General features: G+C 43.5%; 3 protein-coding genes across 7 annotated transcripts; 1 reads left to right on the forward strand and 2 right to left on the reverse strand.

Moving 5' to 3' along the window:
- Positions 1–2313: 2313 nt before the first annotated feature.
- On the reverse strand, positions 2314–36903 carry ube2na (ubiquitin-conjugating enzyme E2Na). Its single transcript, XM_072562353.1, has 4 exons — positions 36725–36903; positions 3879–4125; positions 3635–3775; positions 2314–3089 (listed from the first exon to the last, which is right to left on the reverse strand). Exons 1-4 carry the CDS (start codon positions 36755–36757, stop codon positions 3040–3042), a joined length of 471 nt encoding a protein of 156 aa, XP_072418454.1. The 5' UTR covers positions 36758–36903; the 3' UTR covers positions 2314–3039.
- socs2 (suppressor of cytokine signaling 2) lies at positions 36487–116587 on the forward strand. Of its 5 annotated transcripts, XM_072562349.1 has the most exons (4): positions 36487–36657; positions 60327–60485; positions 99595–99806; positions 114865–116587. In XM_072562349.1, the coding sequence occupies exons 3-4, from the start codon at positions 99722–99724 to the stop codon at positions 115323–115325; spliced, it is 546 nt and encodes a 181-aa protein (XP_072418450.1). In that variant the 5' UTR covers positions 36487–36657; positions 60327–60485; positions 99595–99721; the 3' UTR covers positions 115326–116587. The 5 variants fall into 5 exon arrangements, with proteins under 5 accessions (XP_072418450.1, XP_072418451.1, XP_072418452.1 ...); XM_072562350.1 differs by lacking the exons at positions 36487–36657; positions 60327–60485 and adding an exon at positions 95647–95853; XM_072562351.1 differs by lacking the exons at positions 36487–36657; positions 60327–60485 and adding an exon at positions 96023–96129.
- On the reverse strand, positions 60497–72965 carry mrpl42 (mitochondrial ribosomal protein L42). Its single transcript, XM_072562354.1, has 5 exons — positions 72848–72965; positions 68200–68263; positions 68032–68116; positions 64451–64614; positions 60497–60773 (listed from the first exon to the last, which is right to left on the reverse strand). Exons 1-5 carry the CDS (start codon positions 72927–72929, stop codon positions 60728–60730), a joined length of 441 nt encoding a protein of 146 aa, XP_072418455.1. The 5' UTR covers positions 72930–72965; the 3' UTR covers positions 60497–60727.
- Positions 116588–144179: the final 27592 nt, after the last annotated feature.

The following is a 144179-nucleotide window of genomic DNA, read 5'->3' on the forward strand; positions in this document are numbered from 1 at the left end:
ACTGCTGATCTTTCAAAGTGTCTGGAATCTTTTAAAGTTCATGTGAAGGCACCTGCAATTTACATGTGAATGTGCACAAGGTGTAAAAGTTTTTGGTTGTGGTCAAGTTTTTGAAAAACCTTGTTCCATTTGGGACAGTTGTGGGAATCAAAGGTTAAAATTTCAGCAAAGCTTAGTGATGTGAGCAGCACTGTACTACTAGATGGCTGTCAAATGTTATTTCCCAGTGGAAATTCCCAAAGGCTGAAGGGGAAACTTTGTATTCTGAAATATATTTAGCAATTACAAGTTTGAAGCAGCTCCCACTGTAATTACCTTTAATCAGGTTGGTAGTGGTAGTAAAGGTAGTGTATTTCATGAACTCTCTCTCTCCCTGGTAAAATATACAGGCAGAGACACTTTAAACAAGACTTTATGGAATCAACTCTTATGCACAGACAGGTGAGATTTTTGGAGAGTACATTGTTACTGTCCTTAATGTAAAATGATCACTGCTTCCAAGGGGAAATACTAGAGTTTACTTGTTGTTGACTTGCAATTGCCCTCTGGTGGTGAGCTGTTGCCTTCAATTAGGGATTTGTTTCTTCCTCCCAGACCTGGACGTAGAAATATAGCAGTGAGGGGGGGAAAAAAAGTTAAATCAGAAGTGCTATTCTGTGATTACTTCAGAGTACAGGACACCAGGTCAAGTAGGTGGCTGAGAGTAGCAGATTTTCTAATGGATGGAGCAGTTAGATGATAGACAAGCACAGTGACCTCAAGCTGAATTGATGAGGTTGAAATCACATCAATTGAGATTTTACTATCAGGATTTTTAAAAGGAGAGGAATAAGATATTCAAGGAAGTGGGAAAGACCACATGGTGATTTATAACAGCCACAACAATTTGGCAGGCTATGAAAATAAGATGGTGAATCCTAATTAAGTTGTGACATTCATACACTATTCACACATGACAAGACCTTCCTTAAAATAATGAATATTGTGAAGATGGTGGTTCATCCATTGGCAGAGACCAAAGACCCTGAGAAAACATGCTGGACAGTATGTGTGGGTGAGAATGCATCAGCAGTTTGCATTCTCACTTGTATGGAGGCAGAAGCAAGCTTTAGGAGTGTAATGTTAGACTGCATTTCTCCTGCTGCATCTCCTAAGGAAAAAAGTGAGTGAGAACAAGCTTGGATCCAAACAGTCAAAATAGGCATGTGAAAGAATACAAGGAAATTCAAAATTTGGCACTGATGCTATGACCTGGTGTGAAGACATTGAGTCGTCCAGAGATAAAAAGGAAGAGGCATGGTATTAGAATAAAGTTTGACATATTGGGTGGAGTAAGGTTGGAACAGCAAGCAAGGTGTGTTGAGTGTAAGTGAGTGTAGTTATCTGAAAAGGGAAATTGCTTGAACACATCACCAAAGGAATAAAAAGCCAGATGTGCAGAAATTATCACTGAATAATAGAACACTGAAGTTGGTAGAAGAGAAATAATAGGGAAATATTCTTAAAGTACAGGAGAATGAACTAATGACCAGAAACCACACTGAGAAAGATTAAACTGGAAATGCAAAAAAGAAAAAAGTTCAGCAGGAAAGACCAACAGTGGAGCCTTAAGTACAAGAATGCAATTTTGATGACAGAAGGCCAAGAATTTGAGTATGAAGATACAATGCTCACTGATTAAAACAAAATCATAATCAAGTGACAGGTAGTGGATGAAAGTAGCTTCAAACCTGTAGCTTGGGATAAAGTCTACCACTGAGCCAGGGAAATAACAGACGACATTGAGAAAGACAAGGCAACCATACTTAAAATTCATTTGATTACATCAATTAACCAATGATCAGAATATTACTAATAAGTATCAGTAAATCTGGACATTTGACAAGAATATAAATTCAAGGGTAAAACCAACATTTAGACTTAATACCAAACAAGCCTACTTGCAGATCAGCATCAATGGATGCACTCTCAATGGCAATATCATAGTCCACTTAGCAATCAATCCTCACATACAATATAATGTTGGCTTTGCCCTTAAACTGGTTATTTTGCAAAAATGTCCTTATGGATGCTAGACAAAAAGCTTCAACGTAATGCATCTTTTTCAGCAATCCTCAAAATTTCAGTTAATTGGATTTATTTTTAAAAAGCAGAAGTAGTGTTATCATGAGTTGCAATGCAAGTTACAGGTGCTATATCCCCAAGACATGATCTAAATACACTATCATAGGCTTTGAAATGAGAGAAACACCTTAGCTTGACTAAAGATGTAGATTAGACTAGATATAGATAATTTTCATTAATGAGCATGGATTCAATCACTAAAACATCATTTATTCACCGTATTGCGCTTGTGGAAAGATCAACACCAGTACAACAGTCAAATGGAACAAAAAAAAGTTTACTAAAACAAAAGTTTTACAGAAATCTTTCTTCCCCACACTGCCCCCCCTCCCACCCCCAGACAAGCCATACAAAGTAACAAGCTTTCTCAGGATCTACATTTGAGTCACAATATTGATGCATTGCTTTTTTTCTCTTCCTTTACTGACTGGACTAACTAATAACCAGCAAGCTGCTTAATCTAGTGCACCTAAAAAGAAAAAAAAAGTTACTACTCTTGGCAAAGGGCATGATCTACTGTGTACAAGTTAGCTGCTTTCAAAAATTGCTTTTAGCATCACAAAAAACAAAACCCAGAAAATTAAAAAAAAACTTACAATAGAGCAGCTAACTAAGCAGATTTTCATTCACAGTGCTAAGAAAAAATAACGCCAGTCATTGTAAATAAAGCAGAGGTGCATCGCTGCTTTCAAATTAACTGGGTGGCGGAAGGAGGGGGAAAAAATAGAAAAGCAAAGTGGTATAGACTCTGCTCATGCTTTAATGGTGAATCCAAACATGACAAATAGTCTCTAATATGCATTTAAACACCAAGAATTTTATTTGTCTGGGTTTATTCAGCAGTTTTCTAAGACTGTTCTTTGAATGCAAGGAGAGAGATCTTGGCAGAACAAGGGCTGTGATGTGCATTCAACTTCATCTGGAATTGCTGTTTCCACTGGCATATAGCCTAGTCCATGTCCTGGCTGAAAAAGAGAGAAAAAAAAAAGTTTTCATGTGGAAACAGCATATTGCAATATTTTCTGTGCACTTTTTGATAGTAACAGATCTTGTTGCAACAAGTTTACAATTAAGACAATTTCAAATCTGGCACTCTTGAAAACAAACTCATCCTATAACAAGTATACCAATCAAAAGAAGTGACAATATCCAAAGCTCTTCTCCCACACTTCACTAGTAGCTATCATCCAGTTTATACTTAGATACATTGCAGGTGGAATTCTAGGTACAGAGGGAAGCAGGGTAGCTCATTAAGCTAGCAGTGAACTACTACTATCTGAATCTAAATCACTTTCACAAAACAGTACTATAGTGTGGCATGAGAAACCCCAGGAAATGTCTTGGGCTGGCACTAGTCCAAATGATCTTGTAAGCAGGCAAGAGCATCTTCAAGTGAAAATGTCAACAAGGGACATAACTTGGGTTAATTGTTGCTGTACAATTCAATACATGTCAAATATGTAGCTAGAGCTGTACATTTAATTTCTATCAAATAAATAATCACAGGTACCTGTTTCTATGGCTTGGGCTTCATTGCTCTTCCACTGTTCGGCTACATCATTTGCTAATGGATCATCTGGATTTGGAGCACTTAACAATGCCTGGATTGATAGCAGCACTGTACGAATCTGCAAAGCTGGGGACCACTTATCTGTGGAACCAAAACATTACAAGCCATGACATTAAAACTCCAATTAAAAATGCACAAAAAGCTGCAATGGTCACAAGTATACTATAAAATTAACACAGAATACCTTTCAGAATATCTAAACAGATTCTGCCCAGCTTGTCTACATTTGGGTGATATATTTTGGTCATAAAGCGAACTTTTGGAGCTGCCATAGGATATTCTTCTGGAAGAAATAGTTCAAGTTTAAAAGTTCCACCCTCAAATGGAGAATCCTGTGGACCAGCTATAACAACATGAAAGTAACGTGCATTGAATTCATCTGCTTCTGCCTTGATACCAGGCACCGGCTCTGCATGCAAACGCTGGGTTTCCTGAAAAACAAAACAAAAAAGGTGAACAAGGACAACTGTTAGTAATGAATCTTCCCAAATTAGAATTCTAAAGCGATGAAATATAAACTTTTCATTATATAATCACTCGCTGAATTTAGAGAGTCAAAATTCATGTGGTTTAAAATATTTCATATTGAATTACAGTACCATATTTACTGCTGTGCTCTCAGCTTCACAGCAGATTTATTCCACAGCACTTGTTACTTAATTTGAAGTCCACTTGTGAACATGAATCCAACTCATCCAAAACAAACAGCACTTCCAAGTGACAGCCAAGGTCCACTCAAGATTTGAGCTCTGCTTTCTGACGGAGGTGAATGCCCCACTCTAGAGGCTGAGGTTCCAAGAGAAGCAGTGATTTGCTTGTACTTTGCTACTATACAGGTATTTGCTGCTCACATCACAGCCTCCTCTGCACTTGGAAGACAACATGTAGACTGGGTCACTGCTTTGAAAGAGATACCTATTCCACTTGAAGAGGCTTCTCCCACTTCCACCCCATTAAATGCTTTAAAATGGCCATAATCTGCTCAAATCAAATTGCTCCTTAATTTTATACATTCAAGGGATGTCTACATAACTTCAGCCCTTTAGCCCAGATCTCTGCAACTGACCATATCCAAGGTCAGAATTGTAGAGGGGAGATCTAACCAATGGTATTAATTAAATTATTTCTATGAAGTGACAAGATCATTTTGTTAAGTCTGCTGTCCATGTTCAAATTAATCAAAATGGTTTCACTGAAGATTTCAGACTCCAGAATGAAAATCACAAGCAGTTTCTGCAAATGCACTCAGCTTTTTTCTACACAACTCTGGGGGACTCTTGTGGCCACAGCACACATGACAGCACGATCAGAATGCTTTGCATAGAACACAATCACAAATGCTTCTTTCAGCACGAAGCAACATCTGTTCTCGTTACATACAAGCTTCATTGCAGTTATCCAAAAGCCCCTCAAGTGTTTGATTCAATAGACAGAGGGGAAATAAAAAAACCAAGGTTATGGGCAATTCAACTCAGTCACCGAGCTGTACAGCACAAATAGATTATTCAGTTCAACTAATCCATGCTGATCAGATATCCTAAATTAGCCTAGTCCCATTTGCTAGCATTTGGCCCACATCCCTCCAAACCTTTCCTAATCATATACCCATCCAGATGCCTTTCAAATCTTGCAATCAAACCAGCCTCCACTACTTCCTCTGGCAGCTTATTCTATACACACCACCTTCTGCGTGAGAAAGCTGCCCCTTAGGTCCCAGCTACCAAAGTTTCCCAATTTGGGGTTTAAAAAAAGTTTAACTATCACTGGATGTCTTGGTCAGTGAGGCCAATTTTTAGTCAATGTAGACCATGCAATCTTTTTCTACCTTTGGAAGGGAGTGCATGAAAACTGCAAAATTCAATACCAAGAGTGAAACAGAAAAGACAAACAAGGACAAATGTAAAAAGCTTTTACAAATACATAATAGTAAACTTGGAAGATGAACCAGGAAATTACTAATGGGAAACAATGAAACAGAAGAGACTTTAAACAAGTATTTTGTATCGATTTCTATGCTAAATGAAAAGATAGCAAACAGTCCAGGAGTCATGGAAAATGAAGAGACAAAGAAAGAAACATAAAAACACTCACTAGCAAGGAGTACAGGCAAACTAATGGGACTGAAGGCTGACAATCTCCAACAAAATGGTCTATATAATACTGCCTTAGGAAAAAGGGCTGTAGAGACAGAAGATGCAGTGGCAGCAAGCTTTCAATATTCCAGAGATTCTGGTTTCTGCCATTTGGAAAACCACAATATTCAATAGGAGGGAACCAAAACTAATAAACCACAAGCCAGTTAGCACAGCATCAGTCACTGGGGAAAATGTTAAACATAGCCAGGATAAATAGGCCAATTTCAGTGGCAAGAATTTAACAAGTGGTGTGCTACATGGATCAGTACTGAGCTTCAATTATTTATTATCTATATTAATGTCTTATCTTGAATGTATTATTGACTAATATTCTGATAGCTTGCTTTCCTATCTTCAAATTGTGAGGACAACAAAATCTGCAAAGAGATATAAAAACATTGAGGCAAAAAAAACTGATGGATTTTTGTGTTAGTGTCAAATCTACTTTAATTGGAAGATTCTGAAGGCAAAATGGTAAGAGACTACGGAATGTTTGGGGGGTGGGGAGGAAAAAAAAAAATCGGTGTCCTTGTGCACGAATAATGAAATCAGAAAATAATGAAGGCAAACAGAATATTGGCCTTTATCGAAAGGGAAAATGACTATACTATCTGTAATATTGAATGCTTTTAGTTTCTCACTTACACTGGACTGCAGGCAGTTCAGAAAAAAATTCATGAAATTGATTCCTGGGATGAGGACAGGTTCAGCAGGTTGATCCTGCACTCATCCAAGTTAGGAAGAATGAGAGGATTTTTCTTTTAGGGGTACAGCTTCACAATATGGGACTGCCCATTTAAAAGTAGTGAACAGAAATTTCTTCCCTCAAAAGGGTTTCTAATTGGAACTTTCTTCCACAAAGACTTGAGAACATTGGGTCATTAAGAACTGAAATCAGACTGATTAGAACCATTCAGATCAATTATTGGACCAAGCAGAGAGAAAAAAAAAAGTGGAGTAAATGCCTGGATCAGCCACAGTCATATTGAAAGGCAGAGCAGTCCTGAAAAGCCATATGGCCTGTGCTTATTTATGCTCAAACAGCCAATTAACACATCAGGTGATACCTGCTTGACAGGACTACCATGTCAAGCTAAATGCTGTATCAATTGTCATGGTACAGCAATAAGAGACAATGCAAAGGTGAGAGCTCATGCCACTATCGCCATAATGTTATGGAGAGAATAGTGTCATTTCAATTAGATTATGCACATGCCTCATGGGTTGAATTTTGGAATGTGCAACTTACAGTATCAAATGAACATAGATATACATGTGTGCATACAGCAAGGTGATATGGAAATATTTAGCTTTGTCCTAAAGAAACAATTGGTGGATTTCAAGTTCAGAAGACATTAAGTAGGCTGCACTGGTCCACCATCTTTTACAGATTACAGCCAACTATGGCTAGGAAGACATCAAATCACATGCCTTTTCTAAAGAATTTAACATTCAAGTCTCCTACTTAGTAACCAGATTGCCAGTAATATTTGTGGAAAGTTGAAATAACAGGATTTCAAAGCTACTCTTTACAAAAATAGTACTACGTTAGCAAGCTGAGATTTGTAGCTCAAGTTGAGGTTCTGGATGTAGGTTTGCTCGCTGAGCTGGAAGGTTCATTTTGCGACATTTCATCACCATACTAGGTAACATCAGTGAGCCTCTGGATGAAGCACTGGTGGCATGGCCTGCTTTCTGTGTTTAAAATGTGTCTAGAAACAAATAGAAAGTGGGCCATGCCACCAGTGCTTCATCCAGAGGTTCACTAATGTTACCTAGTATGGTGATGAAATGTCGCAAAATGAACCTTCCAGCTCAGCAAGCAAACCTACATCCAGCAGTACTATGTATTTTCTCTTATACTATATTTTAAAAAAAGGGACTTTGAAATAGTTTCTTACAATAATTCCAAGGTCCCATTCCAATTTTCAGGAAGGTTGATAAGTTGCCCTGGAAAATTTGTACATTCTGAATGATTACAATTTTGCTTTAGGGATTGTCTGAATGAAGTAAACTAGTTACGGTTTAAAACAAAGCATACAATCTTTCAAACAATAAATGCTTTTCTTTCCCCAGCAGTTGGAGCAAATTCTTCTGCAATTTCATGCTGTAGTTGTATTACAGCAGAACAAACATCTTAAAGATGCTGCAATGCAGTATACAAATTAAAGGTTTATAGATTGCACCGTGGGATTAATGGCTGCCAATGCATTTCAACAATAATGAAATGCAGGTAGCGGAGAGAAAAAGATGCCTCTTTCTAGCCAAGTCATCCTCATTGTTACAAGTCAAGCATTCTTCGGGGGGGGGGGGGGGGGAGGGGAGAGGAGAAGGAGGGGAGAGAGCGAGAGCGAAGATTTTTTGGGTTCCCTCATTAGATAAAGAGGCTAGACATCAAAATCACATGCAAGACATGTAACTGCAAGCAGTTCAGCAAAAGACAATTTTAACTCCGGGCCACTATAAATCTTGGCAAGGCATGGTAGATGAGCCAATTGCACAAAAGGAGCAGCATCACTGGAACTCAGTAGTGCAAACATGGCATTGCCTTTTTGAGGCACAAAGTTAGGTGCTTCTTTTGATGCCCAAACCAACATTCCAGGACAAATATTTGAATGCAATGTGCGCACACTGTCTACCACATTGGACACCTGAAGAAAACAAATTGGACAAAAATATTGTTGATTTAACTAAACAAATTTTCAGATAGCCAGACTTGGGGGTTCAGTACCCTGCAACACATTTCCATCGGAATCAATGTGCTAAACTCTTTCAGAATGATTAGACATCATCTAACTGAATTAAGACAATGATAATATTTTAATGGTGTGAGACAGAACCAGCCCTTTAAGGAATGTAAGCATCAATGACAAAGCCAGCATTTCATCATTCTAGTTGCTTTTGAGAAAGTGGTTGAATCACCTTGAACTGCTCTCGGCTACACAGAAGGGAAAGAAAGAATTTTAGGGTCAGGGAAGGAACAGGTCAGATGATCCCAAGTCATGATGGAATATGGTTGGGAGGGAGGATTCCATTGTCCTTGATGAGTAGTAGAGGTTTCAGGTTTGCAAGTTGATGTTGTGGCTTACTATGTTGCCACAGTGCCGTCCTAAAGAAACAGACCCAGAAAATCCACTTGACTATGAAGAGATTTGATGCAACAGCACAACGAATTTGAATAGAGGGAAGTAATTTCTAATAAGGGTCAAGGTTAAGTGATACCAAAATGCCAGTTTCTAATTGAAGAATCAAATGAAAAACCACTCAAAGTCAATATTGTTCACTTCAACAAATCTCAAACCCAAAACTTTGGTTAGGCACATATTTTACTCCACTTTTGGACAACATTATGATAATGCAGTAATCTGCTTACTGCATTCTTAAAATTAACATTTAGAAACTGGAACTTAAAACAATTGGCTTACTCCCCAACTGCTGAGCAAGTAAATGCAGTGTAATAAAGTGCTAAAGTAGTGTCTGTTGAGTTCCTAAGCCATGCTGGTCTATATGATCTTAGATAGCAAAACAGAACTGAACATAGAGTTAGAAGCAGGTGCAGGTCACCAGCCTCTCAAGCCTGTTTCACCAATTAGATGATGATGGCTGATCTCAGTAATCTTAAAACCAATTTGCACCTACTTCTCTCCTGCAAAATTATTCAAGGACTCAGCTTCACTACCCTTTAAAAGTTCCAAAGACTAATAGTCCTCAAAAAAAAAAAATTCCTTTTAAATGGACAGCCTGATTTTTGTAGTGATCCCTAGTTCTAGATAGTTCCATAACAGTAAACATCCTTTCCACATTTACCCTCAAGTCAACCTTTAAACTCCAGTTGATACAAGACTAGCCTCGAATTTTTCTTCATGAAACACCCCCTCACTCCAGGTACACATTCTAGTATTCTCCACACTGGGTGGCACGGTGGTTCAGTAATTAGAACTGCTGCTTCACAGCACCAGGAATCCGGATTCTATTCCGGCCTCAGACAGCTGCATTTGTGGAGTTTGCACATTCGCCCAGTATCTGTGTGGATGCTCTCCCCGGGTGCTCTGGTTTCCTCCCACAATCCAAAAGATGTGCAGGTTAGGTGAATTGGTCATGCTAAATTCCCCATATAGTATTCAGGGATGTGGGGGTTAGGTGCATTAGTCAGGGGTAAATGTAGAGTAATAGGGTAGAAGAATGGGTCTAGGTGGGGTACTCAGGGATGGCATGGACATGTTGGACCAAATATTGTCTGTTTCTAAACTGTAGGGATTTTCTGATTCAAACCGAGTGCTCAGCAATCACATTTTTGATAAGAGTTATTTTATTCTACTTGCCACAAAGAACAATTCACATTTTCCCCCCACATTAAACTCCAACTGCCAGATCTTTGCTCAGTCACCTAAAATCAATATCCTTATGGGTAGGAAAGTGTCATCGACAAATTTGGCAATGGTATCTTCAGTCTTTTCACTGAGTTATTGATAAGTTGTAAACAGTCGAGGCTCCAGCATCAATGACTGTGACACTATTCATTACATCTTCCCAACCCAAATTTATAACAGCCAGCCAATATTCTACACTTCACATGATTGTATTTTTCACAATAGCCTTTAATATGGCACCTTTTCAAATGCCTTCTCAAAATCCCAGTACACTATATTTACTGGTTCCCCTTTATCCACTGCACATTTGTTATTTTGAGTAAATAACAACTTATCAAATGTCATTCCACCTTCACAACACCATGTTGAATCTGCCAAACAACAACCTGTCAAAAGCACCCTCTAACATTTTTCCCATGACAGACACTAAGCTAACTGGCCTGTTCTTGGTTTTTATTTCTCTCTCCCATTCAGATTATGAAAAAAAAAGGTTATATTCACTACTCCCCAATCTATGGGACCATTCTAAAAGAAAATTTAGTTTGGAAAGCCAAAACCAATGCATCAACTATCTCACTAGTCACGAAGATCCTTGCTCAAAGTCTAACAGAACATAGGCACTTGTCAGACTGCAGCTCTAAGTTTACTCACACCCATTTCTCTGGTGATAGGCAGAATTCAGTAAAAATGGCATTCTACTGAAAGTACCCTGAATAGATCAGGATACTTTATAGATTAAAAGCAGTAAAATACAATGGAAGCCCTTGGTTTTGCTTATTTAAGCAGGATGTAAATGTGTTGGAAGCAGTTTCATAGTTTGCATATATTAAAAAAAAGCCCCTGTGTGGAAATAGACCATTTGGTCCAACAAGTCTACATTGACCCTCTGAAGAGTAACCCACCCAGACCCATTCTTGTGGTTTCAGGCACACAAGTACAGAAAATCATCAAGAAAGCTATAGGAATGCTGGCCTTTATATTGAGGTGACTGGAATACAAGAATGCAGAAGTTATGCTGCAGCAAGACAAAAGCACAGTTAGATGCCATTTGGAATAACACAAGCAGATCTTAGGAAGGATATGTGGGCCTTGGAGGGAGTAAAATGTAGGTATACAAAAAATGATAGATGGACTTCGGGGGTTAATTTAGGAGGAGCGTTAACCCTCAATTCTAGGAAAACGAGTGACGATCTAATTGAGGTGTTCAACATATTAACAGGAAAAGACAGGGCAGAAGAACTATATCCACTGGTTAGAGGTTCTAGAACTATGGGACAGTCCGAGAATTAGGGCCATACTTCGAGAGATATTAGAAAGCACTTCTACGCAAAGGATATTCAGAATGCTTTACAAATGGCAGATGTGGATCAATTGTTAAATTTTAAATCAGAGACAGATTCATTTTTGTTCAAAGGTATTAAGGAATATGGGCCAAAGGCAGGTTTATGGAGTTAGGCCACAGATCAGTCAATCTCACTAAATTGCAGAATGGGCTCAAAGGGCTGAATGGCCTATGCTCGTTCCCATGTTCCAAATTATCTGTCTCACATTCGACAGGGCCAACGCTTATGACTAGCTTTCTTGCATACTCAAAAAATATTTACCTCAATTTTTTGGTCATGCATGGCTAATATTTCCATTTTTGCCCAATTACTTTTTTCCCTCCTTTTTGTCCCATCTTTAATGTTTCTACTTAAAAATTCCAATTGTTAAAGCATTTTGGAATGTACTTATTCTGAACTATTATCAAAACATATGCTACTGTATGTCTTGATCTTTGATTCTAATTTACCAATTAAAATTTAAATAAAACTAAAGTTTAAAGATATACCTTCAGAATCAATCCCTTCTCCCTCAAACAATGTCAAATTCTATCATGATTGCTTCTATCCAGAGGCACCTTTACTGAGACCATTAATTCTCACATTGCACAATATCAGATGTGGTATAGCCTGGGGGCGCTCTAGTTGGTTCCAATGTGACTGTTTTAAAAGACACCAATCAAAAAAAATGTCTATGAACTCATGTGGATTAATTTGCTCATCTGTCATTTCCAGTCTATACGTAGATTAAAATATCCCATGATTACTACCATACCTTTCTCAAAAGCTCTCATTATTTCTCCAAGCCCCATGATACCAAGTGGTTATTGTTTAAGGCCAATACACTATTCCCACAAGTAATTTCTTGTCTTTATCATTTCTACCCAACTGTTTCCAAATTTTCATTTCCTGACCATAAGTCATCCCTTTCCATTATGCTAGTACTATCTTTAACAAAGCCATCCGTTTGGCTATTGTTCCTAAAATGTCTTGTACCCTTCAAAGATTGGGATCTTAAACCCAGGTCAACCATTTACTTCTCATTCAAAGCAGAAAAACCTGGCACTGTTCCCTCAGCACCAAAACCGAGAATTATACTTGCCATTTTACTAATGATAACCCATTCAAGTTATTTTGAGGCATGAGAGCATGGTGATGTCGTTGTTGTAGTGGTGGTGGTGGGTGGGGGGGGGGGGGGAGAAAGCGGTGAGAGAGGACAAGGAAATAAGAAAGATGGATATGCAATCAGCTCAGACATTTGGAAATGGCAGTGTTCTATGTATTACTTGCCACAAAAGTATTTTGCACTCACATCTCAAATCAGAATCCTGACAATGACAGATAAATCCAATCTTTAATTTTTGTACCAATGTTTTGAAATTGCATTCAAAAATTCAGTTTGCTTTTCAGTGAAAGCTGCAAACCAGTTTCCTTGTGCATAAGCGAACTATAGTTTCCAAGGGGTTTGCTGACATTTGCTCTTCCTTCAACTTACCTAAAAAAAAATGAAAATTCAAAACAAAATCAATACAGTCTACAACACTACAAATTGCACAGTTTGACAGTGATAATTTCAAGTCCGCTACAGTACTCATAAGCCATTAGCTATATTCACTGTGGAACAAGCACATCACTACACAGAGGGGCATCTATTACCCAGCATTAGATTATCCAAATATCGGATTATCTGGCAAGATTGCAAGGTCCCAATGCCCTGCTAAACAGTTATCGGCATTCGATTAACTGAATGAAATACTGCTCACCTGTGTCCTTCAGATAATGGAGATTCCTCCATACACAGTGGTGAAAAGTATTGCATCCTCAGTTTGCAAAGAATGAGGCATCTATGAACCAAGTTTAAAGCCAATGTTGAATTAATTTGAATAAATTGGCCATTTCGTCCCTCAAGCCAGCTCCACAGCTAAATCTGAGAGCAGCCTCATATCCACCAGTCCCAGATATTCTTTCAATACACAACTGGTGCAGGAGTAGGCCATTCTGCCCTGAATCTGCACCACCATTCAATAGGATCATGGCTGATCATCCTTAAATCAGTATCCTGTTCCTACCTTATCTCCATAACCCTTGATTCCACTATCCTTGAGAGCTCTATTCAACTCTTTCTTAAATGAATCCAGAGACTGGGTCTCCACTGCCCTCTGGGGCAGAGCAATCCACACAGCCACCACTCTCTGGGTGAAGAAGTTTCTCCTCATCTGTCCTAAAATGGTCTACCCTGTATTTTTAAGCTGTGTCCTCTGGTTCGGCACTCACCCATCAGCGGAAACACGTTTACTGCCTCCAGAGTGTCCAATCCTTTAATAATCTTATGTCTCAATCAGACCCCCTCTCAGTCTTCTAAACTCAAGGGTATACAAGCCCAGTCGCTCCAGTCTTTCAACGTAAGGTAGTCCCGCCATTCCAGGAATTGACCTCATGAACCTACGCTGCACTCCCTCAATAGCCAGAATGTCTTTCCTCAAATTTGGAGACCAAAACTGCATACAATACTCGAGGTGTGGTCTCACTAGGGACCTGTACAACTGCAGAAGAACCTCTTTGCTTCTATACTCAATCCCTCTTGTTATGAAGGCCAGCATGCTATTAGCCTTCTTCACTACCTGCTATACCTGCATGCTTACCTTCATTGACTGGTGTACAAGAACACCCAGATCTCTCTGTATTGCCCCTTTACCTAAATTGGTTCCATTTAGGTAGTAATTGCCTTCCTGTTCTTGCCACCAAAGTGGATAACCATACATTTATCCACATTAAATTGCATCTGCCATGCAACTGAACACTCACCTAACCTGTCCAGGTCACCCTGTAATCTCCTAACATCCTCCTCACATTTCACCCTGCCACCCAGCTTAGTATCATCAGCAAATTTACTAATGTTATTACTAATACCATCTTCTATATCATTAATATAATTGTAAAAAGCTGCGGTCCCAGCACCAATCCCTGCGGTACCCCACTGGCCACTGCTTCCCATTCCAAAATGGAGCCGTTTATCATTACTGTTTCCTGTCAGCCAACCAACTTTCAATCCAAGTTAGTCCTTTGCCCCCCAATACCACGTGCCCTAATTTTGCTCACTAACCTCCTATGTGGGACTTTATCAAAAGCTTCCCGAAAGTCCAGGTACACTACATCTACTGGATCTCCCGCATCCATCTTCAGAGGTACACCCTCAAAATTCCAGAAGATTCGTCAAGCACGATTTCCCCTTCATAAATCCATGAAAACTCTGACCTATCTTGTTACTACTATCCAGATGTGTCGTAATTTCATCCTTTATAATAGACTCCAGCATCTTTCCCACCACTGAAGTCAGACGAACTGGTGTATAATTTCCTGCTTTCTCTCTCCCACCTTTCTTAAAAAGAATGGTACAACATTAGCTACCCTCCAACCTGCAGGAACTGATCCCGAATCTATTGAACTCTGGAAAATAATCACCAATGCATCCACGATTTTGAGCCACCTCCTTCAGTACCCTGGGATGTAGACCATCAGGCCCCAGGGACTTATCAACCTTCAGACCTAACAGTCTCTCCAACATCAATTTCTGGCAAATATAAATTCCCTTAAGTTCAGGTCCTTCAGCCACTGTTACCTCAGGGTAGATTGCTTGTGTCTTCCCTAGTGAACACAGATCTGAAGTACCAATTCAATTCTTCTGCCACTTTTTTCTTCCCAGTAATATATTCCCCTGTTTGTCTTCAAGGGCCCAATTTTAGTCTTAACCATTTTTTTTTGCCTTCCACATACCTAAATAAAGCTTTTACTATCCTCCTTTATATTTTTGGCCAGTTTATCTTCATACCTCATTTTTTTTCCGCATATTTCCTTATTCGTAATCCTCTGTTGTTCTTTAAAAGCTTCCCAATCCTCTGTTTTTCCACTTATCTTTGCAATGTTATACTTTTTCTCTTAACTTCCCTCATCAGCCACGGCCACCCATGCCTCCTAGGATCTTTCTTCCTTTTTGGAATGAACGGATCCTGCATTTTCTGCATTATACACAGAAATATCTGCCATTGTTCCTCCACTATCATCCCTGCTAAGGTATTGTACCACTGAACTTTGGTCAGCTCCTCCCTCATAGCTCCATAGTTCTTTAGTCAACAGAAATATTGTCACTTCCAATTGTACCCTCTCAAATTGCAGATTGAAGCTTATTGTATTATGGTCACTACTTCCCAATGGCTCCTTCATTGAGGTCCCTGATCAATTCTGGTTCATTGCACAATACCAGATCCAGAATTGCCTTCTCTCTGGGAGGCTCCAGCACCAGCTGTTCTAAGAATCCATCTCAGAGGCACTCCACAAAGTCTCTTTCTGGAGGTCTAATGCCATCCTGATTCTCCCAGTCTACCTGCCTGTTGAAATCCTCCATAACTGTAGTGACAGCTTTGCGAAAGGCCAAATTCAGCTCCTGATTCAACTTAAATCCGATATCCAGACTACTGTTTGGAGGCGTGCAGATAACTCCCAAGAGGGTCTTTTTACCCTTAGTTTGGATAAAGCTGAGAAATTCTGACTCTACATCCCCTGATTCTAGGTCCCCCCGCGCAAGGAACTGAATATCATCCCTTACCAACATGGCCACCCCACCCCCTCTGCCCGTCAGTATGTCCTTATGATAGCACGTGTAGCCTTGAATATTCATTTCCCAGGCCCTGACCACTTTAAGCCATGTCTCAGTTATTCCCACAATATCATATCTGCCAATTTCCAAGAGCCTCAAGCTCATCCATCTTATTGCTAATGCTCTGTGCATTCATATATAGTATTTTTAATTTGTTACTGCCCTCACCCTTCCCATCAACTCCTATTTCACTCAACCTTACAGCATGATCCTTTGAGTTTTCCGCTTCATCGATACCGTTGTCTTTCTTAACTTCCCTTGTTTTAACTTTCCCTTCAATTTCCTTCTTAAACATCCAGTTTGTCTCCTCCCCCCGTTACTTAGTTTAAACGTAGCAGTGTTGCAGTAGCAAACCTGCCTGCCAGAATGCTGGTCCCCAACCTATTAAGGAGCAAACCACCTCTCTTGTATATTTTATCCTTACCACAAAACATACCCTAGCGATCCAAGAATTTAAATCCTTGCTTCCTGCACCAGTTCCCCAGGCACACGTTCAAGTCCATTATCTCCCTGTTACTGGCCTGAACAACCCAAGGAACTGGAAGCAAACCAGAGATAACCACCCTGAACGTCCTGCTTTTCAGCCTTCTTCCTAGTTCTCTGAAGTCCCGCTGTAGTATGTTCCTCCTCTTCTTCCCGAGATCATTTGTGCCAACATATACCACCACCTCTGGCTCTTCACCTGAGTCCTTGAGGATTTCCTGCACTCTGTCTGTGATGTCTTTAACCCTGGCACCAGGAGGGCAACACACCATCCTCAAGTCCCACCTGCTGCCACATAAACCCCGGTCAGTTCCTCTCACTATGGAGTCCCCGATTACCACGGCTGTGCGATGTCAGGCTCTTCCGCTCTGCCTCCACTCCAACTTTTGATTGACAGACTTGGCCGCCTCACGGACTGGCAGAGTCATCTGGCTCTACTGTTTCCAAAAGATTCCACTTGTTCCTGACAGGTACTTCCCCCGCAGTCTCTTGCACCTGTCTCCTCTCTGCTTCCTCATCGTCTGCTCTCTTCTGATTTGGTCAGTATAATAACCTCGCTGAAGGTCTTGTCCAGAAAGATCTCGTTCTCTCAGATGAGCCTAAGTCCTTGAGTTCTTTCATCAGTGCTGCAATATGCTCTGTCAGTAGCTGAACGTGCACACACTTTCCACACTTATAACAAGCCAGACACACCAGAGTTGTTGACCTCCCACATCAGCACGTAGCACACTGAACCAACTTGACAGTCATGTCTTCACCCTCTTCAACTGTGAAGTAATCACTTCACTCAACCTCCTTGTCAAAGACTCCTGAGCTAAAGCCTCACTCTTCAATCCACAGGAACTTCCTTGGACCCTCTTTTTGGGGTAAGTCTGTGGACTTTTAATTTAGGTTGGGGGGGGGGGGGGGGTGGTGGGAGGGAGGCCCTATTTTGTTCTAGACCTGGGGGTCTAGAACACACCCACTCAAACAAACAACAATCACTTACCTTCCTGACCGACTTTGCACTCTGCCTTCACTTCTGCCCAGCAACCGCCGTTTTCTGCTGCAAAAACCTTCTTGCTTACCAAGAATCTACCTACCTCTGCCTTAAAAATATCTAAAAGCTCTGTTTCCAGGAGGAGAGATCCAAGACATTAACTTAAAACACAATATGGTTGCTACATAGGTGAAGATGCAACCAGTCATGTCACCCGATCGTGACAAGACAAGCCAATGACCCAGAATTCCATTTGCAGTGACATGATTATTATAGCATGTGCTGCTGATAAGGGCTCAGAGAAGCAAGGTGGAAGTGGGTTACTACACCTCTCGCCCCTGGAGTGGGCCCCCATCCTTAAATTATTCCAGCAGTGTTATTTCCTTCCGTTGCTTCTGTGATATTAAGTTGTTCTCTGCACAACATGGTGAATGATGTACAGAATTAAAGTGTGTCATACTGTTAAAACTGTAGCGCCTAATTCTAAGTTCTCACACAAAATGAAATGTCCTCTTTACCTGCACCTTATCAAAACCTCAGGATAATGTATGCTTCAGTCAAGTTCCTTCTTATTCTTTTAAATTTCAGTGATAAGTCTAGTCTATACAAATTTTCTCACTTCAGACAGCCCACCGACTCCTAGTTTAGTCTGGTAAACCTGCCCTAAACTGCTTCCAGTTCATTTAAATGCTTCTTCATATAAAGAAGTGACTATGAGTTAAGTAGTACTTCAGGTGTGGTCTCACCAGTCAACTGCATAACTGAAGCAGAACCACCCTAAAAGTCAATTCCCCTAACAATAAACAAGAACATTCTACAGACTTTCCTAATTAGTTGTTGTACCTGCATATTAGTCTTTTGAAATTCATGCACTAGGACAACCAAATGCCTTGGCAACTGTTTCTTTGCAATGCTTCCTCCCAAAATAGGCAATTTCACATTTTGGCAGGAAGGATTAAAGAAGCACCATTTAAAAAATGATGAGAGATTGCAGAGTTGAGATGCAGAAGTATATAGATGGCCTAATGGAAGAAATAAAGAGTATCAATGTTCATTCTGGATAATTTCACATATTCCCATTCCCACTCACAACCCATCCATCTCTTTGTATCCTCTTCAGAGCAAATTTACCAACCTTTGTTGTCAGGAAGTTTTGCAACTAGTCGGTTTTGCTATAATGCAGCAGTTACAATCGCACAAACCAGTGTTAAGAAAATCACATAATAGCAGTGCCATTTAAACTGATAGGGCCAGAAATCACACTATAACCAATACATGCTTTTAAAGTGTGCTCTTTAGAAACAGTGTCTCTAATTTGTCAATCTCATTACTGCAAATCTGCATTAACAGAATTCACATTATAGTAGATGACTTAAACTAGTTCCTTTCAAATTTGCACATAGTTCAAATCCCAATCCCCATTGAACACTAACTTAAATTTTGTCAACCTGACTAAAAAGACCATTTATTCCTACACACTGCTTTTGGTTAGCCAGTCCATCTTCAAATTTTAAATTACTTATAGTGTGGAAACAGGCCCGTCGGCCCAACAAGTCCACACTGACCCACCAAAGCGCAACTCACCCGGACCCATTCCCCTACATTTACCCCTTCACCTAACACTACGGGCAATTTAACTTGGCCAATTCACCTAACCTGCCCATTTTTGGACTGTGGGAGGAAACCCACGCAGACACAGAGAGAATGTGCAAACTCCCCACAGAGTCAGCTGAGGCAGGAATTGAACCCAGGTCTCTGGTGCTGTGAGGCAGCAGTGCTAACCACTGTGCTACCGTTTCTGCTAATATTCTTTGCTATACACCAAAGAGATTTTATTTTCTGCAATAACCTTTGTGGAGAAGGGTCAAAGTCCTTCTGAAAATCTAAGTACATCCATCAGCTAGCCTTTACAAACAGCATGTTGCCTGCCCAAAAGAAATTTAACACATGGGTCAAACATTATTTCCTTTTCACAAAACCATGTTGACTCTCCCAGACTTCCTTCAACTTATCCAAAACATCCTGCTGTAACTTTAATAATTGCTTTCTTTTTATTATGACAACTATCAAGCTATATGGCCTGTACTTTGTCATACTCTATGCCCCTATTTTGAATATAGAAGTTATATTTGCTATTTTCCAATCTGAATGAGACCATTCTCTGAATCGGGTTACTGGCCTCCAGGGTTCTGAGGAACAGATATGTGGCATTATTTTCTCAAATAATTCTAAATAAAGTGTTGAAAGTTGCAGAAGTGACTGGTTGGAGTGTACAAAATTGAGATAATTAACACACGAGTTGTTGCTTTCAGTTTCATAGCTGAATTAGAAAGTAAATTTTGAAATATTAATCATTAAGCAATAGCCTCTAACAGAGAAGCACTGACAAAAAAACCACAAACTTGCAGCTTTGACTATTTACTCAAAGTACGTAACTAATGTTAAAAGATTAACTTTACACTCAGGATATTAAATATAATGTTAAAAGGGTTAAACTGTACTGTACTTCTCCAAGAATCTGAACATTGTCTCACAAATAGCATGCAGGAATTTGGGATGACTATCCCTTGTAGCCACACTTCACTTGGGCAGCCATTTACTATTATTCTATTGCTATTATCAAATTAAACTCTCATTCAGAAATACTTTCATAGCCATCTCCCAGCTAAATCAAATTCATTTGCATAATCCTCCCCCAATACTGAAGCATATCACACCTACATTGTCTTGGGGAATCACAGTCAGGAAATTGTTTGCATAACGATTCCTCAGGATTAGGACATTTACATTATTCCCGAGGATAACCTCATCCTACCATTGTAGCTGGGGCAACATCTGGTAATGGTGGTGGCAATTCGGGAGGTGGGGGTACCTGGTGTGTGTGCACGTGTGTGTATATATTAAAAAAAAGAGGATATGGTTCCTTTGTTTGGGGCCTCTTTAGACATGCCTGCAAAGAGCATCACAAAAAAAGATGGACCACCCACCTTGCGCAGGCTTTAATAAAAGCTGTTTGCAGAAGTTGGTGTATGCGAATTACACCTCCTGTGTGAAACCTCAGGAAAAGCACCCAACATAACTGCATAAATCAGTCTGTACAGTACTGCAGTTCATCCCGTTGCAAGTGCTATATAGAACAGTGCAGCACAGGACAGATTTTGTGCTGACCTTTTATCCTACTCAAAAGATCAAACTAACCTATGTACACTCTGTTTTACTATCATCCATGTGCCTATCCTGAGAACGTGATAGGGTAGAAGTAGGCAGGGGAAAAGTTGTTCGGAGTTTTGTGAAACAAGAGGTTCAGCTGAGCATGACTCAGCTCAGATAAAAATTGTGTTAACAATGGGGCATTGGAGGCAAGGGTACTGGGTTAACAAGGTGGAAAACCATTCATCATGTACAACCATTAACAAGAGGAGGTGGTCAATTTAAGTTGTAAAGTATTCATTATGTGAAGCCAGTTATTCACTGTAACAGCAGATAGCTTAAATCTTTGCTACTGATACTCGTGGATTGTACTGGTCACCCAATTAACGTATGCTGCCTTATCTAGATGCTCTTCTTTGTAAAATGACTATACAGTTCATTGAGAAACTGTTGTTCCAGAGAAGACTGAGAACTCATGTTTGTGTACATGGGCAATCACTCTCTCTCCCTCTGGGGCCCAGAATAAAGATGGAGGTAAAACTACACTGTCTGAGCGTTTTGCTTTAACCGGGTTGGGGGGGGTGAAAGAGAAGAGAGAAGACAACAACAATCCAAGAGTCGCTTAAATGTCCCTCTGAGAATATGTACAGGATATGAGCAGGTCGCAAAAAAATTGAATTTTGTGAAACAAGGGGTTCAGAAAAGTACGACTCTGATCACACAGCACTTGCAGTTAACAATGGGGTGCTGGAGGCAAGAGTAATGGGTTAACAAAAAAAGGTGGAAAAAGTATTATGTAGAGCCATTGAACATTACTGGAAATATTCAGTATGTAAGGTCTGTTAAGAATCCATTATGTGAAGGCAATTAACAACAATGAATGTTCTTAACCTTAAGAATGGCAAAAGGTTTAAATCTTGACTATTGACACTCACTGATTGTAACGGTCACCCAATTAATATGTATGTGGTCTCAATCTGGATGTTCCTCCCTGCTAAGTGATGATATATAGAACATAGAATAGTACAGCACAGAACAGGCCCTTCAGCCCACGATGTTGTGTTGACCATTGATCCTCAAGCAAGGTAAACCTAATGTACGAACCCTCAAATTTCTGTAACCATATGCATGTCCAGCAGTCTCTTAAATATCCCCAATGACCTCGCTTCCACAACTGCTGCTGGTAACGCATTCAACACTCTCACCTCTGTGTAAAGAGCCTGCCTCTGACATCCCCTCTATACTTTCCACCAAACAGCTTAAAACTATGACCCTGTCATGTTAACAATTTCTGCCCTGGGAAAAAGTCTCTGGCTATCAACTCTATCTATGCCTCTCATTATCTTGTACACCTCAATTAGGTCCCCTCTCTTCCTTTTGTCCCCCCCAATGAAAAAAGTCCGAGCTCAGTCAACCGCTCTTCGTAAAATAAGCCCTCCATTCCAGGCAGCAGTAAACTTCCTCTGAACCCCTTCCAAAGCATCCACATCTTTCCTATAACAGGGCAACCAGAACTGGGCACAGTATTCCAAATGCGGTCTAACCAAAGTTTTATAGAGCTGCAACAAGATCTCACGGCTCTTAAACTCAATCCCCCGTTAATGAAAGCCAAAACACCATATGCTTTCTTAACAACCCTGCCTACTTGGGTGGCAATTTTAAGGGATCTATGTACCTGCACACCAAGACCCTGCTGTTATTCCACATTGCCAAGAATCCTGTCTTTAATCATGTATTCAACTTTCAAGTTCAACCTTCCAAAATGCATCATTTCGCATTTATCCAGGTTGAACTCCATCTACCACCTCTCAGCCCATCTCTGCATCCTGTCAATGTCACGCTGCAGCCTACAACAGTCCTCTATACTGTCAGAGGCCTCCACAACCTTAGTCATCTGCAAACTTGCTAACCCATCCTTCAATCTAATAAAAATTAGAAAGATTAGAGGCCCAAGAATAGAGCCCTGTGGAACACCACTCACCACTGACTTCCAGGCAGAATGCTTTCCTTCCACTACCACTGGTCTTCTGTCAACCAGCCAATTCTGTATCCAGACAGCTAAATTTCCCTGTATCCCATTCCTCCTGACCTTCTGAATGAGATTACCATGGGGAACCTTATCAAATGCCTTGCTGTGAAGTCCATATACACCACATCCACTGCTTGACCCTCAACTTGTCTAGTAACATCCTCAAAGAATGCAATAAGATTTGTGAGGCATGACCTGCCCCTTATAAAGTCATGCTGACTGCATTTAAATCAAGCCACGCTCTTCCAGATGGTCATAAATCCTATCCCTCATAATCCTTCCTAACACCTTGCTGATGACAGACGTGAGACTGACTGGTCTGCAATTGCAGAGATTTCCCTATTTCCTTTCTTGGAGAGAAATTACATTGGTCTCCCTCCAGTCCTCAGGTACGACTCCAGTGGAGAGCGAGGATGCAAAGATCTTCGCAAGCGGTGAAGCAATCACATTTCTCACTTCCCAAAATAGCCGAGAACAAATCTGGTTTGGCCCTGGTGACTTGTCAATCTTAATGTTTGTCAAAATTTTCAGCACATCAGCTTCCTCAATCTCTATCCGTGCCAGCATGCTTACCTGCTCCTCAATGGTTTAATTCACTATAAGGTGCTTTTCTTTCGTAAAGACAGAAGCAAAAAAAACTCATTCAGGGCTTCCCCTACCACCTCAGACTCTATACACAAGTTCTCTATGCTATCCCTGATCAGCCCTACTCTTTGATCATTTCTTATTCCTCACATACAATTCCTTAAGAAACTTCCTGATCCAGAGAAGACAGAACTCATGCTTTTATGCATACGTGCAATCATTTGTCTCCCTCCAGGGCCCAGAATAAAGATGATGGAGGTAAAACTATATTGTGTCTGTGCACGTTGCTTTGACTGATACAGGAATACGGGAAAAACGGGAGGAGATCACCATCACTGTTGACTTTGCATTCCACGAACACCACTGTGTAAAGAACCAAGCTCTGACATCATCCCAAAACCTTTCTCCAGTCACCTTAAAATTATGCCCCCTTGTGATAGACCTTTTCCCAGGGCAGAAATGGTCAACTATTCACTATGCCTCTCCTCATCCTGTATACTTATCAAATCACCTCTCACCCTTCTTCACTTCAATGAGAAAAGCATCCTGCTAAGTCTCCTCTGCATCCTCTCTAAAGCTTCCACATCATTCCTATAATGAGGTGACAAGAACTGTACATGACATTCCAAGTGTGGGCTTTATACAGCTGCCTCAATTTCGTTGCTCTTAAACTCAATTCTCCACCAATGAAAGCCAAGACACCATAAACCTTAAGCCTATCAACTTGGGTGACAATGTTGAGGGATCTATGGACATGGACCCCAATATCCTTGATTCTCCACATAACCAAGAATCTGCCTTTAAACCTGTATTCTGCATTCAAATTTGCCCTAAAATGAATCAATACACACTTTGCCAGGTTGAACTCCATCTGCCACTTCTCAGCCCAGTTCTGCATCCTATCAATGTCCCACTGCAACCTACAACAGCCCCTCCACACTATTCACAACTCCACCAACCTTTGTCGGGGGGGGGGGGGGGGGGGAGAAAATTAACCCACCCTTCCACTTCCTCATCCAAGTCATTTATTTTTTTAAAAATCACAAAGAACAAAAGGTCCCGTAACAGATCCCTGCAGACCACCACTCACTGGTCACCGAGCTCCAGGCTGAATACTTTCTATCTATCTACTACCACTCTCTATGGGCCAGCCAATTCTGCATCCAGGCAGCCATATTTTTCTGTATCCCATGCCTGCTTACTTTCTGAATGAGTCTACCACGGGGAGCCTTATTAAACACCTTGCTAAAATCCATGTACACCACATCCACTAGCCTGCCTTCAAGGTGTTTTGTCAGATCCTCAAAGAAAATACAGTATGGCTTGAGAGACATTACCTGCCCTCACAGAGCCATGCTGTCTATCTCTAATCAAATTATGGTCTCCTAAATGAACACTAATCCTGTCTCAGAAGCCTCCCCCCAACAAGTTGCCCACCAAATACCCAAGACTGACTGGTCTGTAATTCCCAGGATTATTCCTTATTCCCTTTCTTGAACAAAGAACATTTGCCACCCTCCAATCATCTGGCACTACTTTATTGGACAGGGAGGATACAAAGATAAGTCACCAAAGAAAAGCAGCAATCTCTTCCCTTGCTTCCTGAAGTAACCTTGGGTATATCCTTTCTGGCCTAGGGTAATTACCATTCTTATATTTTTCAAAACTTCCAGCACATCCTCCTTAACACCAACTGTTCAAGCATATCAGCTTGTTTCACGCTATCCTCACAAACAACATGGTCCTCTCAAGAGTGAATACTGAAGCAAAGTATTCATTAAAAATGGACCTCCACTACCTCCTTTGTCAAGCACCAAACCCAATATGGAGTCGGCCTATCTTCATACGGAGTCAGAAACCCTTCCTGGACACACTTGTCAAAGCTGCTGCGTCCAAACTATGTGAATTGAAGGAGGTCCTGATCAATATTCAGGGAGTTAACATCACGTGTGACAATAATACTTACTTCTGCACCTTTCTAAAACCTGCCTCCCAACTTGCTCCTACATGTCCCTGTTGCTTTTGGGGGAAGTCTGTAGAAAACTCCCAATAACATGGGTGCTCCTTTCTCGTTTCTGACTTCCACCCATACTGACTCAGTAAACAAACCCTCATTGATGACCTTCCTTTCTGCAGCTGCAATACTATCCCCGATTTGTAATGCAACTCCACCACCCAACCCCCATTCCTTTCGAAACATCTAAACCATTCCTGCCAGTGCTATCCAAGTCTCTAATGGCCACAACATTGTAGTTCCAAGTATTGCTCCGTGCCCTAAGTTCATCCCCCGTATTCCTAATACTCGTGTAAAAAGAGAGACACTTCAACCCATCATACTGACTGCAACTTTGCCCTATCAACCATCTATCCCTCCTCACAGACGGTGCATGCGATATCTGGCTGTTGACTAGCTACTCCATCCTCATCCCCTTGCTAAACTAGTTTAAACACTCCAGAAGAACTCTAGCAAATCTCCTGCCCAGGGTATTGGTGCGCCTCCAGTTCAGATGCAACCCATCTTCCTTATACAGATCCTATCTTCTCCAGAAGGTACCCCAATTTTTAGGTTCTTTCTTGAGATTCTTACACTTGATGAAGCTGCAATACGCCAACTTCTGTGAACAGCCAAAAATTGATAAGTACAAGCTCTGGAAGATCATTTAACATTGCGCAGTGTCAAGAGAAGCTCTCTGACCAACAGACAGTCCTTCCTTTATACGGTGCAAGAGTTACACATTACAGTCAGTAACATCCACAAGACAACCCCCAGCTATTCCACATAGTCACATGCTACTCAAGACAACGTAGAGATCACATTACCAGAGATAAAGTGATTAAATCGTTCTTTAAATAGCAAGACCTGGTGTAAATTATATTTTTTGTGTAACTGTAGGATATGGTCAGAATTTTATCTGCAATGTTCTTATTGATTCTGAATTGATATGATACAAATAGCTGTGAAAAACAAGGGATGGCCATGTAAATTCCTTACATTCTACCTGCAAGATAGAAAGAATCATCGGAAAAGCGCAGGTCAGGCAGCATCCAAGGAGCAGGAGAATTGACGTTTTCGGGCATAAGCACTTCTTCAGGAATGAGGAAGGTGTGCCAATCAGGTTAAGATAAAAGGTGGGAGGAGGGGGGGGGGGGGGGTGGAAGGGCATTGGGAATACGACAGGTGGAAGGAGGTTAAGGTGAGGATGATAGGCCGGAGAGGGAGTGGGGGTGAAGAGGTCGGGACTGAAATAAGGCGTGGGGTGGGGGGGTGGGGAGGGGAGAAATGAGGAAGCTGGAGAAATCTGCATTCATCCCTTGTGGGTTGGAGGGTTCCTAGGCAGAAGATGAGACGCTCTTCCTCCAGGCAGGCCGCCTACTTGTGGAACGTTTCAGAGAACCCCTCTGGGACACCTGCACCAACCAACCCAACCACCCAGTGGGTGAATACTTTAACTCCCTCTCCCACTCCACCAAGGACATGCAGGTCCTTGGCCTCCTCCATCACCAGACCATGGCAACATGACGCCTGGGACATCCAATGTCCTGCAGGTCAACAGAGCAAAGTAATCCTTTAATATCACACAAAGATCCCCATATCTGAAGCCCTCCCTCCTACACCAGCCAAATTCGAACCACTCAAATTCCCTATTGGATTTATGACCACACTATATTTTTTACCTGTAGTTTTGGTTTCCTAGTGGGAGTGAAGAAATTAAAGGCACAAGATGTTCACCTAATGCTGTAGTCACTTTCCAGCAAAACTCACTTAATATAAATTAAGTGATTTTAACTTTTTAAATAATGGTGCCTTTGAAAAAAGCAGGGTTAGGGGCAGACCAGCAATTTTTTTTTTAAAATCATTCACTCAAATCAGTCAGAAGTCTAACAGAAAGTATAGCACAGCCTAAATGAAGGTATAAATCACATTTAATCAATGAAACAAAAGTAAATTTAACAGTACATTTAAAAATACTGTCCATGCAGAAATAGAGGAGCACCACAGTACATAAGGCTGACTCACTCACTCATTCAATAGACAATAGACAATAGATGCAGGAGTAGGCCATTCTGCCCTTCGAGCCTGCACCGCCATTCAATATGATCATGGCTGATCATTCCTAATTAGTATCCTGTTCCAGCCTTATCTCCATACCCCTTGACTCCACTATCTTTAAGAGCTCTATCCAATTCTTTCTTAAAAGAATCCAGAGACTGGGCCTCCACTGCCCTCTGGGGCAGAGCATTCCACACAGCCACCACTCTGTGTGAAGTAGTTTCTCCTCATCTCTGTCCTAAATGGTCTACCCCGTATTTTTAAGTTGTGTCCTCTGGTTCGGCACTCCCCCATCAACGGAAATATGTTCCCTCCTGCCAGAGTGTCCAGTCCTTTCATAAGCCTATACGTTTCAATCAGATCCCCTCTCAGTCTTCTAAACTCAAGGGTATACAAGCCCAGTCGCTTCAGTCTTTCCGTGTAAGGCAATCCTGCCATTCCAGGAATTGACCTCGTGAACCTACGCTGCACTCCCTCAATAGCCAGAATGTCTTTCCTCAAATTTGGAGACCAGAACTGTACACAGTACTCCAGGTGTGGTCTCACCAGGGCCCTGTACAGCTGCAGAAGCACCTCTTTGCTTCTATACTCAATCCCTCTTGTTATGAAGGCCAGCATGCTATTAGCCTTCTTCACGACCTGCTGTACCTGCATGCTTGCCTTCATTGACGTGTGGACAAGAACACCCAGATCTCTCTGAACAGCCCCTTTACCTAATTTGATACCATTGAGGTAGTAATCTGCCTTCCTGTTCTTGCCACCAAAGTGGATAACCAGACATTTATCCACATTAAACTGCATCTGCCATGCATCTGCCCACTCACCTAACTTGTCCAGGTCACCCTGTAATCCCCTAACATCCTCATCACATTTCACCCTACCACCTAGCTTTGTGTCATCAGCAAATTTGCTAATGTTATTGCTGATACCATCTTCTATATCATTTACATATATTGTAAAAAGCTGCGGTCCCAGCACGGATCCCTGCGGTACCCCACTGGTCACTGCCTGCCATTTCGAAATGGAGCCGTTAATCACTACCCTTTGTTTCCTGTTAGCCAACCAATTCTCTATCCAATCTAGTACTTTGCCCCCAATCCCGTGCGCCCTAATTTTACTCACTAACCTCTTGTGTGGGACTTTATCAAAAGCTTTCTGAAAGTCCAGGTACACTACATCCACTGGATCTCCCTCGTCCATCTTCCGAGTTACATCCTCAAAAAATGGTAACACATTCTGGTAACACATTCTCTCCCTATGCTCAAAATGCTTTATAAATATCTAGCTTCTCTTTAGCAAGAAGTGCCCTGGTGAGGAATGCAGATGTTCTCATCACTATGCCCCTCCATTTTTCCCAAAGGGATAATCTAGGAGTAGTGTACCTCTCACAGAAAGCTTCTCTATCAGCAGCTGACATCAGTGACCACTCTTTGCTTCCTGGTGGCTAACCAATCCTCTATCAATGCTAATACATTGCCCATAATTCTTTGCATCATTATCTTATGCAGCAACCTTTTAGTGTGGCACCTTGTCAAATGCCTTTTTGGAAATCTAGCAACAACCTCTATTATCCAAACGAAACTAGTGGGGAGTATTTTGGTTGGGTAACTGATCTGAGCATAAAACAAAGGAAGCATTGTCAAGTGTAAATGGAATCCCGTGACAAAGCCACAGCCAGAAGCACCGACACCAAACAATTTTACCTGTATGTGTGCTGGGAATACAGCTCGATGATAGAAAAATAGATGCCCCCAGAATCAAAACGTGAAAATATTTCACCAGCAGAACTAATTTGGAGTGTGCAGACCTACAATCAGGTCGTGAAATCCTTTCCTGCTAGAGGGTATTTACACTCTAGAGTTTTAGCATTTTAAACGCATTACAAAATGAAAATCACTTGGTAAAAATGTTACTGCAAAATAACATTTGGCACAATGGAAGGTATTTGATTATCTTTGCAATAAATCTTGGTACAGTACATTGTCCTTTTTCTGAAAAGGATTTCTTAGCAGCTGCAGTAGTGGGTAATTTATAAATCAAGTTCTTCAGTTGTTTAAATAAATACATGTCAAGAAACAATCTTACAGCTCGCTACCATTCCTGTTGGACGTGAACAAATGAATGAAAGAACAAAAATAGGGAGAACAGGAGGGAAGTTGAGTTGACTGGTGGGCAGTCTGTCTTGGAAAGAGTTTCTGCAGGTAGCGACAGTCTGTTCCTGATCTCAAATTTCAGGACCCAGAGATCTTATTTGGATAATCCAAAATTTAGATAACGGATGTTCAGATGACCAAGGTTGTTCTGTAACCACATATATGGGTCCCCATTATCCATCTTCATACAGTTTCAAAAGATTAGTTAAGCATGACCTGCCCTTCATGAACCCATACTGCATCCGCCCAACAGGACAATTTAGAGTCAGACGTACAGCACGGAGACAGATCCTTTGGTCCAACTCATCGACGCTGACCAGTTATCCCAACCCACTCTAGTCCCACCTACCCACATCTGGTCCATATCACTCCAAACCCTTCCTATTCATGTATCCATCCAGATGTCTTTTAAATTTTGCAATTGTACCAGCCTCCACCACTTCCTCTGGCAGCTCATTCCATACACATACCACCCAGAGTGAAAAATCTGCCCTTAGGTCTCTTTTATATCTTTCCCCTCAAACGAAACCCATGCCCTCTAGTTCGGGACTCCCCGACCCCAGGGAAAACACTGTATTTATCTTACCCATACCATTCACAATTATAAAAAAGTCTAAGGTCACCCCTCAGCCTCCGATGCTCCAGGGAAAACAGCCTCAGCCTGTTCAACCTCTCCCTATAGCTCAAATCCTCCAAACCTGGCAACATCCTTGTAAATCTTTTCTGAACCCTTTCCAAGTTTCACAACATCTTTCCATTAGAAACGAGACCAGAATTGCATGAAATATTCCAACAGTGGCCTAGCCAATGTCCCGTACAGCTGCAATATGACCTCCCAACTCCTATACTCAAACTAATAAATGAAAGCATACCAAAACAGCTTCTTCACTATCCTATTTACCTTTGACTCCACTTTCAAGGAGCTGATGCCTTGCTTTTTCTTCCTCGATAATAGATTCAAGCATTTTCCCCACTACAGAAGTTAAGCTAACTGGTCTACGATTCTCCATCATTTGTCTACTTCCAATTTTGAACAGTGGCATTGCATTTGCTGTTTCCCAATCTGCTGGCACTGCCTCAGAGTCCAGTGAATTTGGGAAAATTACCACAAGTGCATTTGCTATTTCTCCCGCCATCTCTTTTCGCACTCTGTGATGCATTCCATCAGGACCAGGAAAAACTTGCCTACCCTTAGCCCCATTAACTTGCCCAATACTACCTCTTTCATGATAATGATCATCCATGAACAACTTGTATGTTCACCTTCTCCCCACCAACAAATCGCAACATATCTTGGTCAGTAATGTGCCTATTGTTCCCAGTCATTCCACATACAGTCATTAGGTTTTAAGCACCTTGCACTGGCACTGAACCTCTCCAGAAGTTACCTTCAGTCTCATCTCTCTTTTTCATCTATTATTATGTACCTACACAAAAATTATCCTGAGCTTTCCTGAGCACACCTGGGTACGTCTAGCTCAACAAATCTGGGTCCATGCATTTGACAGTCACTTTTGGGCATCCAGTGCTGCACAGTCTGTTGATGAACTCTCACATGCTACATACCCCTCATACAGCCAGCACTGTTGTCATTTCTTTATTAATTCATTCTTTTGTTAGTTCTGATTATTTCAAGAAATAATGAATCACTCGAGATTAATTAAATAGCTAACTTTCAGAATTGTGGCAGCATAGTGGCTCAGTGATTTGCACGGCTGCCTCACAGCACCAGGGACCCAGGCTCGAGTCTTCGGGTGGCTGTCTGTGGAGTTTACACATTATCTGTGGGGTTTTTCCTCTAGATACCCTGGTTTCCTCCCACAGTCCAAAGGTATGCAGGCTAGGTGGAATAGCCATGGGAATGTCATGGTTATAGGGATAAAACAGGGTGGTGGGTCTAAGTGGGATGCTTTTTGGAGGGCCGACGTGCACCTGATGGGCTGAAAGGCCTGCTTCCACACTGCAGGGATTCTAATTAATAATGTTATGATTAATTAATTAATTGACTCAGTTATTAGTATCTTCAAATGCAATGCAATGAGCTGTCAGTGGTAAGGCTAGCATTATTCGTCCTCAAGTACCCTCATGGTGGTGACCTTCCACCTTAAACTGCTGCAGTTCTTTGGGTATAGGGACACCAGCAGTACTGAGAGAGTTCCAGAATTGTGACCCAGCTTGTGGCTTGAGGAGGAATGCGCAGGTGGTTGTGTTCCATTCATCAGCTGCACTTGTCCTTATAAGTGGTAGAGGTCACAGATTTGGAAGGAGTTTTGGAAAAGCCTTGATAAAATTACTGCAATGCATCTTTCAGATGTTATATACTGCTGCCACTGTGCTTTGGTGAAGTGAGTGAATACTGTAGTTGGTAGACAGTGCCAAACAAAAAAGCTGTTGAACAATTTGTTAAAGTGGCACTTATCCACTTGCCTGAATGAAATTCTAATCACACTTCTGACTTGCACTTGAAGATGGTTATCAGGCACTGGGGAGACAGGAGTTTTTGGCCACAGAATTCCTAGTTTTTATAGCTGTGACATAAATAGCTAATAAAGGCATATTATGCTGGAAATCTTAAGTAATGCTGGAGGAACTCAGCAGGTCTGGCAGCATCCGTGAGAAACAGTTAAATGTTTCAAGTTTGGTACCACTGTTCTTCAGAACTACCAGTTCAGTTTCTGGTCAATGGTGAATCCCAGCATGTTGGCACTGGGGGGAATTCAGTGATGCTAGAGTTATTGAACAGTAAGGGGTGATTACCATTTCCAATGAGAGAACATGAGTTAATTATTGTTTGTGGGATATGAATGCTACAGATGAAATCCTTAAGTCAAGCTGAACACTAACCACTTAAACATGTACAATAATGTCACCTTTATTTCCGATTTGGAGATGCCAGTGCTGGACTAGGGTGTACAAAACTTTTTTTTAAAAAAATCACAACACCAGGTTTAGTACAACAGGTTTAATTGGAAGCACTAGCTTTTGGAGCGCCGCTCCATCAGGTGGTTGTCATCAGTTGGACAACCACCTGAGGAAGGAGCAGTGCTCTGAATACTAGTGCTTCAATTAAACCTGTTGGACTATAACCTGGTGTCTTATAATTTTTAAATTTTGTACCTTTATTACCAGCTGTGCAACGATTTAATTACTGTCAGCATTTTCTCACCAAGTTTGCACCGAATTATTACCAATACCATTCTTCAAAATTTTCCCAGCTTTGCATACAAGCAATCATTTAATTTGATCCATGCACCCTAAAATGACGACTACCTACAACCAAAAACTTTTCACATCACTGGTAAATTATGGCAAACTGGCTCAAAATCAAAAAACGTCCTCAGGGATGAATGTTGTGCATCCAAAGGTGTAAATCTACAATGTGCTGTCATTACATTTGGCAATGGATAAAAGGAGTCATCTCAAGGGATTGAAAATTGGACAACACAGCAATCCATTTCCTAAAGAATGACAAAACAAACCAAGCAACTATATCTATTGAGTCTTACATCAATAGTTGCCAGACTAACATAAAAAGGATAGACAATAAAATAGAGAAGAGGAAAATCCCAACTGAAATACCTGATCTTCTGAAACAACATCTGAAGTGCATTTTGGCAAGTCCAACTATAGTTGTGGATGTCGGAATATTCAAACTAACACCTAGAGGTATAGAAGTAGTTGGTGAAAGACAGCACTAATTTGAGAACAACATCATGGGAGCAAACTAGTACAATCGATTATCTAATGCAACTGCTCTAACAGCTGGGGAACATGACGACTTAACTACTTTTAATTGCTGTCTTCAGTCTAGCAGAGAACTCTAACAATAAATACAAAACCTTACTTGCAAAGGAAGCAAGAAAAATACTGGAAACCTAATGAAAACATATGAAGTATTCATTTGTCTGCTATCTCCCAAGACAAAATGACCCAAGAGTTTGCAGTCCAGAACAAAAAGGTCATGAAGACACTGAAAACCACGAGAAATGCAAATATCTTTTAGATATTAAGTTGAAAACCTGTGAAATCGTGTTTACACTTGTATGGAACCTTTGTTAAGCCACAGGTAGAGAATTGCACATTTTACGCATTCTTCACATAAAACAGGTCACAGAGGCACTCTCAACAGTACAAAATGGATTAACCAGGATAACAATATTAGAGATCTACCACAAAAGCTCTTTTCTCTGGAAAAAAAAGATGACTGAGATGTAGTCTCAGATGTCAGAAAAGACTTTGGCTGGAAACACGCAGAGATGATATCCCTATATTTGGAGATTCCAAAACACTATTTCCAATAAATAATTCAGTAAACAACCTAACTAACTTTAAAGACTGGAACGTGCTAACACACTGGTGCAAATTAGCCAAATAGCAAAGATAGTCTTATGATCTGTATTTACTGATGGAGAAACTGACATACAAATACTGTAGTGTATTCAAAATCAGTATCATGTAGCAAGATTTTTCATTATCATGGCGAAAACTTCTCTACCCAAATGCAACCAAGGTTAAGGCTTTACCTCAAGTATGAAGAGAAAGTGAGGACTGCAGATCAGAGTCAAAGAGTTTATTAGTTTGCATGTGTCCAGAGCAAAGTAAAACTATTGCCCACGAGATCTTAAATTATGCATAATTTTCTCAAGCTGCTTTCAACACTTTATTCAAAATGCACATCAAGATTACTCTGCAGCAACACATCATAAGCCTGAACACATGAAAGTCCTTAAAACATTAAATTCAGCATTTGAACATTCCCTTTGTTTTCAGTAACAAGTAGTGGAATACCACACAAGGTGCAATCTGACCACACCAGGACAGAACGTGATGGTGACTACCTGTAGCATTCGACAAGACTGAGTTTTTCCTTTATCTTAACCACTACCCACATTGGTTCCTTATCCATTTATGACAGTTCCTTTGTTAAGGAATCTTTGACCAAGCCTCACTGTTTTAAAAAAAAATTGGGTGAAAGACTTCCTTCCTTTACCCATTTATTTCCAATACTACATTTCATTGTTTAACCCCCTTGTATTTCTCTCATCTGGTAACCCCTGGGCTGCCTTGGACATTTCCACCATCCCTCCCAACTTGTATAAAATTACATATGCAAACAAAAACATTTGTGGAGCATCTTTCATGACACCAGCAGCATTAAAGTGCTTTACAACCAATGAAGTACAACTTTATGATCGCAATATTGGTAATGCAATAGCAAATTTGTACAAAACGAACCTCAAATAACAACATGCAGGCTAAATTTCTTACAGTCTGGAAACAGGCTCTTTGGTCCAACCAGTGCACACTGACCCACCGAAAAATAAACCACCCAGACCTACTTCCCTCCAACTAATGCACCTAACACTATGGGGCAATTTAGCATGGCCAATTCCCCTGACCTACATATCTTTGGGCTGTGGGAGGAACCCCACGCAGACAAAGGGAGAATGTGCAAACTCCACACAGACAGTCACCACAGGCTGGAATTGAACCTGGGATCCTAGTGCTGTGAGGCAGCAATGTTAACCACTGAGCCACCCACAACAGATACCTGTTCTCCTTTGGGAACCCAGCACAACTTCAAAGACCGAGTAAGTGACACCCCAAATTAAACCAAAAAAAGGGGAGAGGAGTTCAGATTAAGCGTATGACTGTATTGGTTTCTGTTGCCTGTTTGAGTCTTCAGATTTACTTTCAGTTTTAGTTGTACTGGTATTGACAGTCTATGGCGACGTAATTCCCTTCTGACATTTTCTGAATTATACCTTTTATGTTATCATTTCATCTTTTACAGGATTCACTTTCGATTATGAGCGTCAAAAAAAAGTCTTAAATCCCCCTGGTGAACTAAATAGCCAAAGGGATCTTGACCTCAGCAGCCTATGAAAGTGGATTAATTAAATATTTATTAAGTTAGGGAAATCAATGGTGATGGGAGTAGACGAGGATGTGTGGAATTTCCAACACAATCAGTCCAGTTACAACCTAGTGAGACGGCAGAGCAGGCTCAAGGGACCGGTGCTGCCTACATTCGTATTTAGAGCCCTATCGTTCCCCCAGGACTTTCTAACCGTTACTTTCGTCGCTGTTCAGACACGCGCGAGGGCAGTGAATGCCAACGGTTTATATAAACTTCGAGAAGCTTCCACTGCAGCTGAAGCGGAAGCGCTCGGTGTACCAGCGGCAGTTACGAAGTCACATTCCGTAAACCGCATCCCCCCCCCCCCCCCGCCTCCGGGATCAATGCCGGGCGGCAAATCTGCGCCGCGACAACATGGCGGAGCAGACGGGGACCTTCACCACCGGCCGAGGTCACGTGGCCGCCTACATTTCCCCCCCAAAGCGGCGCTTGCGACCGGACCCCCCCCAACAACAACCTCGCGTAGTCACGTGCCTCCCTTCTCCGAGTCCGTTGCCCGAGCAGCGCGAGGGGCCCATTTCAAACGCGGCGGCCATTCCAGCCGCGCGCCCAATACCTCAGACGGATCTGATTGTTTCCCCTCCTCCCCTCCCTCTTCCATTAACAACACACGGGAGGAGGGGAATGAATGAATGGATGGATGGATGGATGGAGGAAAGAGGAGCTCCTCCCCGTTTAAAAGCAGCGCTGTCGACCCGAAAACCAGTTCCCCCCAACCCAAAATAAATTCTCTCCCATCACTCCCCTCTCAAAAACAACGCCTGCGTTAGGCCTCGCCTTTCGGCGTCACCGGGCTCCAGGCTGTGACGCACCCAGCCCCGCTGCGGTGGTGGTCGGGCTCCCCCTCCGAGTCCCGGGGGGGGGGGGGGGGTGGTGGTGGTGGTGAGAAGGAAAGAAAAGCTGTGAAAGGCCTCCCGCTTGGCCCAGGAAGCGGACTGCCAGCTGGCTCGCTCTCTCCTCCCCCCACCCACCCCCCTCCCCAAAAAAAACGGCGCGTTCTCCGCCGCCATGTTGATACCATGAGGCTTTCTTTTTGAGGCTTCGCTAGCTGGAAGCGGAAGTGGTTTTGCAAGACGGGGATGGGGGGGGTGAGAAAGAAAGAGGGAATAAAATCACCCTACCGCCTCAACAGGTAATTATTAAATATTTTATTTTCAAAGAAAACACGTTTATACTATGTAACCTTTCGAGAGCCGTACCTTGGTAATACGCCTGGGAAGCCCGGCTGCCATTGTCGCTCGATTTTTGGGCGGCGATGCTTTCTCTCACTCGCTCTCCTGTGTTTCTCTCTCTTCCCACAAAACTGCGGGAGGAGCCGGAGCCTGTCGTCTCTCTCCTCTCTGCTTCTCTCGCCCTTCCCCCACTTCCGCGTGCGTCAGGGGAGAGCGCAAGGCCCACTGGGTAATGTAGTCCGCCGGGCACCTCCCGCCTTTCGAGCTGACCTCGCCGGGGGACTACAACTCCCGGGCTGCACCGCGAGCCGACTGCAGGGCTCCCTTTAACCCCGCAGGCTGCAGCCTTGCGGGTGTGAGTCTGCACTGCTGGGAAACGAAAGTGACGGTGCGTGTCAGAAAATACAAAGCAAAAACACGAGCTACTGTAATTCAGGCACCGTTCTGCAGTCTGCTTATTTGCAGAATGCTTTTGAGAAGCAAATGTCGCCAGAGTTTCCTCCCCGACTACAAGCCAATGGATTTGCGCCACATTTTCGAGATATGAGAGTTGGATAAGAACTCCATAATTTTCCAACACTCTCTTGAATTTTGACCAACCTAGATTATTCAACTTTTAAGATACTGCAACCTCTGAACAATCGTTTATTCTGCGATGTTCAAAGCTTGCTGAAAGTGGTCTCTTTTCTTTTCTTTCCTCTCCTCCCCCGGGCCTAATTAGTTCCAGAGTACCCTTATACTTTCCACTTCACGGCTTGCCCAATCCAGTTGTCTGATGTAACGCTGCGTTAGCAAGGTCCTGCCCTTCACCACCCTCGAGTTTCAACACCTACTCCGCTCTCAACACCCCCACCCCTTGCAACGGTACCGCATCCAGGTTTTGTTCAACGTCACCTGCAGTGGAACAAAATTGTCCCACTTCTCTCACCACATTTCCCACCTGTAATAACTAGCACCTACTCTGTCCCTCTGATCCTGTAGTTGGCATCTGTCTGAAACACAGGTCCAAAAATACAGTAAGCAGCTACTCTGTGAAATTTACATCAGTTATTGATGTGCCAGGTTATTATTTTTTAGTTTTCAAAAAAAATTGTGATCACATAAAAGTTTTGGTCGATTGTTACAGTGCCTAGAATGGAACTTATACCTTATTACATTCTCTGAATAGCAAAGATTTTTTTAGTAGTTTGGACTTCCCTCAACTAACAACAAATCATGATGTGGAGGTGTTGGTGTTGGACTGGGGTGGGAAAAGTTTAAAAATCACAACACCAGGTTATAGTCTAACAGGTTTATTTGGAAGTACAAACTTTCAGAGCACTGCTCCTTCATCACGTAGCTAGTTGCGAGTTACCTGATGAAGGAGCAGCGCTCTGAAAGCTTGTACTTTCAGATAAATCTGTTAGACTATAACCTGGTGTTGTGTGATTTTTAACAACAAATCAGATAAACGTAGAACATAGAACAGGACCTTCAGCCCACAATGTTGTGCCGAACATTTGTCCTAGCTTAAACACCTATCCATGTACCTATCCAATTGCCGCTTAAAGGTCACCGATGATTCTGACTCTGCCACTCCCACAGGCAGTGCATTCCATGTCCCCACCACTCTCTGAACCTACCCCTGACATCCCCCCAATACCTTCCACTCTTCGCCTTAAATTTGTCCCCTTATAACACTCTGTTGTACCCGGGGAAAAAGTCTCTGACTGTCTACTCTATTTATTCCCCAATCATTTTATAAACCTCTATCAAGTCACCCCTCATCCTTCGCCGTTTCAATGAGAAAAGGCCTAGCACTCTCAACCTATCCTTGTACGACCTATTCTCCACTCCAGGCAACATCCTGGTAAATCTCCTCTGCACCCTCTCCAAAGCTTCCACATCTTTCCTAAAGTGAGGCGACCAGAACTGCACACAGTACTCCAAATGTACAGCTGCAACATCACCTCACGACTCTTGAATTCAATCCTTCTGCTAATGAATGCTAAAGTACAGTAATGAACGCTAAATAAACTGGTCATTCATCTGGTTCTATGTAAATTGGCTGCTGAGATGTCTGCATCTTTTTCACGTACTCAATTTATCTTTATCTGAGCCACTTGTCCAACTTAACTTTCACACTTAGTCACTCAATTTTATTTCCATCTTCACACCCTTTTCTGATACCACAAAACCTTTACTAATTTCCATAAGACTTAATCACCCACTTTCCAACAGTTAACAACAGTTCAGAAAGTAATCACTCTACTACTTATACATAATTATCTTAAATGTAATTAATACCAAAGAGAGCAGTTAAGATTTGCCATTGTACCACCATGCCACTCCATTCGGTGACAGACCCAAGCAAGGCAGGAGGTGGCAAATTTTGGTATACATGCAATGTAAAGTAATCATGGCATGATGGCCAGGACAGAGAATAACCTGGTCAAATATATGACAGGCAGGGGACCTTCTAAAGGAGGCAGGTCTGCCATGTCAGGAAGTTTTTGGCCCTACCTTCCGTCCTCCTTGAAAACCCAACACGAGATGTCTTCTATAGGCAAATTCACAGAACTAGGTTTGTAGGAGGAAGCATTAGGGACAATTAGCAATCAAAAAGAAGGCCTACATTTGAAGATACTGAGTGACTATTTTGATTTTGTCTCCATCAGGTCATAGTAAAAGAAGAACAAAACTGAGATATTGGTTGAGCTAAAAAATGCTGGAGGAGGTGTTAGAAAGACTGATTGTACTATCACTTGGACATAAACAAGATATAATCAAGAATGGTGAGGGAAGTACAGTGGCTCAGTGGTTAGCACTGCTGCCTCACAGTACCAGGGTTCTAGGTTCAATTCCAGCCTTGGACAACTGTCTGTGTGGATTTGCACATTCTCCTTGTATCTGCGTGGGTTTCCTCCAGGCGCTCTGGTTTCCTCCCACAGTCCAAAGATGTGCAGGTGAGACGAATTGGTCGTGCTAAAATGTGAATAGTGTTAGGTGCATTAGTTAGAGGGAAACAGGTCTGGGTGGGTTACTCTTCGGAGGGCCTATTTCCACACTGTAGGAAATCTAATCTAAAGTAATGGTGCAGATTAGGTACTGGCCATAAACTTCCAGTCTTCCTTCAATATAGATGTGGTACCAGAGGACTGGAAAATTGCATGTGTTACATTCTTGTTCAAAATGGTTAAATAACAACAAATACGAGAGCCTATCAGTATAACCTTGGTGGTGCAAAAACTTTAGAAATAATAGTTTGGGACAAAAGGAACAATCACAGATATTAACATTGGGAGAATTGATTAATTAAAGAAAGTTAGCAAGGATGTGGGGCTTAACTAACTTGGTTGAAATCTTTGAAGAGATAACAGATAGATAAGCTTAAATGTGGTTGATGTGGTGTAAATGGACTTCCAAAAGACCTGTGCTAAGGTTTCATATAATAGACTTGCCATAAAAGCTGATTCCTAAAAAATTAAAGGAACAATAGCAGAAAGATACAATATTAAATAAATGACAGGAAATAGAGTAGTAGTCAATGGTTGTTTTGCAGACTGGAGGAAGGTGTTTCTCAGCAAGTGTACAAAGATGTTGCTTTTCATAATCTACATTAATGACTTGGATGTAAAGGACAGATCTTCAGAATTTACAAATGACACAAAATCTTGGAAGCATAGTGACTCATGAGGAGGATAGTATTTATCTTCGAGAACAGATGAAATCTAATCTAGAAAAGTGTCTCAGGATGCATTTGATAACAAGAATGAGAAAAGGCAATAAGAAACAAAGTCAGTAAAATGGATGCAGGAATAATAGGGTCTTGGACTATAGATGCACAAATTGAAGATCACAAAGTAATTGAGAAAGACAGATGGCATCTTTAGCTTTAAAGGTAGAGAATGCATGGATACAAAAACAAGAAAGTTATGATGAATCTTTACAAAGTACAAATTAAGCCTCAACTGAAATATTGTGATCAATTCTGGCAATGCATTTAAGGAAAAATATGATGATTTTAAAGAGGATGCAGAAAAAAGTCGTGAAAATGGTTCCAAACTTTAGTCTTTGGCTAGTTTGGCGAATCTGTGGCTGATTTCCTTTAAGTTAGAATAGTTTGTGACATGAGACTTCATAGAGGTGTTCAGACTAATGAAAAACAAAAAACTCATCTTAGTCACAGTCTAAGGTTCATGGTAGGCCTTTTAGGATTGAGGAGAAATTTCTTCACCAAGAGAGTGAAGCTTATGGAATTCTCTGCCGCAGAAAGCAGTTAAGGTTAAAAATCAAGTCAAGAACATTAATTGTTTCAAGGAGTTAGGGTACAGTTCTTTAGGCTAAAGGGGTCAAAAGATATGGGCTGAAAACAGGAACAGGATATTGATTTGAATGATCTGCTGTGAACATATTGAACGATAGACCAGGCTCAAGGGCCGAATGGCCTACACCTATTCCTTTTTTTATGCTTCTATGTAAAATGGAATTGGATAAGCATCTTAGGGAAATGATTTATAGGGATTTAGGAGAAGTGAAATATTGTGACGAGCTAAATTGCACCATTTGTCAATCGGCTGGATTCTGTCCTGTGCTGCTATTGTACTTTGATTAATTCTTATGATTTGCACTCATTAATTTACCTCACAGTATAAGAATGTGCAGGAGGTATTCTGACAGCAAGAAAATATTTACAGAATGATAGTGAGTGGTAATGTACTGAAACCAGACTTTGGCTTTGTTAGATAACCTAAATCTAAATTCCAGCCTGGTATATACTTCACATTCCAGTATTCCTGAGAGTTTCCTGTCATTAGCTGCATAATGTAAGAGGAAGGAAGAAACCTGGACTCTTGGCGTTCATTTCAAATTTGCTAAATTATTGTGGTAAATAAGAAGAAAGCAATCACACTATTTTTTCTGTCCCACAGTTCAAGAAGGATATGGGTACTAGGAATAAGACTACATGAGTCATGTAGTTCCGTAAGATCAGCTCTTGGAACCAAAGACTTACAAAGGTTTACAGCACAGGAGGCAGCAATCAGCCCATAGGTCTATGCTAACCATCTGCTGAATCCAAAACTAATCCTGGTGTCTTCCTCCACATAGCCTTGTAGCAATGCTCAAGTAATCACATGTATCACTGTCTCCCCAAAGTTGACCATCAATCCTGAATTAATCCGCAGCTTTTTCTCCAATCTCTATATCATTTTTAAACTAATCCCATACCCCAATCAAAACTAATCCACAGCAAACTCTGTTGCATTTTCCTGTGCTTCAAATATTGAACTAAATGTCTCCTCGTAATATCTTTGGTCTCTGTCTAAAATACTCCAATTAGCAAAACATTCATGTTCCAACAATTAAAAACTATTGCAGCTATCCCAAATCTGGATTTCGCTGGTTTTTTGTTTTGATGCTAAAATGCAGAGTGTAAAAGCTGATTTCTTCCCACTGCAGAACAAGAAGGTAACAGTCTAGGAATTTTGATGGCATGATAAAGGAAAGGTGGGGTACAGTACTGTGGTTACAGGAGATTCTAACACCTTAATGTCTTGGGTACAAAAAAGCCACTTCTTTTGGCACAACAATGTCTCAATGGATAGACACTGTAATCAGTAGTACAGAAATTTTAATAATGCTTTAACTGCAGTTTCTCCTTCTGCCATCACCTAAAGGTATTAACTCATATCAGTAACACTGGTCAGAATCTAGAACCTCATTTACGTGACTCTTTTTCGATTGTAAACTGAAACAGCCTGTTGTCAACATGCTGTTTGCCCATGGGCAGAAGCATAATTCTCCAGTGTACCTCTCTCAACTGATGTCTATTTGCATGCAGTTCCATGTAGGGGTCTCAGAAGATGAGAAAATCCTGTAAGCTATTTCTCCACTTTTCTCTCGCCCAAAGGGCACAAGCACGAATTGCCGATCCCAACCATTCTCCTGTTAAAATCAGCTAGATTGGGGATTGAGACAGTTGCATTTGTACTCTGCATGAATAAGTCTAAACATTTCTAATAGAGGTCTCAAAAATGTATGTTAAATGTTTTAAATTTTGTCTATAAATCTGTTGTTCAAAGACTCTAAAACCTTTCACTTAACTCCCATATTTCCCATTGATTCCAACTCATCTTGGTGCAGAGATGGTGTCATCATGGTTATATCCCTGGACCAGAAATCCAGACAGCCGGCTAATATTCCAGTGTAATAGGTGTAATCCCAGTGTGGCAGGTAATGAAATTTGAATTCAGTACAATCTGGAATTTTAAAAATGCCAGCAAAAGACAACCATATCAATTGTTGCATAGATGTATCTGTTTCATTAATATCCATTCGAGAAGGAAATTTACTAACCTGGGTCAATGAGGTGTGACTCTGACACAGCAATATGGTTGAGTCTTAACTGCCTTCTGGACAGTTAGGGATTGACAGTAAATATTGGCCTCAGTAGTACCCATATCCCATTAATGAATTTAAAAGAATACTCATTTGAAGGCAGTTGTTCAGCTCCTCACGCTGTCAAAGTTACCACCTCACTTTTGCATGCTATGTTTCCAGCCTGTTCTCTAACATGACAATATAACTCAAGAAGGAACCTCAAATAAACAATCCAGTTCAAACTTATATTTATTGGGTTTACAGAGCTAACAAATGATTGCACAGCAGCTAAAGAGATAAAGAAATCAGAAAAGATGGCTGGGGATTGGAGGAAGCTGTAGCTTAGCCAGATGACCAAGAGTGTCATGTAGAAGAAAGCCTAATATGTGGCCGTACTGAAGTTGCAAAATATATTAGTGAAAATCACCGGAATTGACTCTCAGTTTCTTCTAATCTATTGGAAATTTTGGCCTGAAACAAGCAAGATAATTAGGGTTCACAGATTTCACAGCCTACCCTGGATGATATACCTGGATTTTACAGCATCTTGATGATGCTCTCATTGCATTTCAGTGATTTATAACCAAACACTGACAAAATAAATGGATATTGATTTGCCTGTATTGGTAACAATGAAGGCAACCAGCCAGGAGTAGATTTATTGTTGTGTATAACTGACAAAAGACAAGGCTCTTAACAATGGTGATGTTGAAGAGAAAAACTCTTCCAAAACATGAATTCCTAAAAGAAGTAGTCACCTACCATCACAACAAAGGATGGATGAATGAAGGTAGCTTGAAAATAAGGCTGAGGAAAGTTTAGAGTTTCTGACCAGAAGGAATATATAAAGAAAATGTTTTTATTCTCCGCTGGAATGTGTTCCTTGTTGATGATATTGTTGCTGAGGTTAGGTTATAGAACAGTGATATTGCAGTGATTACTGATTGTCTAACCAGCCTGTTCAACCATTGGCTGTCTCTCTGAAACAAGCCATTTAAGGATGACATGAGAAGAAAGTGAAATGATTGGAGGAGAGAAGACAATCACAGAGGGAGGCAGCAGACAGGCTCTGATAACATCAACCTTGTGTGAATAGCTTACAGAGGCCTGGGATGAAATCAGAACTAAGATTACCATTGAATCATTGAACGAATGGGGTTGTCCAATGCTAGTTATGGACATAAAATGATTATTTGTGGAATGATATGGCCAATGATGAAATGATTGCTGATGAACATGATGTTGATGACCTAAATGATGCAATTTAAAAAGCAGATTGGGACTAGTTATTTGGTTATGAAAATTAAGAAGAGGGTATTGACTTTAATGTATGTTCAATAAGCAGCCTGCTGCTGATTGAAGTTCTTTCCTATTCTGTGATAAAAACTAAATAAAATTATATTAATTATGTGACTCTTATTTCTGATTACTTTGACACATTTGAATATGGAATACACAAAATAATGTGCTTTTTACTCTGCAGGCCAAACCTTTTTACATTATAATCCTGTTTAGATGCTTGACAGAAGTCATTGATTGCAGACCTGTAAGAGTTGGTGGTGGGGTTTCATTTGCAGAATTGATACGTTCAAAGAGCACATACTTCTGCATGTGGATTTTTGAAACAGTATTCAGACCTCAAGGTTTGGTCACATCTGTTTTAAAAACTGATTTAAAGAGACCACACAACTTTTAGTAATCAGTTACAGAACCATTCCTGTCTCTGAGATTGTGACTCCTCTTGGATCGCATCCTGAAGTTTGGAAAGTCCTACTGTAGTTGACAAGAAGTGTGGTTATTTGGAATGCATCCCAACATCATGGTGCTAATACACAAAGTTATCTATAAGTATTTTGATTTTTGTGTCTTGCAAGAGATGAATTGAAATTAATTTACCTGTGGAATGAATTAAGTTTCACGCAATCATATACACAACCTAATGTAATTTATTTTAAAATAGTATTTTATGGGAATGATGTGGAAGAGTTGAATTAACTTATACTCTGTGGAATATTCTCAAATAGAAGTAATACAGTATTGATTGTGTTATGGTATTACAAATATTGTATGTAATCTCAATATCTAAGAAAGGCTAGCTTTATTGTGAAATTTCCCTGAGCTCCTGAAACTTGATTTGAGCCAGACAGATTTCGGAAAATCTGTTTGTTTGCTAAGATTCAGATTGATTTTATTTGACATTATGTTGGTTTGACTTTCCCATTGCCAATAGCAGAAGATGAGGTTATTCCAAGTCACCTCCATCCCCATTAAAGTTAACAGAAGCCTCATTATTACACTCATCTCATTAATATGAATAAAGGGGTGAGATATTTGTTTCAATTTATCTTCCTGCATCCATAACAGACCACCATGATATTGGTGTCAGATATCAGATCAAGCACTCCTGCAATAGACCATCTAGAAAGTGTTAATGACTTTCATTATGATATTAATTTTGATAGCTTATGCATTTTTAACCTGCTTAAAAGCAGTCCCATGTTAGTGCAGAACCTGATATACTACAGTTTTGTCTCTGACCCAAAATTTTCATTTAAATTTTGTCATTTTGAAATTTATTTCAGAACATTGTTAAAGTGTAAATGTTCCACAAATGATTTAAAAGCAGCCAAAGAGATCATCTCATGACTAATTCTCTGTGTATATACATATATACAAGTCAATTTTGCTCCGGCATTCAGACAGAAATCAATGTAAAACTCGTGGGCTAAATTGTTAGGTTTCCCTGGCAGATTTGCAGGCAGGAGGGTCCCATAAAATTCTACAGTTGGCTTTCCTGTCACTGTTCTTCCCAGCTCCTAACCTGTTAGAAATTTTGTCAGGGATCGGCAAGCAATTTTTAGGCTGGTAGGCGAGGTCAAGGACGGGGCATATGCCTAATAGGTAAACCTGCTCAGGCCTCAGGGATAGAAAATGGGGGTTAAGGGACATCTCCATCACTGGTTTCCTTTCCTAATCAAAGTCCCCTTCACCAAGTTCTGCCCTGCCCTGCACTTAAGACCTCAATCATTTTTATTGCAATTGTATTTTCTGGGCGTGTAGTTTCAATTATTCCTTAAAGCCTCAAATTTAATTTCTTTGTTTCTTCCTAGATGGGAGAATTTGGACTATTAAGAGAACATTCATTTCTGCGAACATATGATTCTGGCCTAGTCAGGGAATGTTTCATTTGCAGTTACCTTTAAGAGGTTGAATTTGACTTAGTATCAAAAGGATATACAAACATGTGAAATTAGAACGAAGGTATATTTGGTTGATCTGCTTGTGTTTCAAATTTTACATTTCTATCTATACTTGATAACCTTTTGATTTCCTTACTGAACAAACTAGCTATCTCTGCCTTACAAACATTTAATAACCTCACTAATTGTTCTATTAGTCATTGTGTATGACCATTGATTTCCTTATCATTTTGAGCCTTGAAACCTTTTTCCTGAGATCCAGGTAGGTCAATGGAGTTACAAAATATCACAGTTCAAAGAGGCATAACAATCCCACCTTTTCCTGGTGACGGATAATAAGTGGGGCCACAACACCTTCAGAGCAAATATTTTTTAAAATTCTCCAAAAAATACACCAATCATCTCACAGAAGAGTAAGTTGTAAACTACTGAACTACTTAAATTTGTCAGTTTCTACAGTTACAGTTGAATATGGCAATACAACATAATTTTGGGAAGGAATTTTGTAAAAGCAATTCAAAAACATTCATTTAAATTGTGTCAATCTTTTGATTAATGTCATTAGACCATAGCACAATGAAATGATTTTTTTTAAAAAGTAGTGAAGATGCTGACTTGGCACCTTTCATATTTAATTCCAAATGTAAAATAATTTTTTTTATCTAGGTGTCCATCTGATTCCACAGAAAAATGTTGATTTTTAAACACTAGTTTAAAATACATGAATATGAATGTATGGATATACATCCATCCTTAAGGACATATGGTTTGCGTTAAAATCGCCTGATCAATTATTGATCCAGTTTAATTTGCATTGTTGGTCTCAGTTAAGTTATTATTTATACTTTGGCCTTGCTGGAGAGTATCATTTGACATATTGGATATCTATGGCAGTTATGTCCTACCGGATGGACAAACAGGGAGCTGAATCTCAAATTTATGGCTGAATGAAAATTTAGGTATTTGTAATTTGCAGATACTGAAGTGTTTGATCCATACTTGACTTTGTATTTTATGCTGGAATACTGTACATCTAAATCTGAAATCCATCTAAACTTGTAGCTCACATAGGCTGAAGTTTGATACAGAAGAATGCACCAACACATGAAAGAAGAAAGTCAACGTTACTGGCAATGCTCACAGCCAAAGATTTATTGAAGACTAATTGGGATCCCACACATGACCGAAGTAGATGCTGCTCTCTCTCAATTACCACTGTTAAATGTTAACCCAAGTATTACTCTCTTGCTTGTAAAGGGTGGGTTTGCCATCAGTGGTTGATGGCACTTGAGTTTAAATACTCAATTTAGTGTTTTTCTTCAATGTTGTCCTTAAATGAATTGGCTTAATAATAAAGCAATTTTGCAAACTAATACATTTTGAGATTAATCTCTGGACAGAGCTGCAAGCAACCTTGAAGAAAAGTCATAAAAGCATTATAAATATTCTGTTTCTTTAATTTTCTTTGAGCAGTTTCTTTTATTAGTTACTAATAGATTTAACTGAGTGAGGTGGAAGGAGGTGAGAGATTGTTCGATTAAGCCTTTTAGAACGTTTAAATTCACTGTGTGTTGACAGTCTTAGTATGGCCAGAGTCTATTTCACAATGTAAACCTAACAAAGAAACCTTTTACTTTAATGCCACGTCCACTTACATTTAAGAAAATTATCTGGGAATGCAGCAAGATCTTGATCAACAGAACCAGTGGGCTGAGGAATGGCAGATGGAGTTTAATTTAGATAAATGCAAGGTATTGCATTTTGGTGAGTGAAACCAGGGCAGGACCTACATAGTCAATGGCAGGGCCTTGGTGAGTGTTATAGAACAGAGATCTAGGGGTACAGGATCTTAACTCCTTTGAAGTGGAGTCACAGGTAGACGGGGTGGTGAAAATAGCTTTTGGCATGCTTCCTTTTGTTAATCAGAGCACAGGATTTGGGATGTTGCTACTGGACAAAACATTGGTGAGGTTATATTTGGAGTTACTGCATGCAGTTATGGTCACCCTACTATAGAAAGAATATTGTTAAACTAGAAAGAGTGCAGAAAAGATTTACTTGGATGCTACCTGGCCTGGAGGTTTTGAGTTATAAGAAGAGGTTGGATAGGCTGGGATTTCTTTTCCCTAGAATGTAGGATGCTGAGGAGTGACTTCATAGAAGTCTATAAAATCATGAGAGGCATAGACAAGGCAGATAGCCAACAGTTTTTACCGAAGATAGGGGAGTCTAAAACTACAGGGCATAGATTTAAGGTGAGAGGAGAGAGATACAAAAGGATCCAGAGGGGCAATATTTTCACACAAAGGATGGTGAGTGTCTTGAACAGGCTGCCAGAGGTAGTGATGGAAGCAAGTACAATTTCATCATTTAAAAAACATTTTGACAGGTGCATGGATGGGATAAATGTGGAGGAATATTGGACCAAACACAGGCAAATGGACTAATTTAATTGTGAAAACTGGGCAGCATAGGTAGTTTGGGCGGAAGGTAAAAACAAGGACTGCAGATGCTGGAAACCAGAGTCTAGATTAGAGTGGTGCTGGAAAAGCACAGCAGGTCAGGCAGCATCCGAGGAGCAGGAAAATTGATTTTCCTGCTTCTCGGATGCTGCCTGACCTGCTGTGCTTTTCCAGCGCCACTCTAATCTAGAATTTGGGCAGAAGGGCCTATTTTCCACGCTGTAGACCTCTATGACACTAGGTGAAAACACCTTTATTATCCTGGCCAACAATCCTAAAATGTTGTATTTTAAACAGCCTAATTTGGATCGGTTATTCTGGGGAAAAAGAAAACTGGTTTGATCATATGTTGTACATTATGTCAGTAGCCATGATGTAGGAATGCTGGTGTTGGATTGGAGTGGACAAAGTCAGAAGTCACACAACACCAGGTAAATGTCCAACAGGTTTGATTAAAAACACAAGCTTTTGGGGTGCTGCTCCTTTGTCAAGTGAAAGCTTGTGATTTTAAATAAACCAATTGGACTATATAACCTGGTGTTGTGTGACTTCTGACTTACGTCAGTGGGTCATCTTTCCTGACACCTTAAAACAATGCAGCATTATTTTTAACAGCCTGATACTCTTAGAACATATTTTACATCTATAGACTTAATATAAACTTTTCAGTATATTATAACTGTTACGACATGGGTAAACCCTTGTGCTAATTTAAGCTCAACACATAGAAAAGCTCACCTCACGCTGTAAGCTGTTAAATTTTGAGTGGCAAAGAGCTATCCCAAATATCAGTATTTTTTTTAAAAATTAACATTTTTATTCTTTAAGTCCAAAAGAAAACTTTAAACAACAACTATTTACAACTCCTTGCTCTTAAACCTATTTTTTTCCTCCACTCTACAATATTGGTCCAATAAATTCCCTCTTAAATTTACAGCAAATCAATTTTCAAAACCAGTTGTCTTTGGATGTCGAACTTCCACTGTAGATTCCATTAGGTTGTCTTCAGTCTTCTGCTGCACAACTTTCTTATGGACAGGTACTTTTCAGAGAGCTGTTCTGCTGGCAGTCTGATGATGCTTGGCTGCTCTTTGCTGTTTTCCCCAACTGCTCAAAATACCCAATTTTATATAGCCCAAAACGTCAGACTGGCTTATTGGTCTGATGTCATCCAAAACAGTAAAATTCAGATTCGAATGGATTTTTGGTATCTGGGGCATAATTTAAATTGATTGACTGAATTTGAATTTATTGTGTACCATGGCAACGCAACTCCAGCTGTTTGTTTCACAACCAAATGTTAAATTATTAAATTTTTCAGCACGCTCTGTGCCAATCAGAAGTTTCAGTTCCCTTAAAGGTATAGTACATGTCTACAACTTAATAACAATAACCAAAACATTGTTTTTCCTAAATAATACACTATATATTAAAAGGTGATGTATCACATTTCATCATAAAGTTACTTGTCATACTTTTCAAGTTTCAGCAGGCGAAGAACTAGAAAGTATAACTTTAACAGCAAGGCACTGGAGCAACTGTAAATGATGAATTCATTCCCTCAAACTCTTCCTGGGGTGTCTACCAAGGATCAGTTGTTGAAACTTACATAATGCCATATGATTTGAACAATACAAGTGCTAAAGACTGTGATGATACAATGGCTTTAATAGGTTATTTTATCCTGGTTTTATTAAAGAGAGGTTTTTCGGCAGAAGTGAGAAGCTGTCTATTTGGAATGCCAGTAAACAGCTTGATGGCCATGGGGTTTTTAGAAAGTTGAAACAATAGAAACAGCCTGGATGGGTGTGGTCAGCTCACTTAGACCAGGATTTCTAAAGGTTTTTTTTAAGCTTTTAGATTCAGCTAAAGCTGCTGGAGTCTTGAAGAAGTAAAAGTTGTTTTTTCCCCTCTCAGTTACAGCTAAAAGCTGGAGTTTCTCTTCCTACTGCAGGCGTTTTCTGAATTTTCCTTTTTGCCAAGGGGTGTGTTTATGAGATGTTATTATATTGGAAGTTAATTATTAATAGTTACTGTATCTATTATTCTGTAAAGTTTTCCAATACAGTAGATCCCCCCGCCCCCCACCGTACCCATGGGGGATACGTTCCAAGACTTTCCGTGGAAGCCTGAAATCATGGATAGGAGGAAGCCCGTTCATTTAAATGGGAAATGTACCTTCATGGCATCCTTCTGGTCCCTGGTATAGAAACATTCCCATTTATATGTTCAGGCCATGGTAAACTGCAGGCTAACTGAAACTGCAGCAACCGGACACATAGATGCGGGGGTCGTTCTGTAGAGATAGGTTTTAAGTTATTCAATGTTCTTCTTTGTTTTGTTGTATTTTAACTACAGTGTTTGAATAAGTTGTGTTTTTCTTAACATTGAATTGGAGTAATTTGACCAGTCAAATTGCATTTGGAACACAGCACCTGACATTTAGGGTCATTTAGAAAAAGTTATTTTTCTAATATATATTTTGAGGGGGTCTGGTCTGATCCTTAACAGAACATAGTAGGTTAATCACTTTTTCATACATGAGCCCTTCATCAAATAAAATATAACAACCTGAAATTTCATAAACTGCACTTTCTGTTCACATGTTTAAAATCACACAATACCAGGTTTATGGTCTGTCACCCCAGTCCAACACCGGCATCTCCACATCATGTTCACATGTTGATTGACCTGCTCAGGTTTCTGGGGATGTGGGTTCAAATTCCTGTCATGGTAGATGGTGGAATTTGAATTCAATAATCTGGAATTAAGAATCTAATAAGACCATGAAACTGTTATCAACTGATGGAGATTAAAAACCCATATGGTTCACTAGTTCTATTCGGGAAGGAAATCTGCTCTCTTTACCTGGTCTGGTCTACATGTGACCCCAGACCCACAGCAATGTTGTCTGGAGTAACTGGGCAATTAGGGATGGGCAATAAATGCTGGCATCGTCATCGATACTCATATCCTATGAATTAATTAAAAGTAAGTTTAAAATAAAGTAATTTTAGTGTTTTCAAAACAGCAATCAATGAGTCACTTCTGTAATCTTACACAGCGCCCAAAGAGAGCAACATCTCCACCATCACCACATGATGTTACACCATACCTCTCATTTCTAAAATGATACATATCACCAAAATACAAGTTTTCTTTTCAATATTGCTGAAAAGAGTTGCAGAGTCTTTCACCTTGCATTCATTGGGATGTGGAGGTGCCGATGTTGGACTGGGGTGGACAAGGTTAAAAGTCACGCGAGACCAGGTTATAGTCCAACAAGTTTATTTGAAATTACAAGCTATCGAAGCACTGTCCCTTGGTCAGGTTAAGTGAAGAGAGCAACCAAGCACAGGCTTTATAATCAGAAAGACATTACAAAAATGGTGTGAGTGGAGTGTCGATGGGCCAAATGATGGGTCTCTGCAGATGATCAAGAATGTCAGATGGTGTGAGTAAAGTGTCAATAGCTGACTAGTACATAAAGGGATGATTCATAATCTGATTAATTGAGGCTGAGAGATCATTGCAAAAGAAAATGGTGCTGGAGACAAACCAAATGACTGGAATAACATGCTAGGTATAAGATGCCAAACTAAAGTAACAAGTAATCTAAAACTGTACAAAGTAATTAAGGTAGAGAGATCATAACAGGTTATCAAATGTGATGGTGTCAAAACAAGACAGTAAGGAAGATTTTACAGACTTGAGACCAAGGAGAGAAGTCATGGACCTTGTTCATCTCCAGTTTTGGGGTCTTGTATCCTGCTCCCCTTTCATGCTTAACAGCTTCTGTCCAATATCTTTATGATCTGTTTTCATGGTGTAGCACTAATTCCTGTCAATCCTATTATGTCTGCTAACCTTTATTGAGTATGATTGTCACCTAGGAAATTCAATGTCATTGGTCATGTGTTCTGTGGGTCCTCAATGAGCCTCAGATCTCAGACCACACATTTAGCAGGTGTTTCCAGGAGGTGAGAGCAGTCTTTGAGCCCATGATCACTGGTATTCCTTTCTTGGTTTCCTTGTCCATACTTGCTGCTGCTGACATGATGTTCTTGAAGAATCCTGTCCCTTTATACAGAGGATTCATCTGAGCAAGGGTTTCCTTCATTGAGGTCTATGTTGTATTTCTTGTACAATATACAAAACAATACAACACAGAAACAGGCCCTTTGGCCCACCAAGCTTGCACCAATTCCTACTCCTTATTTAGACCGGCTACTTATTGCCATGAGCGGTTTCTATCCCTTTGTTCACCTGCCATTCATGTGTCTTATTAAAATATGCCTAAAAAATTGCTAATGTGTCTGCTTCCACCAGCTCCACTGGCAGTGCATTCTGGGCACAAGTTACCCTCTGTGAGAAAATGTTTCTCCACACCTCTCCCCTGAACCTTCCCCCCTCTCATATTGAATGTCATCTCTTCTAATTGATGCTTCCATTCTGGGGGAAAAAAGCCTCTGATTATCTACCCCCTCTATGCCTCTCATAATTTTGTATACTTCCATCACACTGCTCCTCAGGCTTTGTCTTTCCAGTGAAAACAATCTGAGTTTATCCAACTTCTCCTCATAACTAAAACTCTCTGAACCAGGCAACATTCTGGTAAACCTTCTCTGCACGCTCTCCAAAACATCCACACCTTTCTGGTGGTGTTTGTCTTGAGATAAGCTTCAGAGAGTCCTTGAAGCACCACCTTTGTCTTACTTGGGCTGAACAAAGGAGATTTGCTTTAAGCACATGGTTGGCCCAGTGGAGTTGGCTGTCAATTATCATGGCCTCGATGCTGGTGCTCTTTGCTCCTTCAAGGATGCTGATATTAATATGCCTGTTCTCCCAGCTAATGCAGAGAATCCACCTTAAACAGTATCGATGGTACTTCTCCAGGCCTTTGAAGTGGCACCTATACATAGTCCAAGTTTCAAAGCTATGTAGATGGGTTGGAAGGATCTCTGCCTTATACACAAGGATCCTGCTATCTGCATGGATTTTGCAGTCATTGAAGACTCTCATTATTAGGCAGCCAAAGATGATGCTTGCAGATTGGATGCAATGTTAGATGAGAGGTGGCCCCCCACATTGGTAAATGTTCTATATTTTGGTGGTTTTCTCTGTCAATGCTATAGACCAGAAATTGCCCTGAGACTAGTTGGTAAGGGACTCCAGTCTTCTTGAGGTTGAGGTTAAGATTGAGAGCAATTCTTTCACATTTCCGTAAAGGTGTTAAGTGAGGCTTGAATATTCTCTTCCAAGAAGCAGACATGGCACTGTCATCATTATATTAAAGTTCCACAAGTGACATCAGTGTCCTTTTCGATTTGGACTTCAATTGGTTGAGGTTAAAGGATCTTCCATATTGTTTGTGGGAGAAGGGTTAAATTCCTGTAGGTAGATGTCTTGTATAGGAATGCTGTTGCACATTAGCAGATTCACGGTCCTTGACAGAAGGTAGATAATTGGAGCTGTTCTGGTTTCTTGGAATCTAATCTAATCTTTGAATTCTCTACATCGCCCCACACCAAGTCCCACTGAATAGAATCACAGTTGCTCACTCACTGCAGCCATTTACCTTTCCAGCTTCTCCAATCATTGGCTCATTCTCTCCTGTCTGTGCTGGAAAGGTCAATGAGAAACAGGCTGTGATGGGAGGAGCATGTGAGAAATGATATCTGTGACTGGAGGAGTTTTCACTGTCTGTGTCTCTCAGGACTAGAGTGACCATACTCGAGAGAGGTAATTCTGCTGCCGAAGCCCGGTGATTGGGTCGTCATAGACACGGGGATCCTAGTGATCATTACAATCTGCATTGCAATTTTCCAACCTCTGGGAAACTTGACAATAAACCTTGCTGTTATCCAAAAAATAACTGTTAATCACATTCAATTTCAGGTCACTCAGCCAATTTTGAATCCATGTTACTGTCCCACTTAAACTATGAGTTCTAACTTTACTCACAGGTCTATGGTGAAGCACAGGTCTTTTTAGCAATGGTCTTTTACAAGTCCAGTTATATTACATTACCCTCAGAACTCTTTAAATAAACTGCAAGACCATAATGTGTAGGAGCAGAAGTAGGCCATTCAGCCCATCAAAACCACTCCACCTTTCCATTAGATTATGGCTGATCTGATCATCTTCACTCTAATGTCTTTCTCCCATAACTATACATTTTCTTACAAATCAAATATCTGTCGATCTCAGGCCTGAATATAATAAACAATACACCATTGACAGCGCTCTATGATAAAGAATTCCACAGATTCTTCTATCTCTGATGGAGAAAAAAATATCCTCCTCAAATAGGTGACATTTACTCTGAAATTATGCCCTCTAGTCCCAGACTGACCCACAAAGAGGAAACAACCTTTTTACAAGGCTGCCTCCTGCAACCGTCATCAGTTTAGATACTGACACTTAGGTGGGTAGGTTGGCTAGATTAGAGTATGGCATTTACTGATGAGCACTTCACTGCCATAGCTGACTAAGGATGTAAAGCCCCAGATCACTGTCACGTGAAGGTCAACCAGAGACCTGGCCTCTGCAAAGGCAAGAGAGAACCCAATGGCATTGACAATTGAAGACTTCATCAATATGCATGAACAAACAGAAGAGCAGGAAGTAGATTTGTTGGAGGCACCTCGGCAACTTGACACAAAGATTGTGGGACTGCAGCAATGCTTTTGGGACCCTGATGCCCTGGCTTGTGAGTGTCTAGCTGCTTCCATGTTCTTGTAGATGGCTGTCATGGAGAGCCAGATTCAACAGCCTCAGAGTCTGCTGGATATGTGTAGAGACCTGCACCCTATCACTCTAGTCATTTGTTCTCAACAATAGTGTGACAACGAGCCTTGGCCTCACCCCAGGTTCCCCTTCTTCACAAGGAAACAGTGAAGTGCCAGTGAGTATCTAGCTGGAGGAGGAACTACAGACAGGTTCCCCAGAAGATCCCTCCCACAATGCTCAGAAGATCCATTTCCAGCATGTCTGCCACTCTCAATCCTGTGGGAGCCCTGTACTCTAAGCAGGATACGCTCATTATGTCTGAGACCCCCAATCAGAAACGTCTCTGGGGTCACCCAACATAACCTCCAAGACCAATGGGCTCCATTGTAGGCCAGGCATCACCATCTCAGCTGCAGAACCTGGGATTGCTGTGAGATGTGGTGTCAAAAAAACAGGACCCGTTCTCAGGGCACATAAATGCCATGGGTGTCACATCACTGTGAATACATTCTCACATTTGTAAAATATGTTAGCTTTCATCCATTAACAGAGAGTATCTGTCTAGACACAAACTACAACATTGAAGATACATAGCCCACTCATCCTTAGCTTTACATAATACATGATGGCCCAAAGTATGAAGTGAGCAACTCCCACACCGTGTAGACTATAGATAAATTGCAAGTTATTGCTACTCTGATAATTCGGCTCAGATTTTCTAGATAGCAAAACAATATATACTGTTTCACAACTATTAGTGGATTGATTCTTAATGTTATGTGATGTGTTCAAGAATTCTTGGGCAAGAATTTGAACTTCACACAGTAGGTTAATGCCTAGGGTTCATACAATGGATATTGCTCACAGGTATATTCCAATTCTAGTACAGTATATCGGTGTCTGTCTAATACTATTGCCTTATGAAGGGGTTCATATCACTTGAAATTGAGGCCTCCTCCCTCATCAAAGGAAACACATACCATGCATATTCTGGGTGTGGTCTCAGTCATTTGAAAAGCCATTGCACACTCTTTCTTTACATCACAGTGGTTGCTTCTCAAGCAGAGAGTCTCAGGCTCAGGCTCTTATTTTTAGTGAACACCCAAATGTAAATGTTCCCTTCTTGCTCCCCATTAACTATGTCAGCTTTGTCCATCTAAATCTTTACCTTCCCACTTAACTTCCCCCCCCCCTCCCTTCCCCACCACCCAGCTCTCATGCCAGACTATGAGAAGTAACAACTCAATTTCTGTTAATGCACTCTACCTACAGAATTCAGTATTGAGTCCCACAACCTCACAGCATGACTGTTTACCTCCATTTATATTATACCCCAGTCACCACCCCCGTGTCTCTTGTTTACTTTGGTCTCAGCGGAGTAGACCCATTTTCTCCTTTACACCCCTAGCATTTACTCCTATACTATCACTCTATTACTCCTTTACCACTATGAGAACTTTGTCGTTTGGTTTGGGCACCCACACCATCCGTTCCATTCTCCTCTCCATCTGTCAACAATGATTTTTTAAAAATCAACATTTTCCAACCCCTTTCATTTCTAAAGAGTCATGTTGTACTCGAAATGTTAACTCTGTTGCTGTCTCCATAGATGCGGCCAGACCTACCGTGTTTCTCCAATACTTTCTGACTTTATTTCGGATTTCTAACATCTGCAATATTTTGCTTTAATGTCAGATCTTGTAGTCCACTAATCCTTTCCATCAAAGCCAGTGTGTTGCTCACCATTGGAGAACACCCTCCTCCAGCACCCTCCTTCCCTTTAATGCTTATCACCCCTGCCTCATAATGGAGATACCCTTTTCACAATGATAATCTGCATTTTAGCAGTCTGCCTCCAATCTCTACAATTAAGTTAAAACAAAGAAGTGCAGATGGTGGAGATCTGAAACAAAAACAGAAGTTGCTGGCAAAACTGAGCAGGTCTGGCAGCATCTGTGGGGAGAAGGCACAGTCAATGTTTTGGGCCCAATGACCCCTTATCAGAACAGTTCTGATGGATTCAATGCATTTAAATAATTGAAGATGTGCCATGATGATGCTATGAGGCTGGTATGTCCCTGAGATGTTGGTGCCTGGTCTCCAAGATGGAACTCCAAAGGAGATTAAGCTGAAATTGCCAGGTAACCTGACTTTCACGTTGGGAATTGTCACGATCTAGTTTCTATCCAGCTGATGGTAGAATAGGAAACTGCCTATTAATGATGAGATTAAGTAGTAATGAGGGTGATAATGAACTATAATTGGCCTCTCACCGCTTACTAGCAAGCATCTCATCTCAACATCGAACGCTTCATTAGAAAATTGGACTTTTTAACTTTCAAAGGAAGGCCTCACTGAACATCTCGCCCAATTTTCCCAAACTTTTCACCACAGTCAATGCTATTCAGGGGCTAGGAAGATTCTGCCCTATATCAGTGATTTTGAAAAGGGGACCAATGTATGCTAGTCAAGTTTGATGATGACTTCAAAAAAATTTGGAAAATAGGTTGACAAGAACAGGTAGAGTTTCTGCACAGGGATACATAGGTCAAATGAGTGGGAAAACAATTGGCAAATGTGTATAAATGGATAAATTTTAGCTTGTACACTTTGACACAAAGTATAAAAAAAAGTTTATGGGCACAGTTATATGGAGGAATTTGAATCTGGAGACCACATCCTGAATACTGAGAGCAGTTTTGGTCTCATTTGAAAAAGATGATAATTGCTTTAGAAGTAATTCAGGGATGAGAACAGATGAGAAAATCTTTTTGTAATCTGGGCCTGCAATAAAATTTGAACGTAGATGTGTGTAATTCTTAGATGACCTTACATACAGTTAATAATTTGAAACATGTTATTCTGCATATTCATCTCATAAGAGTAGGGTTATAATGCATAAAATAGTTAACCCTTTCCATGCTAAGGACAATTTCCTTATTATGGATGGGAAAATTGAGTTTCACTCTGGGCTAAATACCACAAGGTACACAGAATCAGTTTAACCAGTCTATGTCAACCTTTATCGTCCTCTATACAAGCATGAACCTCATCCATGATACTTTCTATACCCTTTTATCTCTCTTTTTTTCCCAACTGCTGAATTGACTTGTCCTGGAGTCATAACAAGGTTTATGTTTCAATAACTTATCTGTTTCATGCAGTTAATGCCCTCACAATCTACATCCAAAAAAATACTTCCTCCTGCTCTCTAATCTAAATCTTACATTTAATCTTATAGGTAAATTCCCTTTGTCTAACCACTTAATCAGTGGAAACAACCTGTATATTATACATACCTCATTCACTCTGAAGAGATCTCCGGCTTAATACACTGTCTCCTAAATTATTCCAAAGTTGTTGTTTCCTGTAGCCTATAAGGAATCTCTTCCTCATGCATCAACTGATTGATCTGGTTGGAGTCTCATCTACAGTTCCCTGTTCATATTCTATAATCCCTTGTTAATCAAATATCTAACTCATCCTTGATTGGAAAGCTATGAAGAATGCTTCTGCAATCCCTACCTAGCACTTTTTAAGAAAAATAAACTTCATTCAGTGGATTTGGGTGCTGCTGGTTGTGTCAGTATTTATTGCCCGCACCTAATTGCTCAAAGGGTACTGAAGAGTCAATCACATCGGTCTCCAGACCCAGATCAATCAATAATTGGTGAACAAAACCCACCTTTTGCCATGGTGGGCTTTGAACCACAATGCTACCATCTCCCCTTTATTGCTTTTCTCCAACAATGAACTCTATGACGCAGATAGGAATTGTGCCCTGTCCTGAGTCCTGGAATTGCTATGTACAAACTGTAGTCATCCATCAAAGCCAAGTTTCGAATTCCATGAATACAACAATTTACACATTCATTTGGGCATCAAGTCAATGGATGGAGCATGAAGCCGGCAATTTGTTGCTCAGGAAATGAGCAAAGTGGGATGGTTACATTTCTGATCCCCCAGAATTTCATTAGGCTGCAGTCTGATCTCAGTAGAGAGGCACAGGAGTTCCTTTGCGAGTTATCAGAGGTAAACCTGCCTTCCATATAAAAGCTGACATAAGACTGTTTGCAATGTAGCAGTCACCCTGTTATTGGAGATGTCCAACTTCAAGCATGAAGCCTACTCATCCCTAGATGTTAAAACCAGGCATCACATACATGGTTTTGGCAGTCCCTCCAGAAGGCTGAGAGTACCTTTACCTATTGAATTCCACAAAAAATTTGAATTCACAAGATTGAAATCAAATCCTGTCCATAGAGTGCAAGAACCTGATGAAATGCTGAGGAGTTTAAAATCATTAAAAAATTGCTCACTTAGAGGATGGTGAGAAAACAGACCAAGGACCCGACCACAATTTTGTTTTCATGTATCTGACAATCAGCTCTTTGTTCTTTCCATTTAGAGGAGATAACAAAGAACATAGAAACAGAAGCAGGCACCTCAAACTTGTTCCAACATTCAATCAGATCATGGCTGATGTATAAACTACAGATGGGATCACAGTCAAACAGGAGTATGCATAAAGCAGGACGTTTGAGGCATCAAGTCCAACAACAAAATATAAAACATAGCAAACGTCACAAATGCACAAATGAGTAATTGTTTTGATTTTTTCATGGGATGTGGAAGATACTGGCAAGGCCATCAGTTGATACCCCATCAAGGATGTAATGGTGAACTGCATTCTTGAACCATCACAGTCCATTTGGTGCAGATACAATGACAATGCTGATGGGGACAAAGTTCCAGGGTTTTGACTCAATGACTGAAGGAACGGCGAGATTTATCAAAGTTCGGATGGTTTATGGTTTGATAGGGAACATGCTTGGTCATGGCATTGCCAATTATCCACTGCCTTTATCCTTCCAGATGATGAGGATCACAAGTTTGCAAGGTGGTGCATTATTACAGTGCATCTTGTCAATAGTACACATTGATACCATTGTGCCTTGGCTGTGGAGGGAATGAACGTTTAAAGTGATGGATGGAATGGCAATCAAGTTCTGTCTCATAGTTGACAACAATGAGGTGAGAAAATCTAATTTTAACATTTTATTATGTTAACACAGAACTGCTGACAATAATACATCATATTACCAAACCAGCTCCTTACATTCCTTGGTTTGTAAGGGATCTCAGTCTTGCTAGCGAGACTGTTTTTCCAATTGTCCGAATATGGAACCATAAACACTGACACAGCCAGTGCTGAAACCATTTCTTGTCCAATATAATGCAGCAGTAGCAGAGGCAATTCCAGAGATTAAAGTGTATCATCTGTCTTTTGGGGGATTAGGTTTAATTCTCCGCCTGTGGTACCTTAACATAAAGAGAGAGAAGTTTTAATTCTTTCATGGATCAACAAAATTGCACATGAAATGTGGAACATAAGTTTTGATGCTTCCATTGTTAAACCTTCGCCATTGTAATTCTTTAGATGGAAAAAAACCAAAACTTCCATTAACTGATAAAACAAGTGAGTAGAAGTAAGCACTAAAATAAAACAAAGAACTACGGGTGCTGAAGATCTGGAACAGAAACAAATTGTTGGACAGACTCAGCAGATCTTGCAGCATTGTGGAGAGTTCGCAGAATCAAAGTTTCGAGTCCAGTTCCCTTCTTCAATACAAGTAGATAGATGGCTTTTAATGTGCGAGTATTAAGTTATGAACTTTTGACTAGGATGTTTGGAATGAGTTGCCATAGGAGTGGTCGAAGCTGGTACAATTACAACATTTAAAAGGCATCTGGATGGGTACTTGAGTAGGAAGGGTTTAGAGGGATACACCCTCACAACGTGCAGCCCTTCACTCCCTCTGCTCAATCCCAATCTCACCATCATACCAGGGGATAAAGGGGGTGCAGTGGTAGTTTGGCGCACTGACCTCTACACCGCTGAAGCCAGATGCCAACGCGAAGACACTTCTTCCTACTGCCCCGTCAACCATGACTCCACCCCTCATCACCAAACCATCATCTCCCAGACCACACACAACCTCATCACCTCAGGGGATCTCCCATCCACAGCTTCCAATCTCGTAGTCCGGGAACCCCGCATTGCCCGATTCTACCTCCTTCCCAAGACCCACAAGCCTGACCACCCTGGCCGACCTATCGTCTCTGCCTGCTCCTGCCCCACTGAACTCATCTCCACCTACCTCGACACTGTCCTATCCCTCCTAGTCCAGGAACTCCCCACATATGTTCGAGACACCACCACGCCCTCCACTTCCTCCAAGACTTCCATTTCCCTCGCCCCCACAGCCTCATCGTCACCATGGACATCCAATCCCTCTACACCTCCATCCACCATAACCAGGGCCTCACCCTGGAGTCGTTCAGGGAGAGGTGGGCCCCGCAGGGAGTGGAGTGTATTATTTCCCCGTCCAACTCTATTTTGATTTAGTCCCTACCCTCCCCTCCACTGTTTTGATCACACAGCATTGCCCTGTGGTTTGAAGGGCAGTGCTTGTCACTGGCCACTTGGGTGTTTTTCCTATCTTCCTGGTGGTGGAAATTGAATAAAGATTCGTACACTTTGTGTCTTTCACTGTGTCTCACACCTGCACACACACACCATGGGTGCTGGGGAAAAAATAAGCACTACTGCAGTTAGGCGGTAGTGTGGGGAAAAAAAAAATAACCAGGGCCTCCAAGCCCTCCGTTTCTTCCTCTCCCAACAGCCCCACCAGTACCCTTCCAATGACACTCTCATTCGTTTGGCTGAACTGGTCCTCACTCTTAACAATTTCTCCTTCAAATCCTCCCACCTCCTCCAGACAAAAAGGGTAGCCACGGGCACCCGCATGGGCCCCAGCTATGCCTGTCTCTTTGTCAGCTACGTCAAACTGTCCATCTTCCGTAGTTACACTGGCACCACTCCCCATCTCTTCCTCCGCTACATTGATGACTGCATTGGCACCACCTCGTGCTCCCGCGAGGACGTTGAGCAATTCATCAACTTCACCAACACATTCCACCCTGACCTTAAATTCACCTGGACCATCTCTGACACCTCCCTCCCCTTCCTGGACCTCTCCATCTCCATCAACGACGACCAACTCAACACTGACATTTTTTACAAACCAACCGATTCCCACAGCTACCTGGATTATACCTCTTCCCACCCTACCTCCTGCAAAAGTGATATCCTGTATTCTCAATTCTTCCGCCTCTACTGTATCTGCTCCCAGGAGGACCAGTTCCCCCACAGAACACACCAGATGGCCTCCTTCTTTAAAGATTGTAATTTCCCTTCCCACATGGTTGAAGATGCCCTCCAACGCACCTCCTCCCTGAAACCCCATCCCTCCAACCATAACAAGGACAGAACCCCCCTGGTCCTCACCTTCCACCCTACCAACCTCCGCATAAACCACATCATCCGCTGACATTTCCGCCACCTACAAAAGACCTCGCCATCAGGGATATATTTCCCTCCCCATTCCTATCCACTTTCCACAAAGACCGTTCCCTCTGTGACTACCTAGTCAGGCCCACGCCTCTCACCAACCCAACCTCCCCTCTTGGCACCTTCCCCTACCACTGCAGGAATTGTAAAACCTGCGCCTACACCTCCCTCCTCACCTCCATCCAAGGTCCCAAAGGAGCTTTCCACATCCATTCACCTGCACTTCCAAAAAAATGTCATTTATTGTATCTGTTGCTCCCGATGAATCTCCTTCACTTTGGGGAGACTGGATGCCTTCTCACAAAGCACTTTAGGGAACATCTCTGGGACACCCGCACCAATCAACCACACCGACCTATAGCCGAACATTCCAATTCTCCCCCCCAACTCTGCCGAGGACATGCAGGTCTTGGGCCTCCTCCATCACCACTCGGAGGACGCCTGGAGGAAGAAAGCCTCATCTTCCGCCTCGGAACACTTCAACCCCAGGATGTCAATGTGGACTTCACCAGTTTCCTCATTTCCCCTCCCCCTACCTACCCTACTTCCAACCTACCAGCTCAGCACCATCCTCAAGACCTGTCCTACCTGCCAATCTTCTTTACCACCTATCCGCTCCACTCTCCTCTCTGACCTATCACCTTTATCCCCACCTCCATCCACCTATTGTACTCTTAGCTACCTTCTCCCCAGCCCCACCTCTCTCCCATTTATCTCTCCACCCTGGAGGCAGCCAGCCTCAATCCTGATGAAGGGCTGCTGCCTGAAACGTCAATTTTCCTACTCCTTGAATGCTGCCTGACCTGCTTTGCTTTCTCAGCACACCACTCTAATCTTGACTTAGAGGAATACGAGCCAAATGCTGGTAAATGGGACTAGACTAGTTTATCTGGTTGGCATAGAGGAGTTGGATTGAAGGGTCTGTTTCCATGCTGTACATCTCAATGACTCTATGAGATCAGAACGGCAAGAAGTAATGGAGGAGCAGAGAGACTAAGAGAGCCACTAAAAGCCGATGGACAGATATAAAAATAAAAGCTAATGGAATGTTGGGCTTTATCTCAAGAGAGCTGAAAGTTATTAGTTTTGCACAAAGCTCTGGTTAAACCCCCTGTGGAATACTGCAATTAGGTTTGGACACCACACCCGAGATAGGATATACTATTGAAGATTAATGCATTCAGCCGAATGACACTGGAGCTACAAGGGTGAAAGTTGCAAAGACTTAATTTTCTGTATTTAAGGGAAAAGAAATAAAGAGGTGATACAATTACTGCGTTTAAGATGATTAAGAAATTTGATAGAGTAATTGGAGAGAACCCTATTTCCTTGAAAGGGAAAGTCCAAAACAAAGGAGAATAAATCCATTATAAATCATCTTTATATAAAATAAATGATTCTCACATGTTGTAAAAAGTGCACTACAATCCCGACACAGCTCTGCTCAGATTGAACTAAGGATCAACATTCTACAGGTGAATACAGCTTTAATGTTACATTTGATAAGATTTCAACATCTCTCATAAATACTGAAAGCCAATAACATTGAGTGAATATTCTATGAAGCAGCATGAATGACACTTACTGCCCAACTGGATACCAGCGGTGCTTTGTTGTGTAGAACATTTTACTGAGCTCTTCAATCGTAGGGGCCTGTTTATTACGTAGCACTGCCTTATCCAACCTGGCCTTCAGTACCTGGTCATGGGTCTCCTCTTTATTCTCCACAGGGGAAGGTCGTATTATAGGCTGCGAAACAGAATGCAGATCAAATCTGGAAGCGGCTGTCACCTTAGTTCTAATACTTGGCCGATAAAGGAATAAGTTAAGAATTAATTTCAAGGACTTTATTTTATGTAGGAAAAGAACACAAAATAGAATAATGAACAGTACGAGGAAGTAGGGAAAACCATTATTCAAACACTCCGGCCTCTGTTGATACTCTGCCTTCAGCTTCCTAGCTCCATTGTTAAATTTCCTCCAATTCTTTCCTACTATCATTAGACCATAAGACAAAGGAGCAGAAGTAAACCATTCAGCCCATTAATGTTTCCATCAAATAAGTGGAGCTGCAGGACAAAAAATTTAAAATTCAGTCCAATAAACAACAAACAAAATTATGATTCCTTTTTTGTTTGCAAAATAATCACTGCTTAGATGTCCAACTCTTCAGTAAATTCATTCAATCAAGTGAAACAGACTGGTGGGAGGGAGATCCAGTAGATGTAGTGTACCTGGACTCTCAGAGAGCTTTTGATAAAGTCCCACATAGGAGGTTAGTGAGCAAAATTAGGGCGTATGGTATTGGGGGCAAAATACTAACTTGGATTGTTTCCTGTCAGCCAACCAACTTTCAAAGAGTATTGATAAACGGCTCCATTTCGGAATGGCAGGCAGTGACCAGTGGGGTACCGCAGGGATCAGTGCTGGGACCGCAGCTTTTTACAATATATATTAATGATATAGAAGATAGTATTAGTAATAACATTAGCAAACTTGCTGATGATATTAAGCTGGGTGGCAGGGTGAAATGTAAGGAGGATGTTAGGAGATTACAGGGTGACCTGGACAGGTTAGGTGAGTGGTCAGATGCATGGCAGATGCAGTTTAATGTGGATAAATGTATGGTTATCCACTTTGGTGGCAAGAACAGGAAGGCAGATTACTACCTAAATGGAATCAATTTAGGTAAAGGGGCAGTACAAAGAGATCTGGGTGTTCTTGTACACCAGTCAATGAAGGTAAGCATGCAGGTACAGCAGGTAGTGAAGAAGGCTAATAGCATGCTGGCCTTCATAACAAGAGGGATTGAGTATAGAAGCAAAGAGGTTCTTCTGCAGTTGTACAGGGCCCTGGTGAGACCACACCTCGAGTATTGTATGCAGTTTTGGTCTCCAAATTTGAGGAAAGACATTCTGGCTATTGAGAGAGTGCAGCGTAGGTTCATGAGGTCAATTCCTGGAATGGCGGGACTACCTTACGCTGAAAGACTGGAGCGACTGGGCTTGTATACCCTTGAGTTTAGAAGACTGAGAGGGGATCTGATTGGGGCATAAGATTATTAAAGGATTGGACACTCTGGAGGCAGGAAACATGTTTCCGCTGATGGGTGAGTGCCAAACCAGAGGACACAGCTTAAAAATACAGGATAGACCATTTTAGGACAGAGATGAGGAGAAACTTCTTCACCCAAAGAGTGGTGGCTGTGTGGAATGCTCTGCCCCAGAGGGCAGTGGAGGCCCAGTCTCTGGATTCATTTAAGAAAGAGTTGAATAGAGCTCTCAAGGATAGTGGAATCAAGAGTTATGGAGATAAGGCAGGAACAGGATACTGATTAAGGATGATCAGCCATAATCATATTGAATGGTGGTGCAGGCTCGAAGGGCAGAATGGCCTATTCCTGCACCAATTGTCTATTGGTGAGAATAGACAGCTCAGTTGTCAAAGCTTCAAGGTTCATATAGCTTCCGAATTTTGCATAGAATTAGACTTTAAGATCTGATCACACCTGCTGAAGTGTCTCCTCAGTCTCTCTGCTCCTCTACATTTCCTAACTTCTTGCCACCATTCAATGAGATCATGGTTGACTAAATAATCCTCAACTCCACTTTACTGCCTTTCCTCATTACCCATGATTCTCTTGCTGATTAAAAATCTACCTCAACCTTAATGATCCCAGCCTCAGCAATCTTTTTTGGTGAAGATTTTCACAGATTCACTACCCTCTGAGAGAAGAAATTCCTTATCTGTGTCTTAAATGTGTCACCCCTATTCTGAGATTATGCCCTCTGGTCGTAGATTCTACCCTGTCAAATCCTTAAAAACATGTATGTTAAAATAAGGTCACCTCACATTCTATTTAAGGCAAAGAGTATAGGCCACTACAATGAAGCAACTGACCACTTTTAGATATCCATATATCCTTCCTGGCTGGAGCCCTGGATAGTGCACAATAGCAAATATTCAATTAAGTGTTTAACCAGAGGACAGGAATGTCAAACCTCCCTGTCTTTAACACAAGGTGTAATCATTTCATGCACCAGAAGAAAGGCCATAAGATGCAGGAGCAAAGTAGGTCATTCAGCCCAACAAGTCCACTCTGCCATTCAGTAAGATCATGGCTGATCTGATAATCCTTAACTACTTTCTGTCTTTTCCCCAGACCTTTTATTCCCTTACTGATGAAAAAAATGTATCTCAACCTGTAATACACAATGACGCAGCTTCTCCAATGCTCTGAAGTTCCTCCTCATTTCAGTCTTAAAATGGCGACCTCTTATTCTGAGGTTACGCCATTTGGTTTTACACTCCCCTACAAGGGAAAACAAGCTTTCTGCGTCTGTCCTGTCAAGCCCCTGAACAGTCTTCTAGGTTTCAATACAAATCCCCTCTCGTTCTTCTATATTCCAACCAGTACAGGTCCAATCTACTCAACCTCTCCTCATAAGACAGTCCCTTCATATCAAGGATCAGCTTAGCAAACGTCTGGATTGCCTCCAATGCCAATTCATCCTTCCTTGGGTAAGGGACCCAAAATTGTTCACAATATACCCAACTATGATCTGACCTGTATTTTATATTCCATTCCCTTTAAACTAAAGGCCAACATTCCATCTGCCTTCTGCAATCTCTCCCCATTTAAATAATATTCAGCTCCTTTATTCTTACAGTCAAAATGTGTAATTTCACATTTTCCCACATTATAGTCCATCTACCAGGTTTCGCCCATTCACTTAACCTGCCTGTATCCCACTTTGTGCTATCCTCAGCACCTGGTTTCCTGTCTATCTTTGTGTCATCCAAAAACTTGGCTACAATACATTTACTTTCCTCATCTAAATCATTACTGTAAATATATTGTAAATAACTGAGGCCCCAGGACTATTATACCTTATTACACACCACTAGCTACATCCGAAAATTACTTTTCTTATCTATCGCCCATTAATATTACTGAAGGCTGATTAAAACAATGGGAGAAAATAGATGGAAAATTATTTTGACTTTGGCTCATTATAGGAAAATGAACAGTACATCACCACAATTTAAACTCATTAGGAGTAATTATTGGGTGTCAAGTAATACTGTATCATAAATATACATCACAACATAACTTCTTCAACTTTTCCACAAAAACCCTCAATGTAAGAATCTACAGTGTTCTACCTTGGTGTGTTCATATGGGATGTCCACTGACGGGTGGTAACAAACTATTGTTCGCCCATCTGATGTGATCGCAAGGTCTACTTTACTGTCAAGAGATGAGAGTTGTTTCAGTAAGAATTCAAATGTTGCAATTAATGAATGTGACCAATCAGGAATGTAGTTACTCACCAATTGTAGTCATTGGGAAGAACAGTATATGTAGACCTGTGACAAACACAACTCCAATCTCCACCTACACAAGATAACACAGCTCACAATTAGTCAATTTGCCCATATGGGGCAGCACAGTGGCTCACACTGTTGCCTCACAGTGCCAGGGATCCGGGTTCAATTCCCACCCATCTGTGTGGAGTTTACACATTCTCCCAGTGTCTGTGTGGGTTTCCTCCGAGTGCTCCGGTTTCCTCCCACAATCACAAAGATGTGCAGGTCAGGTGAATTGGCCATGCTAAATTGCCCTTGGTGTTACATGCATTAGTCAGGGGTCAGTACAGGGTAGGGGACGGGGACAGGGACAGGGTCTGGGTGGGTTACTCTTCAGAGGGTCGGTGTGGATTTGTTGATCTGAAGGGCCTGTTTCCATAATGTAGGGAATCTAATCTAAAATTATCAAGATATCTTCATTCAATTTCTTATTGTAAAAATGGATTTTAGTAAAGAAACAAAGTCCTATATTTCTGTAATGGTTTTTAAATACCAAAAGATATCTCGAAACACTTTGCAGCCAATGGGGAGCTTTCAAAATGTAATCCTTGCTGTAGGTAACAAAGTGGGGTTTATGCCCGAAACGTCGACTCTTTTGCTCCTCAGCTGCTGCCTGACCAGCTGTGCTTTTCCAGCGCCACTCTGATCTCTAGCATCTGCAAGTCCTCACTTTCTCCTCGGTAACAAAGCAGCCAATTTCTCCCATAAACAGCAATACAATTATAACCAGATAATCTGTTTTTGTGACATTGATTGAGGGAAAAATATTGGCCAGAATTTTTTTTTATTGGTTGACTCATGGGACATCGGCATCAGTGACTGGCCAGCATTTATTGCCCATCCCTAGTTGCTCTTGAGAAGGTGGTGGTGAGCTGCACCATGTGCTGTAGGTAACCCCACAATGGCATCAGGGAGGGAATTCGAGAATTTTGACCCAAATGATAGTGAAGGAACATCAATATATTTCAGGAAGGTCAGTATGAAGTGAACTTGCAGGTGGTTGTGTTCCCATGTATCTGCTGTCCTTGCCCTTAAGAGATGGAAGTGATTGTGGGTTTGAAAGGTGCTGTCTAAGGATCTTTGGTGAATTTCTGCAATGCATCGTAGAGATAGTCATACTGGTGCTGAGTGTCAGTGGTGGAGAGAGTGGATGTGGTACCTGTCAAGCAGGATGCTTTGTCCTGGATGGTTTCAAACTTCTAGAATGTTGTTGGAGATGCATCCATCCAGGCAATTTTCCCAGCTCTTCTTTGAAATTGTGAAATGGGGTCTTCTGCAATCCAATGAGGGGGCAGGTTGGGCTTTGATTGAACATTTCATTCAAAAGATTCCACATCTGACAGCATCATATCCTTTTGGCACTGTGGAGTTCTGGCCTGGATTTTTGTATGACTCCTGGAGAGGACCTTAATCCGGAACCTTGTATCTCAGACCCAAGACTGTGTCCAACTCAACTACTGCATGGGTCAGAATTACTAAACAAACTTATGTTTCTATTCTACGTATTTATTGATTTTGGATGAGAGGTCACAAAATATTGAGATTTCATAATTCCAATGTTTTAATTTCACTGTATTCTGGAATCCAAATACTGACTGTGTGGAGTTTGCACGTTCTCCCTGTGTCTGCGTGGGTTTCCTCCGGGTGCTCCGGTTTCCTCCCACAGTCCAAAGATGTGCAGGTTAGGTGAATTGGTCATGCTAAATTGCCCATAGTGTTAGGCAAGGGGTAGATGTAGATGTGGGGGTATGGGTGGGTTGCGCTTCGGCGGGGCGGTGTGGACTTGTTGGGCCGAGGGGCCTGTTTCCACACTGTAAGTAATCTAATCTAATGTTATTTTTAGGAAGACCTTTAACTATAATATAAAATGAATATAGATCATACACTAATTTGATTGCACAGGAGGAATAAATGGGTACAATAGTGTAGTGGAAATAACAAAGCAAAGGTCAGGAGCACAAATGCCACTACAAACAGTTTTGGAACAGAACTCAACAAACCAGGTCATCTGTGGGATTACATTGGAAGGGGAAATACCAACTGGTTCACCACTGTCCTTGAGAAAGGGGGTTTTGAACTCATTACTTGCTTTGGCCAACACATGAATTCAGTCCCACACTAGCAGACTAATTCCTGCCACTTTCCAAATTTCTAAAAGAATCATTCTAAGCCCAATAATAATAATTCCCTACCTGCACCATCATCACAAAAAATGGACAAGTAATGTCCTTCCCATCCCATCCCAAACCAATGCCAATACCACAGTTAGGAGTGTAAAATAAAGAATGGTGATGTTGCAGTCTTGTCATTGCTAGTTATTCTAGGTAGATTGAGAACTTAAATTCTGCTGTAATTAAAAATGGCGGATTTTTATTAAAATTCAATTGATGGCCTTTATGGAAGGAAGTCTGTGGTTGGGACCTGATCCAACAATCCAGCTGAGTCTGAGACCTAACAAGTCTTACTGTTCTACCAGCAGTTCAAGAAGGTGGCTTATCACCTTTACAGGGAAATTAGGAGCAGGCAGTAAAAGCCGTTAGCAAGGACTATGTCCTTGAGAATTATTCTGTTTTGTTTTGCAAAAGAGACAAATACCTGATCAAAATTGGTGCTTTGGCAGGGCAAGAAGAAAAGACAAGAAGCAAACAAGAAATTCCATTTGAGAACAGGGCAGAACCAATGACCCTAGTTGGGAGACAGGGCCATTAAAGACTTTATAGACCTGTTATGAGGATGACCCAGGGCAGATGTGAAGGGAGTCCAAGGAGATAGCCGAGGTTTTAAATGGCAACTTTGCATTGATCTTCACAAGGATTGACAGTGTGATAGAAATTGTCAGAGCACGTACTTGCAAAGGTCCTGTCTTGAATGAGGAATTTTAAAATAAAATCAGGTTGCTAACCCTGAGGACATTCATTCAAGGATGCTGAAACAGGTGTGTATTTACTCTGTGCTCCCCTTACTCATATTTACATGTTCAGGGACTTAATTTTACATACTGCATTGGATATCATTGAAGATGCCCAGACTGTGAATCCACAAGGAGAATCCAGACTGGCAGCAGACCAGAGGTTCAACAAATAGGACGAAAAGATGGATTTTATAATCAGTCTGAACATTTAACAGCAAGAGCAAAAACAAAAGAATAAAGGTGAGCAGGAGTGGAAAATCAGAGTGGGGAGTAACGCAGCACATTAATAATGAGCATATATGGGAGAAGGAAACAGAGACCATGCTGAATTCAGAGGAACAATACAAAGAAGCTTGAGTGGAGTATAGACTAGTTAGACAGAATGGCCTGTTTGTGTTGTATGTTCTGAACAATTCTATGCCCGACATGCATGTGACTGAATAGCTGAAGGAACAGTTATTTAAAATTATTCTGCATAGCTTTTAATGGGTGACAACTATCTACAACTCATGATAAATCCAGCTATTTATAAGTCATGGGTACATTATTTCTACTTGACAGAAAATCCATTTTCAATCTATATTTCAGTGCCAAGGACCAAACAAACACCAGCTGTGTTGAAGAAGTTATGTTGAATTTGAAACGTTCTCCCTCTCAGATACCGTTAGGCCTGCTGAGTTTCTCCAAGGCTCTCTGTTTTATTATTGCTTTGGCTATCTGGCTGCAACTACCTTTCAGCATCACAAAGCACTGTCCATGCTGACGAGCCAAGGACTTTTGCCCGAAATGTTGATTTTCTTGCTCCTCAGATGCTGCCTGACCTGTTGTGCTTTTCCAGCACCACTCTAATCTAGACTCGGATTTCCAGCATCTGCAGTCCTCACTTTTTTCTAGTAAGATCAGTCTTGTCACTCACCAGGATGCCCTCTAGCCCCTGGAGTAATGCCCAAGCTATTGGCCATTTACCAGATTAGAGTGGTGCTGAAAAAGCACAGCAGTTCAGGCAGCATCCGAGGAGCAGGAAAAAAAAAATCAACATTTCGGACAATAGCCCTCATTGCCCAATTACTTCTAATTCCAATTCAACTTCATTCCATTCTCTGACCGCCCATTGTATAGTTCAATTCGGATGCCACTTTCCGCTTGGTTGCAAAATTCCACAAGGTAAAAACAATGACTGCAGATGCTGGAAACCAGATTCTGGATTAGTGGTGCTGGAAGAGCACAGCAGTTCAGGCAGCATCCAAGGAGCTTCGATTTCGAACTGAACTGCTGTGCTCTTCCAGCACCACTAATCCAGAAGATGCAAAACTCCACAGTTTATCTTTCTCAGCAGCTCCACGTGCTTGCACAATCCCACCTCAGCCTCTCCCATGATCTCCTCTGTACCCTCACCTCCCACCATCAGTCACTCCTGTCACACTGATCCTGTGGACTGCACTCACTGTCTTTTCAATCTGCCGCATACTCAGGTGGGCAGCGACCCAACAACAGCTGAATATCGCTCCCCAGCCCCTTCCCTCCAATCCATGGGGCCAGGACCCCACAAACTGACTCACACACAGAGGTCACCCCCACCCCCCGTGGGTGGTCACCCCCACCCCCCGTCCCCATGGTAACCCTCAGTCCCTGAGCTCCCCGTGGCCCAGGGAAGGAACCGGAAAAGCCGAGATTTAACCCCCAATCCCCGGGGCTCGGTACCTCTCAGCGTCCGCCCTCCGCCACGGGACAACAAACGGCCGACAACAGCCGTCACCCATCGACCTCCTGCTGCCACCGCCATGTTCGCTTCTACCGGAACCCGGTCCTTCCGCAAAGCGTTCCCCTGGTTGGAAACACGTCAATCCGACCCGGGTTCCGGGAACATCGGTTCCGCTGTAGTGGGGGACGGGAAAGGGAGGGGCACACTGTGTCCTGTCACTGATGGCTTCATGATTAAGGTTTAGAGATAGGAGAATGAAATTAATGTGGAACAGGCTACATTTAGAGGGGAAATGGCTCATTGACTTAAAAGATTGAAAAATAAATACAGAGCCAGTCTCACTGTGGGATCTATTAGGAGGGAAAGGGAAGGGGTAGTAATGGCTGTAATACATCATGACTTATTGATGGTGAAAATACCTTAAATTATGCACGAGGTTCACGCCAGTTATGGTTCTCTGAGGGTCACATAAGCAATAGGTTGTTTGTGATTCGTGGTGAATCCTTTAACAGTGGGCGAAAAGTAAATGGGCAACTGGCCTATACTGACTAATATAAAAGCAAAATGCTGCAGATGTCAGCATGAAATTTGAATGAAACAAACTCTTGTGTTCCAAAAATTTTGTAACCTGAACACTTTCCTCCCAACCAAAAGGCATCAGCTTGCATGATATTGAAATTAATTTTCCTGTTACATGCCATTCTTAAAGTTTATTAACATCTTGTATTTTGTCAAAGTCCTCCTTTATTTACTACACTGACCAATTTGGTGTTGTCTGCAAGTTTTAAAATTGTATTACTTTAAAACTGTACTCCTGATGCCCAATCCTAATGGTTTCTGTAGTTGATTTTTTTTCCCCCTGCAACACTCCTTGTGGAATACCACTTTCCATCTTTTGCGAGCGTGTATTATTACATTTCCCCTATTCTGTGTTTTCTGTTTTAAGAACAGCTAGCTATTCAATCTTCTACGTGTTCTCTGACTACGCATACTCTTACTGCATCATAAGTCTGCAATTCAAAACCTCAACAAAAGCCTTTTGAAATCTTAGTACTGGTTATCCCCATTACTTAATGAGATTGTGGCTGATTGGCATCCTAACTGCATTGATCTAGCTTTTTCTCATATTCTTTATATCTTTGGTTAACAAAGAGCTATCAATCTCAGATTTAAAGTTAATAATTGATCTAGCATCATAGAGTCATGGAATCGTACAGCATGGAAACAGACCCGTTGGTCCAATCAGTCCAAGCCAAACATAATCTTAAACTAAACTAGTCCCACCTGCTCTTAGCCCATATCCCTCCAAACCTTTCCTATTTACATACTTATAGAAATGTCTTTTAAACATTGCAATTGTACCCATATCCACCACTTCCACACACAAATCATCCTTTGTGTAAAAAAATTGCCACTCATGTCTTTTTAAAATCTCTCTCCTCTCACTTTAAAAATGTGCCCTAGTCTTGAAATACGAGGGAACGTCAACCACCATGAACTATATCTATATCCCTCATTATTTTATAAACTTCTATAAAGTCGCCTCTCTACCTCCTATACTCCAGTGAAAAAAATCCCAGCCTATTCAGCAACTGCAGTTTTGTAGTTTGTAGAAAAGAGACAGAATTTCTATCATCATTTGCATGATGAATTGTATCCCAATTTCACCCTGAGAGATCCTACACATTTTTTAGATTCTTCCTCCTCATGCTCGATCCCCTGACGAGTGAAAATAATTTCTCTGTCTCAACCCCTACTTGTTCCTGAAAACTATGATCGAGTCTTCAAAATCCCAGGGTACTGTATTCAGTGCTAATTTGTGTCATGTTGTACTGTGGTAGAACACTGGAAATCATATTGTACTGTGGTAGCCCTGCTTTCCCAGAGACTTTGTAAATGTTAAAAATGGTATCAGAGTGCACAAAGGCTCCAATTTACCTGTTGGATAGACCCAGGTTAACAGAAAACATGGGTCAAGTTTCTGTACTTAAGAAGAACTGTTATTTATAACAATAAATAGGTCCTAAACAGAGTGGAGAAAGTGAGGATTGCAGATACTGGAGACGTCAGTCGAAAAGTGTGGTGCTGAAAAAGCACAGCAGGCCAGGCAGCATTTGAGGAGCAGGAGAATTGATGTTTTGGGCATAAGCCTTTCATCAGGAGTCCTTTTCCTCCTCCTCAGATACTGCCTGATCTGCTGTGCTTTTCCAACGCCACCCTTTTCGACTCTGACTTCTCCAGCACCTGCAGTCCTCACTTTCTCCTTGTTGCTGGAAACCTCACTGAGAAGTCTCTTCCAAGGATGCCCATCTTGAAGAAGTTCTCCTCCTCCCTCCACATGAGCCCTAACTAAAGGTAAACAGCTAGCATATAATTCCACTAGTTTAAACTCTAACCCCCTTCTAAAATCCTCTTCACTCATACACAGTCAGACCAAAAACACTGGTTTATAAAATACTGGAGAAATAGGTCAATCTTCAGGATTCAATGGTGTTCCTTTTGTTTCACAAGGAATCAAAGGACTCAATTTAACAATAAACAGAATTTGATAGAATTTAACACAAACCATGCATATTTCCACATATTGATAATGGATTCCTGCACGTAAATGGAGGGGGATTTGTTATCAATTGTTTTAATAGCTAAATCCAAACATGTTCTATTGAGCTACAGAGGTGAAGAGGAATCAACTGTAGATGTATTACGTTTACTTCTTTCTGTTTGAATTGTATTTATAATGGAGGAAGCTCAGTGGCTGAATGATATAACCTTTGCTCTATATATAGAGATATATAGCATGGAAACAGACCATTTGGTCCAACTTGTCCATGCCAACCAGATATCCTAAATTAATCTAGTCCAATTTGCCAGCACCTCATCCATAAATATCTAAGCCCTTCCTATTCATGTACCCATCCAGATGCCATTTAAATATTGTAATTGTACCAGCCTCCACCACGTCCTCCGACAGCTCATTCCATGCAGGTGTGAAAACGTTGCCCCTTAGGTCCCTTTTAAATCTTTGCCCTCTCACCCTAAACTTATGCCCTCTAGCTCTGGACTCCCCAACCCAGGGAAAAGACCTTGTCTATTTATCCTAACCATGACCCTCATGATTTTATGAACCTCTATCAGAAACCTCAGCCTCCAGTGCTCCAAGGAAAACAGCCCCAGCCTATTCAGCCTCTCCCTTTAGCTCAAACCTCTAACCCTAGCAACATCCTTGTAAATCTTTTGTGAACCCTTTCAAGTTTCACAACATTCATCCGATAGGAGGGAGACCAGAATTGGTCACAATATTTCAATGTCTTGGACAGCCACAACATGATTTCCCAACTCCTATACTCAATGTTCTGACCAATAAAGGAAAGCATACTAAATGCCTTATTCACTATCCTATCTACCTGAAACTCTTCTTTCAAGAAACAGTGAACCTGCACTCCAAGGTCTCTTTGTTCAGCAATATTCTCCAGGACCTTACCATTAAGTATATAAGTTCTGCCCTTATTTGCCTTTCCAAAATGCACCACCTCACATTTATCTAAATTAAACTCTCCTTATGTAAAACTTGAGTGTTCTAGCCGTGAAAGCAAATTACATCCTTTATCCATTTTAGTCAACAAACAGAAATGCAGAAAATAAAGTGATGTAGTCTTTGTCATATGGAATGAATTGAATTGTCTGAAGACTGGTGTCTGTGATAGAGTCATAGAGGTATACAGCACAGAAACAGACCCCTCTGTCAAATCAGTTCATGCGAAACATAATCCCAAACTAATCTAGTCCCACCTGCCTGCTCCTTGTCCATATCCCTCCAAACCTTTCCTATTCATTGTACCTATCTAAGTGTCATCTAAACATTGTAACTGGGGTGAAATACCTCATCCTAGGGAAAATATACACCTACCATTAACTCTATCTATACCTCTCTTGATTTTATAAACCTATATGAGGTCACCATAGGTTGTGATAGATCACTCATTCGGCACTTCTGGCTGAAGACTATTGCGAATGCTTCAGGCTTATTTTTTGTACTAATATTTTGGACTCCCTATCATTGATGATGGGGATATTTGTGAAGTCTTCTCCTACAGAGAGTTGTTTAATTGTCCACCACCATGACTGGATGTGACAGGATGACACAGTTCCAATCTGATTCATTGGTTGTGGAATCATTTAGCTGTGTTCATTAAACATTTCTAATACTGTTTAGCACGCAGATATGAGCTGTAGTTTCATCAGGTTGACATTTCATTTTTAGCTATGACTTGTGCTGCTCCTGGCATGCCCTCCTGCACTCTTAATTGAACCAGAGTTGATCCCCTGGTTTAATGGTAATGGTTGAGTGGGGGATATGCCGGGCCATGAGGTTACAAATTGTGCTGGAGTACAATTCTGCTGCTGTTGATGGTCCACAGCACCTTGTGGAAGCACAGTTTTGAGTCTATTCAGGTTAATATAGTGGTAGTACCACATAACATAATGGTGAATATCTTCAACCTGATTGGATTTCATTTCCCCAAGAACCGTGTGATGGTTACTCCTGCTGCTATGAAATTGTGAGATTTATATGTATGCATTTTGGTGTCATTTGCTGTGAATTTGGGTTCTGGGGTTCTTGCCCATCTCTAGTTGCTCTGGAGATGCTTCTCAAACCTTCTTGAACCTGCAATTTTTGGGAATTCAGAGAATCCAATAATACGGTTATGAAGGAAGTTTCAGTATTTTAACCCAGCAACAGTGAAGGAACAGCGCTTTGGTTCTAAGTCAGGATGGTGTGTGGCTTAGATAGAAACTCACAGGTTGTTGTATTCCCATCATGGGGTGTTGGCTGTGTTTGGAATTGACAATTGGCTTTTGAGGGCAAAACTATAATGCTGATACTTCCAGTGTCATGGACAGATGCATCTGTGACAGGATGATGCTAAATAGGTTTTTCTCTCTTCTTGCTTCTCTTACCGCTTGCTATAAACCAGTCTAGCAGTTATTTCCTTTTGCCTCATCCAGGTAGATCAGTGACACTCCAGAGCCACTCTTGGTGATGGACATTGAAGTCACTTACACAGAGTACATCTTGTACCCTTGATACCCTCAGTGCTTCAGTGTCTTGTTGAAGATCTTTTGAAAACCCAAATATATTACATCTACTACATTACCTTTATCTTCCATTTCCATTCAGTCTTCAAAGAATTTGATGTATTTAATCAAGTTTGGTATTTGCTTTGAATGTGTGCTGATTACTCTTTATTGTATTTTCGGTTCCTTGACATTTTTCCATTACCTCTTTGTATAAGAAGTCCATTATGTTTCCTGTTGATGCTAGGATCATTTTTCTTTTTGGGATACTGGTGCTACTGGCTGAAACAGCATTCTAGTTGCTTTGGAGATGCTTTTCAAACATTCTTAAACTCTTGCAATCTTTGGTATGCAGACAATCCCACAATCCTGTTATGAAGGGAGTTCCAGCAACAGTGAAGGAACAGCGATATAGTTCCAAGTCAGGATGGTGTGTGACTTAGATAGAAACTCGCAAGTTGTTGTTTTCCCATCATCTGCTGCTTTTGTCCCTCTTGATGGTAGAGTTTACGAGTTTGGAATATGTTGTTGGAGGAGTCTTATTGAGTTACTGCAGTGCATGATCTAAAGTCCCCTGGAATTGCTCTACATTCCTTTTTACATATGGAAATTGTGTTAATCTTCTGGCACCAATCCCTTTATTAATGAATTATATGTATACGTATGTAATTGGAGTGTCTGTTGTCAATACAAAAAAAAGGCCACTCAGTCACATGTGCTTACTCAGTTGCACAGTCAGTTGACAGGATTTGAAGATGCAGATGGCAGAACTCACCTGATCCATGTTCTCTCCCTCACAAGCAACATTCAGATTTCCTGATATTAATTCACTTGTTCATTAGGTGTCTGCGGTAAAAATGTCTTCTTTTTTAATTCACTGGTGATATTTCACTACTGTATGACTGGGGACACAGCTCTTAGGCAAATTACTGGCTATCACTCATTCTCAAAAATGTTTTTAAATGTTGATTTCACAATTTGCCTTTCAGCACCTGACTACTGACAGTGGGAGTTAATGTTGAAGGACCAGCACTCTGAAAGCTCATGCTTCCAAATAAACCTGTTGGACTATAACCTGGTGTTGTGTGACTTTGAATGGTGGGAGTTAGGTTATACCTCACAATGAGAGCTCTAAATGAAGTGAATTGTTTCTCATGGTCTGCAATGCTCCACCTAGTGGTAACAATGCCCAAAAATTCAGTTGTGTGTAATAGGGCCTATATTTCTTCAACTTCCTTTAATATGCAAATATAATTCAATCTAATTGAGGGGCTTTCTTCTCTCCAAGCTTGATTAGTTTATCAATACTTCCCCCCTATCTATCTGAAATGTATTACTTTTGATGATCCATTGTTGTAGTGGAAGGTGGAGGAGGCCCTTAGGATGGGAGCCCAACATCTTTCTGCCAACATTGTCAACATATTGTCAACATGAGGAACCTTAAGGTGCAGCTGCCTGCTGTGCCATTAATTGAGTTCCAATAACCCCACTTTTGAGGCTACTTCTGCCCCCAGATGTATTTTGTCACCATCAAGCCAGACAACCACTTTGCCGGGGTGACCTCCAAATAGAGTTATAGAGCTGTGCAGCACGGAAACAGATCCTTCAATCCAACTCGTCCATGGTGACCAGATATTCTAAATTAATCTAGTCCCATTTGCCAGCACTTGACCCATATCCCTGTAAGCCCTTCCTGTTCATAGACCCATCCAGATGCCTTTTAAATGTTGGATTTGTACCAGCATCCACTACTTCCTCTGTTAGAGACCAAACAAAACTGCAAATGCTGGATTCCAAGGTAGACAGGCAGGAGGCTGGAAGAACACAGCAAGCCAGGCAGCATCAGGAGGATGCATCAGCCTCCTGCTTGTCTAACTTGGGATCCACCATCTGCAGTTTTTTTGTTGTGGATTAGTGGTGCTGGAAGAGCACAGCAGTTCAGGCAGCATCCAATGAGCAGCGAAATTGACGTTTCGGGCAAAAGTCCTTCATCAGGAATAAAGGCAGTGAGCCTGAAGCGTGGAGAGATTTGTCTCTAACCAAGTTTGTACCATTGTGAAGACTCTTCAAAGGATGCCCACTTTGACAAAGTTCTCTGCCTCCAGACCTGAGGTAGGGTTACACCCGAAACGTTAACTTCTCCACTTCCTGATGCTGCCTGGCTTCTTCCAGCCTCCTGCTTGTCCACCACATCCTCTGGCAGCTCATTCTATGCAACACCCTCTCCATGAAAACATTGCCCCTTAAGTCCCTTCTAAATATTTCCCCTCTCACCCTAAAATTATGCCTTCTAGTTCTGGATTCTCCTACCCCAGGGAAAAGACCATGTCTGTTTATCCGACATGATTTTATATATCTCTATAAGGTCACTCCTCAGCCTCTGACGCTCCAGGGAATACAGTCCCAGCCAATTCAACCTCTCCCTGTAGCTCAAATCCTCCAATCCTGGCAACATCCTTGTAAATCTTTCCTGAACCCGTTCAAGTTTCACAATATCCTTCCTATAGGACAAAGACACTCCAAGATCTCTTTATTCAGCAACACTCCCAAGGACCTTACCATTAAGTGTATAAGTCCTGCTAAGATTTACTTTCTGAAAATGCAGCACCTCGCATTTATCTGAATTAAACTCCATCTGCCACTTCTCAGCCCATTGGCCCATCTGGTCCAGATCCTGTTGTAATCTGAGGTAACCCTCTTCGCTGTCCACTACACCTCCAATTTTGGTGTCATCTGCTGTACCTCTTATGCTCGTATCCAAATCATTTATGTAAATGACAAAAAGTAGAGGACCCAGCACCGATCCTTGTGGCCTCCACTGGTCACAGGCGTCCAGTCTGAAAAACAACCCTCCACCACCACCCTCTGTCTCCTACCTTTGAGCCAGTTCTGTATCCAAATGGCTAGTTCTCTCTGTATTCCATGAGATCTAACCTTGCTAATCAGTCTCCCATGGGGAACCTTGTCAAATGCCTTACTGAAGTCCATATAGATCACATTTACTGCTCTGCCCTCATCAATCTTCTTTGTTACTTCTTCAAAAAACTCAATCAAGTTTGTGAGACATTATTCCCCACGCACAAAGCCATGTTGACTATCCCTAATCAGTCCTTGCCTTTCCAAATACATGTACATCCGGTCCCTCAGGATTCCCTCCAACAACTTGCCCACCACTGAGGTCAGGCTCACCAGTCTATAGTTCCCTGGCTTTTCTTTACCGTCCTTCTTAAACAGTGGCACCACGTTTGCCAACCTCCAGTCTTCCGGCACTTCACCTGCGACTATCGATGATACAAATATCTCAGCAAGAGGCCCAGCAATCACTTCTCTAGCTTCCCACAGAGTTCTCAGGTACACCTGGGGATTTATCCATTGTTAACCATTTCAAGACATCCAGCACTTCCTCCCCTGTAATCTGGACATTTTGCAAGATGTCACCATCTATTTCCCTACAGTCTATATTTTCCATATCCTTTTCCACAGTAAATACTGATGCAAAATATTCATTTAGTATCTCCCCCATTTTCTGTGGCACCACACAAAGGCCGCCTTGCTGATCTTTGAGGGGCTCTATTTTCTCCCTAGTTACCCTTTTGTCCTTAACATATCTGTAAAAACCCTTTGGTTTCTCCTTAATTCCATTCGCCAAAGCTATCTCATGTCCCCTTTTTGCCTTCCACATTTCCCTCTTAAGTACACTCCTACTTCCTTTTTACTCTTCTAAGGATTCACTCGATCTATCCTGTTTATACCTGACATATGCTTCCTTCTTTTTCTTAACCAAACCCTCAATTTCTTTAGTCATCCAGCATTCCCTATACCTACCAGCCTTCCCTTTCACCCTAACAGGAATATACTTTCTCTGGATTCTTGTTATCTCATTTCTGAAGGCTTCCCATTTTCCAGCCATCCCTTTACCTGTGAACATCTGCCTCCAATCAGCTTTCAAAGGTTCTTGCCGAATACCATCAAAATTGGCCTTTCTCCAATTTAGAACTTCAACTTTTAGATCTGGTCTATCCTTTTCCATCACTATTTTAAAACAAATAGAATTATGGTCGCTGGCCCCAAATGGCTCCCCCACTGACAGCTCAGTCACCTGCCCTGCCTTATTTCCCAAGAGTAGGTCAAGTTTTGCACCTTCTCTAGTAGGCACATCTACATACTGAATCAGAAAATTGTCTTGTACGCACTTAAGAAATTCCTCTCCATCTAAACCTGTAACACTATGGCAGTCCCAGTTGATGTTTGGAAAGTTAAAATCCCCTACCATAACCACCCTATTATTCTTACAGATTGCTGAGATCTCCTTACAAGTTTGTTTCTCAATTTCCATCTGACTATTAGGGGGTCTATAATACAATCCCAATAAGGTGATCATCCCTTTCTTATTTCTTAGTTCCACCCAAATAATTTCCCTGGATGTATTTCTGGGAATATCCTCTCTCAGCACAGCTGTAATGCTATCCCTTATCAAAAATGCCACTCCCCCACCTCTCTTGCCTCCCATTCTATCCTTCCTGTAGCATTTGTATCCTGGAACATTAAGCTGCCAGTTCTGTCCATCCCTGAGTCATGTCTCTGTAATTGGTATGATATCCTAGCCCCATGTTCCTAACCATGCCCTGAGTTCATCTGCCTTCCCTGTTAGGCCCCTTGCATTGAAATAAATGCAGTTTAATTTATTGGTCCTACTTTGTCCCTGTCTGCCCTGACTGTTTGACTCACTTCTGTTCTCAACTGTACCAGTTTCAGATTGATTTCTTTCCTCACTATCTCCCTGGATCCCACCTCCACTCCCTCCCCCTCCCCCTCCCCACCTTACTAGTTTAAATCCTCCCAAGCAGTTCGAGCAAATTTTCCTGCCAGTATATTAGTCCCCTTCCAATTTAGATGCAATCCATCCTTCTTGTACAGGTCATTTCTACCCCAAAATAAATTCCAATGATCCAAAAATGTGAATCCTTCTCCCATTCACCAGCTCCTCAGCCATGCATTCATCTGCTCTATCCTCCTATTCCTGCCCTCACTAGCTCTTGGCACTGGGAGTAATCCAGATATTACTACTCTTGAGGACCTCCTTTTTAAAATTCTACCTAACTCTCTGTAATCTCCCTTCAGAGTCTCAATCTTTTCCCTTCCAATGTCGTTGGTTCCAATGTGGACAATGACCTCCTGCTGGCCCCTCTCCCCCGGGAGAACATTCTGCACCCTCTCTGAGACAGCCTTGATCCTGGCACCAGGGAAACAACACACCATTCTGCTTTTTCTCTGCTGGCCACAGAAACGTCTGTCTGTACCTCAGACTACAGAATCCCCTAACACAACTGATCTCTTGGAAGCCGACGTACCCCTCGTTGCATTAGAGCCAGTCTCAATACCAGAAACTTGGCTGTTCGTGCTATGTTCCCCTAAGAATCCATCACACCTACATTTTTCAAAACAGCATACCTGTTTGAAATGGGTATATCCACAAAAGACTCCTGCCCGAGGTGCCGACCTCTCTTACCCTTCCTGGAGTTAACCCATCTATGTGACTGTATCTAAGACTTTTCCCCCTTCCTATAACTGCCATCTATTACATACTGTTGCTGTTGCAAATTCTTCATCGCTTCTATCTGTCTCTCCTACCGATCCACTTGATCTGATAAGATTCGCATCCAACAGCATCTATGGCAGATATAATCCACAGTGACCCTTAAACTCTCTTTAAACTCCCACATCTGACAACTAACAACTATTTACAACTTCTTCCTCTAACCTATTGTTTATTTTCCATTCTATAATACGGGTCTGATAAAACCCCTCATTAAGATTTTCCAAAATTCAAATTTCAAAACCAGGCAGCTGTTGAATCATCCCTTTTTATCTTGCTCTGTAGATTTTCTTCTTCTTAGGATTTCTCTTTCACAGGTCATTGATAGATGAATATACCTTTAAGAGAGCTAATTTTCCAGGCAGTCTGCTGATGTTGGTGGCTTTGCAGTCCTCTCTCAACTGTTCAAGTTTTCCCAGTCTTATACCCCAAAGCATCGGATTGTGACATTGGTTTTAATATTGTCAATATATTCAATTCAAACTGGATTGGAGTTTGTTTTTTTTAGGGTATGATTTAAACTGATTTGCTGAATTCAAATTTGTTTTTGTATCCAGGCAACCAGCTACTCTAGCTGCTGGACTAAACTTTACAATGTAATGTCTCCAGCACTCTGTGTGCCTCTTTAAGTCCTTCACTCTCATAAAAGTACAGTACACTTCTACACCTTCATAACACTTCCCCCCTTAAGAAAAAAATGAACCATTATAATGAAAAGATGGCTTCATTTCGTTTTGTATTATTTAAACACATTACCCTAACATGCCAATAACTTTAATCTAAATTCACCTTAACTTCTTCCCATTTACCTATATATAAAACATTAAATAAATACAAATCTCATCTTAACGTTGTCAGCTAAATCCACAATAACGCATCTGCAATTACATTCTTACGACTCGCAACATGTATGATTTTTAAATTAAAAGTCTGTAACATAAGACTCCAACGAAATAGTCTCATATTCTTGCCTTCAAAGCATTCTAAGAATATAAGCAGATTGTGATCTGTGTACACGGCCATCTCCAACACATTTTTCATGACATACACATTAAAATGTTGTAAAACCAGTACCAAACTCAATAGTTTTTTTTGATCATGGAGTATTTCTTTTGGGGTATATTGATCTTCTTCGAAAAGTAACCAATTGGCAGTTCAATCCCATCCTCATCTTCCTGTAGGAGTACAGCTCCAACTCTGTGTCACTAGCATCGATGATGATTTTAAAAGGGCCTTGAAAGGTTTCATGTAGCTAAAGCTGGTTTGGTGGTTAATATTGATTTCAATTTCCTGGCATATTTCTGTCCACCAAAACTTTGTGTTCTTCTTCAGCAAATCAGTTAATGGTGCCACTACACTGTTGAATTTTGGAACAAACTTCCGATAGAATCTGCTGATTCCTAAGAATTGAAGCACCTCTTTCTTCAAGGTTGGTCATGGAAATTCCTCGATAGCCTTTGTCTTTGCGTTCCATGGGGTCCGATGTTATGTCACCTCTGCTTTTGTGAATTCAGTTTTATTTAAGTTTATTACCAGTTTTGATTGTTGTAGTCTTTCAAAGAGCTCAGCCAACTGTACCATGTGATCTTTCCAAAACTTACAAACAATCACTACATCGTCCAAATAGACTACACAATTTGTTAATCCAGCCACAACTCTGTTCACAAGTCTTTGGAATGTGGTGGGTGCATTCTTCATTCCAAAGGGCATCACTTTAAACTGATATAGCCCATTTGGGGTTACAAATGCAGAAATTTCTCTGATAAAGGTACCTGCCAGTAGCCATGCATAAAGTCCAAATTGGTGATGTAACTGGCTGGTCTGACTTTCTCAATACAATCCTCCAATGTAGGAATTGGATATGAGTCCAAATTTGTCCAAAGGTGTTGACCTTCCAATAATCCACACAGAATCATTGAATCCCATCCGGTTTGGGAACTAAGATGATAGGTGAACTCCACTCGCTCTGGCTTGGTTCGATGATATCCTTGTCAAGCATGGCCTCCACCTCCATCTGGACCTGTCTGGCTTTGAAAGGATTAAGCTGATAGGGCTGTTGTTTTATCGGAGCAGTATTCCCTGCATCTACTTTATGTACAATAGCATTTGTCCACCCCATCTGATTCCTTATACTGCAGTAACAGATCTTTTAACTACATTCTATGCTAATGAGCCAGATAGTTTACTAACCTATCCCACTCCTCAAGGACTTCATCATTTTTTAATCTAGTTTGAGGCACATCAAAATCCACATCATCTAGATTTGATACCTCACTCTGCAGGACAGTAACTAACAGCTGTTTCTCCAGTTCCTTCTCTCTAGTATAATATGGTTTCAACATGTTCACATGACATACCCAATACCTTTTTTTTCTATCTAGCATTTTCGCCAGACCATTCATTTGACTCAACATTTTCTCAATTTGATAGGGACCACTAAACCTGGTATTGAAGGGATCTCCTATCAATGGTAACAGTACTAACACGTCAGTCCCTTGGGAAAATATCCGAGTCTCAGGACTTTTACCTGCCACCTGCTTCATTCTACATTGTTTAGCTTTAGGTGCTGTCTAGCTAACTCATCTACTAGGTTTAATCTCTCCCTCACCTCCGATACCTAATCTAAGTTTGAGATCTCTGACTTTGGTCCTGTCAATTTTTCTTTAATTCATTTTAAAGGGCCTCTCACTTCATGTCTGAATATTAACTCAAAGGGAGAGAACTGAGTAGATTCATCTGGGGCATCTCTAATGAAAACCATACAAATGGGATACCTTTATCCTAATCATTCGGGTAATCCTGACAGTATGGTTTTCAAGGTTTGATGCCACCTTTCTAAAGCTCCCGAGGATTCAGGATGATTCGCACTGGATTTAACTTGCTGACCTAAACTATCCATGACCTCCTTAAACAGCTTCCCAATAAAATTTGACCCTTGGTCCGACTGAATCTCTACAGGTAGTCCATACTGTGTAAAGAAAGCTACTAACTCATCGACCACCATTTTTGCCTTGATACTCCATAATGGAATTGCCTCCGGAAATCTGGGAGACACATCCATTAGGGTTAACAAGTACTGGTTCCCACTTTTAGTTCTCGGGAGGGGACCTCCACAATCAATCATAACCCATGTGAAATGTTCTTCAAGTGCAGGAATTGGCAACAAAGGTTATTACTGCCTGTGGCATATCTACCATTTGGCATGCATGACACGTATGGCAAAAGTTAACCGCATCGTTGTGCATTCCAGGCTAATAAAAATGTTTTTATACCTAAGCCTGAGACTTTCGTGCCCCTAGGTGACCTCCTATAGGTAGTTCATGGGCTACCTGTAACACTTCCTGTCTGTGCTATGGCAACACAATCTGGGGCACTTTGGCCCAATTCTCTTCTGCACTAACCTGCCATGACCTCCATTTCCATCTTAGGATTCTATCTTTCAGATAATAATCCTCTGGAATATTCTCTGCCTCCTTTTCAAAGTACGCATCCATTACATATATCTTTTACCATCTTGTCTTGCTGTTGCAAGACCCTTGGCCTTTCAGGACTAACACCTCTGAATGACCCTCTGTGTCTTCAGGCTTTTCCTGCACCATTACGTCAAACAGGGTGTCCGCTAACTGAACCTCAACTCCTTCATCTTTCTCTTTCTCTTTAGTTTTCACTTTGTGCTGTGACTTATGATAGTGGGATCTGGTTACCGCACAGTCTGGGAAAATACCAGGACATTTCTGCTTTAACTCCTCAGTTTCTTGGTCTTCTTTGGGCGTCTCCACAAAAAGGGATGTCACTCCCACCTTGGATCCTGTCAAATCATTCCCAAGAACAAACTGAATTCCTGGAACTGACATTCCGTCAATCCCTCCCACTGTAACTCCCCCAGTCTTGAGTTGGCACTCCAATTTGATCTTACATAAGGGAATGCTAAATTTCTGTCCATCTATCCCACAAATTACCATATTCTTGGGTAACAGATCAGAAAGAGTGCATATTTGCTCATCCCTTACTATCAGCGACTGGTTAGATTCTGTATCTCCCAAAATTATACCTTCTTATGCTTCTCCCCCTGTTCTTTCTGAGTAAACTTTACCCACAGAGGCAAATTCTTTGTAGAGATCAGGTATTAACTCCAAACCCAGCCCCTGCCAAGGCTGTGCACTCTCCGGAAGCTCCTTGGCTCATCTTGGGGTCTCCTTTACTACCTTCACTAATGCCACTGGCTTAGCTTCTTTGACCACATCTTTTCCCACAGCGCCTTTCTTTAATGCCCAGCACTGTGACTTTATGTGTCCCACCTTCTGGCAGTGGAAACACTCTTTCTCGGTGCCCCTCTGAAATAAACAGCACTGTAATTTTCTGTGTCCCACTCCATTACAGTGAAAACACCCGAGGCCTTTCACCTCCTTTCCATCCTCTTTGGATTCGTTTTATCCCATGGTAAACTCTTACCAGTTCTCTCTACTCTTGGTTTAGTAATGTAGGATCTCCCCTTCTCTCAACTTCTATCCCCACAAGACGAAATTCTGGCCGGAAGCTTGTCTTATGCACCAATGAATCTGCTAATTCTACTGCCCTTCTCACTTCCTGAACTTTCTGTTCCTCCATGGGAATTCTTGTCACCTCTGGAAGTGAGTTTTTAAACTCCTCCAGCAGAATAATCTCTCTTGGAGCCTCATCGGTCTTATCTATCTTTAAGGCTCGCACCCATCTATCAAAGTGATTATGTTTAATTCTTATGAACTCAACATGAGTCTGATGTGGTTCCTCTTTTGTGTTTCTGAACCACTGTCTATATGCTTCTGGTACCAATTCATAAGCACTTAAATCAGCCTGTTTAACCTCTTCATAATCTCTTGACCCCTCATCTGCCAGTGCGGTAGATACCTCACTCACTCTGCCTACCAATTTAGTCTGAACTAGCATTACCCATAAATGCTCGGACCACTCCATCTGCTTAGCCAATTTTTCAAATCAAATAAAGAAGGCTTCAACAACTTTCTCATCAAAATGTGGCAGAGTTTTAACATATTTGTATCCATCACTACATTCTTTCTTGATCTCCATCCTGTTAACTTGACTTGGCTGACTAAGTCGTAACTTCTCCAGTTCAAATTCTCTCTCTTTTTGCTCAGCTAAGAACCTTCTCTCTTTCTCTTTTTCCTCTCTCTCTTTCTCTTTTTCTCTCCCTTTCTCTTTCCCCTCTCTCTGTCTTTGTGTTTCTTCTAACTCCATTTTCCTCAATTGTAATTTAAGTTTTTCTACCTCGACTGCACTTGTCTGTTCCTCTGACACACCTAAGTGTTTGAGTAATTCCCTTACAATTTCAGATTTACTTTTGTCCTTGGTTAAACCCAAATCTAATTTCTTTGCTAATTCTAAAAGTATGGCCTTTTTCTTTCCTTCTAAACTTTCTTGGCAAATTTGAGAATCATCTTCAAATCCCAGAACTTCTTTTAACAATTTTAAGAGCTATTTCTCTCATCAATCCTCTTTGTTACTTTTTCAAAAATCTCAATCACATTTGTGAGACATGATTTCCCACACACTAGGCCATGTTGACTATCCCTAATTTGCCCTTCCAAATACATGTACATCCTGTCCCTCAGGATTCCCTCCAACAACTTGCCCACCACCAATGTCAGGCTCACTAGTCTATAGTTCCCTGGCTACCCTTCTTAAATAGTGGCATCACATTAGCCAACTTCCAGTCTTCCAGCACCTCATCTGTGACTATCAATGATTTAAATATCTCAGCAATGGGCCCAGCACTCACTTCCCCAGCTTCCCACAGAGTTCTAGGGTACGCCTGATCAGGTCCTGGGGATTTATCCACCTTCATACATTTAAGACATCCAGCACCTGTAATATGGACATTTTTAAAGATGTCACCATCTATTTCCTCACATGCTATATCTTCCATGTCCTTCTCCACAGGAAACATTGATGCAAAATACTCATTCAGTATCTCCCCTCCAATCTCTTGTGTTACAAATTGTGGCAGACTCCCAGCAGTTTCTGGGAGGGCCCCCTCTATAAAGGTCACTTTTGTGACCTCTGAATGGGTTACCTGAAGACAACAGTCCTTCCATCCAATTGTGGCCAATAGTCAACACTGTGGTGATGGCACTGTCAAATGCCTTACTGAAGTCCATATGGATCACATCTATCACTCTGCCCTCATCAATCTTCTTTGTTACTTCTTCAAAAAACTCAATCAAGTTTGTGAGACATGATTTCCCACACACAAAGCCATGTTGACTATCTCTAATCAGTCCATGCCTTTCCAAATACATGTATATCCTGTCCCTCTGGATTCCCTCCAACAACTTGCCCACCACCGACGTTAGGCTCACTGGTCTATAGTTCCCTGGCTGGTCCTTACTACCCTTCTTAAACAGTGGCACCACGTTAGCCAACCTCCTGTTTTCCAGTTATTCATCCATGATTTATTGTTTCTCACCTTTTTTTCAGTGGTACATACTTATTTTTAAATTTATTCATGGAATGTGAATGTCATTGGCTGGGCCTGCATTTATTGTCCATCTCTAGTTGCCCTTGAGAAGGTGGTGGTGAGCTACCTTCCACATCCATTAAAGTTTTACATGCACATCCACTAATATCATTTATTGTATCCGTTGCTCCCGATGCAGTCTCCTCTACATTGGGGAGACTGGGCACCTCCTAGCAGTGTGCTTTAGGGAACATCTCCGGGACACCCGCACCAATCAACCAAACCGCCCCATGGCCCAACATTTCAACTCCCCCTCCCACTCTGCCAGGGACATGGAGGTCCTGGGCCTCCTTCACCACCGCTCCCTCACCACCAGACGCCTGGAGGAAGAACGCCTCATCTTCCGCCTCGGAACACTTCAACCTCAGGGCATCAATGTGGACTTCAACAGTTTCCTCATTTCCCCTTCCCCCACCTCACCCTAGTTCTAAACTTCCAGCTCAGTAACTGTCCCCATGACTTGTCTGGACTTGTCCTACCTGCCTATCTTCTTTTCCACCTATCCACTCCACCCTCTCCTCCCTGACCTATCACCTTCATTGTACTCTATGCTACTTTCTCCCCACCCCCACCCTCCTCTAGCTTATCTCTCCACACTTCAGGCTCACTGCCTTTATTCCTGATGAAGGGCTTTTGCCCGAAATGTCAATTTCAAAGCTCCTTGGATGCTGCCTGAACTGCTGTGCTCTTCCAGCACCACTAATCCAGAATCTGGTTTCCAGCATCTGCAGTCATTGTTTTTACCTTCTTAAACAGCTGCAGTCCACCAGCTCCCATTGACCACCAATGCAATTAGGGAAGGAATTCCTGGATTTTGACCCAGTGACAGTGAAGTCAATCAAGATGGTCAACACTTGGAGGGGAAGTAGAAGGTGGTGGTGTTCCTGGTCACTATTAATCACTGTTTTAAATATTTCTTGCTGCTATTCTATTTTTTGCATATCAGTAAATGTACCCAGTTTATTTAATCTAGTCCTACTCTTATACCCGTACAATCAGCTATTTTTAATTGACATACTTTGGTTTTACATTTGTCCTTCTCAATTTTTATTTTAAATCACTTTATGTTATGATCACTATTACCTATATCAATGCCTCTCTTATTTGTTCTAGTTCGTTTCCCGTTATAAGATAGGATTCTGAACATATCATTGTCCTGAACATGTTGTAAAAATGACATTGATTGTATCCCTCAGGCTGGCTCTTCAGTTTATTTGGGAGCAACTATCACTCTCCATAATTATTATTATTATTTTTCTTTTTTACATTTCACATATTTGGTTATTTCTCCTTCCTCCTTCTTTTCACTTTTACCTGGTCTGTATTATACCTTTTTGGCAGGTATAATCCCTTACTTTTATTTTAATTCATATGTATTCTGTTTCTAATGTCCTGTTAGTTATGAACCTTTCCTCCATTACTTCCTGTCTATATTAAAATCTGCAATATTGTTCTTTATGTGTTTCATTTCAGTTATTCTTATATCATCTGGATGACTGCTTCCAGTTGGCCTGGCTTATTTTTGGGTATTGTGTGCAATGCTCAAAAGTTTAATTTTTAAAAAGTTCTAATTTTTCATAATTCACTTTTATTTTCATTCCGCAATTGTTTTTGTTCACAGACCATTCAGGTTACCCTTTTTCCTTACCATTCTTATCTCATATTTCTTATTCATCCAGCCCTTTCTTATTTTCATGAGATCCTTCCTGCTTTAACATGTTACACTGAGGATTTAAGTTCAAAATTACATTTAAGAACATGGGGAAAGTTTGCAATGCTTTGTGATTATGCTCGAGCAGATAGATTCCACATTTTACGACAACACGTTGTGTATGGACCAAATGGGAACCAAATGAAAATTTTGCTTAAATGCCATTAAGTGTGATACTTCCAGTATAGTTATTAAAATTGAATTAATTATTCATTCTGAATTCTGGGCATTTCCAGTCTGGACTATTATGCTCAGGTAGACCATCAGCTGGTCATATATTTGTCTTGAACGACTTGAAAAGAACACTTTTAAATCAAAGGACATGCCAACACAGGAGGAGTAGGCCATTCAGCCCATTGAGTTTTCCCTGCTATCCAATTACATCATGTTGGTTACTACCTCAATACCACTTTCCTAATGTGTCTCCATATCCCTTGACATTCATTAGTCTCTAGAAATCCATCAATCTCCTGTCTTGAAGAGTTCCAGTGATTGAGTTTCCACAGACTGCTGAGGTAGAGCGGCTAGAGCTTGCATGTTCTGTCCATGTCTGTATGGGTTTCCTCTGGGTGATCCAGATTCCTCGCACAGTCAATGGATCTGTAGGTTAGGTGGATTAGCCATGGGAAATGCAGGGTTACACGGATAGGTTAGGGATGTGGGTATGGGTGGCATGCTCTTTGGAGGATCAGTGCAGTCTTGATGAGTGAATGGCCTCTATTTGCACTGCAGGGATTCTATGATTCTATTCTAAAACTCTAGAAAATTCTGAAGATTCACTACCCTCCTGAGTGAGGAGATTTACCCACCTTTCAGTGTAATATAGTCTAAAGACTGTGTCCCCTGGTTTTGGATTTGCTAGCCAGAAGAAACATCCTGTTTGTATCCACTCTGTCACACCCTGGAAGAATTTTGTAAGTTTCAATGAGATCACCTCTTATTGTTCAAAACGATGGGAATACAGAGCCAGTTTCCTCAATCTTTCCATATAAGACAATCCTACCATCCCAGGGATGTCCGATGCACTCCCTTTGTATATCCTTCCTTAGATAAAGTTGCCAAAACAGTATCTAACACTCTAGAGGTAGCCTCACCATGGCTTTGTACAATTGTCACATATCATATTTACTTTTGTACTCAAACTTCCTATGATGAAGGCCAACATACCATTTACCTTCTTAATTCCTTGCAGCACATCTATGCTAATGTTTGGTGACTCATGAACAAGGACACTCAATGCTTAGGATATCGACGCTTCCCAACATTTCATCGTTTAAGAACCACATTATCTTTTTACTTTTTTTTTAACCAAATGGATATTTTCATGCTTATCCACATTATCTTCCATCTACCACATTATTGTCTATTCACCTAATCTGTTCACATCCCCTTGAAACCTCCTTGCACTGTCCTGGCAACTAAAGGGATCATAAGAGTATGGGTAGAAAGCAGGAACAGGGTATTGAGTTGGATGAACAGCCATAATTGGACTGAATATGAAGCAGGCTGAAAGGGCCAAATGGCCTACTCATGCTCCTGTTTCCTAGGTTTCTATGTTTACATTCCCACACAGTTTTGAGTTATCAAAACATTTGGAAATTTTGCATTTTGTGCTCACATCCAAATAATTTATACAGATTGCAAACAGTTGTGAACCTGCTACTAACTACCTCACTAGGAACAGTGTGCACTCTTAAAAGATCTGTTTATCTGTTACTCTGTTTTCTATCTATTAACCAATTCTCAATCCACGCTCGTATTTTACCCTGAATTCTATGTGTTCCAATTTTGTCCACTAACCTCTTGTGGGATCGTGTCAAAAACCCTGTGAAAATTCAAAAATTACCTGTCCAACAAACCCACTGATTCTCCCTTACCTATGCTACAAAGTCGTCACAAAGAAAGTTTAAATCGGAGGAGGAAAACATTTTTACCCCAAAAAATTAAAACCTATCACGAAAGACGCATAGGTATGAAAGTGTAGTACATCACCAAAGTCAAAAAAAAGTTTAATTTGATGGGTGATTTTTTTCATGAGAAATGCTTAAAATTTTTTGAAAAGCGTTGGAATTTAGTTGAAACGGCGGTGCGTCGCAATAAAACGTTTGGGACATTGGGGGACACTCAACCCTCTTTCACCCTCTCCTTCGCCCTCAGGTAATCCAACGTGTTCACAAAGAATTCCAACTTCCTACAAACGTCACAGAGAGAACAATCTGGACAGCAGGAGATGTGCATCAAATCTTTGCAGCAATTACTCAAGATTGTTGGAGTTTCATAAAAGTCCACGTTATGATTTTTCCAATCAACCTGTACAGAGATGTACAAAGTTAAAAATCACACAACACCAGGTCATAGTCCAACAGGTTTCGGAGGGTCACTCCTTCATCAGGTGATACTACCCCCACTATCACCTGATGAAGGAGCGTCGCTCTGAAAGCTAGTATGCTTCCAATTAAACCTATTGGTCTATAACCTGGTGTTGTGTGATTTTTTAGGAGAAAGTGAGGACTGCAGATGCTGGAGATCAGAGCTGAAAATGTGTTGCTGGAAAAGCGCAGCAGGTCAGGGCAGCATCCAAGGAGCTCCCGAAGAAGGGCTTATGCCTGAAACATCGATTCTCCTGCTCCTTGGATGCTGCCTGACCTGCTGCACTTTTCCAGCAACACATTTTCAGTTGTGTGATTTTTAACTTTGTACACCCCAGTCCAACACCGGCATCTCCAAATCACGTTCAGAGATGTTATTACAAAACTTCGGAGTAGGTGAGACTTGAACACGGAGCTCCAAGCCCAGTGGTACGCCATTTCATGTTTATTTTATATAAAAAGCAGTTCTACCATTTCTTTTATTTCTGATATTTCCAGGGACGATTCAGCACATTATTTAAAAACAATTTAATGAAAGGTTTTGAATTTCGGACAAAATAATCGCGCTGATGCCATTGTATTTTTTACTGAAGTTTTAACAAGTTTTCGATTGAGCTTCTCGTTGATTTTCAGATGGAAAGGGTTTCTCCCAATGAGTTAATCATATTATTGTGATCTTGTAGTCAGTCTTTGATTCTTCGGTGAAAATGTCTGATTTCTCAGACAGAAGTTCTCTCTCTTATTTCGTGGGGTGTTGCTGCGATCAAACTTCCCTGATGCACTCTGTGTTACTCTCGGGGGAGGAACATATTTTTGATCAACTCTTTTTTTTTCTAATATCCGACATTTTTAAGCCTTTAGTGAACAGTTTGGATTTCAGGGCAAAAAAATTATTTTCTAACCAAATGTGATTTTGTTTTTGGGTGGGGCGAGTTGCGGGGATGTAATCTGTTTACTTGAAGGCCCGGACTATTTTTGGAGTCTTTGGTGAAAAGTTTTGAGTTTCAGGCAAAATGTGCTTCTCCCACCGAGTACTTATGTACACGAGTATGTAGAAAGACATTGTGTTGCCTATAACATTCTTGTCTACGATTTCAGGATCTATTAAAAAGGAAAGACTTGCAATTGTCGAATTGCAATTATACATTTTAAGTCCAGCGCTAACCAAATTCCTTTGCAATTTCTGAACTTTTGAATGTAATTGTTATGGTGGAATCTAATTTGAATTGCAACGATTTTAGTGACCTCTGAATATCGTATGTACAACACAAAGCATAGAACTGACCTGGTATTTCCATAATAACCGCTTACTAAGGGAAGAGAAAAGGCCACATGTACCCTATAAAGCTTAACAAAAGCTGTTTGCTCAGTAAAATTGTCTCCGATTACTTGCTAACTTGCTTGACCGAGGTACAATTGGGGCCGATAATCTCTCGATCTCTGCCACTCCTTTGAAGCAACCAGACAAAACACATCCAAAAACACTTTTCAGGGAAGCGCGTTAATGTACAAACAGCGGCGTGGCGGAAGGAGGCTCGGTCTCCCGGGTTCTAGGGAAAAAAAGACCCCAGCCGCTTTAACCAAAGGAAACATCGGGAAAACAACCCAGCCCGTGAGGCGAATGGTCAGTGCATGCTGGAAAGTAGCAAGTTTGCCGGAATTCAGCAGAACCCGCCTCCAAGAGAAGGCGGCAGATATTCTGTTCATTTTCCAAATTAATTAAAGTGTACAAAACGAAGGTAAGAAAATGATCCAATCGCGTTTGTGGTCAAAATAATGTTCGTTCGCTCGGCATCTCTTTCTACAAAGTGTCAGCGGGAAATACCGACCACGAAATCTCACCATCCCGATGAGAAACGTGAATTCACTTTCTGACCCCCCACCCCCCTCCTGAAATTGCTCTGTGCAGCGGGTGGATTTGAGGACGCTCCCGGGTTATTTCCACTGGCCGCCCTCTCAGGACGAGTTCCTTGGGGGCACTGTCTCCCCCTCACTGCACATCTGAAAATAAACAGGTATGTGCCTTCTTTAGGTGCCAATGGTTTCACTCCGAATCCCAGGGAATCGAATTAGACTCGGCTTGCCTGCTCCTCGCCATAATCGGGGAGGGGGGGGGGGGGGGCGACCAAATCTCACAGAACCGGGACAACTCTGCCCCCGAGCAAAACCAAAACCTGCTCATCATTGGAGCTGAAGGACTTTGGGGCCGGTGGCGTTAAGGTTTAGGTGGCTGTGTGCTCTTTGCAATTGTTTAGCGGTAAATAAAATTCAGGGGCCGGAGGTATCACTCGCTCCAGAACCAAAACTACATCTGAGCTTCGTGTTTAACAAAATAAAAATCATCGGGAGGGCCCAAATTGAACTTCTCTCTGGTTCTCTGCAGCGAATATACCGAGTTTGAAATTCTTAGCATGTTCACTTCCAAAACAAAACCCCCGCAAACATCTGTGTGCTGGCTGACAGATTACTGTACACAAACATCAGCCTCTCTGTTCATAAACACCGAGCACGCCTCGTCCGCCCAGGGTCACAGAGACACACCACGCAATGAATTGAAAGGTTAAAAGTCGGTTGAGGTGTCTGAATTGGGATTGGCTATCGAAGCCTTGGCAGCTTCCACCTTCTCCAAACCTTGGGCTGGTACCAACTAGTCTTCACTCGTAAACATTTACTGCAGAACACAAACGGAACTGGCTGGAAAACCTCAGCAGGTCTGACATCAGTTAACGTTTAGGGTCGAGTGACCCTTCCTCAGAACTGTTCCAGTTGCTGAGGTTTCCCAGAAATTTCTGTTTTTGTTTTTTTGATTTACAGCGTCCGCAGTGCTTTGGGTTAGCATTTAGTCCATTCTCAGCCGACATACAGGAAATTGTCCTTATCGCCCTGTGTACATGTGTCTGTATGTGTTTGTGCTTGTGTGTGTCTCTATCTGTGTGTGTGCTTATATGTATATGTATCTGTGCGCATATGTGCCTGTAAGCGTGCCTATATCTGTATGTGTCTGTGTTTGTGTGGATGCACGCGTAGTATTGTACGTGTAGTAGATGTATAAGTATGAGACATTGCACACAGACAGGTACATATAGAATATACATTGCATATCAACCTGTGTCTTGATAGAGATTTCTGGGGATGACTCATTTCTCTGAGCGTGTAGAAGCTGAAGCGGGGCCATGCATTCTCCCTTTGTCCAAGGGATTGTGTAGTTTGGGTCCATTTCTCTCCTCTTGCCCCTCTGCCACCCGTCTCCGGGTCTCTGTCTGAAACGGTCTGCTTCACTGTCATCATCAACCTCGAGGGATTCTTAGAAGTAGCTCTCTCTCTCTCTCTGGCCCTGTGCACAGTAAAGACAGGCTGCCCTCTGGGGAAGGGCGAGAAGAGACACAGGGCACTGACTCTCTCCCCTTCTCCCCAGGAGAAAGCTGCAGCTGGATTCAGCCCCCCCCCGTGGGAAGGCGGAGCGGGGCTGTCCTCACTCTAGGCTGGGCTCCAGGGGAAGTTCAGGACTCAGGCCGCCTTCGCTTTTAGAGTTGGCCGATTGCCAGAGGCTTCACGTGACACATTTCCTGGAAAGTTCCTGGAAAGTCACCCCCGTGTGTGTTTATGTGGGAGGGGAGTGGGAGGTGGAGAAGGGCGGGCGGGCGGGCGGGCGGGCGGGGGGGGGGGGTGGAGAAGGGCGGGCGGGCGGGGGGGGGATGGAGACTGGCGCCAGCGAACAGCAAAACTGCCCTTTGCTGCAGAGTGCAACATTCAGCTACACAGCAAGCTATCTGCTCTGCCAGCACCAGCTCACTCATAAACCACACCCTGCCTGCCCCGGCTTTCACTGCCTCTGCTCCTGTCACTCTCCCGTCCCTACCCCTTCTCCCAATCTCAGCCCTCTTCCCCAGTCCTTTCCCACTCCCTACCCCTCTCCACCAGTTTCTATCCCACTCCCCTAGTCTCTGCCCCCTGTCCCGTCCCTAGCCCTATCTCCCAGTCTGTGCCGTCTCCTCTCTCTCCCAGTCTGTGTCCTCCCTCTCTCTCTGTATCTCTTCCCCAGTCTGTGTTCTCTCTCCAAGTCTGTACCCTCCCCTCTCTCTCCCAGTCTTTTCCCCCTCTCTCTCTCTCTCCCAGTCTGTGCCCTCCCCCTCTCGCTCCCAGTCTATGTCCTCTTCTCTCTCTCTCCCAGTCTGTGTCCTCTCTCTTTCTCCCTCCCAGTATGTGCCCTCTCTCTCCCTCCCAGTGTGTGCCCTCTCCTCTCTCTCTCCCAGTCTGTGTTCTCTCTCTCTCCCCCTCTCCCAGTGTGTGCCCTCTCCTCTCTCTCTCCCAGTCTGTGTTCTCTCTCTCTCCCCCTCTCCCAGTCTGTGTCCTCTCTCATTCCCCCTCCCAGTCTGCGTTCTCTCTCTCTCCAAGTCTGTGACCTCCTCTCTCTCTCTCTCAGTCCCTGCCCTTACAGTACGACGCTGTAATCATTAGTTTCCAAAGTAGAAGGGAACATTGCGGGAATGTCTGATGCTGTGACCCAGTAAGGGACTGGGAGCCGCTGAAGCGTATCCTGACTCTGTAACCCTTCCACGCAGGAGCTGTGCAGCTGAAGCGGAACAGCCCAGGGTCTGTGATGGAGATGCCTTTGGGCACCGCGGGTTTACTCAGCGGGTCCTGTCTGATTTCCAGATGCCACTTTAACACAAGTCCGTAAACACGCTGAGATGCGCTGGTTTTCCAGTCGAATTGTGGGAAGCGAATGGAGGCAATAACATTCTCAAGGGACCAGCAGAAACTAACCCCGGAAGCTTCTGCATTCTCTCTCTTTCTCCCTCACACTCTCATCCCTCTCTCACTCACTCTCATTCATACTGTCACTCTCACATACTCATGTTCTCTCACTCCCATCGCTCTCTCACTCACTCACCGTCATTCTCAAACTCACACGCCCTCTTTCACACACACCCTCTCACACACTCTTTCACCGCAACTCACTCACACCTCTCTCTAACTCACACACACCCTCACTCTTACTCCCTCTCACACAGTCCCTCACTCCCCTCTCTCTCACACTCATCCCCTCTCTCACACTCATTCCCTCTCTCACACACACTCCAAATCTCACGCTCACTTTGGCTCATACCCAATTTCACTCTCAATCCTTCCCACTCTGTCACACCCAATCTCACTCTCACACTGACACGGGCTCACACCCAAGCCCAATCTCATTCTCACACTCACTCCTATACCCAGCTCACACACATACACTGGGTGCCATTCTCCCCCTCTACCTGGGCTGTTCCTCTGAATGACACGTGGAGGTTCGCTTCTTCATCTGTTGACTGGAAAGGGAAGATTTGGACAGAGCCAAACTTGTGGCGGAAAGCCCCCTAGACACTTGGTCCACCCCCCAGCCCCCGGAGGGAGCATCAACATTTTCCTGAATGTGACTGGGGCAACTGGAGGTATTCTCTCAGACTGCATCTGTTCTCTCTCTCTCTCTCTCTCCCCAGAGGCGTGTTGTATAAGCGTTGGCTCCCACCCCGGGGATGATGTTTGGGGAGGTGAATACAGCTGGGTGACTCGGGGCTGTTGTTCTCTCGGCTGACGTACCGGGAGGGAGCAGACGATGTGGGTTTGATGCAGGGAGCCGGGACAGAGTCGAGCACTGGGCCAGTTACAGAGGATCGCATTTCAGCGGCACTGGCGGATCTCCGGAGTACAGGTATTGGCAGAGCGCTCACTGTCTCCAACGCTGTTGGCCGATATTCTCCTCCCTCTCAGCCATTTTAACACAGAACCCCCGCCTTTATCCAAATAACAGGAACAACAAGAAGTTATTTTCCATTTTCGTGTTCAAAGCAACAAGAAATAAACAGACAGAAAAGTCTTTTGGGGTAAACTCCCTATGAATTTATCAGAGCAACACTGCTGTTTTTGGTGCAGTTTAACTGAACCAACTTTTTTTATTGTTGTTTATTGGTTTAAAAAAGTGGCTTCATTTTCATCATCCGTTGTGTTGGAAACTGCAAAATAAATTTCCGACACTGCACTGGGGGGAAGGTGCCGTTAAATAGTAATCTCTGATACATTTCACCACCTGAAAATAATGGGTGCGACTTTTAAGATATTAACAGTTAGATAGACGGAGGTCCAGAGTCTGGCGTGTTCAGAATTGTAAACCAACTACTTCTCCTTTCATATAATTTTAATTTTACTCAAAAATATATGCAGGTGATAAACTTAAATCCTCTCCTAACCTGGGAGCTGTGTGCGTTTTTGGAGAGCATTGGTAATATTATATATATATAGTTTTAAAAATGTTCCTGAGAAACAGCTGGAAATAGAAATCTCTGGAGAGGCTTTTAGGAAAGAGTTTGGGGAATTGGGAGGAGAAAGAAAACAAAAATATGACTGGGCCTTATTTCAGGAAGTTCATGACTGTATCTGACGGGGGAAGAACAGGGGGAGATAAAATATATCGTACTCCCCATCTGTGAGAGAAGCCAAATCCCACTTGCTTCACATTTATCAGGCAGACTTTTGGATGTGTCAGTTTATTTTCCCAGTTTTTAGAGTCGGTCTCTATGGAGAATTTCCCTAGCAGATCTCTATGACTCTAATATTTGGTTAGAGAAGCACTCAGTCTAGGGAGGGATATGCCTGTTCCTGGGGCTATAATATATCCAGCGGGATTTCAGGCAGAAGTCACAAAGTTGCGTCAGAGACTCTGTGTCAGACGGAGGGGTGAAACTTGCAAGAGCCTGTTACAAAATTGGCATTGCACCTGGAACCAGGTTGTTTGGTGTGCAAGTCATGGCTTATACCTGATTCCTCCACCTCGAGCTATCTGCAGCCTGTGACGGGGATAGTTTAACCAGAAGCAGTCTTCTTTGGTTTTTGAGGTGAGGGGGGAAATTGCCTAAATCAAGTTCCATTCCATTTCAGTTCAATCCTGGAATTCACTGCAATGATTTCTCATCACATTCCTGTACCTCTGCCTCTGGGATCACCTGAGGCTCTGTCTTTAGGATCTAATTAGGCATAGGTAATAGCTTAGTGTATTATCACCAGACTATTAAGCCAAAGACCTGGGTCATACTCTGGGGACCTGAGGTCAAATTCTACCATGGCAGTAATCATCTGGAAATAAGAGTTTAATGATGACTATAAGCATTAATGATCTACATGCAAGAACTGATGCCATTCTGGCTACGTCTGCAGACGATACAAAGATATAAGACAGGTAGCACTGAGGAGGTAGGGAGGCTGTAGAAGGATTTGGACAGGTTAGGAGAGTGGGTAAAGCAGTGGCAGATGGAGTACAATGGTGGAAATATGAGGTCATCCACTTTGGTCGGAAGAATAGAGGCATGGACTATTTTCTAAGTGGGCAGAAAATTCAGAAATCTGAAGTGCAAAGAGACTTGGGAGTTCTAGTCCAGGATCCTCTCAAGGCAAAGTTGCAGGTTGAGTCAGTAGGTAGGAAGGCAAATGCAATGTTGGCATTTATCTTGCGAGGACTTGAATATAAAAGCAGGGATGTACTTCTGAGGCACTATAAGACTCTGGTCAGGCCACATTTGGAGTACTATGCATAGTTTTGGGCCCACCATCTCAGGAAGGATGTACTAGCCCTGAAGCGTATTCAGAGGATGTTTACGAGAATGGTCCCAGGAATGAAAAGCTTAACATATGAGGAATGTTTGAGGACTCTGGTCTATACTTGATGGAGTTTAGAAGGATGAGGGGGGATCTAGTAGAAACTTACAGAATACTGAATGGCCTGGATAGAGTGGATGTTGGGAAGATGTTTCCATTGGTAGGAGAGACTAGGACCTGAGGGCACAGCCTTAGAGTAAAGTGAAGACTTTTTAGAATGGATATTTTATGTGATGAGATCAAGGTTTTGATGTAACATTTAATCTAAAAGAGAGTGGTGAATCTATAGAATTCATTGCCACAAAAGGCAGTGGAGGCAAGCTCATTGAGTATATTTAAGACTGAGATAGTTAGGTTCTTGATTATAAAGGGGATCAAGGGATATGGGGAGGAAGCAGAAGAATAGAATTGAGAAACTTATCTGCCCCGATTGAATGATGGAGCAGACTCGATGAGCTCAGTGGTCTAATTTCTGTTCCTACGTCTTATGATCTTATTGTCAATTGTTGGAAAACCCCATCTGGTTCACTAATGTCATCCTTATCTGGTCTGGCCTACATGTGACTCCAAACACACAGCAATGTGGCTGACTCCTAACTGTCCTCTGGGCAATCAGGGATGGGTAATAAATGCTGGTCCAGCAGTGACATCCACATCCCATGAATGAATAAAAAAAACTCTCTTTCTACTTATCCATGATGTTGTCTGAAGAGTCTGAAGGGTCTGCATCCTCTTGCATGGACTTAGGAAAGACATCAGCTCCCTCAGCTTCTCTTTTGCTTCAGTAGAGCCGAGCTCCCTGCCCAACATGCAGGTGTGGATGAGCAACAGCTTTCCTTCTGTGAAGCAATGGAGCGAGAGTGGTGTCGTGGTAATAGTGAGAGTGGGCTAGCAATCCAGAGACCTTTAAGGAATTGGGTTCAATCATTTTCTGAACAACAACAATGGCTCAGAAAGTAAGGTAGATGTCTTTTTAATAGAATAACTTCCACAAGCGCACAAAGTACTTTCCTGTGTTTCCTACAGTGCAGAAGTGACCTGCACTTCACAAGGACTTGGTTTTGTAGTCATTATGGTAATAGAGGAAACTCAGCAGCCAAATTGCACACAGCAAGCTCCCATAAACAGCAAGGGGATAAGGAACTGATCATGTGATTTCATTCATGGTAGTTGAGAGGTAAATATTGTCCAGAAAAACTCTCCTTCAAATTAGTGTAGCGGGATATTTTATGTGATGACATCAAGGTTTTGATGTAACATTTAATCTAAAAGACAAACTTTCTGACTGTCTCTGGATTGCACTCTAAACTCAGCCTGTGATTCAGTTCTGGAATATTTGGAGTGGGACTTCTACCTCAAGGCTCAGATGTGAGTGTGTCAGCACTGACCCGCAGCAGGTACCTCTCCCACAAGCTGAGAAGAAGCTAAGACAAGTTGATGGGTGACTTGGAAAAGAACTGGGATGTTGCCACTTCACGAATGAATTCCCAAAATCTTGTCTTGGAAGAAACCAAGTTTTGTGAAAAAATAATCCTTGTGAAACACCTGGACTAGAAGGAGTCTGGAAAAAAAAAACCCTTCAATGATATAATAGCAATTAGTAACAAAACATAATCAAGGAGAGGATGGATATACCAGCAAAAGGATTCCTGTTCCTTTTGACATCATTATAATGTCAAGATTTCAAAGTCGCTATGCCTTTTTCTTTGTCCTCTTATGGTCATGTTAGGGGGCTGCTTGAGATCAGAAATCACTGATTGGAACTTGTGTATCACAAATTCCAAATAAAGACAAGTTTGGGAGTCCAGGTCTGAAATGAGTACAGGCCACATTTCATTATTGAATTTGGTGCTTGTTCCACAATCACTTACTGTCATTTATTGAGGTCTGTGGACAGATAATTGAGTTTCTCAGCAATGTCTCCACTTACAATGTATCACAAATGTGTACGCTCAGCAGTGTCTCCTGCTTTATGAGCAGTATAGAGCAAAATATGCATTGCATAGCATAGCCTGAGATCTACCATAAAGGAAGGAGCAACAGAGAACATTAGGGGTCACAACCTTTGCTAGACCGGCCTCCTATGGAGCAGCAAAGGGTTGCTCTAACAACCAGGCTACGTTGATCCTGGCGATGTGCTTGAGTGTATCACTGACCTCTTCCCTGACTGACGCATAATCAAAACTTCCAGGCTCATTCATCCAACCTTTCTCTCACCCACTCAGTGATGTAGGGAATTAGAATATTTCCGTTGTTTGTCATTCATTTGTGGGATGTAGGTGTTGCCGGCTGACCAGCATTTATAGCCTGTCTTAGTTGTCCTGAGAAGGTGATGGTGAGCTGACCTCTTGAACAGCTGCAGTCCATCTGCTATGTGTTGACCCACAATGCCCTTAGGGAGGGAATTCCAGGATTTTGACCCAGTGACAGTGAAGGAATGGTGATATATTTCCAAGTCAGGATGGTGAGTAGCTTGGAGGGGAACTTGAAGGGGGTGGTGTTCCCATACATCTGCTGCCCTTGTCCTTCTAGATGGGAGTGGCCGTGGGTTTAGAAGGTGTGGTCTGAGGATCTTTGGTGAATTTCTGCAGTGCATCCTGTAAATAGTACACGCTGCTGCTACTGAGAGTCACTGGTGGAGAGCGTGGATGTTTGTGGATGTGGTGCCAATCACTTGAGCTGCTTTGCCCTGGATTGTGTCAAGCTGTGAGTGTTGTTGGAACTGCACCCATCCAGGCAAGTGGGAGGTATTCCATCATACTCTTGACTTGTGCCTTGTAGATTATGGACAGGCTTTGGGGAGCCAGGAGGTATGTTACTCGCCACAGTATTCTTAGCCTTTGACCTGCTCTTGTAGTCACTATGTTTATGTGGTGAGTTCAGTTGAGCTTCTCTTCAATGATAACCCCCAGGATGTTGATAGTGGGGAACCTCAGTGATGGTAACACTGTTGAATGACAAGGGGCGATAGTTAGATTATCTCTTATTGGTGATGGCCACAGCCTGGTCTTTGTGTGGTGTGAATGTTACTTACCACTTGTCAGCCCAAGCCTGGATCTTGTTGCATTTGAACATGGACTGCTTTAGTATTTGAGGAGTAATGAATAATGCTGAACATTGTGTATTCATTGCCCATAGTAGGTGGACTGCAGCGGTTCAAGAAGGCAGCTCAACACCACCTTCTCAAGGGAAACTAGAACAAGCAATAAATGCTGTTCATGTAGTATGTAGTATCCAGAGTGTCCAACCGTTTCTTGATATCACGTGGAGTGAATTGAATTGGCTGAAAACCAATATCTGTGATGTTGCGGATCACTGAAGAAGGCCAAAATAAACTGGTGCAAAAATTCAGCCTTATCTTTGGCATTGATGTGCTGGGCTTTTCCAGCATAGAGGATGGGGATATTTGTCGAGCCTCCCCCCTCCAGTGAGTTATTTAATTGTCTACCTCTATTCACAAATGGATGCCTTGTGCTGAATGTGGAATAATGGAATAATACAATGCAAGTGGCCATTCCACCTATTATGCCTGTGCTGGCTCTTTGGTAATTCATCCCATTTCCCCATTCTATCCCATCCTTCTGCAGTTTTATTTGCCTTCAGATATCTACCCAATTCTGGTTTTAATGTTATTATTGAATCTATTTCCATCATCATTTCAGGGAGTGATTCCATGCTGTTGTACTCTATTCCTTGATTAATAAAGCTCTGTGACTTTGTTTTTAAACAGCCTCTTTTACTTACCCGACTGCCTTTTTCTAACTGGTGCTCGCATCTTGTCAGTTTGAAGGCTCTGTTTAGACATAGTCACACATATTTATGGCATGGCAGCTTCTGTCAGGGGATTGGTCGAGGGTTGTTTGTATGACCCTGTATTGCCCTGAGCGCTGTGAAGGTGGGGGTATCTATAGATGTAGGTGGCCAGTAGTTCCACACTGCCAGCCCTCCTCTGGGTGAAATATGACTCTGGAATTTGAGTCCTTCTGGATTTTCTAATACTTCGACAAGAAACGGAACTGGTCAAACAGAGCTACCAACCTTTCCCTCTGCAATATATGGAGCTACAGGAATTCCAGCACATGGACTGGCCCATAAAGGTGGGCTTGCAGTAGAGAACCCATTGATTTGACAACTAGTATGTTGAGGAACAGGAGCTCTGATTAAAAAGTAAGCTTGAACTCAGAACAGAACCCTCTGAAGTGTGTAAGGAAAACTTTACACGCAATAGCAGATTCAAACAAAGCCAAATGTATCAACTATGTATCTGTGCAAGGGGTAGATTAGAGGTCATTCCATTGAAGACCCATTTCTCATGGAACCCAATAATGATGTTAGTGAATGCTGGGCCTATGGTCGATCCCATGGCAACACTATCTATTTGAGCATAAGTGATGCTGCCGAAACTGTACTCAACCGCATGAGTTTTATTCTTATAAGTTTAATAAGTATGAATTCAGTCAAAGGAGGATTGTCTAGATTCCCATGATATATTGCTGGGATGCAGTGATGAGGTTAAGGGGTGACTTTTTAGAGGTTTATAAAATAAAGAGGAGCATAGATAAGGTAAATGCCATGTGTTTTTTCCCTGTGATGGTGGATTTCAAGACTAGAGGGCTTATTTTTAAGGTGAAAGAGAAAGATTTAAAGAAGACATGAGGGGTAATTTGTTTTTTTCACAGAGAGTGAATGGAATGTACTTCCTCAGGAAGTGATGGATGCAGATACAGTTACAAAATTTAAAAGACTTTACAATAATTAGAAATGTTTGGAGGGATATGGGCCAAGCACAGGCAGGTGGGACAAGTTTAGCTTGGGATTACAGTCATCATGGACTGGTTAGACTGAACAGTCTTTTTCTGTGCTGTATGACTCTATGTTGGTCACACACACATACGAGCAAGGACCAAGAGTAGACCTCATTGAGCCTGCTGTACAATATAGTAAGGTCATGGCTGATCAGATTCTTGCTTCAACTCTACATTCCTGCTCATCCCTGATCATTTTTCATCCCCTTGGCAATCAAGAATCTAACTCTGCCTTCTAAATATATATGTAAATTCTGGGTTTTTGAGGAAAGGAATTCGAAAGACTCACAATCCTCTGACAGAAACAATGTTTCCTCATCTCTGTTTTAAGTGGTCACCCCTTTATTTTGAAACTTTGACCCTTGTTCTAGATTCTGCAGCAAGAGGAAACATCCGTTCAACATTCGCCTGGTGAAATTCCACCCTTCCGCCCGCAGCTTCGAATCTTAATGATAAATTCACCCCTGAAGTTTCTAAACTCCAATAGATGCAGGCCTAGCCTGACTAGCCTTTCCCTAGAAGGCAATCCATTCATTCCAGCTATTAGTCTGGCAAACCTTATCTGAACTGTTTTCAACGCATTAACATTCTTCCTTAAGTACGGTGACCAGTGTTTTAGAGAATCCCTACAGTGTGGAAACAGGCCGTTTGGCCCAACCAACCACATCAACCCTCTGAAGAGCATCCTATCCAGACCCGACACCCTATCCTATCCCTATAACCCTGCATTTTCTCATGGCTATACACAGCAGTCCAGATGTGGTCTCACCAATGCCCCTGTATGACTGAAGCATAACGTCACTACTCTTGCATTCAATTCCTTTCACAATAAACATTACATTCTATTAGTTTTCCTGATTACTTGCTGTACCTGCATACTAACTTCACACACTAAGACACCTGGATCTCTGGTGGTCAACATTCATATGACATGCCATGGTATCCTTAAAAGTCTCCAAGCACCGGCATGAAGCCAACAGCACTGCCCTCATTCTAAAGAAGGTAATCATTTGCAATACTAATTGACACACAGATAATCAGCTACAGCAACATCTGAAATATTTACAAATGGTTTCTAAGGAGCAGAGGTTAACAAATCCATCTGCACAAGAGGAACACCAATATAGAGTCATAGGGTCCTACAGCATGGAAACAGAGCCTTTGGTCCAAATTATCAACGTCGCTTAAGTTTCCCAAACTCGTCCCATTTGCCAGTGTTTGGCTCATCTCTCTCTAAACCCTTGCTATTCCTAAACTTGCTGCATTCTGTTCGTCAAGTCCTCCCCTGACCTTGTTATCAAACTTGCCATAACATGTGGTGCAGTTGTTGTCTAGCACGCTGACCTCTAGGTGGCAGACGTGAGTCTCAACTCTCAGACACTTTCTCCTAATTCCCTCTCGGTCACAACCACACTTGAACTTCAAGCTGTAGTTTCTTGAACTGTCATGGACCTCATCTCCTCGGAGATTTCTAACCCACCTTCACAGACCCCATCCCCTGCTTCTACTTTCTTCCCCCTTCCCAAAACCCATAAAGCGGGCTGCCCTGGTAGACCCATCATTTCAGCCTGTTCTTGCCCCACTGGTTTCTTCCTCTCTTGAATCTATTTCTCTCCCATTGTTCAGTCTCTTCCACTTACATTGGTGATTGTTCTAGTGCTTTACATCAGTTCTACAGTTTCTAGTTTTCTGGTCCTGGCCAGCTGCTCTCCACCATGGAAGTGCATTCCCTTTACACAACCATTCCCAACTGTCAGGTCTGAAGACTCTCTACTTTTCTCTTTGAAAGGACCTGCCCAGTCTCCATCCATCCCCATCCTCCTTCACCTGGTTGAGTTTGTTGTCACTTTGAACAACCTCTTCTTTAACTTGTCTCATTTTTCTCCACGTCAAATATGTAGCCATGGATACCCACAGGGGTTCCAAATTTACCCCACATTGTGGTAGACCGAGCCTTCAGCTGGATCTGCCCTATCACCTGCACATCTGCCATCGCCCCTTCATCTCTTTCCTTAAACCAACTGGAGGCCTTACTTTCCAACACATTAATCTGGGAGAAAGTGAGGACTGCAAATGCTGGAGATCAGAGTTAGAGATTGTGGTGCTGGAAAAGCGCAGCCGGTCAGGCAGCATCTGAGGAGCAGGAGAGTCGACTTTTCGAGCATAAGCTCTTCATCAGGAATGTGAGGAAGGCCCAAGGGAGCTGAGAAATAAATGGGAGGGGATGGGGCTGGGGGAAAGGTAGATGGGAATGCGATGGGTAGATTAGTCTCTGTTGTTAAAGGATCAACCTCTGCCATGTTTGAAGGCTACCACCAAACACATCTTGCCCTCCCCTCCCCTCCACTTTCAGCATTCAGCAACATCAGTCTGTTCCCTCTGTCACACCATGCTTCACTCTGCCATCACATCTAAATGGAGTAGAGAATGGGGGTGTGGCACCATGTCCAGGGCAGGGGTTTGGTGCATCAGGGTTAGGATCATAACTGGAGAGAGTTGGTCCAGCAAGGGAAAGGAGGTCAGGTCCACACCAGAGGAAGGGGGCATTGGGTCTAGATTAGGGGAAGGGCAGGGTTTGAGTCTAGAGCAAAGAGGGATTTGTCAGTTCTCATGATAGGGTTCATAGAATCCCTACAGTGTGGAAGCAGGCCATTTGGCCCATCGAGTCCGCACCAAACCTCTGGGTAGCATCCCACCCAGACTCATCCCTCTAGTCTGTATTTCCCATGGTTAATCCACCTAACCTACACATCCCTGGACACTATGGGCAGTTTAGCATGGTTACTCAACTAACTTGCACATCTTTATACTGCAGGAGGAAACCAGAGCAACCAGAGGGGACCTATGCAGTCACAGGGAGAATATGCAAACTCCACACAGACATTTACCTAAGACTGGAATAGAACCTGGGTTCCTGGTGCTGGGAGGCAGCAGTGCTAACCACTGACCCACCATGCTGCCCTGTTGTTGTGTTCTGGGGGAGGCATTTTTACAAAAGTGCAGCAGTAAGGATACTAAAGAGAAAAGGGTTTTCATTTTATTCTTGGACCCAAGCGGCACAAAAGTTGAGAGTTAAAAGCTGACATAAACAACAGTTTGGCAAATTAGTTGTCTAAGGTTGTGGCTTCCTTCCCTTTTCTTTCTTGACAGAAAATAAAACTATTTGTGAAAGCAAATGCCTATTAATCTGAGGAGAACGTTAACGGCTGAAAATACCTATATATTTTCGTTTCCTCCTCAGGGATTTTAAAACAGCCAGAAATATTTTGGCAAAGGTTATGTGTAGCCAATGCTCTGTGAATGTTCAGACTTCTATTCATTGGCCTGCTTTATTTACATGCTCTCTGTCTGAGTTCCTGCCTACAGCTTCTTATTGGTCACAGGTCACTATGGATGTGAATAATGTTTCTGTTCTATACCCGAGAGCTGTATACAATAGAGTCATTGAAATGTTTTCTGAACATTGTCTCCACATTAAAGCCTGGGGATGGTGGCAGATATGAGGATCAGCCTTTAAAGGCAATGGATTATTTTCAGGTCATAACCGAATAAGCTCTGCACTTTTACATTTCACCCCTACGCATGCACCACTACTGTTGCATGTTGAATCAAATCACATTGAAGAATGGAGAATAATCTCTTAGAGCCCAGAAAAAGCTGTTTGGCCCATTCTGCCTGTGCTGACTCTTTGAAAAAGTTATACAATCAGACCCCATGTCTAATCTAGAGTCTGTTGCAGTCCCAGCTGTTGCCACCACTCTCGGTGGTGCTGTGGGACAGAGGAACTGCTATCCCACTGATTGGCTGACAGCTCTTGGAGGCAGAGCATCCTGTAGCAAAGAGAAGGAAACCACAACCTTAGACAACTAATTGCCTGACATTCCCTGGTGGCTTCCGATTGGCAGGGGTAGACTCTCCTTCTGACCTTCCACCTGGCAGATGTGGAGTCTCCCCATGACTTTCCAGGGGTGGCAGGAGTGGACTCTCCACCTGACCTTCCAATGGTGATGGGGGTGGACTCTCCCCATGACCTTCCAATGGTGATGGGGGTGGACTCTCCCCATGACCTTCCACGGGTGGACTCTTCCCCCTGACCTTCCAGGGGTGGCAGGGGTGGACTCTCCCCCTGACATTCCAGGGATGGCAGGGGTGGACTCTCCCCCTGACATTCCAGGGGTGGCAGGGATGGACTCTCCCTCTGACATTCTGGGGTGGCAGGGGTGGACTCTCCCCTTGACCTTGCAGTGGTGGCAGGGGTGGACTCTTCCCCTGACCTTCCAGGGGTGGACTCTCCCCCTGACCTTCCACGGGTGGCAGAGATGGACTCTTCCCCTGACCTTCCAATGGTGGTGGGGTTGGACTCTCCCCATGACTTTCCAGGGGTGTCCCCCCTGACCTTCCAGGGGTGGCAGGGGTGGACTCCCCCCCCCGACATTCCAATGGTGGCAGGGGTGGACTCTCCCCCTCTGACCTTTCAGTTGGCAGGTCAGGCACCCATTCTCATTTGTACGCTACAATGATCCCTACAATGTTTGAAGTTGCAGGTAGTTGGCACTTGGTAATGTGTCGCAGAAACACATGTCTTGCACTGTTGAGGTACTGCCATGCTGGAGTCTTACAAATCCACCATCGTCTCTCTCTCTGGAGGACAGCATGCAGTCTCCCATTGCTGCCACTCTGCCTGTACCCTCACCAGCTGGCCAGGCTGGGCTGCTGCCGACAATGCCGAAGTTGGAGCAGTCAGAAGCAGTCTTTCAGGCCCGGAGCTGTGTGAACGCATTATACAATCTCCCCTGGTTAATCCACTGGGGTCACGCTGTGGACAGCTAAAGGCACCCAGAAGGCAGAATGTACTAGGATAACTAACTAACCTTTACATGGAATCCTGCATGGTTTAATTGATGAAGCTGGGCTGTGATGTTAGTTTTGTGTTGGGTTAAAGATGGTTAAAAATCCCAATAGTCTGCTTGACAACATTACATGGAGAGGCATGGCTTTCTCTAAAAACCAATTGCCGATGTGTGTAGATCTTGTGCACTGGACACACCATCAAATGATCAGCGGGTCATTCTCGTTATCCAGTAGCTTTTGGTTTGCCCTGGTGGTCAAGTGGACCAGCATGGAATAGAGGCACCATGACAGCCTTCGGGAGCCAGTTACTGGCCTGCTCTATGTGCTGCATGTGGTCACACACCAGTTGGACATCGAGGGAAGTGACCTGTTGTGGTTGTGATAAACTGGGATGTAGTGTCCTCAAAGCAGCAAGTACATCATTAGTGACATTCTGTATCATGGGAAATGTACTGTCCTGGTGAGGCTGTGCACTCACTCTGTCTGTTTCTACTTGTTTCTATCTGTTTTTCTCTCTCTGCCTCCTTCTTTCTATCTGCCTCTCTCTGTCTATTTCTGTCTCCTTCTCTCTGCCTGCTTTTCTCTGACTCTTTTTTTTTCTGTTTGTGTCTCTCCGTCTCTTCTTTGTGCCTACTTCTCTCTGCCTGTCAGTTGTCTCTGTTTGTTTGTCTTCACACAAGACAGAAGGTAACATAATCCCACATCTTTGTGTATAATACATCAGTGATCTCCCTAATACTGGCCCATTGGAACATGTTCAAATCCACATGTACCATTATAGTCATTGATAGTCACAAATCTGCTTACAGCAGGTGGCAGGTTTCTGTGCACATCTGGAAACTATTGAACATGCTCTTCGATGCTGAGAATGATGCAGGAGAATTGCTCTTTAAGCACTCCAGCTAGTTGCCTGCTGAGAGTCTGTCTGCTCCTCCTCCCTCTTCGAACAGTATGTCCTCCTCTGCACCATCTCTGCTAAGTCTCTCTCTCTCTCTCTCTCATGCTGTGGCTCATGGGGGAAGGTAATGACACCATCATGCAACTGAGACTTTAGTCATTTTAAATAACAGCATCGATCAACAAAAACTTACACATCAAATGCCCATAAATACCAAATGGCAGCTAATGCTAAAATAGTTGATGGTTTCTTTAAAGAGCAGTGTTGTAGGGATGTTAATGGTGTCCAAAATGGAGTCCAGTATCGCGAGATATAAAATCTCTGTGAACAACACGGACAATCTTCTGGATCCAAAACAGAACCCGGACAGTTGATTATATGGTTGCTAAGCAATTTAGCCAGTCTGAAAACAATGGAAATTGTAAAATATTGAGCTATACCTGTCTGTAAGATAAAAAAAGAATTGAATTTCAATGTCTTCACACAGTGAATGGCTATCCACTTTAGATTAGATTAAATTCCCTACAGTATGGAAACAGGTCCCTCAGCCCAACAAGTCCACACCAACCCTCCCGAAGAGTAACCCACCCAGACCCATTCCTTTACTCATATTTACCCCCTGACTACTGCATCTAACACTACGGGTGATTTAGCATGGCCAAGTCACCTGACCTGCACATTTTTGGACGTGGGAGGAAACCGGTGCACCCGGAGAAAACCCGCGCAGACACGGGGAGAATTTGAACCTGGGTCCCTGTCACTGTGAGGCAGCAGTGCTAACCACTGGGCCACCGTGCTGCCCATCTTGATAACCAAATTCTGATTTGAATGTTAACAAATATGTTGGCTTAAACATTGAACGTTGTCCCTTTTTTCAAAAACTGTTGGAAGTGTGAATCAATCTTTGAGACTATCCTGCAAGCCGTGCTTATACCCACCAGCATTACATTCAGCCAGAAGTCAGTGGGTAGCTTTCCTGCTTTTGAATCACTAAATTCTGGGTTCAAGTCCCACACCAGGGCCAGAAAACACAACTCAATGTCACTCAGTCAGTGAGAAGGAAATTTGGATGGTGTGTGTAATGGGATCCACATCACAAGCACCAGTTTTCTGTTTGCACCTACTCTGGATGTTATCTCTCTGATCTCTCTTCTTGAGTCCTCTGCCCAAAAGTAGCTTTGACCTAAAGTGAGTGGTGTAACCTCCACTGTGGGTAAAGCGAGGTCCAGAACCCACTGCAGCCAGAGCAGAACTCAAACCCTGTCACACTGGCAGTGGTCATCCAGCCAACACCTCCTCCAAGCAGTTCCAGTTGCTGCAGTAACAAACACTTCTACAAGTATGTTGAAGCCTGGGGCTATGGATCATGAATCTCTCTTGCTCCTCCTGCTTGCCATTGACAAATGTTGGAAGGACTTTCAAGTTGATTCTCAATCTGCATTATCAAGGCACCATGCCTGACCATCAAGATCTGAAGTGGGACCTTAACTCAGAGTATCAGGCTGAGCACACTAATGTTTTAGTATACGTATGGGATATGGACATCCCTGGCTAGGGATGCCCATTTATTGCCTATCGCTGATTGTCCAGAGGGCAGTTAAGAGTCAATCATGTTGCTGTGGGTCTGGAGTCACATGTAGGTCAGACTGGGGAAGGATGACATACTTCCCTCCTTAACAGATATGAGTGAACCAGATGTCTTTTTCTCCCTGACAATCAACAATGTTATCATTGTGTGCAATCCTGGTCTCCCTCCTATAGGAAGGATGTTGTGAAACTTGAAACTTGAAACAGAAAAGAGTTACAAGGATGTTGCCAGGGTTGGAGGGTTTGAGCTACAGGGAGAGGCTGAACAGGCCGGGGCTGTTTTTCCTGCAGCGTTGGAGGCTGAGGGGTGACCTTATAGAGGTTTATAAAATCATGAGGGGGATGGATAGTTAAATAGACAAAGTCTTTTCCAGGGGTTGAGTCCAGAACTTAAAGGTTTAGGGTGAGAGGGGAAAGATTTAGAAGGAACTTAAGGGGCAACGTTTTCACTCAGAGGGTGGTGTGTGTATGGAATGAGCTGCCAAAGGAAGTGGGGGAGGCTGGTACAATTACAACACTTAAAAGGCATCTGGATGGGTATATGACTGGGAAGGGTTTAGAGGGATATGGGCTAAGTGCTTGCAAATGGGAGTAGATTAATTTGGAGTATCTGGTTGGCATGGACAAGTTGGACTGAAAGTCTGTTTCCATGCTGTACAGCTCTATGACTCTATTAGATCCTTATTCTTTATTGAATTCAAATTTCACCATCTGCTGTGGCAGGATTTCAATGTGGGTCTCTGCAACATTAGCTGAGTTTCTGGATTAATACTCTTGTGATAATACCACTACGCCATTGCCTCCCAGACAGCACAAAACCAAACCCATGCATTAAAGTATATGACTTACAAACCATGGTCATATGTGGGAATTTGAACCAACAACTATATCCAACTCAGCATCCTGCCAACTGAACTATTGCAAACACAATACCGGTGTTACAGCATACCAAGTTATAACTTGTCTCTTGTTTGTCGCAGGATGGTACTGGGGATCTCTCCAAGCAAACGAAGCCAACGAGAAGTTAAAAGAAGCTTCTGAAGGTACTTTCCTGGTGCGAGACAGTTCACACCAGGACTATTTTCTCACCATTTCTGTGAAAACTGTCCTGGGACCAACCAACCTGCGAATTGAATATCAAGATGGCAAGTTCAGGCTCGACTCGGTGATTCTCATGAGATCTAAGCTTCAGCAGTTTGACAGTGTGGTACATCTGGTGGAATACTATGTGGGTTTATGTCGGACACTACAGAACAGCCGCTGTCTGGCTCTTCAAAACAGAGGCATCCAACTCTGGTTAACCAAACCTTTCTACACTGAGACCCCTTCGCTGCAACATTTCTGCCGTATTACCATCCACAAAGCGACTAGAGAGATTGAAGAACTGCCTTTGCCAACTAAACTGAAGGAATACTTGTCAGAATATAGGTATCAGGTTTAAAACGCTCATAAAGGAGGAAGGAAATCTGAGGGAGAGCCTTGGTTCAAAGCATCTCCCGCAGCCAGGAAAGCTGTCCCAACTTCGAAACAAAAACAAAACCAGAAATTGCTGGAAAAACACAGCATTTGTGGAGGGATATCAGAGGTAACATTGTGGATCCAGTCACCCTTCTTCAGAACTGCTTTGTTTTTGCCTGTTTTTCTTGTACAATATTGTCCAATGTTTCCACCTCTGACACTCTCTCCTCGGTCTCTGCTGCCGATTTTGGCAAAGTTTGTGCTTGCCTTGCAGCACTGAAGCTTAATTAATTATTAAGTATAATATTTGAACCAGTTTACAGTCAACCTGAACAGAAAGGTCTGGAGCAATGGAGTACTCTGCAGCAATTCCCCTGGGAATTGTCTTCCCCATCTGTTCTGATGGTTTAAAAATATTTTGATTGTATGAAATAATTAAATAACCTCACTATTGCATTTTTTTTAACCTTGATTGTAACTGAGTATCTAAGTGACCAAAACTGCACGCAGTATTCTCACTGAAACCTAACTGACCTCATGAACAGCTCTGTCATAACCTCCTCGCTTTTGTAATCAATGGCTTGACAAATAAAGGCAAGTATCCCATATGCCTTCCTAACCATCTTATCCACCTGCCCTGCTGCTTTAAAGGATCTATGGACAAGCACACCAAGATCTCTCTGATTCTCTGCATTCTCTTGGGTCCCCCGCCATTCAATTTGTAACCCTTGCCTTGTTCATCCTTCCAAAATGCATTACTTTTCAGTATTAAATTCCAATTGCCATTGTCCTTCCTACCTGACCAGCCGGTCTGTATTGTCCTGTAGCCTAAGGCTTTCCTCCTTGCTGTTTACCACATCACCAATTTTTGTTAACAATCACACAAAGGGTCTGTTTCCATGCTGTTTCTATGACTCTCTATGACTCTATGACTCTATAACACCAGGTTATAGTCCAACGGGTTTATTTGGAAGCACTAGCTTTCGGAGCGCTGCTCCTTCATCAGGTGGTTCAGCGTCGCTCCGAAAGCTAGTGCTTCCAATTAAACCTGTTGGACTGTAACCTGATGTTGTGTGGTTTTTAATTTTGTACACCCCAGTCCAGCACTGGCATCTCCAAATCATGACTACTAATTTTTGTGTAACCTACAGATCACACACCTCCTACAGCGCTTTTCACAACCATTACACTTGCTAAGTTTGTCACTGTTTTAGCGCGGGAAGCACAGCAAGCAATTTGCACTTTGCAACAGCCCCTCGTACAAATACAGATGCTCACTAACAGCAATGTGATGAAGAGCAAATAATCTGTCAAAGGTGCTGTCTTTTGGAAGAAGTTAAAAATCGCACAACACCAGGTTATAGTCCAACAGGTTTATTTGGAAGCACTAGCTTTCGGAGCGCTGCTCCATCATCAAGAGCTCCGAAAGCTAGTGTGCTTCCAAATAAACCTGTTGGATTATAACCTGGTGTTGTGTGATTTTTAACTTTGTACACCCCAGTCCAAAACCGGCACCTCCAAATCTTTTGGAAGAGACTTTTAATGTAAGATGCATTGAATCTATGTGTTAACCTTTGTTTTTAATTTGCTGATATTGGTGTCTTTGTCAATTTCGGCTGTAAACTAGAACTGAGCAAGTTGCAAATGCTTTCCCTGCCCCTTTAATATTTGCACACATGTGTATCTAAGGAGCATAAAAAGTTTATGTCAAGATGTTCGTACACATTAGAAATGTTAGCATAATATAAAGGCTGAACAAGTGTGGTGCAGTGGTAAAGTCACTGGATTTGTAATCCAGACTGGTATTTGGAGGGGTTTCTGTGGTGGTGTCCCTACCACTGAGGAGCCAGGAGGCCTGGGTTCAGATCCCCCTGCTCCAGAGGTGTGTAATAACATCTCTGAACAAGTTGTTTAGAAAATATCTACACACAGAGACTACTGTAGAAAAAAAATCTCTTCTAGATGCACACTAATGCAATTATTCTTGAGTGAAATTTTCAACCTGCTTGACCCTGAAATCTGCTTACAATTTCCAACCTCCTGCATTACTCTCTTCTCACAGACTTTCCCTCCATCTATCCAGGTCGTTCCATCATTTTGGCCTTCTCCTTTGTCTTAAAATTTCACTCTCTCTATCCTGTTCATCCTTATACTCTTGTCTTTCAGCCTCCCTCAGGATCTGAACCCCATCCTTTGCAAATTTGTCAGCTTCCTCCAAAGAGCTACTCTCCATCTATTGTCACTTGCAATCTTCTGCCTCATTTCCAACGCCCACATTTCTCTCCAGTGTGTCTTTGTCATGCACATCCACCCCAGGAGCCATTTTCTCTTTGTCTGACAATGTGCTATCTGCAGCTGCAGTTGTGGCAAGAAATCAGGGAGTGAAATGTTACGAGCAGACAATTCCACAGATTGGGAGGAATCACACTCTTGAATTGTACTTGCTGAAGACATCACACCATTTTCATACGCTGTCTGAATGTCTATGTGTGTCCAACATTTTCCTCCTCATAGCCTAGGCACCTGTGGAAGGGCGAACCATGTCCCTAAAGGAAGGGATGATAGGAGTGACCACCAGGTCCCCAGCTCATGAGATCTAACTTTCTAATCTGAACTTTGTTTAGGGGTGAAGCCTAAATATTCTTTCAACGGGGTTGTCAGTGTATCACTATCATCGATCATTTGCTGACTAACTCAGTGGGTAACCCCCACACATCACCCTCTATTTGTAAATCCCTCTGACTGCCCCATTTGTAAACCCCCTCAGACTGCCCACTATTTGTAAACCCCACACTGCCCCCATATGTAAACCCCTTCAGACTGCCCCCTATTTTTAACTCCCCTGCACTTTCACCACAATCCATTTCAGAGTGATAGGGTAAAGATGAAAAGACAGAGGTGCATTTATACAGCACCATTCACAAACTCAAGCTATCTCATCTCAAAGCATTTTATTTCAGTGATGTGTGTTGAAATAGTAGTCACTAAGGTCACTTAGTCACTGGGATAACTAATTAGAGCCAAGCAATGTGGCACCAACAATTATGAGCTAAGTGGCAAGACCACCTCTTTTTCTGGTGATCCATGGTTGTGGAATGTATACTGGCTTGAACGTGAGGGAAAATTTCCCTACTTTTCTTCCAAATAATGCTGTGGGATTTTTTAAAAAATCCACTCTAGAAAGTAATCAGGTCCTTGGTTTAATATCTCATCCCAAAAGTTTGCAAGTTTTTTTAAAAATGGGATACAGTGATAAGAGTGCAGCTCTGATGCTTGGCCATGATTGCCCTTGAACAAGTCCTGGCTTGCTTGGCTATTTCAGAAGGCAGGTAAGAGTCAACCACATTGCTGGAGGTCTGGACTCACAGCCGGCCAAACCAGAAGGATTTCCTTCCCGAAATGCGCTAATAAATGAGATGGACGGTTTCTGTGGTAAGTATTGAACAATAGAAATGATACAGCACAGAAGGGGGGACATTCGGCCCAACTTGTCCAATTGCTGAGACTAGTGTCCAATGCCAGCTTTAAGCCACCCCTCAGGTGATCCAGCTGATTATTAAGCTCCTGGATCTCTCTACAGCAATAATTATATGAGTCACCAGTACATTGGTCCCAGCATGGTTTAAGTAAAGGCTTGATAATATAGAATCCCTAGAATGTGGAAGCAGGCCATTCAGCCCATTGAGTCTGCAACAACCCTCCAAACAGCATCCCACTCAGACGCACCCTACTAACAGAGTGATCCATTTCGGTGGGACAGTCCCTGCATTTTCCTGATGAAGGGCTTTTGCTCGAAACATCGATTTTGAAGCTCCTTGGATGCTGCCTGAACTGCTGTGCTCTTCCAGCACCACTAATCCAGAACCTGCATTTTCCATGGCTGGTCCACCTAGCCTGCACATTCCTGGACTGTACGGCCAATTTACTTATAGAATTCATTCACAGAATTCCCACAGTGTGGAAAGAGACCATTCGGCCCAACAAATGCACACCGACCCTCAAAGAACATCCCACCCCAACCCATCCCTTTAACCTATAACCATGTATTTCCCATGGCTAACACACCTAACCTACACACCCCTGAACACTATGGATAATGTTGCATGGCCCAATCCAGCTGATCTGCACATCTTGGGACTGTGGGAGGAAACTGGAGCATCCAGAGGATACCCATGCAAATACAGGCAGAATGTGTAAACTCCACACAGAGAGTTGCCCGAGGCTAGAATTGAACCTCCCGCTCGCACTGTGAGGCAGCAGTACTCATCACTGTGCTGCCCTAGATACCTCCCTGATTCCCCAGTACCACATAAATCAAAACCCATTTCTCCCACACTAGTCTTTCAGTCACGCATTCAACACTCTGATTTTGTTTATCCTGCACAAATTTGTCCATTGATTAAGTAGTAATCCAGATGATTACCTTTTAGCCATTAGACCCTCATAGACTCTCAGAAGAACCTCTATTCTTAGCCTGATTGATGCCATTGGTACCAATATCAACCCAGACAACTGATCACACCCCTCCCATAACAGGTTTGTCTCCAGGCATGAGGAGATGTCCTTAAATCTAGCACTGAACATGCAAGACTGCCTTCAAGATTCTCACTCTTAGCTGTAGATGGCAATCTGATTAGATTAGATTAGATTACTTACAGTGTGGAAACAGGCCCTTTGGCCCAACAAGTCCACACTGACCCGCCGAAGTGCACCCACCCACACCCATTCCCATACATTTACCCTTCACCTAACACTAGGGGCAATTTAGCATGGCCAATTCACCTGACCTGCACATCTTTGGACTGTGGGAGGAAACCGGAGCACCCGGAGCAAACCCACGCAGACACGGGGAGAACGTGCAAACTCCACACAGTCAGTCGCCTGAGGCAGGAATTGAACCCGGGTCTCTGGCGCTGTGAGGCAGCAGTGCTAACCACTGTGCCACCGTGCCGCCCACTAATCTATTCCCTGACTACACTATGCCCTTCCACCACTGCATTCCTTGTTACTCCCCAACCTGAGTGACCAGCTGCACTGTAGCACTAGTGACATGGTCAGTTCATTCCTTCTTCCTACTCTTGTCCACAAAAGCTGCAAGAATTGGAAAGGCTCAGCACAATTGGAAAGGCTGATGTTCTGTTAATGATACCCTCTGTAACCCCATTCCTTGTCTGGTTCGCGCCTTTCTGACCCTGACAATGGCCAAATCCGAGATACCTATCCCAAGGGGTGAGACTGCGTCCTGGGACAAAATGACAAATGAGGTAACTTTCCCTTAATGCATTGCAGAGTCTGATGTTTGGGCTCAGGCTGAGCTCTGAGTCAAAGGTCTTTGTGCTGCAAACATTTATTGTGGATGTAGTTATTGAGGATCGGTTGTTGTCCTCCAACCCCACATGCTACAACTGCAATTTCATAGAATCCCTACAGTGTTTGGCCCATCAAGTCCACACCAACTCTCTGAAGAGCACCCACTGCCTACCCCTGTAACCTTATATTCCACATGGCTAATCTACCTAGCCTGCACATTATGGTCAATTTAACATTGCCAAATGACCTAACCTGCACATTTTTAGACTGTGTGAGGAAACTGGGGCACCCGGCGGAAACCCACGCAGACACGGGGAGAATGTGCAAACTCCACACAGACAGTCATCTGAAGCTGGAATTGAACCTGGGTCTCTGGAGCTGTGAGGCAGCAGTGCTAACCACTGAGCCATTGTGCCGCAATGCATTATCTGCTCTGTCATTTTTATTGCAATTTGGTTTAAAATTTAGAAATATCACTTGTTATGGAATTGACCTCAGATGTATCAAGGAGATGGCCGAGATGCTAACTTTTAATCTTATTTAAAGGGAAGTGTAAGATGCTGTGGTCCAAGTGTAATTTGATTGGTTCCAGTACTCAGCTTTAAGCAAAACACACTTTATTCTTACTCTATAATTAAAATACAAACAAAAGAAAGGATTGGTATAATTTTAGCTCTACAGGAAAACTTAACAGATTAATAGATTATTTAACTACAGAATAGCAACTGTTCAATATAGTAACATCCCATGACCACACTCATGGCAAAGGCAAAGTTAGTATAATAGATTGTCCCACATGAAATTCTGGCAGAAAGAGAGAAAACCCAAGCTTTTAGTGGTAATAGAGAGAAAATTCTGCTAAACAGAGAAAGATAGCTTCCACAGCCAACCTCCAAACCTAACAACTGCTGAAAGCTAAACTAAAACCCTGGTTCTTTGGGAGCCTGACTCCACCCATTCAGGCTGTTTCTATTGTTACAACTTTAAAAAACCTCAAGGCCTCACAAGCTGTTTATTTTATTGGTTTGGAATAGACCACTCAACACCTCTGTTTCAACCTGTTAACTAGATTACATACAGTGTAGAAACAGGCCATTTGGCCTAACAAGTCCACACCACCCTCTGAAGAATAGCCCACCAAGACACATTTCTCTCCGACTAATGCACCTAATACTATAGATAATTTAGCATGGCCAGTTCACCTAACCTGCACATCTTTGGGTTGTGGGAGGAAACCCACGCAGACATGGGGAGATTGTACAAACTCCATACAGACCGAGGTGTGAATCAAACTCGGGTCCCTGGCGCGGTGAGGCAGCAGTGCCAACAACTGAGCCACCATGCCACTAACCTCTTCATAAAGAAAAACAGAACAAAACATCACGTCTTAAAGCCATAGTTTGGTCACACAATCTATATTTATTAGTAGTAATATGAAATACTTAATCTGGCTAAACTATAAATTTAATACAATACTTAAACTTCTCGAGTACTGATTTAAATGTCAGCCCAGTTTACAGAAAGGGAAGGAACATAAAACTCATGAACCAATCATGTATCGTGCCTCTAGATAACGGACCTGGGCTACAACTCTAAACATTTGCTGTCTCTAGCTCTCTCTCGGATTACTTATGATTTAGGAAAGATGAGAATTGTATCACCCAATCCACTACTGTGCCAAACCCCCCCAATCCCCTACTGTGACAAACTCCCCAATCCCCTACTCTGACAAACTCCCCCAATCCCCTACTGTGACAAACTCCCACAATCCCCTGCTGTGCAAACTCCCCCAATCCCCTACTGTGACAAACTCACCCAATCCACTACTGTGCCAAGTTCCCTGATTCCCCTCCTGTGACAAACTTCTCCAATCCCCTCCTGTGACAAACTCCCCCAATCCCCTACTGTGACAAACTCACCCAATCTACTACTGTGCCAAGTTCCCTGATGCCCCTCCTATGACAAACTCTCCCAATCCCCTACTGTGACAAACTCCCCCAATCCCCTACTGTGACAAACTCACCCAATCCACTACTGTGCCAAGTTCCCTGAATCCCCTCTTGTGACAAACTCCCCCAATCCCTTACTGTGCCAAACTCCTGGAATCCCCTACTGTGCCAAACTCCCACAAACTCCGACAGTGAAAAACTTCCCCAATCCCCTATTATGTCAAACTCCCCCAATCCCCTATTGTGACAAGCTCCCCCAATCCCCAACTGTGCCAAACTCCCTGAATCCCCTACTCTGACAAATTCCCCCAATCCCCGACTGTGACAAACTCTCCCAATCCCCGAATGTGACAAACTCCCCCAATTCCCTACTGTGCCAAACACCCCCTATACTCTACTGTGACAAACTCCGCAAATCCCCTACTGTGACAAACTTCCACAATCCCCTAATGTGACAAACACCCCCAATCGCCTTCTGTGCCAAACACCCCAATCGCCTACTGTGGCAAATTCCCCCAATCACCTAATGTGACAAACTCCCCCAATCCCCTACTGTGACAAACTCCCCCAATCAACTACTGTGCCAAACTCTCCCAATCCCCTACTGTGCCAAACACCCTGAATCCCCTACAGTGACAATCTCCCCCAATATCCAACTGTGACGAACTCCCCCAATCCACTAATCTGCCAAACTCCCCCAAACTCCCCCGATCCCCTAGTGTGCCAAAATCCCCCAAACCTCTACTGTGACAAATTCCCCCAATACCCTATTGTGACAAACTCCCCCAATCAACTACTGTGCCAAACTCCCCTAATCCCCGACTGTGCCAAACTCTTCCAATCCCCTACTGTACCAAACGCCCCCCATCCTCGACTGTGACAAACTCCTGCAATCCCCTGCTGTGACAAACATCCCCAATTCCCAACAATGCCAAGCTCTTTGAATCCCCTAATGTGGCAAACTCTCCCAATCCCCTACTGTGCCAAACACCCTGAATCCTCTACAGTGACAAACTCCCCCAAAATCCAACAGTGACGAACTCCCCCAATCCACTAATCTGCCAAACTCTCCCAATCCCCTACCGTGACAAACGCCCCCAATCAAATACTGTGTCAAACTCCCCCAATCAACCTCTGTGCCAAACTCCCCCAAACCTCTACTATGTCAAACTCCCCCAATCCCCTACTGTGCCAAACTCCCCCAAACCTCTACTGTGTCAAACTCCCCCAATCCCCTACTGTGCCAAACACCCCCAATCCCCTAGTGTGACAACCACCTCCAATCCTCAACTGTGACAAAGTCCCTCAATCTGCTACTGTGGCAAACTCTCCCAATCCCCTACTGTGCCAAACTCCCTGAATCCCCTATAGTGACAAACTCCCCCAATCCCCAACTGTGATGAACTTCCCCAATCCACTAATCTGCCAAACTCCCCCAATCCCCTACTGTGACAAATGGCCCCAATCCCCTACTCTGACAAAGTCCCCCAAACCCCTACTGTGGCAAACGTCCCCAATCCTCTACTGTGCCAATCTCCCCCAATCCCCTACTGTGACAAACTCCCCCAATCCCATAATGTGCCAAACTCCCACAATCCCCAAATGTGACAAACTCCCCTAATCCCCTACTGTGACAAATTCTCCAAATCCCCTAATGTGACAAACTCCCCCAATTGCCTACTGTGCCAAACACACCCAAACCTCTACTGTGACAAACTCGCCCAATCCCCTACTGTGACAAACTCCCCCGATCCCCTACTGTGAAAAACTCCTCCAATCCTCCACTATGACAAACTCCCGCAATCCCCTACTGTGACAAATTCTCCTAATCCTCTAATGTGACAAACTCCCCCAATCCTCTACTGTGCAAAACACCCCAATACTCTACTGTGCCAAACTCCCCAAATCCCCTACTGTGACAAACCCCCCAATCCCCTACTGTGACAAACTTGCCCAATCCCCTGCGGTGCCAAACCCCCCCAATCCTCTACTGTGGCAAACACCCCCAATCCCCTCCTGTGAAAAAAACCCCCAAACCTCTACTGTGACAAGCTCCCGCAATCCCCTACTGTGACAAACTCCCCCAACCCCTACTATGTCAATCTCCCCCAAACCTCTACTGTGACAAACTCCCCCAAACCTCTACCTTGACAAACTCCCCCAATCCCCTACTGTGACAAACACCCCAATCCCCTACTGTGCCAAAATCCCTGAATTCCCTACAGTGCCAAACTCCCCCAATCCCCTACTGTGCCAAACTCCCTGAATCCCCTACTGTAACAAACTCCCCCAATCCTCTACTGTGCCATACTCCCTGAATCCCCTACTGTGCCAAACCCCTCCAGCCCTTAATGTGCCAAACTCCCCCAATCCCAGACTGTGACACACTCCCCCAATCCCCTAATGTGCCAAACACCCCAATCCCCTATTGTGCCAGACTCCCCAAACCCCTAATGTGCCAAACTCCCACAATCCCCTAATGTGACAAACTCCCCTAATCCCCTACTGTGATAACCTAACCCAATCCCCTACTGTGCCAAACACCCCCAACCGCTACTGTGACAAACTCCCCCAAACCCCTACTGTAACAAATTCCCCCAATCCCCAACTGTGCCAAACTCCCCAAATCCCCTACTGTGACAAAATCTCCCAATCCGCTAATGTGACAAACTCACCCAATTCCCTACTGTGCCAAATACCCCCAATCCTCTACTGTGACATACTCCCGCAATCCCCTACTTTGACAAACACCCCAATCCCCTACTGTGCCATAATCCCTGAATCCCCTACTGTGACAAAATCCCTGAATTCCCTACTGTGCCAAACTCTCCCAATTACCTACTGTGCCAAACTCCCTGAATCCCCTACTGTGACAAACTCCCCCAATCCTCTACTGTGCCAAACTCCCTGAATCCACTACTGTGCCAAACTCCCCCAGCCCCTAATGTGCCAAACTCCCCAATCCCAGACTGTGACATACTTCCCCAATCCCCTAATGTGCCAAACTCCCCCAATCCCTGATTGTGCCAGACTCCCAATCCCCTCATGTGCCAAACTCCCACAATCACCTAATGTGATAAACTCCTCTAATCCCCTACTGTGATAACCTAACCCAATCCCCTACTGTGCCAAACACCCCCAACCCCTACTATGACAAACTCCCCCAAACCCCTACTGTAACAAATTCCCCCAATCCCCAACTGTGCCAAACTCCCCAAATCCCCTACTGTGACAAAATCTCCCAATCCGCTAATGTGACAAACTCACCCAATTCCCTACTGTGACATAGTCCCCCAATCCCGTACTGTGACATACTCCCCCAATCCCCTACTGTGACAAACACCCTGAATCCCTTACTGTGCCAAACTCCCTGAATGCCCAATTGTGCCAACTCTGCCAATTCCCTACTGTGACAAACACCCCAATCCCCTACTGTGCCAAAATCCCTGAATCCCCCTACTGTGACAAAATCCCTGAAATCCCTACTGTGCCAAACTCCCTGAATCCCCTACTGTGACAAACTCCCCCAGCCCCTAATGTGCCAAACTCCCCCAATCCCCTAATGTGCTAAACTCCCCCAATCCCCTATTGTACCAGACTCCCAATCCCCTAATGTGCCAAACTCCCACAATCCCCTAATGTGACAAACTCCCCTAATCCCCTACTGTGATAACCTAACCCAATCCCCTACTGTGCCAAACACCCCCAACCCCTACTGTGACAAACTCCCCCAAACCCCTACTGTAACAAATTCCCCCAATCCCCAACTGTGCCAAACTCCCCAAATCTCCTACTGTGACAAAATCTCCCAATCCACTAATGTGACAAACTCACCCAATTCCCTACTGTGCCAAACACCCCCAATCTTCTACTGTGACAAACTCCCGCAATCCCCTACTGTGACAAACCCCCGCAATCCCCTACTGTGACAAACTCCCTGAATGCCCAACTGTGCCAAACTCCGCCAATCCCCTACTGTGACAAACACCCCATCCCCTACTGTGACAAACTTGCCCAATACCCTGCGGTGCCAAAATCCTTGAATCCCCTACTGTGACAAACACCCCCAATCCTCTATTGTTCCAAACTCCCCCAATCTTCAACTGTGACAAACTCCCCCAATCCCCTACTGAGACAAACTCCCCTAATCCCCTAGTGTGCCAAAATCCCCCAATCCTCTACTGTGACATACTCCCCCAATCCCCAACTGTAACAAACTCCCCCAATCCCCAACTGTGAGAAACTCCCCCAATCCCCTACTGTGCTGAACAACCCCAATCCTCTACTGTGACAAACTTCCCCCATCCCATCCTGTGACAAACTCCCCCAATCCCCTACTGTGCCAAACACCCCCAAACATCTACTGTGGCAAACTCCCCCAATACTCTACTCTGCCAAACAACCCCAAACATCTACTGTGGCAAACTCCCCCAATCCCCTAATGTGCCAAACACCCCCAACCCCTACTATGACAAACTCCCCCAAACCCCTACTGTAACAAATTCCCCCAATCCCCAACTGTGCCAAACTCCCCAAATCCCCTACTGTGACAAAATCTCCCAATCCGCTAATGTGACAAACTTACCCAATTCCCTACTGTGCCAAACTCCCTGAATGCCCAATTGTGCCAAACTCCGCCAATTCCCTACTGTGACAAACTCCCCAAATCCCCTACTGTGACAAAATCTCCCAAACCACTAATGTGACAAACTCACCCAGTTCCCTACTGTGCCAAATACCCCCAATCCTCTACTGTGCCAAACTCCGCCAATCCCCTTCTGTGACAACCACCCCAATCCCCGACTGTGACAAACACCCCAATCTCCTACTGCGCCAAAATCCCTGAATTCCCTACTGTGCCAAACACCCCCAATCCGCTATTGTGCCAAACTCCCCCAATCTTCAACTGTGACAAACTCCCCCAATACCCTACTGAGATAAACTCCCCCAATCCCCAACTGTGAGAAACTCCCCCAATCCCCTACTGTGCCGAACAACCCCAATCCTCTACTGTGACAAACTTCCCCCATCCCATCCTGTGACAAACTCCCCCAATCCCCTACTGTGCCAAACACCCCCAATCCTCTACTGTGGCAAACTCACCCAATCCCCTACTGAGCCAAACTCCCCCAATCCCCTACTGAGCCAAACTCCCGCAATCCCCTACTGTGACAAACATCCCCAATCCCCAACTATGCCAAGCTCTTTGAATCCCCGAATGTGACAAACACCCCCAATCCCCTACTGTGGCAAACTCTCCCAATCTCCTACTATGCCAAACACCCTGAATCCCCTACAGTGAGAAACTCCCCCAATATCCAACTGTGATGAGCTCCCCCAATCCACTAATCTGCCAAACTCCCCCAATCCCCTAATGTGGCAAACTTCCCCAATACCCTATTGTGATAAACTACCCCAATCCCCTGCTGTGACAAACTCCCCCAATCAACTACGGTGCCAAACTCCCCTAATCCCCGACTGTGCCAAACTCTTTCAATCCCCAACTGTGCCAAACTCCCCCAATCCCCGACTGTGCCAAAAGCCCCAATCCTCTACTGTGGCAAACTCCCCCAATCCCTACTGTGACAAACTCTCCCAATCCTCTACTGCACCAAACAACTCCCAACCCATCCTGTGACAAACTCCCCCAAACCCCTACTGTGCCAAACTCCCCCAATCCCCTAATGTGACCAACTCCCCTAATCCCCTACTGTGAAAACCTAACCCAATCCCCTAATGTGACAACCTCCCCTAATCCCCTACTGTGCGACACACCCCCCAACACCTACTGTGACAAATTCCCCCAATCGCCTAATATGACAAACTTCCCCAATTCCCTACTGTGTCAAACACCCCCAACACTCTACTGTGACAAACTCGCCCAATCCCCTACTGTGCCAAACACCCCCAATCCTCTACTGTGGCAAACTCCCCCAATTCCCTACTGTGCCAAACACCCTCAAACCTCTACTGTGACACACTCCTCCAATCCCCTACTGTGACAAACTTCCCAAATCCCCAACTGTGCCAAACTCCCTGAATCCCCTACTGTGCCAAACTCCGCCAATTCCCTACTGTGACAAACTCCCCCAATCCCCTATTGTGCCAAAATCCCTGAATCCCCAACTGTGACAAAACCCCTGAATCCCCTCTAGTGCCAAACACCCCCAATCCCCTACTGTGCCAAACTCCCTGAATCTCCTACTGTGACAAACTCCCCCAATCCCCTAATGTTGCAAACTTCCCCAATACCCTATTGTGACAAACTACCCCAATCCCCTGCTGTGACAAACTCCCCCAATCAACTACGGTGCCAAACTCCCCTAATCCCCGACTGTGCCAAACTCTTTCAATCCCCAACTGTGCCAAACACCCCCAATCCTCGACTGTGACAAACTCCCCCAATACCCAAGAGTGACGAACTCCCCCAATCCACTAATCTGCCAAACTCTCCTAATCCCCTACCGTGCCAAACTTCCCCAATCAACTACTGTGACAACCACCTCCAATCCCCTACTGTGACAAACTCCCCCAATCTGCTACTGTGGCAAACTCTCCCAATCCCCTACTGTGCCAAACTCCCTGAATCCCCTACAGTGACAAACTCCCCCAATCCCCAACTGTAACGAACTTCCCCAATCCACTAATCTGCCAAACTCCCCCAATCCCCTACTGTGACAAATGCCCCCAATCCCCTACTCTGACAAAGTCCCCCAACCCCCTACTGGCAAACGTTCCCAATCCTCTACTGTGCCAAACTACTGTGCTATGTGACAAACTCCCCCAATCCCATAATGTGCCAAACTCCCACAATCCCCAAATGTGACAAACTCCCCTAATCCCCTACTGTGATAACTTAACCCAATCCCCTACTGTGACAAACTCCCCTAATCCCTACTGTGACAATTTAACCCAATCCCCTACTGTGACAAACACCCCTAATCCCCTACTGTGACAACCTCCCCCAATCTCCTAATGTGACAAATTCCCAAAATTCACTACTGTGCCAAACTTTCCAAATCCTCTACTGTGACAAATTCTCCTAATCCCCTAATGTGACAAACTCCCCCAATCCTCTACTGTGCCAAACACCCCAATACTCTACTGTGCCAAACACCCAAATCCCCTACTGTGACAAACCCCCCCAATCCCCTACTGTGACAAACTTGCCCAATCACCTACTGAGCCAAACACACCCAATCCTTGACTGTGACAAACTCCCGCAATCCCCTACTGTGACAAACACCCCCAATCCACTACTGTGCCAAACTCACTGAATTCCCTAGTGTTACAACCACCTCCAATCCCCTACTGTGACAAACTCCCCCAATCCCCTACTGTGGCAAACTCTCCCAATCCCCTACTGGGCCAAACACCCTGAATCTCCTACTGTGACAAACTCTCCTTATCCTCTACTGTGCCAAGCTCTCTGAATCCACTAATGTGACAAACGCCCTCAATCCCCCACTGTGACAAATTCTCCAAATCCACTACTGTGCCAAACTCCCTCAATCTCCTATTGTGCCAAACTCCCACAATCCCCTACTGTGATAAACTCCCCCATCCCCTAATGTAGCAATCTCCCCCAATCCCATACTGTGACAAACACCCCCAATCCCCTAATGTGCAAAACTCCCCCAATCCCCGACTGTGACAAACTCCCCAAATCCCCTACTGTAACAAACTCTCCCAATCCCCAAATGTGACAAACTCCCCCAATCCTCTACTGTGACAAATACCCCCAAACCTCTACTGTGGCAAACTCCACCATTCCCCTACTCTGCCAAACACCCCCAATCCTCTACTGTGACAAACTCCCCCTATCCCCTACTGTGACAAAATCCCCCAATCAACTACTGTGACAAACACCCCCAAACCGCTACAGTGACAAACTCCCCCAATCCCCAACTGTGACGAACTCCCCCAATCCACTAATCTGCCAAACTCCCCCAATCCCCTACTGTGACAAACTCCCCCAATCCCCTACTCTGACAAAGTCCCCCAATCCCCTAGTGTGACAAACTCCCCCAATCCTCTACTGTGCCAAACTCCCAAAATCCCCTAATGTGACAAACCCCCCCATCCCCTAATGTGGCAAAATCCCCCAATCTCATACTGTGACGAGCTTCCTGAATCCCCTAATGTGCCAATCTCCCCAATGCCCTACTGTGACAAACTTCCCTAATCTGCTACTGTGATAAACTCTCCCAATTCTCTACTGTGCCAAAAACCCCCAATACTCTACTATGAAAAGCTCCCCCAATCCTCAAATGTGACAAACTTCCCTAATCCCCTAATGTGACAAACTCCCCCAATCCCCTACTGTGCCAAACTCACCCAATACCCTACTGTGCCGAAGTATCTGAATCCTCTACTGTGCCAAACACCCCCGATCCCCTATTGTGCCAAACTCCCCCAATCCCCTACTGTGACAAACTCCCCTAATCCCCTACTGCGACAAACTCCCCTAATCCCCGACTGTGCCAAAATCCCCCAATCCCCTACTGTGCCAAACACCCCCCAACACCTACTGTGACAAATTCCCCCAATCGCCTACTGCGACAAACTCCCCCATCCCCTAATGTGCCAAACTCCCCCAATCCCAGACTGTGACACAGTCCCCCAATCCCCGAATGCGCCAATCACCCCAACCTACCACTGTGCCAAACTCCCCCAATCCCCTATTGTGCCAAACTCCCCCAATCCCCTAACGTACCAAACTCTCCCAATCCCCTACTGTGACAAACTCCCCTAATCCCCTACTGTGATAACCTAACCCAATCCCTTACTGTGCCAAACTCCCCCAATCCCCTACTATGACAAACTCCCCCAATCCCCTACTGTGCCAAACTCCCTGAATCCCCTACTGTGACAAAACCCCTGAATCCCCTACTGTGCCAAACTCCCCCAATCCCAGACTGTGACACACTTCCCCAATCCCCTAATGCACCAATCTCCCCAAATCCCCTACTGTGCCAAACTCCCCCAATCCCCTAATGTGCCAAACTCCCCCAATTCCCGAATGTGACAAACTCCCCTAATCCCCTACTATGAAAACTTAACCCAATCCACTACTGTGACAACCTCCCCTAATCCCCTACTGTGCCAAACACCCCCAAAACCCGACTGTGACAAATTCCCCCAATCGCCTACTGTGACCAATTCGCGTAATGCCCTCCTGTGCCAAACTCTCCCAAACCTCTACTGTGACAAACTCCCCCAAACCCCTACTGTGACACACTCCCCCAATACTCTACTGTGCAAAACTCCTCCAATCCCCTACTGTGCCAAACTGCCTGAATTCCCTACTGTTATAAACTCCCTCAATCCCCTACTGTGCCAAACCCCCCAAAATTCCCTACTGTGCCAAACTCCCCCAATCCCCGACTGTGACAAACACCCCCAATACCCTACTGTGACACACTCCCCAATACTCTACTGTGCCAAACTCCTCCAATCCACTACCTTGACAAACTCCCTGAATCCCCTACTGTGCCAAACTCTGCCAATCCCCTACTGTGCCAAACTCCCTGAATTCCGTACTGTGACAAACTCCACCAATCCCCGACTGTGCCAAAATCCCTGAATCCCCTACTGTGAAAAAACCCCTGAATCCCCTCTTGTGCCAAACAGCCCCAATCCCCTACTGTGCCAAACTCCCTGAATCTCCGACTGTGACAAACTCCCCCATCCCCTAATGTGCCAAACTCCACCAATCCCAGACTGTGACACAGTCCCCCAATCCCCAAATGCGCCAATCGCCACAATCCACTACTGTGCCAAACTCCCCCAATCCCTTATTGTGCCAAACCCCCCCAATCCCCTAACGTACCAAACTCTCCCAATCCCCTAATGTGACAAACTCTCCTAATCCCCTACTGTGATAACCAAACCCAATCCCTTACTGTGCCAAACTACCCCAATCCCCTACTGTGGCAAACTCCACCCAATCCCCTAATGTGACAAGCTCCCCCAAACCCCTACTCTGACAAACTCACACAATCCCCTACTGTGACAAAACATCCTGAATCCCCTGCTGTGCCAAACTCCCTCAATCCCAGACTGTGACACACTCCCCCAATCCCCTCATGCACCAATCTCCCCCATCCCCTACTGTGCCAAACACCCCCCAAAACCTACTGTGACAAATTCCCCAATCCCCTACTGTGCCAAACTCCCCCAATCCTCTACTGTGGCAAACTCCCCCAATCCCCCACTGTGACAAACTCCACCTATCCCCTATTGTGCCAAACTTCTCCAATTCCCTACTGTGACAAACACCCTGACTGTGCCAAAATCCATGAATCCCTTACTGTGACAAAATCCCTGAATCCCCTACTGTGTCAAACTCCCCCAATCCCCTACTGTGTCAAAATCTCTGAATCCCTTACTGTGCCAAACTCCCCCAATCCCCTACTGTGACAAACTCGCCCAATCCCCTACTGTGTCAAAATCTCTGAATCCCTTACTGTGCCAAACTCCCCCAATCCCCTACTGTGACAAACTCGCCCAATACCCTACTGTGCCGAAGTATCTGAATCCTCTACTGTGCCAAACACCCCCGATACCCTATTGTGCCAAACTCCCCCAATCCCCTACTGTGACAAACTCCTACAATCCCTTACTGAGACAAACTCCTCCAATCCTCTACTGTGCCAAACACCCCAATACTCTACTGTGCCAAATTCACCCAATCCCCGAATGTGACAAACTCCCCTAATCCTCTACTGTGCCAAACACCCCAAAACTCTACTGTGCCAAATTCACCCAATCCCCGAATGTGCCAAAGTCCCCAAATCCCCTACTGTGCCAAATTCCCCCAATCCTCTACTGGGACAAACTCCCCCAATCCGCTACTGTGACAAACTCCCGCAATCCCCTACTGTGACAAAATCCCCCAAACCCCTATTGTGACAAACTCCCGCAATCCCCTACTGTGCCAAACTCCCTGAATCCCCTACTGTGCCAAACTCCCTGAATCCCCTACAGTGACAACCTCCCCCAATCCCCTACTGTGCCAAACTCCCCCAATCCCAGACTGTGACACACTCCCCCAATCCTCTAATGCACCAATCTCCCCCAATCCCCTACTATGCCAAACTCCCCCAATCCCCTAATGTGCTAAACTCCCCCAATCCCCAAATGTGACAAACTCCCCTAATCCCCTACTGTGAAAACTTAACCCAATCCACTACTGTCACATCCTCCCCTAATCCCCTACTATGCGACACACCCCCAAACCCCTACTGTGACAAATTCCCCCAATCGCCTAATGTGACAAACTTCCCCAATTCCCTACTGTGTCAAACACCCCCAACACTCTACTGTGACAAACTCCCCCAATCCCCGACTGTGCCAAACACCCCCAATCCTCTACTGTGACAAACTCCCCCAATCCCTACTGTGACAAACTCTCCCAATCCACTACTGTGGCAAACTCCTCTAATCCCCTACTGTGATAACCTAACCCAATCCCCTACCTTGACAAACTCCCTGAATCCCCTAATGTGCCAAACTCCACCAATTCCCTACTGTGATAAACACCCCAATCCCCGACTGTGCCAAAATCCATGAATCCCCTACTGTGACATAATCCCTGAATCCCCTACTGTGTCAAACTCCCCCAATCCCCTACTGTGCCAAACTCCCTGAATCCCCTACTGTGACAAACTCCTCCAATTCCCTACTGTGCCAAACTCCCCCATTGCCTAATGTGACAAACTCCTCCAATCCCAGACTGTGACACACTCCCCCAATCCCCCAATGCGCCAATCGCCCCCAATCCACTACTGTGCCAAACTCCCCCAATCCCCCAATGCGCCAATCACCCCCAATCCACTACTGTGCCAAACTCCCCCAATCCCCTATTGTGCCAAACTCCCCCAATCCCCTAATGTGACAAACTCCCCTAATCCCCTACTGTGATAACCTCCTCCAATCCCCTACTGTGCCAAACTCCCCCAATCCCCTACTGTGACAAACTCTCCCAATCCTCTAATGTGACAAACTCACCCAATTCCCTACTGTGCCAAACACCCCCAATCCCCTACTGTGCCAAACACCCCCAATCCTCTACTGTGCCAAACCCCCCAATCCACTACTGTGACAAACTCCCCCAATACCCTATTGTGACAAACTCTCCCAAGCCCCTATTGTGCCAAACACCCCCAATCCTCTACTGTGACAAACTCCCCCAATTGCCTACTGTGCTGAACTATCTGAATCCTCTACTGTGCCAAACTCCCCCGATCCGCTATTCTGCCAAACTCAACCAATCTTCTACTGTGACAAACTCCCCCAATCCCCTAACTGTGACAAACTCCCCCAATCCCCTAGTGTGCCAAAATCCCCCAAACCTCTACTGTGACAGACACCCCCAATCCCTACTGTGACGAACTCCCCCAATCCACTACTGTGACAAACGCTCCCAATCCACTACTGTGGCAAACTCCACCAGTCCCCTACTGTGATAACCTAACCCAATCCATTACTGTGACAAACTCCCACAAATCCCCTACTGTGACAAACTCCACCAAACCCCTACTGTGACAAATACACCCAATACCCTGCGGTGCCAAACTGCCCCAATCCCCTCCTGTGACAAAATCCCCCAAACTCTTACTGTGACAAACTCCCCCAATCCGCAACTGTGACAAAATTCCCCAAACCCCTACTCTGACAAACTCCCGCAATCCCCTCCTGTGCCAAACTCCCCCAAACCTCTACTGTGACAAACTCCCCCAAACCCCTACTGTAACACATTCCCCCAATACTCTACTGTGACAAACTCCCGCAATCCCCTCCTGTGACAAATTCCCCCAATCCCCTACTGTGCCAAACTCCCCCAATCCCCTACTGTGGCAAACTCCCCCATTCCCCTACTCTGCCAAACACCCTCAATCCTCTACTGTGACAAAATCCCCCAATCGCCTACTGTGACCAATTCGCGTAATGCCCTCCTGTGCCAAACTCTCCCAAACCTCTACTGTGACAAACTCCCCCAAACCCCTACTGTGACACACTCCCCCAATACTCTACTGTGCAAAACTCCTCCAATCCCCTACTGTGCCAAACTGCCTGAATTCCCTACTGTTATAAACTCCCTCAATCCCCTACTGTGCCAAACCCCCCAAAATTCCCTACTGTGCCAAACTCCCCCAATCCCCGACTGTGACAAACACCCCCAATACCCTACTGTGACACACTCCCCAATACTCTACTGTGCCAAACTCCTCCAATCCACTACCTTGACAAACTCCCTGAATCCCCTACTGTGCCAAACTCTGCCAATCCCCTACTGTGCCAAACTCCCTGAATTCCGTACTGTGACAAACTCCACCAATCCCCGACTGTGCCAAAATCCCTGAATCCCCTACTGTGAAAATCCCCTGAATCCCCTCTTGTGCCAAACAGCCCCAATCCCCTACTGTGCCAAACTCCCTGAATCTCCGACTGTGACAAACTCCCCCATCCACTAATGTGCCAAACTCCACCAATCCCAGACTGTGACACAGTCCCCCAATCCCCAAATGCGCCAATCGCCACAATCCACTACTGTGCCAAACTCCCCCAATCCCTTATTGTGCCAAACCCCCCCAATCCCCTAACGTACCAAACTCTCCCAATCCCCTAATGTGACAAACTCTCCTAATCCCCTACTGTGATAACCAAACCCAATCCCTTACTGTGCCAAACTACCCCAATCCCCTACTGTGGCAAACTCCACCCAATCCTCTAATGTGACAAGCTCCCCCAAACCCCTACTCTGACAAACTCACACAATCCCCTACTGTGACAAAACATCCTGAATCCCCTGCTGTGCCAAACTCCCTCAATCCCAGACTGTGACACACTCCCCCAATCCCCTCATGCACCAATCTCCCCCATCCCCTACTGTGCCAAACACCCCCCAAAACCTACTGTGACAAATTCCCCAATCCCCTACTGTGCCAAACTCCCCCAATCCTCTACTGTGGCAAACTCCCCCAATCCCCCACTGTGACAAACTCCACCTATCCCCTATTGTGCCAAACTTCTCCAATTCCCTACTGTGACAAACACCCTGACTGTGCCAAAATCCATGAATCCCTTACTGTGACAAAATCCCTGAATCCCCTACTGTGTCAAACTCCCCCAATCCCCTACTGTGTCAAAATCTCTGAATCCCTTACTGTGCCAAACTCCCCCAATCCCCTACTGTGACAAACTCGCCCAATCCCCTACTGTGTCAAAATCTCTGAATCCCTTACTGTGCCAAACTCCCCCAATCCCCTACTGTGACAAACTCGCCCAATACCCTACTGTGCCGAAGTATCTGAATCCTCTACTGTGCCAAACACCCCCGATACCCTATTGTGCCAAACTCCCCCAATCCCCTACTGTGACAAACTCCTACAATCCCTTACTGAGACAAACTCCTCCAATCCTCTACTGTGCCAAACACCCCAATACTCTACTGTGCCAAATTCACCCAATCCCCGAATGTGACAAACTCCCCTAATCCTCTACTGTGCCAAACACCCCAAAACTCTACTGTGCCAAATTCACCCAATCCCCGAATGTGCCAAAGTCCCCAAATCCCCTACTGTGCCAAATTCCCCCAATCCTCTACTGGGACAAACTCCCCCAATCCGCTACTGTGACAAACTCCCGCAATCCCCTACTGTGACAAAATCCCCCAAACCCCTATTGTGACAAACTCCCGCAATCCCCTACTGTGCCAAACTCCCTGAATCCCCTACAGTGACAACCTCCCCCAATCCCCTACTGTGCCAAACTCCCCCAATCCCAGACTGTGACACACTCCCCCAATCCTCTAATGCACCAATCTCCCCCAATCCCCTACTATGCCAAACTCCCCCAATCCCCTAATGTGCCAAACTCCCCCAATCCCCAAATGTGACAAACTCCCCTAATCCCCTACTGTGAAAACTTAACCCAATCCACTACTGTGACATCCTCCCCTAATCCCCTACTATGCGACACACCCCCAAACCCCTACTGTGACAAATTCCCCCAATCGCCTAATGTGACAAACTTCCCCAATTCCCTACTGTGTCAAACACCCCCAACACTCTACTGTGACAAACTCCCCCAATCCCCGACTGTGCCAAACACCCCCAATCCTCTACTGTGACAAACTCCCCCAATCCCTACAGTGACAAACTCTCCCAATCCACTACTGTGGCAAACTCCCCTAATCCCCTACTGTGATAACCTAACCCAATCCCCTACCTTGACAAACTCCCTGAATCCCCTAATGTGCCAAACCCCACCAATTCCCTACTGTGATAAACACCCCAATCCCCGACTGTGCCAAAATCCATGAATCCCCTACTGTGACATAATCCCTGAATCCCCTACTGTGTCAAACTCCCCCAATCCCCTACTGTGCCAAACTCCCTGAATCCCCTACTGTGACAAACTCCTCCAATTCCCTACTGTGCCAAACTCCCCCATTGCCTAATGTGTCAAACTCCTCCAATCCCAGACTGTGACACACTCCCCCAATCCCCCAATGCGCCAATCGCCCCCAATCCACTACTGTGCCAAACTCCCCCAATCTCCCAATGCGCCAATCGCCCCCAATCCACTACTGTGCCAAACTCCCCCAATCCCCTATTGTGCCAAACTCCCCCAATCCCCTAATGTGACAAACTCCCCTAATCCCCTACTGTGATAACCTCCTCCAATCCCCTACTGTGCCAAACTCCCCCAATCCCCTACTGTGACAAACTCTCCCAATCCTCTGTGACAAACTCACCCAATTCCCTACTGTGCCAAACACCCCCAATCCCCTACTGTGCCAAACACCCCCAATCCTCTACTGTGCCAAACCCCCCAATCCACTACTGTGACAAACTCCCCCAATACCCTATTGTGACAAACTCTCCCAAGCCCGTATTGTGCCAAACACCCCCAATCCTCTACTGTGACAAACTCCCCCAATTGCCTACTGTGCTGAACTATCTGAATCCTCTACTGTGCCAAACTCCCCCGATCCGCTATTCTGCCAAACTCAACCAATCTTCTACTGTGACAAACTCCCCCAATCCCCTAACTGTGACAAACTCCCCCAATCCCCTAGTGTGCCAAAATCCCCCAAACCTCTACTGTGACAGACTCCCCCAATCCCTACTGTGACGAACTCCCCCAATCCACTACTGTGACAAATGCTCCCAATCCACTACTGTGGCAAACTCCCCCAGTCCCCTACTGTGATAACCTAACCCAATCCATTACTGTGACAAACTCCCACAAATCCCCTACTGTGACAAACTCCACCAAACCCCTACTGTGACAAATACACCCAATACCCTGCGGTGCCAAACTGCCCCAATCCCCTCCTGTGACAAAATCCCCCAAACTCTTACTGTGACAAACTCCCCCAATCCGCAACTGTGACAAAATTCCCCAAACCCCTACTCTGACAAACTCCCGCAATCCCCTCCTGTGCCAAACTCCCCCAAACCTCTACTGTGACAAACTCCCCCAAACCCCTACTGTAACACATTCCCCCAATACTCTACTGTGACAAACTCCCGCAATCCCCTCCTGTGACAAATTCCCCCAATCCCCTACTGTGCCAAACTCCCCCAATCCCCTACTGTGGCAAACTCCCCCATTCCCCTACTCTGCCAAACACCCTCAATCCTCTACTGTGACAAAATCCCCCAATCGCCTACTGTGACCAATTCGCGTAATGCCCTCCTGTGCCAAACACCCTCAAACCTCGACTGTAACACACTTCCCCAATCCCCTACTGTGACAAACTCCCTCAATCCCCTACTGTGACAAACTCCCTGAATCTCCTACTGTGACAAACATCCCCAACTCCTAATGTGACAAACTCCCCCAATTTCCGACTGTGACAATCTCCTCCAATCCCCAACTGTGACAAACTCCTCCAATCCCCTAATGTGACAAATTCCCTCAATACTCTCCTCTGACAAACTACCCCAATCCCCTAATCTGCCAAAAAACCCCAATTCTCGACTGTGACACACTCCCCCAATCCCCTATTGTGACAAACTGCCCTATTCTCTACAGTGACAAACTCCCCCAATTTCCGACTGTGACAAACTACCCCTATCCCCTACTGTGACAAATTCCCCTAATCCCCAAATGGGACAAAATTTCCCAATCCCCTACTCTGACTAACTCCTCCAATCCCCAAATGTGACAAACTACCCCAATCCCCTAATCTGCCAAAATCCCCCAATCCTCTACTGTCACAAACTCCCCCATCCCCTACTGTGTCAAACACCCCCAAAGCTCTACTGTGACAAACTCCCCTAATCCCCTACTGTGCCAAACACCCCCAAACCCCTACTGTGACAAATTCCCCCAATCGCCTACTGTGATAAACCTCTACTGTGATAAACTCCCCCAAACCCCGACTGTAACACCCCCCCCAATACTCTACTGTGCCAAACTCCTCCAATCCCCTACTGTGCCAAACTCTGCCAATCCCCTACTGTGACAAACTCTCTGAATCCCCTAATGTGACAAATTCCCCAATCCCCTACCTTGACCAACTCCCTGAATCACCTACTGTGCCAAAGTCCCTGAATCCCCGACTGTGGCAAACTCCCCCAATCCCCGACTGTGCCAAACTCCCTGAATCCCCTACTGTGCCAAACTCCCTGAATCCCCTACAGTGACAACCTCCCCCAATCCCCTACTGTGCCAAACTCCCCCAATCCCAGACTGTGACACACTCCCCCAATCCTCTAATGCACCAATCTCCCCCAATCCCCTACTATGCCAAACTCCCCCAATCCCCTAATGTGCCAATCTCCCCCAATCCCCTAATGTGACAAACTCCCCTAATCCCCTACTGTGAAAACTTAACCCAATCCACTACTGTCACATCCTCCCCTAATCCCCTACTATGCGACACACCCCCAAACCCCTACTGTGACAAATTCCCCCAATCGCCTAATGTGACAAACTTCCCCAATTCCCTACTGTGTCAAACACCCCCAACACTCTACTGTGACAAACTCCCCCAATCCCCGACTGTGCCAAACACCCCCAATCCTCTACTGTGACAAACTCCCCCAATCCCTACTGTGACAAACTCTCCCAATCCACTACTGTGGCAAACTCCCCTAATCCCCTACTGTGATAACCTAACCCAATCCCCTACCTTGACAAACTCCCTGAATCACCGACTGTGCCAAACTCCCTGAATCCCCTACTGTGATAACCTCCTCCAATCCCCTACTGTGCCAAACTCCCCCAATCCCCTACTGTAATAAACACCCCAATCCCCGACTGTGCCAAAATCCATGAATCCCCTACTGTGACATAATCCCTGAATCCCCTACTGTGTCAAACTCCCCCAATCTCCTACTGTGCCAAACTCCCTGAATCCCCTACTGTGACAAACTCCCCCAATTCCCTACTGTGCCAAACTCCCCCATTGTCTAATGTGTCAAACTCCTCCAATCCCAGACTGTGACACACTCCCCCAATCCCCCAATGCGCCAATCGCTCCCAATCCACTACTGTGCCAAACTCCCCCAATCCCCCAATGCGCCAATTGCCCCCAATCCACTACTGTGCCAAACTCCCCCAATCCCCTATTGTGCCAAACTCCCCCAATCCCCTAATGTGACAAACTCCCCTAATCCCCTACTGTGATAACCTCCTCCAATCCCCTACTGTGCCAAACTCCCCCAATCCCCTACTGTGACAAACTCTCCCAATCCTCTAATGTGACAAACTCACCCAATTCCCTACTGTGCCAAACACCCCCAATCCCCTACTGTGCCAAACACCCCCAATCCTCTACTGTGCCAAACCCCCCAATCCACTACTGTGACAAACTCCCCCAATACCCTATTGTGACAAACTCTCCCAAGCCCCTATTGTGCCAAACACCCCCAATCCTCTACTGTGACAAACTCCCCCAATTGCCTACTGTGCTGAACTATCTGAATCCTCTACTGTGCCAAACTCCCCCGATCCGCTATTCTGCCAAACTCAACCAATCTTCTACTGTGACAAACTCCCCCAATCCCCTAACTGTGACAAACTCCCCCAATCCCCTAGTGTGCCAAAATCCCCCAAACCTCTACTGTGACAGACTCCCCCAATCCCTACTGTGACGAACTCCCCCAATCCACTACTGTGACAAACGCTCCCAATCCACTACTGTGGCAAACTCCACCAGTCCCCTACTGTGATAACCTAACCCAATCCACTACTGTGACAAACTCCCACAAATCCCCTACTGTGACAAACTCCACCAAACCCCTACTGTGACAAATACACCCAATACCCTGCGGTGCCAAACTGCCCCAATCCCCTCCTGTGACAAAATCCCCCAAACTCTTACTGTGACAAACTCCCCCAATCCGCAACTGTGACAAAATTCCCCAAACCCCTACTCTGACAAACTCCCGCAATCCCCTCCTGTGACAAACTCCCCCAAACCCCTACTGTAACACATTCCCCCAATACTCTACTGTGACAAACTCCCGCAATCCCCTCCCGTGACAAATTCCCCCAATCCCCTCCTGTGCCAAACTCCCCCAATCCCCTCCTGTGACAAACTCCCCCAAACCCCTACTGTAACACATTCCCCCAATACTCTACTGTGACAAACTCCCGCAATCCCCTCCTGTGACAAATTCCCCCAATCCCCTCCTGTGCCAAACTCCCCCAATCCCCTAATGTGACAAACTCCCCCAATCCCCTACTGTGCCAAACTCCCCCAATCCTCTACTGTGGCAAACTCCCCCATTCCCCTACTCTGCCAAACACCCTCAATCCTCTACTGTGACAAAATCCCCCAAACCCCTACTGTGACAAGCTCCCCAAATCCCCTCCTGTGCCAAACACCCTCAAACCTCTACTGTAACACACTTCCCCGATCCCCTACTGTGACAAACTCCCTCAATCCCCTACTGTGACAAACTCCCCAAATCCCCTCTTGTGCCAAACACCCTCAAACCTCTACTGTAACACACTCCCCCAATCCCCTACTGTGACAAATTCCCTTAATCCCCGACTGTGACAAACTCCATGAATCTCCTACTGTGACAAACATCCCCAACTCCTAATGTGACAAACTCCCCCAATTTCCGACTGTGACAATCTCCTCCAATCCCCAACTGTGACAAACTCCTCCAATCCCCTAATGTGACAAATTCCCTCAATACTCTCCTCTGACAAACTACCCCAATCCCCTAATCTGCCAAAAAACCCCAATTCTCGACTGTGACACACTCCCCCAATCCCCTATTGTGACAAACTACCCTATTCTCTACAGTGACAAACTCCCCCAATTTCCGACTGTGACAAACTACCCCTATCCCCTACTGTGACAAATTCCCCTAATCCCCAAATGGGACAAAATTTCCCAATCCCCTACTCTGACTAACTCCTCCAATCCCCAAATGTGACAAACTACCCCAATCCCCTAATCTGCCAAAATCCCCCAATCCTCTACAGTCACAAACTCCCCCAATCCCCTACTGTGTCAAACACCCCCAAAGCTCTGCTGTGACAAACTCCCCTAATCCCCTCCTGTGCCAAACACCCCCAAACCCCTACTGTGACAAATTCCCCCAATCGCCTACTGTGACAAACTTCCGCAAATCCCCTCCTGTGCCAAACACCCCCAAACCTCTACTGTGATAAATTCCCCCAAACCCCTACTGTAACACCCCCCCAATACTCTACTGTGCCAAACTCCTCCAATCCCCTACTGTGCCAAACTCCCTGAATCCCCTACTGTGCCAAAGTCCCTGAATCCCCGACTGTGGCAAACTCCCCCAATCCCCGACTGTGCCAAACTCCCCCAATCCCCTATTATGCCAAACTCCTCCAATCCCCTACCTTGACAAACCCCCTGAATCCCCTACTGTGCCAAAATCCATGAATCCCCTACTGTGCCAAACTCTGCCAATCCCCTACTATGACAAACACCCCAATCCCCTACTGTGCCAAACTCCCTGAATTCCCTACTGTGACAAACTCCACCAATCCCCTACTGTGCCTTAATCCCTGAATCCTCTACTGTGAAAAAACCCCTGAATCCCCTCTTGTGCCAAACAGCCCCAATCCCTTACTGTGCCAAACTCCCTGAATCTCCTGCTGTGACAAACTCCCCCAATCCCCTACTATGACAAACTCCCCCATCCCCTAATGTGCCAAATCTCCCAATCCCAGACTGTGACACAGTCCCCCAATCTCCGAATGCACCAATCGCCTCAATCCACCATTGTCCAAACTCCCCCAATCCCCTATTGTGCCAAACTCCCCCAATCCCCTAATGCACCAAACTCTCCCAATCCCCTAATGTGACAAACTCCCCTAATCCCCTACTGTGATAACCAAACCCAATCACTTACTGTGCCAAACTCCCCAATCCCCTACTGTGACAAACTCCACCCAATCCCCTAATGTGACAAACTCCCCCAAACCCATACTCTGACAAACTCAAACAATCCCCTACTGTGACAAAACTCCTGAATCCACTACTGTGCCAAACTCCCCCAATCCCAGACTGTGACACACTCCCCCAATCCTCTAATGCACCAATCTCCCCCAATCCCCTACTGTGA

This window comes from Chiloscyllium punctatum, chromosome 44, assembly GCF_047496795.1.
Source record: "Chiloscyllium punctatum isolate Juve2018m chromosome 44, sChiPun1.3, whole genome shotgun sequence".
NCBI classification, from domain to species: domain Eukaryota; kingdom Metazoa; phylum Chordata; class Chondrichthyes; order Orectolobiformes; family Hemiscylliidae; genus Chiloscyllium; species Chiloscyllium punctatum.

Coding starts and splice junctions, on each gene's coding strand:
- ube2na (XM_072562353.1), bottom strand. CDS start 36,757: ATGGCAGCCGGGCTTCCCAGGCGTATTACCAAG. Junction 4,126..36,724: donor TTCCCAGGCGTATTACCAAG/GTACGGCTCTCG, acceptor TTTGTTTTTCAG/GAAACCCAGCGTTTGCATGC. Junction 3,090..3,634: donor AGCCCAAGCCATAGAAACAG/GTACCTGTGATT, acceptor TCTCTTTTTCAG/CCAGGACATGGACTAGGCTA.
- socs2 (XM_072562349.1), top strand. CDS start 99,722: ATGCAGGGAGCCGGGACAGAGTCGAGCACTGGGCCAGTTACAGAGGAT. Junction 99,807..114,864: donor GGCGGATCTCCGGAGTACAG/GTATTGGCAGAG, acceptor TGTTTGTCGCAG/GATGGTACTGGGGATCTCTC.
- mrpl42 (XM_072562354.1), bottom strand. CDS start 72,929: ATGGCGGTGGCAGCAGGAGGTCGATGGGTGACGGCTGTTGTCGGCCGT. Junction 68,264..72,847: donor CGGAGGGCGGACGCTGAGAG/GTACCGAGCCCC, acceptor TATCTTGTGTAG/GTGGAGATTGGAGTTGTGTT. Junction 60,774..64,450: donor CGCTGGTATCCAGTTGGGCA/GTAAGTGTCATT, acceptor CTTTATGTTAAG/GTACCACAGGCGGAGAATTA.